At 42.6% G+C, this 129,128-nt stretch overlaps 1 protein-coding gene across 4 annotated transcripts; it reads left to right on the top strand.

Moving 5' to 3' along the window:
- Positions 1-53,329: 53,329 nt before the first annotated feature.
- LOC126187351 (NEDD8-conjugating enzyme UBE2F-like) lies at positions 53,330-122,409 on the top strand. Of its 4 annotated transcripts, none has more exons than XM_049928376.1 (5): positions 53,330-53,470; positions 53,676-53,798; positions 81,749-81,910; positions 99,350-99,511; positions 122,098-122,409. In XM_049928376.1, exons 2-5 carry the CDS (start codon positions 53,691-53,693, stop codon positions 122,212-122,214), a joined length of 549 nt encoding a protein of 182 aa, XP_049784333.1. In that variant the 5' UTR covers positions 53,330-53,470; positions 53,676-53,690; the 3' UTR covers positions 122,215-122,409. The 4 variants fall into 4 exon arrangements, with proteins under 4 accessions (XP_049784333.1, XP_049784334.1, XP_049784335.1 ...); XM_049928378.1 differs by adding an exon at positions 69,588-69,760 and having other exon boundaries at positions 53,347-53,798; XM_049928375.1 differs by having other exon boundaries at positions 53,350-53,798.
- The last annotated feature ends 6,719 nt before the right edge of the window (positions 122,410-129,128 follow it).

Genomic DNA, 129,128 nt, shown 5'->3' with positions numbered 1-129,128 from the left:
CGTGAGGCAGCATATGTGCTCGCATATGTGCTCTCTTCATACTGCAGAACAAAGTTGTTAGTTTGCTGTTCCAAAAGCTGCTAGCGAAGTACATACGGATCACAGCGCAAATACGACAATTTAGCAATGTTCCTCCCTTATCATTCACGCATTCATTCATTGAGCTCTGTAGTTTCCATCAAGAAGAAAATCCTTTAGGGACGTCGAACTAGTCAAGGTAAACACTAACAGACAAGCAAATCGTAGACACTGAATCTTTGAACTCTATCAATAATAGATATTCTCTACTGCTTAATGTTGTTCATGCTGATGCCAGGTAAATTTAATGAATCAACTTTTACTTCGAAACCATTGTATCATCCATTCTAGCGTCATTCTTACGAGGAAGAGAGCCATTTAATTTCGAACTGTTGGGGGTATGAAATGTTTTTCATTAAATATGTTTTTTAAACTATCACTGACAATTTTTTGATGTCCTCCTTGTAGAATGGATGAACCTGCAGTTTCAGTGACATTAGATTTTTATATATGCTAAGTAGCATTCATTAATGTTATTCGCTATGTACTGATTCATCCAATTTCATTGTAAGATGTTTTATGGACAAATAAACTGTTTACATCCTATAATGAAATTGTCACAAGACATCAATGTTGTAACTATTTGTGGAAACGTGTTTGTAATCGTCATATCACTGGAACAGTCAGCGACAAATGTTTTGTGGCTTTTCATGTGAAGCAGTATTGAAACGTGACGCTTTTACAAAGCTCTAACTTCTCTAAATTTTAAACCACTTGTTACCGAAGCGACGAGCCTTCTAAGAGGCGCGACCATTTACTGAGCCGTTCGAGAGTTCATGACTCTCGGACTTCGGACCAGCGCGGACCAAACAGAAGCGCGCGCATCCTATTGCAGCCGAGAGTGCAATCTGCACCAGGTCAACGCCCTAGAAACCGTGTCATGGCGCATGCGCTTCCCTTGTTTGCGTCCTTACCCTCTATTGATTGCATACCGTATTTATTTACTTCCGGGTTGTCGTACTACGCCGCAAGGTCCCGCGCAGTGCCGCGTTCCGACGCGTCATGACTGGACCAGATGAACTTGTCACTGACAGCTGTTAATCACGCCGCTTCCATTGCCCCCCCACATCGCTAAAATGGAAATTTCATCACGCAAGAGACTTAATATGAAGACTTATTTTTTTATTAGTTGAGGAGTAAAATTCAATAACGTTTTACAAGAGAGGCCGTATATGTACAGAAAAAGTTCTTTGTATTAGTACCTTTAACCCCTATCCTTGACGTTAGATTGCACTTTCTCTTACCTTACCTGAACGACTAGATTACTAACATATTAAGAGCGAACAGAATACATTTTTGTGGAGTATACATATACGACAGTAAGAGCAATTTTAAGTAGTGCAATAGGCGAGAAGAACGAGTGGTTCAAGAAGCTGCGATACCAGGCCATTTCTCATATGTAACATAATTCAACTTTTTGATGAAAATCTCTGCAGCATTTCCAAAGAACATAGTCGTTGTTATTGCTGTTGTGGGTTTGTAGTCTACAGAGGAAAATGCAGAAATATAAAGATGACAAAAAACGAATACCATCTGCTATGATCTGTAGAACAGTTGATGGAATTCGTGTCACTGGCTAAAACAATTATACAGATGCCTTGAAGCGACCATTCGATTGGTAATTAGTTGAAACTAAGAAGACTTACAAAGAGAGTAAAGATAAATGTTAGTTATTGATGCACTAGAAATCGTCCACAGAAGTATTGGTATCCTTGGGAACAACTGCACGAGAATTTCCGTATGACCCACTCCGGAATTTTTCAATTCAGTTAACGCAGAGCAGAGAATCAATGATCAAAAGGTCGTTACAGCATTACTAACTACCGACGTCAATAGGAATTTTAACAGAGATAGGAAGATATTTATACTTCATAAGTGCACCTTAACTTTAGGCTACCTGAACAAAATTTGATCTGAGTAACCGTCGCTGTCAAAAGCGTACACAGGGCTTGAGCTGTAAAGAAAGTGTGTGTGAGGGGGGGGGGGGGGGTGGAGGCTGGAGGGAGGCGGTTCTTGTCGGATGTTGGTTTCCCGATGAACAACGTAAGAGTAGTGAAACTTCATGACAAAGGGCTCTGGGTACATTTGTTACTCTGTCATATGTCCAGGCTTTCTTCAAACTAATACTGAATCTACATCGTGGAGGTGGAAGTAACGCTCAGAAAATTATTTAATTACTAATGGTATCCAGCCACGCGTTGCTGTGGCTAAGTTTCGTTAAATGGAAAAGAAAGAAAAGAGAGAATGCACGATTTAATATGTATGGGAACAGTACGACCTAATCTTCTTCTGCCCCCTGCCTCTGTCGATCTGCTTCTCCCCCACTCTGTCCTTCGCGTCCCGCCGTCTCCCTCTCCATCTTCTCGTCCCCCCTTTCCCTTCTGCCTCCTCCTGCCACCACTCTCAGCCCATCTCCTACCATCCCTCTCACCATTCCCCCCTCCCTTCTTCAGCCCTGTTTATTGTTATTGCAAATTCAGATTCTGCAATAGTAAATCGTAAACCATAAATACAACTTTCCTGTCTTCTGTGAAAGCCATCTGCGAGAAAGAAAACAAAACAGCGCATTGTTGCGTACACAATTTAAGTTTAAAAAGTGTGTGTTTGGGAGAATCGGTTTATCTAAGGTTTAAATGCCCCACTATCGTAGTTAAAACTGGCTGCGACAAAGGTAACAAAAGCACATATTTTTACAGTAGTACATTTTCTTTCTCCCAGTCGATTTTAACAAAAAACCTGTACATTGTTGTTTAAAAAATAAAATGGCTATGCCGTCTGAATATTTAACATAGCACAGATTAAAGTTTGAAGTGAACCGGTTCAAATTGCTCTGAGCACTATGGGACTTAACATCTGAGGTCATCAGTCCCCTAGACTTAGAACTATTTAAACCTAACTAACCTAAGGACATCACACACATCCATGCCCGAGGCAGGATTCGAACCTGCGACCGTAGCAGCAGCGCGGTTCCGGACTGAAGCACCTAGAACCGCTCGGCCACAGCGGCCAAGTAAACCGGTCAAGAATTTTATATACATACACATAAAAAAAAAGTTTTGCATTACCTCGATTTTGAGAGTTCCGGAACCTGTACAGAAAATTGGAATAGAGCTCAACATAAACATCATTTCCGCTATTTTTATTGCTCGTGAACACCACACATTGCATGTTGTACCACCATACAGCGAGATCTTCAGAGGTGGTAGTAGTCCAGATTGCTGTACACACCGGTACCTCTAATATCCAGTAGCACGTCCTCTTGCATTGATGCATACCTGTATTCGTCATGGCATACTATCCACAATATTCATCAGGGCACTGTTCACCCAGATTGTCCCACTGCTCAACGACGATTCGGCGTAGATCCTTCAGAGTGGTTGGTGTGTCACGCCGTCCATAAACAGCCCTTTTCAATCTATCCCAGGCATGTTCGATAGGGTTCATGTCTGGAGAACAAGCTGGCCTCTCTAGTCGAGCGATGTCGTTATCCTGAAGGAAGCCATTCACAAGATGTGCACGATGGGAGCGCGAATTGTCGTCCATGAAGAAGAATGCCTCGCTAATATGCTGCCGATATGGTTGCACTATGGTCGGAGGATGGCATTTACGTATCGTACAGTCGTTACGGCTCCTTCCATGACCACCAGCGGCGTACGTCGGCCCCACATAATGTCACACCAAAACATCAGGGACCTCCACCTTGCTGCACTCGCTGGACAGTGTGTCTAAGGCGTTCAGTCTGACCGGGTTGCCTCCAAACACGTCTCCGACGATTGTCTGATTGAAGGCATATGCAACACTCACCAGTGGAAGGAACGTGATGCCAATCCCAAGCAGTCCATTCGGCATGTTGTTGGGCCCATCTGTATCGCGCTGCGTGGTGTCGTGGTGGCAAAGACGGTCCTCGTCATGGACGTCGGGAGTGAAGTTGCGCATCATGCAGCCTATTGCGCACAGTTTGAGTCTTAACGACGTTCTGCGGCTGCACGAAAATCATTATTCAACATGATGGCGTTGCTGTCAGGGTTCCTCCGAGCCACAATTCGTAGGTAGCGCTCATCCACTGCAGTAGTAGCCCTTGGGCGGCGTGAGCGAGGCATGTCATCGACAGTTCCTGTCTCTCTATATCTCCTCCATGTCCGAACAACATCGCTTTGGTTCACTCCGGGACGCCTCGACACTTCACTTGTTGAGAGCCCATCCTGGCACATAGTAACAATGCGGACGCGATCGAACCGCGGTATTGACCGTCTAGGCATGGTTGAATTACAGACAACACGAGCCGTGTACCTCTTTCCTGGTGGAATGACTGGAAGTGATCGGCTGAAGGACCCCCTTCGTCTAATAGGCGCTGCTCATGCATGGTTGTTTACATCTTTGGGAGGGTTTAGTGACATCTCTGAACAGTCAAAGGGACTGTGTCAGTGATGCAATATCCACAGTCAACGTCTATCTTTAGGAATTCTGGGAATCGGGGTGATGCAAAACTTTTTTTGATGTATGTGTTACGTATTTATTTGTTATACACAGGTATACTAAGATATAGGTATACAAGAACACGCGCCTATTTGCATGCAAAGTCGTGTTAAAATTTCAAACTCTCGGTAAAAACGTCAGGAGAGATAAGATTTTAAACAAACGAGCTTTTACATTTTTGTTTGTACATATGTGAATGTTCGTTTGTTCAGAATCTTAAATCTCCTACTGGAGCGCCATATACTGTATATTGTGAATAGCAACGGTCCTATGACACTCCCCTGCGGCACACCTGAAATCACTCTTACTTCGGAAGACTTCTCTCCATTGAGAATAACATGCTGCGTCCTGTTATCTAGGAACTCCCCAATCCAATCACACAATTGGTCTGATAGTCCATATGCTCTTACTTTGTTCATTAAACGACTGTGGGGAACTGTATCGAACGCCTTGCGGAAGTCAAGAAACACGGCATCTACCTGTGAACCCGTGTCTATGGCCCTCTGAGTTTCGTGGACGAATAGCGCGAGCTGGGTTTCACATGACCGTCTTTTTCGAAACCCATGCTGATTCCTACAGAGTAGATTTCTAGTCTCCAGAAAAGTCATTATACTCGAACACAATACGTGTTCCAAAATTCTACAACTGATCGACGTTAGAGATATAGGTCTATAGTTCTGCACATCTGTTCGAGGTCCCTTCTTGAAAACGGGGATGACCTGTGCCCTTTTCCAATCCTTTGGAACGCTACGCTCTTCTAGAGACCTACGGTACACCGCTGCAAGAAGGGGGGGCAAGTTCCTTCGCGTACTCTGTGTTAAATTGAACTGGTATCCCATCAGGTCCAGAGGCCTTTCCTCTTTTGAGTGATTTTAATTGTTTCTCTATCCCTCTGTCGTCTATTTCGATATCTACCATTTTGTCATCTGTGCGACGATCTAGAGAAGGAACTACAGTGCAATCTTCCTCTGTGAAACAACTTTGGAAAAAGACATTTAGTATTTCGGCCTTTAGTCTGTCATCCTCTGTTTCAGTACCATTTTGGTCACAGAGTGTCTGGACATTCGAATCCTGCCTCTGGCATGGATGTGTGTGATGTCCTTAGGTTAGTTAGGTTTAAGTAGTTCTAAGTTCTAGGGGACTGATGACCTCAGATGTTGAGTCCCATAGTGCCCAGAGCCATTTGAACCAAAACAAATGAGATTCGTTGTTTGGACATTGTATTTCGGCACTAACACTTCGTTTTGAATGCTTATGTGAGGAAGACCCACGCATACTGCGCAGTCCCATCACCCTTCCGTAGTAAGCTGTTGGACTGACTAACCTTCAAAACAGCTGTACTATGCAGAGCTATGACGACTTCTCCATTGTTGATTCTAAACTCAGTAAACAGCAGATACCGGTACAGTTGATGGTTCAAATGGCTCTGAGCACTATGGGACTTAACTTCTGAGGTCATCAGTGCCCTAGAACTTAGAACTACTTAAACCTAACTAACCTAAGGACATCACACACATCCATGCCCGAGGCAGGATTCTAAGCTGCGACCGTAGCGGTCGCGCGGTTCCACACTGTAGCGCCTAGAGCCGCTCGGCCACTCCGGCCGGCTTGTACAGTTGAAATTTGTCAAATCACTACTAGTTTATTAGTTACCACGTTTCACCAGCCCGGAAGGTAATCTAAAGTCGTACATTATATTGACTTCTAATGTTACGCACATTGCTCAGAAACAATCTGAAATGCTTGTAAGGTTGTTGCAGGGGGAACTGTACTGAGAAATAATTTGTAAGAAAAAAATTCGATACGTTTTGCCACGTCCGAGTCGTTTTGCATTGAAGCCAGCCAATCAGGTCGCCGCGCGCGCAGATTCAAGCAGCCTACCAGAGACAGCTTCGTCAAACGTGTTCTTCGTCTGGTTTCCTCAAATCGAATAAACGTAGCTTTTGCTCACCTTACTTAAATTTATCACTTTGGGAAAAGATACATTTTACTGGTAACGATCATTTGAACAAGTGGTAACTCGCGGCCCTACAGACGTCTACGAATTTCCGCGTTTTTGCCCGAGCGAGTGCTCCAGTTTGCAACCGCAACGGTCTGGATGGACCTTGGACCATGGACCTTGCCGTTGGTGGGGAGGCTTGCGTGCCTCAGCGATACAGATGGCCGTACCGTAGGTGCAACCACAACGGAGGGGTATCTGTTGAGAGGCCAGACAAACATGTGGTTCCTGAAGAGGGGCAGCAGCCTTTTCAGTAGTTGCAGGGGCAACAGTCTGGATGATTGACTGATCTGGCCTTGTAACATTAACCAAAACGGCCTTGCTGTGCTGGTACTGCGAACGGCTGAAAGCAAGGGGAAACTACAGCCGTAATTTTTCCCGAGGACATGCAGCTCCACTGAAAGTATTTGTATGGAGTGTAGCCATGTATGGAAGTGAAACATGGACGATAACTAGTTTGGACAAGAAGAGAATAGAAGCTTTCGAAATGTGGTGCTACAGAAGAATGCTGAAGATAAGGTGGGTAGATCACGTAACTAATGAGGAGGTATTGAATAGGATTGGGGAGAAGAGAAGTTTGTGGCACAACTTGACTAGAAGAAGGGATCGGTTGGTAGGACATGTTTTGAGGCATCAAGGGATCACAAATTTAGCATTGGAGGGCAGTGTGGAGGGTAAAAATCGTAGAGGGAGACCAAGAGATGAATACACTAAGCAGATTCAGAAGGATGTAGGTTGCAGTAGATACTGGGAGATGAAGAAGCTTGCACAGGATAGAGTAGCATGGAGAGCTGCATCAAACCAGTCTCAGGACTGAAGACCACAACAACAACAACAACGGTCTGGATTGGCTGTTCAGTGCTAAATAACTCGGAAACGGCGCAACGTGTCATTTTTCTTCTGAAAAATGAAAAATTATTTCTCAGCAAAACCTCCCCTGCAACACATTTATAAGCTTTTCAGACTGTCTCTGACCGCCCCGTCTACAAATAGATACGAATTTCTAAGGGCGAAATTTTTAATTTTCAGCGAAAGTTTCTCCCCTCACCCCCCCCCCCCCCACCCCCTCCCTCGGGCCACCCCCTGAATTCATCACTGCGTACTACGCAGTACATCTAACTGAAGTAGACTGTAAACAGTATTGATACTTCGTGTGCCGCATTTCGCAGCACACTCCGTCGCTCAGCGGTCAGTAGACACGCCCCGCCGGTTCCTTCGTCGATGCGGACGGCGTTGCGGTTGCGCCTGCCTGTCCCGTCGCCTGGCTGCAGGTTTCATTCCCCTGCTGCGCATCGCCTCCCCACATCAGCCCGGTTCTGGCTGCTGGGGTAGCGAGACACGGCACTCGGCTGCGTTTCCATTCCCATGTTGTGAGCGACATCCAATTTAGGGATAGAACAAACCGACTGGTTAAAACCGATACCGATATTTTCATTGTGAATAACCAGTATTTTTCGGTGTTGTCTCGGTTGTAACAGGTGGTTTTTCATCCTTTTCTAATAACAGAGCAAAAACTGACGAATCAATTTTCCATAGTAGCAGTGGTGAAATTTTTGTATTTAAATAAAATTATTTTTTAAATACGTGTAATGTTTATTTGTGGATTTTTCATTCTTTTGATGTTGTTGTTGTTGTTGTTGTGGTCTTCAGTCCTGAGACTGGTTTGATGCAGCTCTCCATGCTACTCTATCCTGTGCAAGCTTCTTCATCTCCCAGTACCTACTGCAACCTACATCCTTCTGAATCTGCTTAGTGTATTCATCTCTTGGTCTCCCCCTACGATTTTTACCCTCCACGCTACCCTCCAATACTATATTGGTGATCCCTCGATGCCTCAGAACATGTCCTACCAACCGATCCCTTCTTCTGGTCAAGTTGTGCCACAAACTTCTCTTCTCCCCAATCCTATTCAATACTTCCTCATTAGTTATGTGATCTACCCATCTAATCTTCAGCATTCTTCTGTAGCACCACATTTCGAAAGCTTCTATTCTCTTCTTGTCCAAACTATTTACCGTCCATGTTTCACTTCCGTACATGGCTACACTCCATACAAATACTTTCAGAAATGACTTCCTGACACTTAAATCTATACTCGATGTTAACAAGTTTCTCTTCTTCAGAAACGCTTTCCTTGCCATTGCCAGTCTACATTTTATATCCTCTCTACTTCGACCATCATCAGTTATTTTGCTCCCCAAATAGCAAAACTCCTTTACTACTTTAAGTGTCTCATTTCCTAATCTAATTCCCTCAGCATCACCCGACTTAATTCGACTACATTCCATTATCCTCGTTTTGCTTTTGTTGATGTTCATCGTATATCCTCCCTTCAAGACACCATCCATTCCGTTCAACTGTTCTTTCAAGTCCTTTGCTGTCTCTGACAGAATTACAATGTCATCGGCGAACCTCAAAGTTTTAATTTCTTCTCCATGGATTTTAATACCTACTCCGAATTTTTCTTTTGTTGCCTTTACTGCTTGCTCAATATACAGATTGAATAACATCGGGGAGAGGCTACAACCCTGTCTTACTCCCTTCCCAACCACTGCTTCCGTTTCATGTCTCTCGACTCTTATAACTACCATCTGGTTTCTTTACAAATTCTAAATAGCCTTTCGCTCCCTGTATTTTACCCCTGCCACCTTTAGAATTTGAAAGAGAGTATTCCAGTCAACATTGTCAAAGGCTTTCTCTAAGTCTACAAATGCTAGAAACGTAGGTTTGCCTTTCCTTAATCTTTCTTCTAAGATAAGTCGTAAGGTCAGTATTGCCTCACGTGTTCCAGTAGTTCTACGGAATCCAAACTGATCTCCCCCGAGGTAGACTTCTACCAGTTTTTCCATTCGTCTGTAAAGAATTCGTGTTAGTATTTTGCAGCTGTGGCTTATTAAACTGATTGTTCGGTAATTTTCACATCTGTCAACACCTGCTTTCTTTGGGATTGGAATTATTATATTCTTCTTGAAGCCTGAGGGTATTTCGCCTGTTTCATACATCTTGCTCACCAGATGGTAGAGGTTTGTCAGGACTGGCTCTCCCAAGGCCGTCAGTAGTTCCAATAGAATGTTGTCTACTCCCGGGGCCTTGTTTTGACTCAGGTCTTTCAGTGCTCTGTCAAACTCTTCACGCAGTATCTTATCTCCCATTTCATCTTCATCTACATTCTCTTCCTTTTCTATAATATTGTCCTCAAGCACATCGCCCTTATATAGACCCTCTATATACTCCTTCCACCTTTCTGCTTTCCCTTCTTTGCTTTGATATATTTTATTATTACAGAAATAGGGAAAAGATATCAGCAGCATTTTAATAACAACGCCTATAGTTATAAACCAGCAGCGAACACATGACATAAGAATCGGCGTAGCGTTGCAGTTACAATTAAGTATCTGCTGCCGAGCGGCATGGCCTGTTAGATGGTGTGCTTGAACGTGCAGTGTGCGACGCTCACGTCCCACCTGACCGAGCAAGCTGGCGCTGTGGATTCGCAACGGCGGTTCAAACCCACGTCCGGCCATCCAGATTTAGGTGATGTCCCAAAATTGCTCTAGGCAAAAGCCCGGATAGTTCCTTTGAAACGACACGGCCAGTTTCCTTCCCCATCCTTTAAACATTCGGATCTGGTGCCCCATCTCTAACGACTATGCGGTAGTTTCCGCTGTCGTCCTCGGACATGAAAATACTCTTTCAGAAGAAACGCGAGGGAAATCAGTGAGAATGGAAGTTTGAGCCAGGTTTAGCGCCTTCCTCGCAAATTTATAATATGATTAGCGAAGCCGACAGTCCATTGCTGAATATGTATGGGAACTGGATAAACGTCATAATCTGAGTTGTCCGTGGAAATTGTATAAGGAAGCAGTTTTCAGCTCCTCGTTGTGACTTTTTCTCTCTTTCAAGGTATGGAACTTGAAATTATATTAAATCATATAGGATATGAATTAAAAAGACGCTTTTGTTTTCTTTTTATTGTTTTTAAGTTTTTTGACCACAATACAACTCTAAAACTTCAGAATACACAACATTTTTTTTCTTTCTTGGATAGTGTGTGGTACGAGCGGTTTTCTGAACTACCAGCTCCTCAAAGTGGAACATACAATTGGCCATAAGAAAAAGACTCTGATGGTAAATTAGGTCCAAGGTATTTGAATGTCTAATCTTGACCATTGTTTATCGTTATTGCAAATGAAACCTTAATTGGGAACTGAAGTCCCTTAAAATGAATGGATGATCGATTGGGATCATTGGTATACTGTGTACGAGAGCGACTTCATGAGATGCGAACCTATGAGCATAGTAGCTGGAATGACATTACTTGTCGTAGTTTTAGTCTGAAGACCGGCACAAGGTTTCGAAGGATTGAGACTGCATAGTAGTATTTCAGGAACGCCGAATTTAAGCCTCAAACTTTGTGGAGGAAAACCTGCTGGATTCAGAAAATGGTTGTGGATCTGCCTCTTCAGTGGTGACTTTATCGCGGGCGTATTAGCGCTGAGAGCAGCAGGGTAGCTGTCGATCAGTTTCTAACGCAGTAAATAACAACAATGAAAACTAAAAGATCGGTTAACACGGGTTCGCATCGCAGGACGTACAAGGAATGTAGTAGATGATACGGGAGTGGGGCAGAGCCTTAGCCTTAAGAAACCAAGGCTAAAGTTATGCGAATAAATAAAAAATTTTTAGGTTTGCCCATGACATTGTAGCTCTGTCAGAGACGGAATAGGACTTGCAAGATAGGTTGCACTGCATGAAGACGAATTTTGTTATTTGAGCAACAGAATACTGATAATGAACAACGTAGGAAGCATGCAAGTAGAGAGTGGCAAGAGCAAGTAACTGGTTACTGAAAAAGAGAGATTTGTTACGACTGAATATAAATTTAAGTATTAAGAAGTGTTTTCTGAAGGTTTGGAGTGTAGCGTTGTGTGGAAGCGACACGTGTACGACAAATAGTTCAGATAAGAGGAGAACAGAAGCTTTCGAAGTAATGTACTACAGAAGAATGCTGAAGATTAACGTAGCCAGTGGGGAGGTGCTAAACAGAATTAGAGAGAAAAGAAATTTCAGGTACAACTTAACTAAAAGAAAGGATCGGTTGACAGGACACATTCTGGGACATCAAGGAATCAGCAATTCGATATTGCAGGGAAGAGAGGGGAGCGGGGTTAAAAATTGTAGAGGCAGACCAAAAGACGAATACAGTAAGCAGGTTCAAATGGCTGTAGGCTGTGGTAGTTGTGAAGAGGCTTGTACAGATACCCTAGCGTGGAGAGCGGCATCAAAACAGTCTTCCGACTGAAGACCACAACAACATACAAGAGAGGGCAGCAGAGACAGGAAACCAAAATTGCTGACTACCTGCTTGAGTCAGTACTTTGCATTATGTATTTGAACCAGCCACCCCTTCGTTGTCGACAGCCTTCTATTCTAGAGCGGCTGCTATTTATTACACGCTGTACGTAATATTACTGCTCAAGTGCAAAAAAGGCCTGTCGAACACAGTTTTTCGCCTCTTCACATTTTTCACATAATACCGGCGAACGTAACGGCCATTCATAAACGACAATCCCTTGGTGCACGTGAAGACGGTACGGGTGCATTTTTGAGTTTTCCAAAATGCTATGCACCGTTCCGCGTGAGATTTTTAATCCCCCGGTGTCAGCTCGTGTACCGGTTTACGGATTTGTGTCTGCCACATTCATTATGATCACATTGTTTAGACTACGTTGGACGTACTTTTTGTTCCATATATATAGTGAGGAGCTACTCATTGATGTAGACTGTGTTATAAAGCAAGAACACGCAGTAAATTCTTACAAGAGAAGGAAGAGATTTACGGATGTGCCTTTCACAGATCTCAAGTGCAATAATTGTCCTCATGGGCGAAGAATTACAGTACGTCAAAAAATCGAACATACACTCCTGGAAATGGGAAAAAGAACACATTGACACCGGTGTGTCAGACCCACCATACTTGCTCCGGACACTGCGAGAGGGCTGTACAAGCAATGATCACACGCACGGCACAGCGGACACACCAGGAACCGCGGTGTTGGCCGTCGAATGGCGCTAGCTGCGCAGCATTTGTGCACCGCCGCCGTCAGTGTCAGCCAGTTTGCCGTGGCATACGGAGCTCCATCGCAGTCTTTAACACTGGTAGCATGCCGCGACAGCGTGGACGTGAACCGTATGTGCAGTTGACGGACTTTGAGGGAGGGCGTATAGTGTGCATGCGGGAGGCCGGGTGGACGTACCGCCGAATTGCTCAACACGTGGGGCGTGAGGTCTCCACAGTACATCGATGTTGTCGCCAGTGGTCGGCGGAAGGTGCACGTGCCCGTCGACCTGGGACCGGACCGCAGCGACGCACGGATGCACGCCAAGACCGTAGGATCCTACGCAGTGCCGTAGGGGACCGCACCGCCACTTCCCAGCAAATTAGGGACACTGTTGCTCCTGGGGTATCGGCGAGGACCATTCGCAACCGTCTCCATGAAGCTGGGCTACGGTCCCGCACACCGTTAGGCCGTCTTCCGCTCACGCCCCAACATCGTGCAGCCCGCCTGGAGGGACGAATGGAGACGTGTCGTCTTCAGCGATGAGAGTCGCTTCTGCCTTGGTGCCAATGATGGTCGTATGCGTGTTTGGCGCCGTGCAGGTGAGCGCCACAATCAGGACTGCATACGACCGAGGCACACAGGGCCAACACCCGGCATCATGGTGTGGGGAGCGATCTCCTACACTGGCCGTACACCACTGGTGATCGTCGAGGGGACACTGAATAGTGCACGGTACATCCAAACCGTCATCGAACCCATCGTTCTACCATTCCTAGACCGGCAAGGGAACTTGCTGTTCCGACAGGACAATGCACGTCCGCATGTATCCCGTGCCACCCAACGTGCTCTACAAGGTGTAAGTCAACTACCCTGGCCAGCAAGATCTCCGGATCTGTCCCCCATTGAGCATGTTTGGGACTGGATGAAGCGTCGTCTCACGCGGTCTGCACGTCCAGCACGAACGCTGGTCCAACTGAGGCGCCAGGTGGAAATGGCATGGCAAGCCGTTCCACAGGACTACATCCAGCATCTCTACGATCGTCTCCATGGGAGAATAGCAGCCTGCATTGCTGCAAAAGGTGGATATACACTGTACTAGTGCCGACATTGTGCATGCTCTGTTGCCTGTGTCTATGTGCCTGTGGTTCTGTCAGTGTGATCATGTGATGTATCTGACCCCAGGAATGTGTCACTAAAGTTTCCCCTTCCTGGGATAATGAATTCGCGGTGTTCTTATTTCAATTTCCAGGAGTGTATTTTAAGAGGTAATAACAGTCTTATCACAAAAACGTAAAAGTGCAATACACTGATGTTGATATAATAATCTTTAGGCTATTGTAGCCACACATCATTAGAAAGAAAATCAGTTTACAATAATTTACATTGCTCACGTTACAGACCGTAAGAGGTACAGAGGTCAGAATCTACTTCACAGTCACGTTATCTGATGTTGTTAGTAATACATCCATTAAATAGAGTAGGTGTTGGCCACCAACAAATCCCTTCGGCTCTTATGTTCCTGAATAATGGTGATCTTTCTGAGCCAAAGTAAGTAACTTTAAATTTTTATGAACATCACTTTTATTTCTAGGATTGATTCCATGAACTGAGCTGTTTATTTGAAAAAAAAATATTTACGCCACATTGCATTAAGGAATAACTGGGAATCAGTCGTTAGTACTGCCAGTTACTTGAGCAGACTTCTACATTACGTTCTTGAGTTGACGCCACAAACAACACTGGTCAAGAAATTTTTTCGGACTCTCAGTCGCATGAGATCTTTTTGCTGATTCTTAATGTTTTTAATCTGCTGATTTCAAATCTAAAAGCTGCTTTGCTCTCGATGTTCTGATTTTCAGGTTTTCATGCAATTCGTAATTTTCCGTTCCAGCTGTTTGTGGTCAGGTTATTTATGTTATCGACAGCGTTGTGACATTGTATCTTTTTTATTTTATATCTGATTTCATTTCATCATGGCTATGAAGAGACGTCAATGTAACAATCATCCAGACAGTTTTGTCACATTTGTGGATACTAAAACTTTATTCATCAAAGATACAATTTAACATCCTTTGTGAGGCAAGCTTATAAATCGTTTTGTGCGAATGCGTGGTGTCTGTTCTTTCGGACATGTGCGAAAGAATAGACACCACGCGGAATCCGCAGCTGCGATACATCTTATGTAAACTGAGGGGAAGGGGGGGGGGGGAGAAAGGATAGGAAAGGGAAGGAACTGATGACGTCAGCTGCATCGCACTCAGTGCGAATGCACAGCCATGTTCTACCTCCTGCGGGAATCTCGAAGTAGCAACGGGAACATTAACGGGGGCTGCGGGTAAGTGGTGCTAGGAGCGAATGTGAGTCGGCTGGGGTGCGTACTGAGATAGTCCGCGCAGTTGCGATATACATTGTGTGCGGGTGACTCAGTGGTTAACGCAGCTGTCTGGTAAGCAGGGGACCCCGAGCTCGAATCTCTATGCGGCACACATTTTCACTCGTCCCCGCTGACTCCACATAAAGTCCCGATGCAGCTCACATCATGAATTTCTTCCCTTTCCTTTCTCATCTCCCGTCTCCACCCTCAGTTTATATAATGTTTATAAATCGTACTTTGGGCTTACTCCTGGCGACCAAGATAAAACTTCAGCCCCACACAACTGTATTTAACAACTGTGAAGAAATGCTGCGTGACTGGACGAAAGGAAAGCGTAGCGATTTACCTTTTGGAACGCTGATGTCCTGGTCAGAACCAGTTAGTCACGCAAGTGACTGCTATTCTGATATCGTTAATAAAATGGAAAGGGTTCGAAAGACAGATATAAAACACCGTGTCCTAAATCCCCTCAGCAGTCAGACCTACTATGCGCTCTGATAAGCCACCGAAGCCAGTTTTTATAGGGTTTACTCCATCTACAGATGCAGGTCGCGACCAAAACCCGGAAAAAGGTGAAGAAAGTTACTTTGACTTGTATTCGTCCAGTCCCTCATAATCCTCAGCTTCTCATCGTTTAACCAATCTGAGCTGAATGACCTTGTGCGTGATTTGGGCCTGTTCAAACTTGCAACGGAAGTTGCAGAGGGAAAGTGGGGAGAGATCTTCCAGTCTTATTTTACAGAAGCAGATAAGTTTATTGCCATAATGTCTCAGGTCTGTTCCCGGGTTCGATTCCCGGCGGGGTCAGGGATTTTCTCTGCCTCGTGATGGCTGGGTGTTGTGTGCTGTCCTTAGGTTAGTTAGGTTTAAGTAGTTCTAAGTTCTAGGGGACTGATGACCATAGATGTTAAGTCCCATAGTGCTCAGAGCCATGTCTCAGGTCTTCTCCAGGTATTAGATATTACACTGGACAATCCATATAACTAGCATTTGTTCGTAGATTGTTCAAAATGCAGCCTGCAGTGTATTCTAGTACATAATGTAAAGTCTATGCACCTGTTCCGGTTGGTCATTCTGTGTATTTACGAGAACAGCACAATGACATGGAGAGTGTGATTAACCTACTGAAATACCTTGGGTCCAACTGGACAATATCCGTGGACCTCCAAGTGTCTAATTTTGTTCTAGGCCAATAGAGAGGATTTACAAAGTATACCTGCTTTCTTTCATGTGGAACAACGGAGCAAGAGGTAAGCAATGGAGCCAGAAGGAGTGACCCATACTCCATATCCGAGACTCTGCAAGTCGGTATGCCAAATGTCGTCAAAGATCCAATTGATAATCGAGAAGAAATAATTTTAACTCCACTCCATATCAAACTCGGTTTGAATTAACAGTTTTTAAAGCGTTAGGTAGAGGTGCTGAATGCTTCCAACGTATAGTCACTGCTCTTCCTATTTGTCCCTTGAGAACATGAAGACAGGAGTGTTTAATGGGCCCAAGATTCGGGCTTTTGGATGAGCTAAGAAATTTATTACAAAACTGAACATCAAGGAAAGGGTTGCCCGAGTATAATGCGCGGCGGTAATGGAAAACTTTCTTGGTAATAAAGAGACTGCTGACTATGAAAGTCTCACAGCTGATACGTTGTCAGCATTTCATGTCCTGGGATATAATGTGAATGCCAAACTCTGTTTCCTATAAGTCGTCTTGATTAACTCGCCGACAACTTAAGAGACTCCAGTGACGACCAAGGCGAACCGCTCCGTCAGAAGCTCAAGACTGCGGAAGAGCACTCTCAACGGAGGTACGACAAACGTGTGATCGCAGACTACTGCGGGGGTATTTCACGAAACCTGCCTCAAATTGTCCACAAACGGAAGAGCTTGAAACGAAAATATCACTTTTATCCAACGGTAACCTTCTTCATGAAGATATGCGTTTCGGTTTGTTGCCCTGAATAGTTTTAGACGGTGATTTTGTTTAATTTGTATTTAATTTGCATAACCCAGCTAAGTTCTAGAGACTTGAATCAAATATTTATCCACCTACATTACGATTTAGTGATTAAACCACGAATTACTGGAATTTGATGACTGGAAAAAAACTGGAGCTGTCAGAAGAAAAGCTACCTTAGACCAGAAATCAGCAGCCTTAAATTAGGTAAAAACAACTGCTGACGCCAATGCAACAAAAATGTTGTTGACCAGTGTTCAAAAATGGTTCAAATGGCTCTGAGCACTATGGGACTTAACATCTATGGTCATTAGTCCCCTAGAACTTAGAACTACTTAAACCTAACTAACCTAAGGACAGCACACAACACCCAGTCATCACGAGGCAGAGAAAATCCCTGACCCCCCGGGAATCGAACCCGGGAACTCGGGCGTGGGAAGCGAGAAAGCTACCGCACGACCACGAGCTGCGGACCTTGACCAGTGTAATCCATATTACAAGTTCTGGACTCAGTTGGGTTACACCAAAAAATCATCCAGTTTGACATTATGGAATGAAAGTAAGTATCATCTACGTCTACATATATCCGCATTGCAAATAAACATTCGTTTAGGCACTTCAGTAGTTCTGTGGTATGCCCGTCCCAACTGAATTTGTTATCAAGTTGTAGCCCGTATAATTTAAACTGTTAGCCTCTTCCCCTCGCCATGTTTTAGGCGTTTACTGGAGGGAAACCTCTTACAAATTCTGAAATGGATATACTTTGTCTTTTCAAAGTTAAGTGTCAATGAACTGACTAAGAAACGTTTATTAATGTTCAAGAAAATTTCATTAACCAATATTTCTAAAACTATGCTTGATTTGATATTTGCATTCTGCGCAAACCATTTTCGCCAATCGTCAATCTCCCTGATTCATCCGAAACGTGTGTGCCAGGTGTGACTCCCCATCTCTTTCCAGGTTCCCAATAGCGTATACCTGCGCTATTTTCTTGGAAAGCGAATTGCACGTGTCAGACCAAATAAAATATATATTACAGGATCTTTTCAGAAATACCCAAGACAGCAACGGCTGGATGCAGATCACCTCGAGCAGCATAACCGAAAGCATGTCAGTTATCTTCAGGCAGTGTGTACATGTTCTATTCTACCGGGAAGGACGCATCCCACCAGCAGTAGTACTCATCGTGTAGGTAAACACTTGTTCTCCACGCCTACCTTGGACCTTCACATCTCGCGTGCCGTCACGCGCTGAGCTCCCGCTGTTGTAACCAAGGAGGTTAGAATAAATGGACATGGCGTTACGCACGCTGAGAACAATCATTGGTTGAATCCAGAGGGTGTAACAGTCCACCATCTTGGAGAGACCGAAACGAGGCTTCCTGTGTAAAACTCGCCCTCTCTGCTTAAAGTCACTGATCTGACAGTCACACCTGATTCTGTACTCAGATACGACATACAAAGAGGTGACAAAAGTCGTGGGATATCCCCTTGAGCCTAGTTATGTCCGGCTCTTCGAAAAGCGCGCCAGGCGGAGTGCTTTCGCTTCGCGTCTAGTGTTGACGGTTGCGCTTTCGGTTTGGCGCGCTGTTTGGATCGCTACCGCCTCCTGGCGGGAGTTGGAGCAAGTGTACGGCCGCGTGACGGTCGAGGAGTACGTATTGGGCTGTGACCGAGAGAGGTGGCGGCGCGAGCGGGGCCTGTTGTTGGGGGTCGTCAACTGCTCGCCACGTGCTTTGCCCGACCTCTTGGCTGTCAGGGGCTAAGCGTGCCTGACCTGCGTGTACGTGGCTTATGAAGCTTAGAAGCCGTGGTGCAGGAGATCAGCGTGTGGGACCGTATGTCTTCTCGTCGGCCGTTGAAACCACTGGCAGCGGTTGGCACTGACGAGCATAAGGAAGTGCAACGTGTTCCCGGTGCTGTGGAGGAGTGTGAGAAGTTGAGTACTGTTTTTATGTACACACACACACACACACACACACACACACACACACATATATATATATATATATATATATATATATATATATATATATATATATATATATGAGGAGTATTTCAAGTTCTAGTGAAGTGTATGAGTTTCTTCACCAGTGGTTTTGTTGGGGTCTTCCCACCACAGTTTTCGTTTGCCTGTCCGCGGGAATGTGATAATTGCTTCTTGGTCGGGCCGCTTCATCCACACCTTGATTGGGTGATTTAGGGTCGGTGTCGTGTGTCTCTGTAGTTCACAGTCTGTACAGGCACCGCCCTTGCTACATCTTCTGGTTTTGGGTAACTCGGGGAGATGGTGGCTTGTAATGCAAGTTTTGGGGCTGATCTGCTGTGGCCCTGTAGACCACCAATAACTATTCCGACTATTGTGATATAGGCCCCTTTAGACGTGTCACTCCCTCACCGAGCTAAGGAAAATTTTTTTGGGAACTGCCTTTAATGTGAAGGTTTGTGTGCTGGCTTATTCACATTTATCTTGTAACAACTGACAGGTGATATATAAGTTATTTAATTGGCAAGAGACAACTATTTTAACTTAAGTACAAACTAGCTACTTAAAGTTTTTTTAAGGAATTGTTCTCCTATATATGATAAGTTTAAAATCTTATTATTGGGAAGTTGTTAAAGTCATACCTTGCAATCTCCTTTTTATAAAGAAAATTTGTCAGCTATCAGAAATTGTTTTTGAAATTTAAAAAAAAAAATCCAGACTTAAAAATTTTTTATTGATAAAGTCTTTTTAAATAAAAAGGTATCTTTAGCAGTTTGTGTTATTTCACCAGCACCTCCTGGCCCCTACTTCCACGATAACGTTTTGGAATAACATGTGTACTTGAGTTGTAGTTGACCACTAATATCGTGTCAGATCTCCTTTTGTCCAGCTTAGTGCAGCAACTCGAGGTGGCATTGAGACGTGGCACTGACTCAACAACTTGTTCAAGTTGTTTACATCCCCTTGCAGAAATGAGCCATGGTGCCTCTATAGCCGTTCATAATTGCGAAAGAGTTGCCGTTGCAGGATTTTGTGCACGAACTGACCTCTCGATAAAGTCCCATGAATATTCGATGGGATTCGTGTCGGGCGATGTAGATGGCCAAATCATTCGCTCGAGCTGTCCAGAACGTTCTTCAAACCAATCGTGAACAATTATGACCCAGTGACATGGCGTTTCGCAATCCATAAAAATTCCACCGTTGTTTTTCTGCGACACATTCGAACCCTACCATCAACTCTTAACCAATTGAAATCGTGATTCATCTGACCAGGCCCAGTCGTCTAGGGCCCAACCGATATGGCCACGGGCCCAGGAGAGGCGTTGCAAGCGATAAGCACTCGCGTCGGCTGTTTGCTGCTATAGCCCATTAACGCCAGATTTCTCAGCACTGTCCTAACGTATACGTACGTCGCAAGTCCCACACTGATTTCTGCGTTCACGCAGTGTTGCTTGTCTCTTAGCACTGACAATTCTACGCAAATGCCGCTGCTCTCGGTTGTTAAGTGAAGGCCGCATGGTAGGCTCTGGCTCCAAGAGCTACGTAACTGGCTGCCCATTTGATTTAATTATGAGAAATAGGTTTATAATTAACCTGCTGTAACGTTTACCGATCAGCCGGGCGTCTACACCGTCTGTCGTAAAAGTTCCCAGACTGATCTTATTTCTGATGTGTAAGTAACGTCAACTCAGTAACTATGGTGGCAACTTAAACAAACTAGTCAGTTGTTAATAGGCATTGTCAGGCTTTGGAAGTGCGACCACAGTAAGTCAGCGTTGTTGCATCATAAATCGCAATGGAGCAACACTTTTAAAACAAGTATTCAAATCAAGTGTGCAAAGTTTTTCCCGTACACATTGACTCGTCGGTAAAAACAACGATATATGGACGACTGCTCGACTGCTGCGACTTGATTGAACTGTAAAACACTAACAGTTCCTTTCCGGAAAAAGGCATCACTGGTGACGAAACTTGGTATTATCGATACGAACCTACCACAAAACGACGAAATGCGGAAGTTCAGCTGACGGGTCAACACTTTGATGACATAACCCACATTCAAGCCAGTGTGATGCCCAAGTTGATCAACATCCCAAAGAAGAACTTTTCTAACAGTTTCACATGTTTGATCCTGAAACTTTAAAACCATCATCGTAACTTTTCTCTAATTTTTTATTTCTCCAGTCTTGAAACTTTTTGAACTGATAGGGTATATATTCTCTTCCCGTCAACAGCTTATGACTATAGTGAAACCTCTGGTTGTGCAGAACTGTAAATAGCGACGTGCGACTGCATTCAGAAAGACGTGTTTCTTTAAGGGTCATAAATAATACGCTGAAAGTCGAATTTCCTTTCTACGATAGTAACCATGAACATGACGAAGTGGCCCACGTATCTCATGAGTTTCCAGTTTTGATGATTTTTCCAGTTTGTTCTTTCTCGAATCTTTCCTTGCCACTCTTTGTTCATTTTCAAATCATCAGCAGTTCTTTCGATCATCTTGTTAATGGACAGAATTGGATATCATTAAATTTTATTTCTGGAAGTAGAGGTGTGATGTGCAAATCATTATTCTCGACTGAGCAAGTATGACAATTCTGTGACGAAGAGACCGACGCCAAACTTACGAACTCATAACTTTTGCAAAGACGCTTCTGACGTTGTCCAATATCACACACCAAAATTCGGTAGCAACAAATAAAATGACCCCGCATCCATAAGAACTGAAAACAAATAAATGCACAGTGTAATAACTAACGATCGCGCGAGGCAGTAAGCTGCTTGGAATTGCAGCCTAGTGGAAGCGGGAAATGCAGTAGTGGTGGGGGTGGCGGCGCGGCAACGCCAGCTCCACTGCTCCCTTCGTAAGTGTCAACGCTAAAAATAGTAGGTATAGGTAAATGGATAAACGCAGAGTAACAAATGATACAGTCATGGAAGACGAGCATTCAAACGTTTTTGAATGAGACATTGGCAAGTTAGTTTTGAAAACCACCGATAGGGGCACCACCGATCGTAGTTGCTGAAAATTGTAGGAATCAGCATGGGTTTCGAAAAAGACGGTCGTGTGAAACCCAGCTCGCGCTATTCGTCCACGAGACTCAGAGGGCCATAGACACGGGTTCCCAGGTAGATGCCGTGTTTCTTGACTTCCACAAGGCATTCGATACAGTTCCCCACAGTCGTTTAATGAACAAAGTAAGAGCATATGGACTATTAGACCAATTATGTGATTGGATTGAAGAGTTCCTAGATAACAGAACGTAGCATGTCATTCTCAATGGAGAGAAGTCTTCCTAAGTAAGAGTGATTTCAGGTGTGCCGCAGGGGAGTGCTATTCACAATATATATAAATGACCTTGTGGATGACATCGGAAGTTCACTGAGGCTTTTTGCGGATGATACTGTAGTATATCGAGAGGTTGTAACAATGAAAAATTGTACTGAAATGCAGGAGGATCTGCAGCGAATTGACGCATGGTGCAGGGAATGGCAATTGAATCTTAATGTAAAGAAGTGTAATGTGCTGCGAATACATAGAAAGATAGATCATAAAGCAGATGCCAGACTGAGATTCATTGGAAGAATCCTAAGGAAATGCAATCCGAAAACAAAGGAAGTAGGTTACAGTACGCTTGTTCGCCCACTGCTTGAATACTGCTCAGCAGTGTGGGATCCGTGCCAGATAGGGTTGATAGAAGAGATAGAGAAGATCCAACGGAGAGCAGCACGCTTCGTTACAGGATCGTTTAGTAATCGCGAAAGTGTCACGGAGATGATAAACTCCAGTGGAAGACTCTGCAGGAGAGACGCTCAGTAGCTCGGTACGGGCTTTTGTTGAAGTTTTGAGGACATACCTTCACCGAGGAGTCAAGCAGTATATTGCTCCCTCCTACGTATATCTCGCAAAGAGACCATGAGGATAAAATCAGAGAGATTAGAGCCCACACAGAAGCATACCGACAATCCTTTCCACGAACAGTACGAGCCTGGAATAGAAGGGAGAACCGATAGAGGTACTCAAGGTACTCTCCGCCACACACCGTCAGGAGGCTTGCGGAGTATGGATGTAGATGTAGATGTAGAAATGCGGCGAAGCAGACAGTGGAAGGATTTTGGAGGTGAGTTTGTCCGTCGCCAGTCGGTAATTATTGGCAATGTTCACATTATATCACCAGTTTAAAAACAGCACAGTAAAGTGATACAAGAAATTCGAAGAGGATAGTCGTTTTTGTGAAGCAAAACTTTGATACGGACCGGGAGCGTCTGATCAGACAGTGCACCGTGTGAGGGATGTGATGTTGTCAAGTCCTACAAATTCTACCTGTCGAAATGGTGCAGAACTGAACGTGTCTTAGATAACAATGTGGAAAATCCTGGCCGGCCTTTGTGTTCGAGCGGTTATAGGCACTTCAGTCCGCAACCACGCTCAGAGCCATTTTTTTTTTTTTTTTTTTTTTTTTTTTTTTTTTTTTTTTTTTTTTTGGTTGTTGGAAAATCCTTCTCAAGTGATTACGAGTGAAACCGTTCAAATTGCAGCTCGTACAAGCTGTAAGCCGTGACACAAATTGCGCCATCTGCAGTTCTGCAACGATATGAAGAGCTATCTTGAAAATGACGATTTGCAAGCAAATTAATCTGCAATGACGAAGCCACTTTTCTTTTTTCGGGAAAGGTCAACTGACACAACACTTATGTATGAGTAACAGAATGCACGTGCATCCTTCGAACAGATAATGGGTTCTGAGGAAGTTAGTGTTCTTTGGTGTGTCAAAAAGGACAGTCCGTGAGTCTATCTTCTTAACTCAGAGAACAGTCAATGGCGTCACCTGTCTCTATATTCTGCAATTGTGGCTCATGCCACATCTTGAAACTGATGGCAGGGATTCCGTCTTTCAACACGATGGCGTCCCTCCACATTCACACACTTGTGAACGAGAGTACCTGAATGGGACGCTGCCACATCACTGGATAGGCCATGTTGCGGGCGCTGACCTGTATAATGTGCAGTGCATTTTTAAAGCAGAATAAATGGTACTGTATTTGCTTGTTCTATCTCTTTTTAAGGTGTAAAAACAAATTAATTTTGTTGTAAGCGGAAATGGGTAATCCATAAAGTAAGGCACGAAGATTTAGGTTCGAATTTTCGCTGTAAGAGAAGCGAATGTATGACGTCCCAGTTGCTAGCCACGCCAGATAGACATTTAAATACACGACACATGGTGGTACTTCATCAAAACTAATCATTACTCACTATGCTGCAAGACATTTTTCAGTAATTATAATAATCGTTAACGGCTCAGGTATTGACGTGACTGACAACTGGCTACAAATTTGAACATCACAAGTAATTTATGAACTTGAACAAGTACATTTACCGAGAGCTTTTACCTATCCGACGATCCTCAGCTAGATAATTAACAAATAGGAATTAGTAATGGGTGTAATGGCTTTTTATAATTCGTGTAATTCAGCGAGTAAAGGAGAAATTTCGCGTAAATTTCACACGCATAGCGCCTCTGTATTCAATGCTGCATCGAAGATGGATCGATGACATCGCAATCACGAAAAATTGGTATGATATGCTGTAAGAGGTCCATGATTAAGGAATTTATTGCTAGCGCATTCGAGCAGATGTAATTTTGATGGACTGCTCACGCGCTGCCTGTGATATGTAAGCTATAATAGAATCGCAGACCAAAGAGCAGTGTTGGCTGCAGTAGGAGCTGTGTGGCAGTAAGAGTAAGTAGTAGCTAGTAGTCGTGCGTATGGAGTTGGCTGGGCCGGTCGTGGGGAGCGATAGCGGTTTCTGAGCGTTTAATATGAGGTAAAAGCAGCCGCGCGCATATGTAGTTTGTTACAACAAAATTTGTACTATTGTTGTATCAAGTCCCATGTAAATGTTTCAAAAAAATCTTTTGATAATAATCCTTTTTATAAAATTAACTTTTTGACAATCATTCATCCGAATTTAAAGAGTTTACTAATTTCTGCAATCCATGGTCATCCCGATTATCGTAAAGAAAAATCAGTCGTTTCCTTTTATACATGACAAATCTAGCGGCCAGCATTGCACTAGGCTGTGCCAGAAAAAAATCTTATAGGAGCAGATATATACGCGTTATCCGGCGACTTCATTGAGGTAAGAATTTTCAGTTTATTCAGAATTATCTTTCACGGCCATGACGCAACACTGCTGACGTCCAAAATTTACCAGTTTAAATTCACAGTCAGTTACTGAATGGTTATAAGTGAACCACAATTTTATTGAGAGGATAGTCACGTTATTATTGGGAGGTTACGGAATAATAAACTGTTGGGAGGCTACACTGTATTTGAATGTTATACATATTTTATCTGTCGGGAGGTTACAACTTAATATACACTCCTGGAAATGGAAAAAAGAACACATTGACACCGGTGTGTCAGACCCACCATACTTGCTCCGGACACTGCGAGAGGGCTGTACAAGCAATGATCACACGCACGGCACAGCGGACACACCAGGAACCGCGGTGTTGGCCGTCGAATGGCGCTAGCTGCGCAGCATTTGTGCACCGCCGCCGTCACTGTCAGCCAGTTTGCCGTGGCATACGGAGCTCCATCACAGTCTTTAACACTGGTAGCATGCCGCGACAGCGTGGACGTGAACCGTATGTGCAGTTGACGGACTTTGAGCGAGGGCGTATAGTGGGCATGCGAGAGGCCGGGTGGACGTACCGCCGAATTACTCAACACGTGGGGCGTGAGGTCTCCACAGTACATCGATGTTGTCGCCAGTGGTCGGCGGAAGGTGCACGTGCCCGTCGACCTGGGATCGGACCGCAGCGACGCACGGATGCACGCCAAGACCGTAGGATCCTACGCAGTGCCGTAGGGGACCGCACCGCCACTTCCCAGCAAATTAGGGACACTGTTGCTCCTGGGGTATCGGCGAGGACCATTCGCAACCGTCTCCATGAAGCTGGGCTACGGTCCCGCACACCGTTAGGCCGTCTTCCGCTCACGCCCCAACATCGTGCAGCCCGCCTCCAGTGGTGTCGCGACAGGCGTGAATGGAGGGACGAATGGAGACGTGTCGTCTTCAGCGATGAGAGTCGCTTCTGCCTTGGTGCCAATGATGGTCGTATGCGTGTTTGGCGCCGTGCAGGTGAGCGCCACAATCAGGACTGCATACGACCGAGGCACACAGGGCCAACACCCGGCATCATGGTGCGGGGAGCGATCTCCTACACTGGCCGTACACCACTGGCGATCGTCGAGGGGACACTGAATAGTGCACGGTACATCCAAACCGTCATCGAACCCATCGTTCTACCATTCCTAGACCGGCAAGGGAACCTGCTGTTCCAACAGGACAATGCACGTCCGCATGTATCCCGTGCCACCCAACGTGCTCTAGAAGGTGTAAGTCAACTACCCTGGCCAGCAAGATCTCCGGATCTGTCCCCCATTGAGCATGTTTGGGACTGGATGAAGCGTCGTCTCACGCGGTCTGCACGTCCAGCACGAACGCTGGTCCAACTGAGGCGCCAGGTGGAAATGGCATGGCAAGCCGTTCCACAGGACTACATCCAGCATCTCTACGATCGTCTCCATGGGAGAATAGCAGCCTGCATTGCTGCGAAAGGTGGATATACACTGTACTAGTGCCGACATTGTGCATACTCTGTTGCCTGTGTCTATGTGCCTGTGGTTCTGTCAGTGTGATCAGGTGATGTATCTGACCCCAGGAATGTGTCAATAAAGTTTCCCCTTCCTGGGACAATGAATTCACGGTGTTCTTATTTCAATTTTCATGAGTGTAGTATAGGGCCCCCGCGAGCACGCAACACGACGTGGCATGGACTCGACTAATGTCTGAAATAGAGCTGGAGGGAACTGACTCCACGAATCTCGCAGGGCTGTCCACAAATCCGTAAGCGTACGACGGGGTGGAGATCTTTTCTGAACAGCACATTGCAAGCCATCCCAGATATGCTCAGTAATGCTCACTTCCGGGGAGTCTGATGGCCAGCGGAATTGTTTAAACTCAGAAGAGTGTTGCAATTCTGGACGTGTGGAGTGTCGCATCGCCCTGCTAGAATTGCCCAAGTCCGTCGGAATGCACAAGGGACGTGAATGGATGCAGGTCATCAGACAGGATGCTTACGTACGCGTGACCTGTCACAGTCGTATCTAGACGTATCAGAGGTCCCATGTCGCTCTAACTGCGCACCCCCCACACCACTACACAGCCTCCATCAGCTTGAACACTCCACTGCTGACATGCAGGGTCCATGGATTCATGAGACTGTCTCCATATCCGTAAACGTCTATCCTCTTGATACAATTTGAAATGGGACTCGTCCGACCAGACAACATGTTTCCAGCCATAAACAGTTCAATGTCGGTGTTGATGGGCCCAGGCGAATCAAAAAGCTTTGTGTCGTGCAGTCATGAAAGGCACACGAGTGGCCCTTCGGCTCCGAAAGCCTAAAATGGTTCAAATGGCTCTGAGCACTATGGGACTTAACATCTTAGGTCATCAGTCCCCTAGAACTTAGAAATAATTAAACCTAACTAACCTAAGGACAGCACACACATCCATGCCAGAGGCAGGATTCGAACCTGCGACCGTGGCAGTCCCGCGGTTCCGGACTGCAGCGCCTAGAACCGCACGGCCACCACGGCCGGCCCGAAAGCCTATATCGATGATGTTCCGTCGAATGGTTCGCACGTTGACAGTTGTCGATGGCCCAGCATTGAAATCTGCAGCAATTTGCGGAATGGTTGCACTTCTGTCACGCTAAACGATTCTCTTCAGCCGTCATCTTGCACGATCTTTTTCCAGCCATAGCGATGTTGAAACTTTGGTGTCTTACCAGACTCCTGGTATTAACGCTGCACTCATGGAATGCTCGTAGGGAAAATCCCCACTTCTTCGCTACCTCGTAGATGCTGTATACCATCGCTCGTGCGCCGACTATAACACCACGTTCAGTCTCACTTATATCTTGATAACCTGCCTTTCTAGAAGCGCCGGCGAGCGGTTCTAGGCGCTACAGTCTGGAACCGCGCGGCCGCTACGGTCGCAGGTTCGAATCCTGCCTCGGTAATGGAAGTGTGTGATGTCCTTAGGTTAGTTAGGTTTGAACCATTTTTGATCTTACGACGGGGTGAGGAGGAGGAGGATGGTCAGATACACGGGAAAACGGAAGATAAACCCACATTAATATTCTGAATTACAAACGACACAAGACAAGCATGAAACGTCACATTCCTCCACCATAGGAACTGCTTGTGTGTGTTGAGGAGCCCACAAACTCCAAAACAGAGGTTTTCCGTCGACATAATATGGCAATGAGCTGCTCTCGCAATCGTGCTTTAAGTACCAGACACACTCCCGCATTGCACAAATCAAATCGCGCAACGTCAATATCTAAACTCGAGCGATTCTTAAAAAAAAATGGCTCTGAGCACTATGGGACTTAGCTTCTGAGGTCATCAGTCCCCTAGAACTTAGAACTACTGTAACCTAACTAACCTAAGGACATCACACACATCCATGCCCGAGGCAGGATTCGAACCTGCGACAGTAGCGGTCGCGCGGTTCCGGACTGTGGCGCCTAGAACCGCTCGGTCACTCCGGTCGGCTCGAGTGATTGTTGATGGCAATGAACCTGCACTGGTGGTTCACAAGGATAAAATAAAGATCGTTCAGAGAAATCGAAAAATGAAGCAAAATCGAGATGCAATTTTTATCGCAGTTCCTCGTTCCTGCGATCTCCTCGATTCTAAACACTAACAATGCAGAGGTGACAGTAGACCTTTTGAGTTGGTCACCATGCTTGTGCGAGCGAGGGGCTCACGCCTAAAAAGAAATGTCGGAATTAACGCTATATACTATCAAGGCGCACGTAACTTCAAAAATGGTTCAAATGGCTCGGAGCACTATGGGACTTAACATCTGTGGTCATCAGTCCCCTAGAACTTAGAACTACTTAAACCTAACTAACCTAAGGACATCACACACATCCATGTCCGAGGCAGGATTCGAACCTGTGACCGTAGCAGTCGTGCGGTTCCGGACTGAGCGCCTAGAACCGCTAGACCACCTTGGCAGGCGCACGTAACTACTTAAATGATAGACCACTACTGCGTCCAACATCGTGAACGAAGCCAAACGCTTGCCCACTTGTTTCTCTCCTAAATGAACTAAAACCATTCACTAAAATGAAATAAAAACTTTCCCGAACGTTCTAGATACTGAATGAAATGAATTTCTCCTACTTAAATAACACTGCTCCATACGAACCGAAGTATGATCATCTCAATCAAAGTTCCGAAGGAGCGATAGGTCTTACCATTTCAGCACCTGGAACACGTTGCCTCGTTTCTAGAGGCCAATCGAGGCAGTGGGCGTCGGTGAGTGGTTTGTTTGACAGGTGTGGGGGCTGGACGGCTCAAAACGCCTGTTGCTAAAAAGTGGTAACCGCCCGGATCCGTCAAGGGAGAACCCGCACAAATGTTCTAACGAAAGCCACTGGCACCAGAAAACAGGACGTGCTCTGATTCGTCGGTAAAGAAAATTAGGAATACTCCTCTGGAGAAAGCTAACAGAATCGATATTGCAGCACAGTTTGCGCAAGAAAAGTTTTGCTTCCCCCATCAGCGGACTCCAACACACAAGCTCAAAGAAATTGACGAACCAGAGATGATTTGTGCGACTGAAAAAGGGAGATCAGGTTCTAACGTCCCGTCGACATCGAGGTCATTAAAGCGCAACTGAAGCTCGGGATGTTTCAAGGATGGGGAAAGAAGCCAGCAGTGCTCTTTGAAAGCAACGGTCCCGGCATTTGCCTCAAGTGTTTTAGGGAAATCACAGACATAAACCTGGATGGCCGGACGCGGATTTGAACCGTCGTCCTCGCGAATTCGAGTCCAGTGTGCTAACCACTGCGCCGCCTCGCTCGGTCTCTGCAGCTAAAGTGGAGGGAGGAAAAGGAAGCTGGTCGATACGTGAAATAAATACGCACCCCCGCATTGCGCATTCCCTTCACGACACAGAAAAATCATCTGCACCATTTGCATATGCCACCATCCATTAAAATGAATCATTCAGTTATGAAAGTCTACTTCCAGAGCTGTCTTTCAGTGTATTTGTTTATCTTAATCAATAAGTTTACCATTAATGTGTATATGACAGTCTGGTACGTCTTTCTTTTGTGGTGTCACCGCCAGACACCACACTTGCTAGGTGGTGGCTTTAAATCGGCCGCGGCCCATTAGTACATGTCGGACCCGCGTGTCGCCACTGTCAGTAATTGCAGACCGAGCGCCACCACACGGCAGGTCTAGAGAGACTTACTAGGACTCGCCCCAGTTGTACGACGACTTTGCTAGCGACTACACTGACGAAGCCTTTCTCTCATTTGCCGAGAGACAGTTAGAATAGCCTTCAGCTAAGTCCATGGCTACGACCTAGCAAGGCGCCATTAGCCTTACAGTGCTTGTATTTAAAGAGTCTCATTTGTATCGTCAAGAGCGATGTACCACAATGATGGATTAAAGTTAAGTATTACAGCAGCTACGTACTTTTCTTTATAGCATTCATTACGTATCCTGTTTCAGACCTCACGCCAGCCGGCGTGTGTAACGCGTGCATTTCGGCTACTTCCGAGTGGCGTGGCTGTCTTGATACGCCACAACAACTTTTGTTTTACTTATTTCGATTTCGTAGACTTACCGCTGACTGCTTTCGTCGATTCGGGATACACGACGGTGGCGACTATTTAGGCTGTCGGCAAATATTGCAGTGTCATCAGCGCAGCGGACATCGTTCAGCTCCTCTCCATTCAAGACGATTCCCTCGTCGACATTTTCATTCCGAACAAAGATTGCACATCAGTGACGACAAAAATCTGCCCTGTCTCACTTCTCAGATTATCTTTAACGTGTCAGATTTCTCATTTTCTTCCGTTGAAGCAGCATACTGCTCCCAATTTACATTAATTGCGATCCAGGGGGATCTTTGTCATTCATCTATTTTTTAGCACATCGGCCATCTTTTAATGTTGTGCTCTACCGAATACCTTTTGACGATGAATAAAACAGGCATAGATGTCATCGTTCGTATCTCTACACCCCTGGAATGAGACTTGAATAACTTCCAGAGCCTCGATGAGTGACTGTAGAAGGATACAAGGTAACCTACACAAAATTTCTAGTTGTTGTGACGACTGGGAGCTTGCACTAAATGCAGAAAAATACGAGTTTATGCAGATGAGTAGGAAAAACAGTCCTATGATGTTCGCATCAGCATCAGTAGTGTGTTGCTTGACACAGTCACGTCAGTTAAATATCTAGGCGTTATTTAATGGAACGAGACAGTGGTAGGGAAGGCGACTGGTCGACTCTGGTTTATTGGGAGAATTTTAGGAGAGTGTACTCATCCATAAAGGAGACCGCGTATAAGACACTAATGCGACCAGTTCTTGAATACTACACTCCTGGAAATGGAAAAAAGAACACATTGACACCGGTGTGTCAGACCCACCATACTTGCTCCGGACACTGCGAGAGGGCTGTACAAGCAATGATCACACGCACGGCACAGCGGACACACCAGGAACCGCGGTTTTGGCCGTCGAATGGCGCTAGCAGCGCAGCATTTGTGCACCGCCGCCGTCAGTGTCAGCCAGTTTGCCGTGGCATACGGAGCTCCATCGCAGTCTTTAACACTGGTAGCATGCCGCGACAGCGTGGACGTGAACCGTATGTGCAGTTGACGGACTTTGAGCGAGGGCGTATAGTGGGCGTGATGGAGGCCGGGTGGACGTACCGCCGAATTGCTCAACACGTGGGGCGTGAGGTCTCCACAGTACATCGATGTTGTCGCCAGTGGTCGGCGGAAGGTGCACGTGCCCGTCGACCTGGGACCGGACCGCAGCGACGCACGGATGCACGCCAAGACCGTAGGATCCTACGCAGTGCCGTAGGGGACCGCCCAGCAAATTAGGGACACTGTTGCTCCTGGGGTATCGGCGAGGACCATTCGCAACCGTCTCCATGAAGCTGGGCTACGGTCCCGCACACCGTTAGGCCGTCTTCCGCTCACGCCACAACATCGTGCAGCCCGCCTCCAGTGGTGTCGCGACAGGCCTGAATGGAGGGACGAATGGAGACGTGTCGTCTTCGGCGATGAGAGTCGCTTCTGCCTTGGTGCCAATGATGGTCGTATGCGTGTTTGGCGCCGTGCAGGTGAGCGCCACAATCAGGACTGCATACGACCGAGGCACACAGGGCCAACACCCGGCATCATGGTGTGGGGAGCGATCTCCTACACTGGCCGTACATCACTGGTGATCGTCGAGGGGACACTGAATAGTGCACGGTACATCCAAACCGTCATCGAACCCATCGTTCTACCATTCCTAGACCGGCAAGGGAACTTGCTGTTCCAACAGGACAATGCACGTCCGCATGTATCCCGTGCCACCCAACGTGCTCTAGAAGGTGTAAGTCAACTACCCTGGCCAGCAAGATCTCCGGATCTGTCCCCCATTGAGCATGTTTGGGACTGGATGAAGCGTCGTCTCACGCGGTCTGCACGTCCAGCACGAACGCTGGTCCAACTGAGGCGCCAGGTGGAAATGGCATGGCAAGCCGTTCCACAGGACTACATCCAGCATCTCTACGATCGTCTCCATGGGAGAATAGCAGCCTGCATTGCTGCGAAAGGTGGATATACACTGTACTAGTGCCGACATTGTGCATGCTCTGTTGGCTGTGTCTATGTGCCTGTGGTTCTGTCAGTGTGATCATGTGATGTATCTGACCCCAGGAATGTGTCAATAAAGTTTCCCCTTCCTGGGACAATGAATTCACGGTGTTCTTATTTCAAGTTCCAGGAGTGTACTTGAGTGTTTGCGATCCCCTCCAGGACAGATTGAAGAAAGACATCGATGCATTTTAGAGGCGTACTGCTAAATTTGTTACAAGTAGGTTCGATCAACACGCAAATATTGCCAAAATGCTTCGTCAGCTCAAATGGGAATCGCTGGAAGAATAATGATGTTCTTTTCGCTAAAAGCTGATGGGAAAATTTAGAAAACTGTCATTTGAAGCTGACTGCAGAGTGATTTTACTGCAGCCGACGTACTTTAAGCACCACGAAGAGATATCAGCGTTCGACCGAACACATAGACAGTTGTTTTTCCCTCGCTCTGTTTGCGAATGGAACAGGAGAGGATGACTAATAGTGATACAGGGTAAGCACTGTATGGTGGCTTGCGGGGTATGTATGGAGGTGTAGATTTCTCGACTACGACAGACTTTCTTTAGCGAAACTGTGCAGATCCTATCAGTTCTGCAAAAACCTTGATATTCTATTGTGAATAATTTTTAGAAATATTTTCAGCGGATGGCTCATCAAACTTATTGTTCTGAAATCATTGCATTATTTAGCACCTCGGTTTTTAGAAAGATTACAAACTCTGATTGAAGCCATTTTGTGAGAAATGATAATCCAATTCTAAATGTAAATGAACTGTATCGTCAACCATTTTATTTCTTCTTCATTAAACAACTTCAGGAATTCAGAATGCGTCTCACCTGGTCCTGCTGTTTTCCCATCTTCTATTGCCTCCACTACTCCTCTCACTTCATGATGAAAAGTATCCGGACACCTGGCTGAAAATGACTTATAAGTTCGTGGCACCCTCCATCGGTAATACTGGAATTCAATATGGTGTTGGCCTCCCCTTAGCCTTGGTGACACCTTCCACTCTCGCAGGCATACGTTCAGTCAGGTGCTGGAAGGTTTCTTGGTGAATGGCAGCCCATTCTTCACGGAGTGCTGCACTGAGCAGAGGTATCGGTGTTGGTCGATGAGGCCTGGCACGAAGTCGGTGTTCCGAAAAATCCCAAAGGTGTTCTATAGGATTCAGGTCAGGACTCTGTACAGGCCAGTCCATTACAGGGATGTTATTGTCGTGTAACCACTCCACCACAGACCGTACATTATGAACAGGTGTTCGATCGTGTTGAAAGATGCAATCGCCATCCCCGAATTGTTCTTCAACAGTGTGAAGCAAGAGGGTGCTCAAAACATCAATGTAGGCCTGTGCTGTGATAGTGCCACGCAAAACAACAAGGGGTGCAAGCCCCTTTCATGAAGAACACGACCACACCATAACACCACTCTTGGCAGATGACGTTCACCGGGCATTCGCCGTACCCACACCCTGTCATCGGATCGCCACATTGTGTACCGCAATTCGTCACTCCACACAACGTTTTTCGGCCGTTCACTCGTCCAATGTTTACGGTCCTTATTCAAAGCGAGACGTCGTTTGGCATTTACCGGCGTGATGTGTGGCTTATGAGCAGCCGCTCGACCATGAAATCCAAGTTTTCTCACCTCCCGCCTAACAGTCATAGCACTTGCAATGGACCCTGATGCAGTTTGGAATTTCTGTGTGATGGTTTGGATAGATGTCTGCCTATTACTCATTACGACCCTCTTCAACTGTCCGCGGTATATGTGAGTCAACAGACGAGGTCGGCCTGTAAGCTTTTGTGCTGTACGTGTCCTTTCACGTTTCCACTTCACTATCACATCGGAAACAGTGGACCTAGGGATGTTTAGGAGTGTGGAAATCTCGCGTATGGACGTATGACACAAGTGACACCCAACCACCTGACCACCTTGAAGTTCCGCAGAGCGCCCCATTCTGCCCTCTCATGATGTTTAATGACTGCTGAGGTCGCTGATTGGGAGTACCTGGCAGTCGGTGGCAGGACATTGGACCTATCATGAAAAATGTATGTTCCTGGGGGTGTCCGGATACTTTTGATCACATAATGTTTCTGCTGCTGTTTCAACAGCGGCTTGAGATGGATCCGACCTATCGTCATGAGAAAGTTCTGCCCTATAGTTCTTCCAAGCTTATGTTCTTTAGTTTTTGTCGATGATCAGCTTACCATCAATAACTAATAATGTAGATGAGGGTCTAGTACGGAAGTTCCCAACAAATTCTTTTACTTCCTTGTTTGCATTGGAATAGTCATACTTAGTTTTTAAAGTTTAAGTACTTGAGCATATTTATTTCAGTTCTTTTTTTTGCTTCTCTGTTCTCCCGGCGATAATTTTGTTCAGGCATCTATACTCGCGTGGGTTTGCTTCGCAACTTCTTCTTTGATGCATTAGTTATAATACTTCCTTTTACTCGTTTCAGTCGGTAACCGAACATCACACTAATCTACCACCGCCGTGTCGAATAGGAACAACATTCCACTTTAAAAAAGAATTTGTTTTTCGCGATGAATAAGCCGCTGTCTTCCGCCGAGGCTTGTCGTCGCGTGAAACACGTGATGAGTAGTATATGATCGCTCTGACTCCTTCAACAGTAGCAACAACTAATTTGTAAACGTCTGCCGGAACATTGCGGAAAGTGCGTCTGACCACTCGTAGGAAGATTCGTCTTGAAGAAAGGCCAGAGTACCTCCACTCGTAGGAGAGACGTCAGGTACACAGGGTGGACCCCAACTACGCAGACAAAATTTCGAAGATTGTGCCTGGATATTTTCTGAGTGTTTTGGTACAAGGGACCGGTGGTCTCCGGTAGCTCGTTAGAGAGTAATAACGTAATTATGGTCCATCATATTTCGGGCTTGCAGCCGGATCACGTTGACATCTTGGCACGATATTTCGGCTAACAAACATGCAGCCATCTTCAGGTGAGTACGAGACTGAAGATTACTGGTGCGCGTCGTTCTATATATACCGAAAATTGGCGCGGCGGCGCCTACGCAGTGGAGCGGGCCCCTATCTAATTTGGCGCGCTCTGCAGCACAAGCGGGCTGCGCATGCGTAGTGGTGTACCTACATTTGCGCTATCTGTCGTAAAGCGCCTTCGCGCAGCTGAAGGCGCGGTAGTCGAAAGTATAAAATCGATTTTCGTCAGCCGTCGCACTATATGCAGAACAATGTCTGTGTGAAGCGATTAAAGAAATTACAGGATCCCATGCTTTATCCATCTGAAAGCCGCCGTCTCGATTAATAAGATCTTCTGCCAATCGTATCTCCACGGACTCCTTGATAATGGATTCCCAAAAAGATCTAGTTGTCGCTAAAATTTTTGTTCCACAATAATCCATGGAGTGTCCCGTCGAGATACAGTGTTCTGCTATGGCTGATTTGTTGGGCTGTAGTAAATAGGGGCCCGCTCCACTGCGCAGGCGCCGCCGCGCCAATTTTCGGTATATATAGAACGACGCGCACCAGTAATCTTCAGTCTCGTACTCACCTGAAGATGGCTGCATGTTTGTTAGCCGAAATATCGTGCCAAGATGTCAACGTGATCCGGCTGCAAGCCCGAAATATGATGGACCAATCAATACGCCGGGAAAACTTCAAGATACACAACGTAATTATGGTTTACTCTGTTTGTTACACCAACTCCTTTGTAACCCGTACATGGGGTGTGTATAGGCTAACCCTTCACCAGTAAACCTGTCCACACTGCTGTCAGTGTTGACGTACGACTCACTCTACCGGAGAAACATACCCGACACAGAACGGAGCAGAGCTGGATACTAACTTGAGAACGAAGATTAAAGTGGGCGTTACGGTTGTCAACTACAAGTGCCGTCACTCACTGGAACTAATTTGTTTCCAACCAAGGCACACAGCGCACGCCGTCCGCATTTGCACTCTTTTTGAGATATTTTCAGTGCAGTACAGATACAAAGATAAATGGGAAGGAATTACTCCGTACCAGGTAACCGAAGACCACGGGTTCCTTTCACCTAAATAATAAGGAAATGTCACTGAACAGTCTCCGAAAGTTTGTCGGTCGAGTTCTCGTTTAACTTTAATTCGAATGAAACAACACGTTCGCTGTTACTTATTTACATCCATTCACGACACATGTATTAACACACATAAATTCACCTGATAATGGAGGTTTAATAAGGCTTTGGAACGCGTTGTGGGTATAAATAAACAGCGACTGGTAACAGTAAACTTGTTGTTTCATTCGATTTCAATGACAGTCACGGAAAGGCTAACCTAAAATGTTCACATCTAAAGTTAACGTTTATAACTATACCGGTCAATAACGTCAGAAGCTCTGTCCGAGAGGCGGTTCTCGTATGGTACCGTTGTGTAGGGAATGTTCAAATGAAAGGTACGAAACGAAACAACCAAACAAGTTGAAATTTCGATTTTCCGCTTTGGGCTAACGTAGTCAATAGTGAGACACCTAGGGAAGGGAATGGAGTGCCCGGCACGGTTGCGCGCATGCGCGGTCACGTGAGAAGCAGGCAGTTGTGTGTTCCGTCCATTTGACGCGGCAGTGCGTGTGAGGGAGGGACACCATGACGTTCACGTTGCAAAATTCGACGACTGAGAAGCAGCGAGGTGTTACCAGATATCTGACTGCGAATGGGTTAAACTGGCCGGTAGTCATCCCTGGATGGTGGTCGTCTACGTGACAGAACGCGTGTCTGACAAGTTAGTGAGAAAATGGAGTACTTGTTTTCGTGAAGACCAGGAGTGTTTGTGTGGTGACCCGATACCAGGCCAAGTGTACACGATAACCACAGCCGAACTCATCCACAAGGTGAACAATTCCGAGTGCTGATAGGTGTGGTGTGGGCCAATTTGGAACAGTGTGGACAAATCTCCACGACAGGTTGAATTACTGGAAGGTGTGTGTGCAGTGGGTTTTGATGAGGCTCAACAAACCACAAAAGGATCCACATATGGGGCTAGCACTGCAACACCTGTTCCAGTATCGTGAAGACCCTGCTTTCGGTGTGGGGAGCTGGTTCAAATGGTTCAAATGGCTCTGAGCACTATGGGACTCAACTGCTGTGGTCATAAGTCCCCTAGGACTTAGAACTACTTAAACCTAACTAACCTAAGGACATCACGCACATTCATGCCCGAGGCAGGATTCGAATCTGCGACCGTAGCAGTCGCGCGGTTCCTGACTGAAGCGCCTAGAACCGCTCTGCCATAACGGCCGGCGTTGGTGCCATCACTTCGGGCCAGAGACAAAGCGGGACAGCATGCAATGGCCGCATGCGTTGTCAGCTTCCTCTAAGAAATTCAAAGCTGTGTCCCCAGCAGGCAAGGTGATGCTCATCGTCGTTTTCGACGCCAGAGGTTCGATAGTCATCGAATTCCTCGAGCACCGACAAACCGTTAACAGCGACGTGTATAGTGAGACACTCTGTAGCCTATGCAAGTCCGTCAAGAGCAAACGGCCTGGGCTGCTCACGGAGGGAGTGATTCTCCTGCTCCACCATAGCGCGTGTCCGCACGTCTCCAAGGTCAACAACGTGTAAAGGACAAGGTCAAGGCCGAGTAGCTTCGGTACCCGCCCTGCAACAGATATGTCGCTGTTTGACTTCCAGAGTTTTGTCTGCTTAAAAAAAAAATAAAAAAAAAATAAGAACATCTCAAAGGGAAGCGCTGCAACTCGGATGACGAATTGAAGGACGCAGTGGAGGATTGGCTCCTGTCACAGCCACAGGAATACATACGAGGGCAATTCAATAAGTAATGCAACACATTTTTTTTTTCTGAAACAGGGGTTGTTTTATTCAGCATTGAAATACACCAGGTTATTCCCCAATCTTTTAGCTACACAACACTATTTTTCAACGTAATCTCCATTCAATGCTACGGCCTTACGCCACCTTGAAATGAGGGCCTGTATGCCTGCACGGTACCATTCCACTGGTCGATGTCGGAGCCAACGTCGTACTGCATCAATAACTTCTTCATCATCCGCGTAGTGCCTCCCACGGATTGCGTCCTTCATTGGGCCAAACATATGGAAATCCGACGGTGCGAGATCGGGGCTGTAGGGTGCATGAGGAAGAACAGTCCACTGAAGTTTTGTGAGCTCCTCTCGGGTGCGAAGACTTGTGTGAGGTCTTGCGTTGTCATGAAGAAGGAGAAGTTCGTTCAGATTTTTGTGCCTACGAACACGCTGAAGTCGTTTCTTCAATTTCTGAAGAGTAGCACAATACACTTCAGAGTTGATCGTTTGACCATGGGGAAGGACATCGAACAGAATAACCCCTTCAGCGTCCCAGAAGACTGTAACCATGACTTTACCGGCTGAGGGTATGGCTTTAAACTTTTTCTTGGTAGGGGAGTGGGTGTGGCGCCACTCCATTGATTGCCGTTTTGTTTCAGGTTCGAAGTGATGAACCCATGTTTCATCGCCTGTAACAATCTTTGACAAGAAATTGTCACCCTCAGCCACATGACGAGCAAGCAATTCCGCACAGATGGTTCTCCTTTGCTCTTTATGGTGTTCGGTTAGATAACGAGGGACCCAGCGGGAACAAACCCTTGAATATCCCAACTGGTGAACAATTGTGACAGCACTACCAACAGAGATGTCAAGTTGAGCACTGAGTTGTTTGATGGTGATCCGTCGATCATCTCGAACGAGTGTGTTCACACGCTCCGCCATTGCAGGAGTCACAGCTGTGCACGGCCGGCCCGCACGCGGGAGATCAGACAGTCTTGCTTGACCTTGCGGCGATGATGACACACGCTTTGCCCAACGACTCACCGTGCTTTTGTCCACTGCCAGATCACCGTAGACATTCTGCAAGCGCCTATGAATATCTGAGATGCCCTGGTTTTCCGCCAAAAGAAACTCGATCACTGCCCGTTGTTTGCAACGCACATCCGTTACAGACGCCATTTTAACAGCTCCGTACAGCGCTGCCACCTGTCGGAAGTCAATGAAACTATACGAGACGAAGCGGGAATGTTTGAAAATATTCCACAAGAAATTGCCGGTTTTTTCAACCAAAATTGTCCAAGAAAAAAAATGTGTTGCATTACTTATTGAACTGCCCTCGTAGAAAGAAAGATTCCTTGTCATTTAGCTACAATATAGCAGATCAGCAACTGGAAGCAGTTAATTCCATAAATTATCTGGGAGTACGCATTAGGAGTGATTTAAAATGGAATGATCATATAAAGTTGATCGTCGGTAAAGCAGATGCCAGACTGAGATTCATCAGAAGAATCGTAAGGAAATGCAATCCGAAAACAAAGGAAGTGGGTTACAGTACACTTGTTCGCCCACTGCTTGAATACTGCTCACCAGTGTGGGATCCGTACCAGATAGGGTTGATAGAAGAGATAGAGAATATCCAACGGAGAACAGCGCGCTTCGTTACAGGATCATTTAGTAATCGCGAAAGCGTTACGGGGATGATAGATAAACTCCAGTGGAAGACTGCAGGAGAGACGCTCAGTAGCTCGGTACGGGCTTTTGTTGAAGTTTCGAGGACATACCTTCACCGAGGAGTCAAGCAGTATATTGCTCCCTCCTACGTATATCTCGTAAAGAGACCATGAGGATAAAATCAGAGAGATTAGAGCCCACACAGAGGCATACCGACAATCCTTCTTTCCACGAACAATACGAGACTGGAATAGACGGGAGAACCGATAGAGGTACTCAAGCTACCCTCCGCCACACACCGTCAGGTGGCTTGCGGAGTATGGATGTAGATGTAAATGTAGAATTATGGGAACAGGCAATACTTCGGTTCAAGAAGCAATGATTGTGGTCAGGCCTCTCGTGATTACTCTTGAATTAAGACCTCAGTTATACCCACAATGTTCTTTCCTACCTTTTTCTTTTGCACACGTCCTCATATATATTAGACTCGACAAATGCTAAAAAAACTGTATGGAAATGCAGCAAAACGTGCAGAGGGTCGACGCTTGGTGGAGGGACTGGCATTTGAGCCTCAGCGTCAACAGATACAAAGTATTGCGCACAAATAGCCGGAAAGAGATTTTGTTCGATTATGTGGTTGGCAGTCAGCTCCCGGAGATAGCAACAATCACAAAATTAGTACTAGTATGCCTCCGGAGTCATCTAATCTGAAAACACCACAGAAAACTACCTGTTGAGAAAACAGCTGTCAGACTGTCACTCATTAAAGAGCTCTAATGTAGTGTAACTCACCCGCAATAGACTTACTCTGTAAAACCTCCGTTTTGCTTATGTGTCTAAGATTCTTTCGGGCGGGATTATTACAGGATATAGGGAAGAACCAATGGAGAGGTGCACGTTTCAACACGGTTCCGCTTAGTAGGCGCGGGAGCTTCGCGGAGATGCTCCGCGTACTCCGGTGGCGGACGCTACGGGAAACGTGCTGTGCACCACCCACTGCTGTTCAAGTTCCTAGAGCGTGTGCTGCAAGGCATCACTCTGGTTACTCTCGATTACATCTGTCGAAATTACTAAGATGTGAAAATCGGAGAATTTTGACCTCAAACGGAGACGCACTAACAGCCGCTCTTCCCGTACGCAATTCACATGCCGTGAACTGGCTTGCCGAGAATAAATACAGATGCAGGTGTTACACAAATAAGTCAACTGAAAACCGTATTTTATACTGATTGCGGAATAGATGCTTCTACAAACTTCAAGAGATATCAGAGTAAGATTATAAACTACTTTAGATATTGTGGATTTCCTAACCCTTTTTAACCTGAAGTTGAGTCGATAACTGGCGTGATCTCAGAGTTAATGCACCGAAAATATGAGGACGCGCTGAAACGTAATGCCTCCGAATTTTTTATGCGGAAACCCTGAATCTTTTTGAATGCAACAACCGTTATTAACATTCTACATCCTTATTCATCGTGTATACATATTTCTTTCTCAAAACAGTCACTCCCAAAGAGAGACCGGTTCGTTGATATCATAACTATAGAATGTTTGACTTTGTTGACGGAGCCATAACGTCACCTCTGCTTGTTCCGCTTCATCACTATCAAAATGATGTCCTCGAAGGGGGTATTTGAGTTTTGGAATCAGATGAACGAGGGCCAAGTCGGGATTGTATGGACGGTGATCGATGACGGTGAGCCCATGCCTTCGGATTGTTGCAGAGTTGGCAGAAGTTGCAAAGCTCGTGTGTGGTCTGGTACTGTTATATTGAAGGAGAAACTGCTCCATGTGTGGACGAACTCTTCGATTTCGAAATTCGATTACAACACACTGTTTTACATGCGCCAAAATAGTTAAGTTGCACACCACTGTGTTACATACAGGCTACGATTCCGATCTGTCTAGCGGTAGAGGGTTGCAAATTTGTAGATGTGAAGAATAAAGGTGTAGAATGTCAATAATGTTTGTTTTATTTAGAAAGCTTTCAAATAAAATATCCGGAGACATTACTTTTCGGCACGTCTTCGTAATCCTCCTTGTGTGTAAAATTTTGACCCAAGAATGAATAGTAATACACTCCTGGAAATGGAAAATAGAACACATTGACACCGGTGTGTCAGACCCACCATACTTGCTCCGGACACTGCGAGAGGGCTGTACAAGCAATGATCACACGCACGGCACAGCGGACACACCAGGAACCGCGGTGTTGGCCGTCGAATGGCGCTAGCTGCGCAGCATTTGTGCACCGCCGCCGTCAGTGTCAGCCAGTTTTCCGTGGCATACGGAGCTCCATCGCAGTCTTTAATACTGGTAGCATGCCGCGACAGCGTGGACGTGAACCGTATGTGCAGTTGACGGATTTTGAGCGAGGGCGTATAGTGGGCATGCGGGAGGCCGGGTGGACGTACCGCCGAATTGCTCAACACGTGGGGCGTGAGGTCTCCACAGTACATCGATGTTGTCGCCAGTGGTCGGCGGAAGGTGCACGTGCCCGTCGACCTGGGACCGGACCGCAGCGACGCACGGATGCACGCCAAGACCGTAGGATCCTACGCAGTGCCGTAGGGGACCGCACCGCCACTTCCCAGCAAATTAGGGACACTGTTGCTCCTGGGGTATCGGCGAGGACCATTCGCAACCGTCTCCATGAAGCTGGGCTACGGTCCCGCACACCGTTAGGCCGTCTTCCGCTCACGCCCCAACATCGTGCAGCCCGCCTCCAGTGATGTCGCGACAGGCCTGAATGGAGGGACGAATGGAGACGTGCCGTCTTCAGCGATGAGAGTCGCTTCTGCCTTGGTGCCAATGATGGTCGTATGCGTGTTTGGCGCCGTGCAGGTGAGCGCCACTATCAGGACTGCATACGACCGAGGCACACAGGGCCAACACCCGGCATCATGGAGTGGGGAGCGATCTCCTACACTGGCCGTACACCACTGGTGATCGTCGAGGGGACACTGAATAGTGCACGGTACATCCAAACCGTCATCGAACCCATCGTTCTACCATTCCTAGACCGGCAAGGGAACTTGCTGTTCCAACAGGACAATGCACGTCCGCATGTATCCCGTGCCACCCGACTTGCTCTAGAAGGTGTAAGTCAACTACCCTGGCCAGCAAGATCTCCGGATCTGTCCCCCATTGAGCATGTTTGGGACTGGATGAAGCGTCGTCTCACGCGGTCTGCACGTCCAGCACGAACGCTGGTCCAACTGAGGCGCCAGGTGGAAATGGCATGGCAAGCCGTTCCACAGGACTACATCCAGCATCTCTACGATCGTCTCCATGGGAGAATAGCAGCCTGCATTGCTGCGAAAGGTGGATATACACTGTACTAGTGCCGACATTGTGCATGCTCTGTTGCCTGTGTCTATGTGCCTGTGGTTCTGTCAGTGTGATCATGTGATGTATCTGACCCCAGGAATGTGTCAATAAAGTTTCCCCTTCTTGGGACAATGAATTCACGGTGTTCTTATTTCAATTTCCAGGAGTGTGTGATCTGATTTCTATTTATGAGATATTCGGAAGTAGGAAGGACTTCCGTAGCACAATGGGGATCCTGAACATGTATCTAAGTAATGTATGATTATGCCCGATATACTCAAATCTGTTAACATGATCTGAAAGGAACTGCATGCTCTCTTACAGAGAGAGTGCGTGCAGTGGAAATACTGACTCCACTTCGGGTAGTGGAATACCTACTTACATGAAGCATTAATCATAATAGTCATTCTCAATAGGATCAGTACTTGTCTAGAAGCTCTCAACAGTTCAGACCTGCCTTATACTTAGTGCAATAAGCATGCAGAGGAATAAATACGAACATGTTATTTGACGATTACAGTTTGTCCGAATAATGATTCCACTGAAGTCAGAGCATATTTACTGAAGGGAGCTCGTCTAGTTTCCAACTTATACAATGAAATTCTATATGTCCTCCACGGAGCCAAGTGGAATGCAAGGCCACAAATCATCAAAAGTACAGCGAAATGGAACTGCATATAATCTCTGATCCCCAAGTAGTATTAAATAAGTGGGTACTATCTTGGGCCATGGCCTATACTCACCGACGGGTTAAAGGAATATTATTAATCATTATTATTCTGCCAGAAAGTTTCATATCAGCGCGCGCTCCACAGCAGAGTGGAAAATTCGTTCTGGAAACATGCCCCAGGCTGTGGCTAAGCCATGTATCCACAATATCCTTTCTTCCAGCAGTGCTAGTCCTACAGTTTCGTAGGAGTACTGTGGAGACTGGAAAGCAGGAGATGAGATACTGACGGAAGTAAAGCTTTGAGAAAGGTCTGTGGGTCGTGCCTGTGTAGGCCAATCTTAGAATACTTTAACAACAAAAGGCAAAGTCCCCGAATTTGAGGTACAACTAATTCTTTCAAAGAACAGTGTTTGATGTTTCTGAGCAACAGTCATACAATATTTCTTAAGGGAGCACACCGCCATTTGAGTGTTCTGTTGTTTAAGTACAACCCAGGTATAAAAATGCGTGATTTTTTCACCACGCGCGTTTCCCTTTATTGAGGTAAGGCATCATCAGTGGTCTGTAATTAAGTTATTTAAATTTCGATTTACTTTTAGATCGAAAAACAGTTCGTTAAGAATATGTTGATTTGTACTTACGGTGATTTTCGCTTGATTTCTCGCTTTCATCGGGAAATGCCGTCTGCTAGCATATCGTTGTTTTTCTGCGTTAGACACCGATAACTTTGGTCTAATTTTTAGTTGTTCGCGGGACTACGCATTTCTCATGTTTTTCACAACACATTTTTATGCACACCACTGTATTCTGGTTAAGAGTCTGTCTTAGAAGTACAGAAACAACCAGAATACATCGGTGTGCATAAAAGCGTTTTGCGAAAAACATAAGAAATGCATAGTGCTGCAGAACAACTAAAAATTAGACCAAAGTTATCTTGTCTAACGCAGAAAAACAACGATGTGCTAGCAGACGGCATTTCCCGATGTAAGCGAGAAATCAAGTGAATATCACCGTCGTGCTCTCACGATTATTTACTGCTTTGTTACAAGATGGTGATTTTACATCTCGCATTTCGTGGGGAGCCAATATTTTTCTTAATTTATGGCCAACTTTGAGCATGACAATGTGTTATGTGTCCTGCAAAATATGTTAAAGTCATAAAATCAAATTCTTGAAAATGGCGTAAAAGCAGAAATCTGGGTTGTTCCTGAATAAACAATAAACAGTGAAATGGAGGTGTGTTCCTTAAAATTTTTTTAAAAAACATTGAAAAAGCTTTACACACTGCTGGATATGAAAAATGCAAGAAAATAAAACATGAAAGAACCGTTACTTCATCATCGTCCAATTCTTTTATGCTGCAAGAAAATAGTAAACAGCTAACTTTGAAAAAAAAAGCCTTTGTGAAAAATCACAAATGTTATATGTCGAATCCTAAACCGAAACAAATGTACAAGCTAATTACCGGGATGGTTGCACTCCTACATCTGTGATTTAATTTCTTGAAGTGGTTCGGATTCCAAAGGCTTAATGCAAGTCATTAATCCAAACTGTCAGTTAATTTTCAGCATTTGTCAACACATGTAAGTAGGATAGCACTACCAATACGGGCGGAGATAATGATCTTATCACATCCGATGTCCTGTTGCACATCCAGTGTCAGGTCACCAATTTGGCCGACTTATCTTCAAGGTCAGCCCCTTTCCCTCTCTGCTGGGGAACCACCGGGAACTGATCAATGTCACCCAGGCAATTGTGTCACGTGAAGTAAAAATGGCCAGAACCCTCTCCCCTACCCTCTTGACCAATGGGGATCTAGCTCATCCTGCACACCTTCATCTCTTATTACTGGGACAGTTTAGTGGGAGGAATTACTCTGGAGCTGGACAGAATAGGGAGACGTTGTAGGATGTGTCTATTTGTTTATAGCAAATTACATTAAGTTATGCCATTTGAGTTCTGCTTGTTAATAACAATTTAATGTTACGTCATTCGGGGTTCAGCCACGATCATCTTGTAGACATCTCGGGGCAACTTTCTGCATTCATAAGAGGTGGCTGCTTCTGTGACAGCTCATTTGACTGCCGTTGTGTGTCGTAGCTGTGGGTCCAATGATACATCGCGTCTCTCCTTACCAGCCTCAGTCAAGTTCGTAGGTGTTAATGTTTCAGTGGGACTGCACCCCTCTTGATGTACAAACATGGCTGACTGCGGTAACACGGGGAAAATATTTGATGCACGAATCTGTTTGATTATGGTGCTGAGATGCTGCGTGGATTCTGTTGACCATATTCGGTTTGACTTCTATAGGTTCTTATTGCTCACTTGAAATAAGCCTTGTGTTGTCCTAATCATCATCATCTCATCCTCATCGACACGCAAGTCGCCGAAGTGTCGTCAACTCAAAAGACTTGCATCAGGCGAAAGTCTACCCGATGGGAGGCCCTAGCCACACGACATTTCATTTTTAGCATGGCTTGTAGTGAAGGTGGAAGTTTTAATATCCATGTTTTCCATAAGGTGTCATAAGAAAGGATGTCAATATGATATAGCTTGCCGAACGTGCCGTCGTATACGAGAAGGCGTTCTGTTTCCAATTTCTTCTTCGTTCAGGACCTTTTGTATTTGACGTTCAGGTGCCTCTGATAGATGTAACAATGACGCCTTTTTTGTCGTATCAGACTTGTTTGACGTAGGTGAGAGGCAATAATATCAGTAGTGAGTTGCGAATGTTCTGCCAGATTTTTCAGTAGTTCTAAGAACTTTTGTGTGTCATCTGTTATCTGCAACTTTGTAGAATTAATGCGAACATTTGAAACCAAGTCTAAGATTGGCTGGGCTAGAATGCTGGTAATCCATGTTTTCCATAAGGTGTCATAAGAAAGGATGTCAATATGATATAGCTTGCCGAACGTGCCGTCGTATACGAGAAGGCGTTGTTTCCAATTTCCTCTTCGTTCAGGACCTTTTGTATTTGACGTTCAGGTGCCTCTGATAGATGTAACAATGACGCCTTTTTTGTCGTATCAGACTTGTTTGACGTAGGTGAGAGGCAATAATATCAGTAGTGAGTTGCGAATGTTCTGCCAGATTTTTCAGTAGTTCTAAGAACTTTTGTGTGTCATCTGTTATCTGCAACTTTGTAGAATTAATGCGAAAATTTGAAACCAAGTCTAAGATTGGCTGGGCTAGAATGCTGGTAATCTAGGAATGTTTCCTGATCACAGTGGCTTTCTGTTGAGCACTTTTTGGGAGGGTATCATTCTGCCGGGTTCGGACGGCGAAAGTTCTTGGCACACTTGCGCTGTGATAGTACACGCAGTTCACGTCTCGCTTGGCCATGTGGTTATAACTGGAACAGTAGTAAAATCGGGGCATCCATCACACTGCTTGAACGACGAATGGTATGCTGTGTGTGAGCAGAAACGTGGTTATGTTCTGGCACGGTTGAGTTTTGTAATGAAACAGCCTGATGCTGAAAGTGTTCTACGTGCGCCATCTTACAGAAGGTTTGACGTTTTGTGGCACAAGTTGGAATTTTGCTCCCACACTGCACGAGAATTGCTGTTGGCTTGGTCTGATAAATCTCCGGAGTCTGGATAGTTCGTAGGTACGTAATCCTGTCTCCTCCAATATTCTTTGGCCTTTGCTGATGGAATGAGAATGGTGTGCAGTTCATCATTTGAGTCTGTGTCCTGAGTGGCGACTTCCTCTATATGCTGATGCTATACGTCATCAATTTCGGCTCAATGTTTGGTGTTGTGCATTCATTGTTGATGAAAAATATTATTTAAAGGCAAGAAAACATTTTATTAGCTTTGTAATTACACCCTGGATACGGAAAAAACAACACATTTACTGTAAGAAAAAAAAACACAGAAGTTACACACAAGCCAAGAATAAAGATATTGACAGCAGAGTCATGGAGCAGCACATACAGACGTCAAGGAATTTTTTTTTCTTTTAACACTTCCTCCAAAAGTAAAAAAATCATGAAATTATTGCTTTGTCTCTTGCATGCCAATTTCTGAACATAGAAAATTAAATCGAACTCGTTCAAGAGGTTTCGTCAAAATATCTGCAAACTGCTTGTGTCCATCAATGTATTCCAAGAAAATCTCACCGTTCAGATATCTTTCACGAACATAGAAATGTCGGACCTCTATATGTTTAGAACGTCGATGATATTCTGGATTTTTTGCCAACTTCAATGCACTAGCATTTTCAATGTAAAGAACTGGAGGCTGCCCCGACATTTCCACTAATTCTGATAACAGACGACGTAACCAAACTAACTCTTTTGCTCCTTCACTAGCTGCAATTATTTCCGCCTCGGTTGTGGATATGGCCACTACTTTCTGCAACTGACTTGTCCATGACACTGCACCACCTGAGTACTTTGCAAGAATTCCAGTTTTTGAGCGCTTTGTCCGGTTATCACCTGCGAAATCTGCATCAGCGTAAATCTTTAACTCTTCTTTTTTATTATATACAATTCCAAAATTTAAGGTCCCTTTCAAATACCGGAAAATGCGCTTTACTCTATTCCAGTCTTCAGTGGTTGGTTTCTCCATAGCTCGAGCAGCTTTATTGACTGCAAAAGTGATGTCTGGACGAGTTACTGTTGAAAGGTACATGAGACAACCAATTGCTTCACGGTAGGGTACAGATGACGAAACTTCTTCGTTTTGATTATTGTCCTCACGTCCAATAGGAGTTGAGATTGTATTGCATTCTGCCATTCGAAATCTTTGCAGAATTTCTTCTGTGTATTTCTCTTGACTTATTATTGCTCCATCTTCATATTGCTTTATTTTTATGCCAAGAAAATTGTCAAGACTGCCAGTTGTTATTTCGAATTCATGTTGTAAAACATCCATAAAAACAGCAATTTCTTTCTTGTCACTGCCGACAATCAGGCCATCATCAACGTAGATTGCCACATAAAGGCTATTTCCATTTTGTCTACGATAAAATAGGCATGGGTCTGCATCACTGTTTGAAAAGCTAGCTTTCTTCATGAACTCAGCAAAACGTTTGTTCCAACAACGAGGCGCTTGCTTCAACCCATATAGACCTTTTTTTAAGAAACATACTCGGCCTGTACCATCTTCGAAACCTTCTGGTTGTTCCATACATACTTCATCTTCAAGTATTCCATTCAAAAAAGCTGTCTTTACATCGAATTGTTCTAGCAGCATTTTCTTTGAAGCAGCTACAACCAACAGAGTTCGTATGGTGTCATAACGTGCCACAGGGCTAAAGGCGTCGTCATAGTCAATTCCTGCTTTCTGAATACAGCCTTTTGCAACCAATCTGGCTTTAAAGCGAGTCCTCCATTGACTGCGACCTTTCGCCGTAGAACCCAGCGGTTTTGCAATACTTTGGCGTTCTTCGGACGGTCAACCAGCACCCAGGTATTGTTTTCCTTAAGTGATTGAAGTTCTTCACTAATAGCTTGCATCCATTCTTCCTTCTCGTTTGACTGCAATATTTCTGAAAAATAGTTTGGATTTTTGTATCCAAGTGCATCAACTTTCGTTGCCATACAAAATTCACCACTTTCCATCCAGGTTGGTTTTCTTCGTTGTCTTTTATTCTTCTGTTTCTCTTCATTAGAAGATTCAGCAGCTTCTGCTTTTAGAAATTCTGTTAATTCTTTATTTTCTTCAGATTCACTCGACTCTTGACTTTCTCTAGAATCGAGAGTGCCAATTTTTTCTTGAGTTTGGCTTCCTCCAGAAGTGTACAGCCTAGGAGATTTACATTGGTCATCTTTAGATGAATTCGGATCATTAAATTCTTCCCGAGGGACTTCAAATTCAACATGATCACTATGTAAATCACAAACAATTTCTTGCTTAAATTTTACATCGTGACTCAACACCACTTTTCTTTTAGATGGAATCCAATCTCTGAACCCATCTTTGTCATTAACATATCCAACAAGTGGTCCAAAAACTGCCTTATCATCAAACTTGGAACGGAATTGTTTGTTAATGTGAACATAGCAGCTTGTGCCAAAAATTCTGAGATGATCAAGTCGTCCTACTGGTCGATTAAACCATAGTTCATAAGGGGTTTTATTTTCGACTGAAGATTTTCCAGTACGATTTATTAGGTAGACTGCTGTGTTACATGCCTCTGCCCACAACCCTTTAGGTAATTTACTCGGATTTAGCATTGACCGGGCAGCTTCAACAATGGTCCTATTTTCCCGTTCAGCCACACCATTTTGTTCAGGAGTGTAAGGAGGAGGAATCAGTAGCTCTATTCCCCTGTCTGCAAGCAGTTCACTGACATTCTTATTGTTAAATTCTTTGCCACCATCACATCTAATTTGTTTGACAACATGTCCATTAGTTCGTGCTTTATTTAAAAACTGCTTAAGCACAGTACACACTTCACTTTTGTGTCTTAAAAAGAAAATTCGACGAAATTTACTAAAATCGTCTTTGAAACATACATAATAATGCTTGCCTCCAAAAGATTTCGTGCTCATTGGTCCATTTACATCCGCGTGGATTAATTCACCAGTACTGGTAGCGCGTATTGTTCGTGTTTTGAATGGCAGCCTATGCATCTTTCCAACCGCACAGCCGTCACAAAATTCACTCTTGGCATCTCCACATTAATGTTCCTTCCTTTTAAAATATTCTTCACATGTTGTTTATTCTGATGACCAAACCTTTCATGGTACACTTGCAATGTTTCGGATGAAGTCATCAAGCTCATACGATTCATTTTTGCATTTCTAACAACACGCATGTTCAACACATAAAGTCCATTTTTCACATAACCTGTCGTAACAATATTGCCACTGACTTGTTTTCGAACACAGACATTATTATAACTAAAATTAGTACTGTAGCCTCTGCAGGCAATGGCTCTCACAGAGAACAGATTAGCACTTGCATCAGGGACGTACAAAACATTGTCCATTCTAGCATTGTACCATTTATTGTTTCGTCGGATTTGGATGTAAACTGTTCCTTGACCGTACGCACACATTTTGACATCTTGTTTTCCCAATGAAATTACTTGAGGAACATCAAATTCACTATACGAAACAAAATACTGTTTGTTGGGAGTGATATGATTTGTAGCGCCACTGCCGCAATACCATTTATTTGGGTCACTGTGATTACTGGTACACACACCCATAGCGTATGAAGTAAATGCAGCGTGTTCACTGTCTCGCTTCTTCTCTTTTCTTTTATTGCTGTCACGAGTGTTCTGTGGACACTCTGCTGCCCAGTGACCTAATTGTTTGCATTTGTTACACGGAAACTTCTGTTTTAATTGTGACTTCGTCATCTTTACTTGCTGATTACTTGTTTGCCGTTTTCTTGTTTTAGAAACGACAAAAGCTGCACTTCCATTAACGTCTTGTTCACGCAGTTCAATAGTACAGAGTTTTTCAATCAATAAATTCAAGCTTTGCTCTTCTGTCGGTATCGTATCCCAGAGATCCTTAAAATTGTCGTAGTCTTTTCCCAGTGTAGACAAAATTCGACCATTTAAGATTCTTTCAGATAGCGTATTTTCTTCATGTTTTGCTAATTCATCGTTCAGATCCACAGATAACTTTTGCAGTTTGGCCACATGCGCACTAATATCTTCCTATTCATCACGTTTAACACGGAAAAATGTTTCAATCAACATATTCAAACGCTGAGTACTGCTACGTTCAAATCGGGCGCGTAATTTGTCCCAGATTTCTTTAGCATTCTTGCACGTTAAGACGAGTTCTGCAACAGGTTTACTTAGCGCACTTGCTATAAGACTTGCTGCCTTTGCGTCGTCCTTGAGCCATTCCACATACGCTTCTTTTTGTTCACTTGTCGCATCTTGCGGCAACTCTACACGTTCACGTGTACCGTTAATAATATCTTCTAGTCCATATGAACGTAGCACCATAGAAATATGCCATTTCCATTTGGCCCAGTCGTCAGGTCCTTCAAGCTTATCAATGCTGACCTTATAATCGCCGCTAGCAGTCATGTTTCTTTACAGACATACGCTCATTTCAAATATTGTTTTAATTAAACTGTGTTGTTTGCCTTTACACGTGTACTGGGCCCATAACCTGATGAAAAATATTATTTAAAGGCAAGAAAACATTTTATTAGCTTTGTAATTACACCCTGGATACGGAAAAAACAACACATTTACTGTAAGAAAAAAAAAAAAAACACAGAAGTTACACACAAGCCAAGAATAAAGATATTGACAGCAGAGTCATGGAGCAGCACATAAATATAGACGTCAAGGGTTTTTTTCTTTTCTTTTAACAGTTGTTGTGAATGATCGCTGACTTGGGGTCACCACTGTAGTTACTGACATCTTGGTGGATCGGAATTAATGAAGCTTGAACACACTGTTTAATGAACAGAACTACGCTATTGACCATTTCTTCACCCAAAATAAAATACGTACAAACACACTGCATTATCATAGGACACTGGGTCTCCTTTCTCCCGAAGAAACCACACGTTTCCTTCTTTTGCGCGGGAAAGTTTCTTTCTCCACTTTATTGATTTGATTATCTTTAATTTTGAAGTCATCATTCTTGTCATTGCTGCAAGTTATACAGATACAGAGTGCGACAGGGAAAACCCTGTTAATGCGTTGGCTTCTTTTGCATTCTCTCTCCACATTCCTGCATGGGCTCCCGAGGAAAGGGACTTTAGTCAAATGAGTGTAGTTAAAAGAAACTTCGCATATACTGAGTTCTGAGATGCTGAATGCTATTCTTAAAGAGCGAACAGGGCAGCTTCGACAGCACAATACGTATTTTAAGGATTACATCCTTCCTTTCTCCGTTGCAAACACAAGTGAAACAAAGCAGTCTTGCGAATGTCAGTCAACCTCACTACACCGCAGTACTGGATGAAGCAGTAGAAGATGTAGGCGTCAAGGATACAAATTCATATTTAAATTAAGATGTAAAGTGATGCATATCATCCGTTGTGAACTTTTGCAAGGCTGTTGTTTTCGAGTTACCAAGCATATGTAATTAAAAAAATACATTCACAGTTAACAAAATAAATATAAATAATGCTAGGCTGTCGCATTGTATAATTACTGCAAAAATAAATTGCACAATAATACACCTTGTTTTATTTCAGTTCTTTTATGGCTTTTATTTGTAGATGCAATTACGTTATTTCGTTTTGGAGACTTGGCAAAACTGGTTACACACTTTGTTTACATGTGTTTGTGGTTATTATCTTTGGTGCGAGTGGCCGTAGTTACAATGAATGAGTTATTTCTGTAATTTACGATATCTGTCAAAAAGCTGCAGTATCTTATGGATGTATTGTAGGTCAGTTGCCACAGTCTTTACTTGCCTTCAGATGTATGCTATTTGCGTGGAGTTTGTGTTTACTTAACCTATGCGAGTGATACCGGAGTCCCGAACTTTTCTGAATGTCTATGTTCGCGTTGGGAGTTTCATGTTCCAAATGAATTCATCCTTCTGTACGGAAAAAATAAGTGTTCTTCGCACGAGTAGCAGAACATTTTTGCAGTTTCAGACTTGTATTATGATCACCCTCACACGAAAGCTGAAGAAAGAAACTGATGCTCCTCCGAACACGCCGACCGATGCAAATAAACGCGTTTCTGTGAGGGACAAGCTTCTGGTGAAAGAGGTTAGTAAATTGTATTTCTTTTTTCTTTAAAGTAAGGAACACAGATATATGTGAAGTCAATCGCTGTTGCAACATTCAAAGCAAATAATCCACACTTTCATTTTTCTGACAATGTGATATTAATTGATTGAAAGTACAAACGAATTGCAAATACAAATGGTTCAGGAATCACTGTACAGTTAGCATTTTTATTGTTAGTGTGATCCTAATATAACTGTGCCAGTTCTAACATGCTAAGTTGTCGAAAAGTTTTGATTTCTTTGTTTAATGATATTTTTGCCCACTGTTAGAAAATTTTTAAAATTTTCGTGACTCTTACGCTCCAGTTACTAAATTTTTATGCAGTTCCGTTTCTCAGTAATGCCGATGGGTAGTGGGAAATAAAATGTTACATGCTGTAAGACGTTGCCGGCATAACAGGCCACCATTTTCAGAAAGCAGAGAACATGAGAAAGCTGTACCCTGTCCGAAAATGAATACGGTCTCATCTGTTGTCACCGATTTGCGACAGGGGCAAGCAATTGTATGTTCGTTAAAGGATAGTTGAATGTCATTAGTTGGAATGTATCTGTGTGGTAAGCTATAAAAAAATTCTCTTTGTCAGATCAGAGTTTCAGACATAGTCCTGGAATTATAAAGAATTAGGCGCTTACAATGCTGATAGATGTTAGCTGTTAATTTTTTTTATGCTGACGCTCTGGCCAAGTCATTTTAGACCAAATCGTTTCTACCAGTAGTACTAGCCCAGGGAGTTCGGACATCTAGTCCCATAGGTGTACAATTCTGTTCTGTGGGCGGTTTAACCAGTCATCAAATCAACAGTTACTGAGGAAAAACTACTGCCAGTGTGGGAAAGCGAAGTATTCAGTACCGCGTGTTGACTTTGACCCGTGATGTTATCAGAATGACGCACTTGAGCAGCTCTGGAATATCCAAATGGCAACCATGACAGACTCATAAAATCAAAATAAACATACAAAAGAATGTAACTAACAGGACGCTAATGGGTGTCGGAGGGTTTGGGTTATGGCAAACCGTTTCCCTCCCACTCAAATAAGAAAGAAACCCAAAAATAAGGTTAAAATCATTAACCTCACGTCACATAAATAAAATGGAAAATTAACCTAGCCTATATAGCTAAAATCAACTCTACAATATTCACCAAAAGCGAAACAGAGATATCAGAAACATAACAAACGATTTACGATGCACAGATGGTATCATTATATGAACAAAAATAAACTTCACATCATCCATCAACAGGGAAACACACTATTGAAAAACCATTTGTATTATAAGACCAGTATTACTATAGCACTTAACCAACACAGCTGACATGAACACTATAATTCCAACTAAAAAAAACAAAATCACTAAGACACCCATAACACATCAGTATGAATGTACATTTAGTATAATTATTTTCCATTTAGGCCTACTTATGTAGCTAAAATGAAATTCACAATATCCAATAAATACATATTAATAAATTAATTTAAAAATTGAAAAGTTATTACATACATATTAGTAACATACTTAGCTATCAAAAGACGGTTGCGCCAAAAACTTTGACTAGCAGAAACAAAATAGTTTTTTAATATAGTTTTTTAAAATAATAAAACACCATTCAATATAGAAATTGAAACACAAATTTATATAGCTAATGCTATCCTTCCCCAATACAACTACCCCATACTTAAAACTGAAAATCGTGATCACCTGTCCTACAGTAAACAGCATACAAACTAAAATTGAATGAAAATAAGACATATGCTACCTTTTGAAACAAGCCACAACAGAAAACCCCCAAAAATTCAAAATTTTTCACTTCACTTCCCAGCCAATCGGTAACCAAATTGGATACACCCAACTTTTAGGCATAAAACCACTTGAACAATTGCACCAAAAACGAGAAGTAATTTATAAATATGAATAAAAGATTGTCTGTGCCAAATCAGTTATTACGGTTTTTCTCCATGACACCACACGAGTCCACAGGTCTTATTGGGGGAGGAGTCACTTGCTATTTTTATGTGTTTTTCGTATTTCGGACATTTAATGTAGTATACCAATACTTTTAAAGGAGTAAAAGTGTGCTTGGCCTTTCACGTATATGTCTGTTAATGTATGGCTGTCAGATTTATCAAATAACCATCAGCTTGTTACAAATAACACACTTATCTGGTTTCCTAATATTGAAATTGACCACAGGATAGTGCCATTTCAACCATCACACCTTCTTCAGAATGTCTTCTTGCCACATGCTATTTACCAAACGTAATGCCTGCATATAACGATCACGCTCCACAACATTATTATATAAAGGTTCAAAGCAAAAGTCCAGTACAAATTGCTGTTGCTGACTCGGTCAGTTGGACAACTATTATGTTAATGAACATGCCATAAAGTGCTAGTGGGATTGTCTTTCACTGCAGCTATTTGCTTGTGAGGTACCATGGTTTCCATCTTCTTCTAGACAAGAGGCAATCTCACACACCTATACAAAAGATTAATCTCTAAGTCTCAAGTCAAGCATATAAAAACTGGAGTTGATAATGTCTTCTGTAATAATTATGTTAATTGTACAGAGGAGACATTCAGACTCTAGTAAATTTACAATTCATAAGACTGATAATGATTGAAAATTGAATGCAGCTAATATTATTAATTTTAATTGCTGTTGCTAAGGCTTTGATAGGTGAAGGAATTACACATCAAAGTCCTTTTAAACACACTTTTAAACTGCTCTGCCATATAGAGGGGGGAAAAGAGATTGAAACTGTGGCTCTTGTTATAGATTTATTTGAACAGTTTAAGCACACCTTTACAGTGTACATATACATGTACATGAACAGTATACAAACGACATGTCATAATCTGAGACACTCAAGAATTACTTTGGAAGCTAAATGACATCTGGTTTAATTCAGTATTTTTGCCCAATCATAATTTTAAAAATATAGAAGCTAAGCTCTTATTGAAACATGATTGGTTTAGTTTTTCTTTTTTTGTAATAGGCCTATGCTGCTAATTACAAAACTTCAATCAGTGTGAAATTACAGTTAATGATGTGTTTTAAAACAATACCGCTGTATCATCTTATTTGCTCAGTCTCTTGTATGTGTTACGTTAATAGGTAAGTTATGCTATTTTGACATAGTGATGTTAATTTCATTTATTTAGTTTCATTTGTTGTTATTTATTGCACTGCCTTCTGACTTGCTATTGTGAGCTATCAGTTGCATTCCATGAGAGAACTGTGTGTTAGAATATGAATTAATTTTAGTGGCACTTGATTATGAGTTATCTAACTGCAATGGTAGTAATTTGTGTTTGTGCGAAAGCAGTTATTCATAATTTGTTTAATATGTTCTTATACTAGTAACACACTAAATATTTCAGATGGTACATGTTAAGGTTTGATGTTTACAAAAAACTGATTCGTAGTCTTTCACATGTGTTAGATCTGTAATTCATAGGAGTACACTTCTGAAGAGTGTGTATATTTATGCATACATCATGATTTAAAAGTACCAGCTGTAGACTATTTGTGGGGAAGCTTTCGTTGTGTTTGAAGGTAAGAGTAGGGTTGTTAGTAGACTGAATAACATTGTGTTTATTGATGTAAAAATATTATATGTGATCAACTTTAAAGCTAATACTATATTGCAGTACCTGTGGTATTCTGAATTAAAATGCAAAGTTCGTATGGATGTGCATGCTTGTCCAAAGGAATACATTTAATGTATTTCGTAATAGCTGTAGTTGCTGCAGTGCCTGTTCCTTCGGACATGGATGCACGTCCAAAGGAACTTTGCTTCATAATTAAGAATAAACAGGTATTGTGATACTGCATTTATCCACCAACCAACCCCCCCCCCCCCCCCCACCCGTAGGTCCAGGGGTTAGAATAGGCCAGCGGTATTCCTGCCTGTCGTAAGAGGCGACTAAAAGGAGCCACATGTTTCAACCTTTATGTGATGGTCCCCTGTAGGGTTTTACCTCAATACTCCCAAATTTTTCCAAAGAGCGAGCCAATTGGGGAAGGGCGCCTTACATTGTGCATTGTATCCATTGCGCATTGAGATCTTTAGCCTGATTTCCCACATTGCAGTACCGCTCATTCTACGTCTCTTGGGCGAGGATACATTCCTGGGCGCAGTTTCCGCCATCCACTATGCTATGTCGCTTTCTGCACTGCCGACGACCATGGACTTCTTCGTACCTGATATTCAACATGGTAGCCAGTCCGTTGTGGTGGGGTCGCCATGTACCCTCCTGGTTGTAGCACCTCTGACAACATGGTGATCGTTCTGCTGATGCCTGTGCCGTTAACTCCTCATGTATGCCAAGGAGTAGATGCCTGTCTCCCTGGGGAATCGGGACTCCCGGCAGTGGCCATCCTGCCAGGTGGCCCTTGCTGCGGCTGTTTGGCGCCTGTGGGGAGGGCCCTTGGTCGGAGTGGGTAGCATCAGGGCGGATGAAATGAAATGAAGCGTGGCACATCTTCTCTTGCTGGTGGCCAGCCACCAGCAGTCTCTAAGCCTTCCAGGGCTCAATTTAATGCAAACACATACGAGCCCAAATTGTTCCCCTCCCTGCCCACACCATGAGAGGAATGAAAGGCTAAGAATGGCCGTGAAGCTTATTCGCCCCGCTTCCTAGTATGTACAAGAGCTGATGAGGAATCCTTTGTGTCCATGAAGCCTCAGTATTTTGTTGAGCATTTAGAGGACAAGTTTGGGGAGCTGGAGGGCTTGTCCAAAATGAGATCTGGGTCAGTTTTGATAAAAACAGCATCCTGTGCCCAGTCACGGGAGTTACTCACTTGTGACAGGCTGGGGGATGCTTCAGTTACCATCATGTCCCATAAGAGTTTAAATGTGGTCCAGGGTGTTATATTCCACAGGGACCTTCTTCTGCAGTCTGATGACGAGCTGCACGCCAGTTTAGAGTGGCAAGATGTTCATTTCGTCCGGCGTGTTCATTGGGGTCCGAGGGATAATCAGGCGCTACTGGTTCCTTCATCTTGGCCTTCGAGGGTGATACAATGCCTGAGGAGGTCAGGGTGATGGTCTACTGCTGTGACATCAAGCCCTATATCCCTCCCCTTGTGCGGTGTTTTTAAGTGCTGGAAGTTTGGCCATATGTCTACCCACTGTACTTCCAGCCCCGAGCCATAAGACTACACTTGCCCCCTTGACCACGGCAGTTGATCTCTCGGGTACTCAGTCGGTGGCAGCGGGTGATCAAGTGGCATAATATGCCTCTTCAGTCCCATCACGCCTTTTCCAGCTGTGGACAATGTCATCCTCCAGTGGAATTGCAGTGGTTTCTTTCCACCACCTTGCTGAGCTCCAACTTCTCAGCCTTCGCCCTTTCTTCTGCATTGATCTCCAGGAAATTTGGTTTCCGGCAATGCAAACCCCCACCCTCCGTGGTTATCGGGGTTATTGTAAGAATCGAGCAGCTTATGAGAGGGTATCTGGTGGAGTCTGTGTCAAGGTCCTTAACACTCTTTACAGCAAGTGTGCCCCTCTTCAAACACCTTTAGAGGCTGTTGCTGTTCTGGTGTAGACGCCTCAGGCTGTTAATATCTGCAGTCACTATTTTCCACATGATGGTGATGTCCTGCAGCATATATTGGCTGCGCTGATAGCCCAATTGCTGCCACATTTTCTGTTATTGGGCGACTTTAACGCCCATATCCCTTTGTGGGGTGGGTTGGAGGCTCCAGGCTGAGGCACTGTCATTGACCAAGTCTTGGCACAGGTCGACCTTTCTCATTTAAATAATGGTTACTCCACACATTTCAGTGTGGCGCATGGCACGAACTCAGCCATCGACCTTCTGGTCTGCACCCCTCACCTTCTACCATTTGTCCAATGGAGTGTGCATGACGACTTGTGCGGTAGTGATTACTTTCCAATCTTTGTCACTGCTCCAGCGTCACTCACCTGGGCGCCTCCCCAGATGGGCTTTGAATAAAGCTGACTGGGACTTGTTCGCCTCCATTGCCACTCTGGAGCCTCTTTCTCATGGTGCCATTAATGTGGTGGTTCACACGATCACCACAGGCATCGTTTCTGCCGCGGAATCTACAATTTCCTGTTCTTCCAGGTGGATGACTTTGCCTTGGTAGTCACCGGAGATTGCTGAGGCACTTGAAGATCGCAGGCCTACCCTCCAGCGTCATAAGTGGCACCCATCATTGGAACACCTCATTATCTTTAAATGGCTCCATGCCCAAGCCCGACGCCTTATTCGGCGATGGAAGCAGGAGTGCTGGGAACAGTATGTCTCTACCATTGGCACTTGTACCTCTCCATCTCAGGTTTGGTGCAAGATTAGGTGACTATCGGTATCAGACACCCGTCAGCGTACCCGGGCTTTCCCTGAATGTAGCAGTCTGTACTGAATCAGACAAGATTGCAGAACTGTTAGTAGAGCATTATGCTCAGAGTTCCACTTCTACGAATTACCCTCTGGCCCTCTGCACCCTGAAAGAGCATTTGGAAAGCTAGAGCCTTTCATTCCATACGTGCCACCCCGAATCATACAATGCTCCATTCAGTGAGTGGGAATTCCACAGTGCCCTAGCCACTTGCCCTGATACGGCTCCCACGCCGGATCGTATCCATTATCAGATGCTCAAACACCTCTCAGTGGACTGCTAGCAACACCTCCTCGAACTTTTCAACCATCTCTGGGTTGAGGGTGAGTTCCCCTCTCATTGGCAAGAAAGCATTATCATCCCAGTGTTCAAGCGTGGCAAGAACCCCCTGGAGGTGGACAGCTAGCGCCCAATTAGCCTCACCCATGTTATGTGCAAGTTGCTCGAATGCATGGTGAGCCAGAGGTTGGAGTTGGCTACTTGAGTCTCGGGGCCTTCTGGCTCTATCCCAGGGTGGGTTCCGTAAGAGCCGCTCTGCCACTGATAATCTGGTCTGCTTGGATTCTCCCATCTGCACAGCATCTGGTTGCCGTCTTTTTTGACATGCAGAAGGCGTACGAAACTATGTGGCAACATCACATCCTCACCACACTTCATGGGTGGCATCTTAGGGGCCCACTCCCACTTTTTATTCAGAATTTTCTGTCGCTTCATTCCTTCTGTGCGCAAGTTGGTTCCTCCCATAGTTCCTCCCGAGTCCAGGAGAATGGGGTCCCGCAAGGCTCTGTCTTGAGTGTCTGTCTCTTTTTATTTGCTATCAATGGGCTAGCTGCAGCTGTGGGAATGTCTGGCTTCTTTGTATGCTGATGACTTTTGCCTTAGCAGAGCATTATGCTCTCCACTGGCATTGTGGTTGTTGAACGGCGGCTACAGGGTGCTATCTGCAGGGCGCAGTCTTGGGTTGTCACACATGGCTTTCAGTTCTCAGCTGCCAAGACCTGCATCATGCATTTCTGCTGGCTTTGCTGTTCACTCTGAGCCACAGCTTTGTCTTGACACCGAACCTCTTGCCGTGGTGGAGACACATCGGTTTTTGGGCTTGCTTTTTGATGCCTGGTTGACGTGGCTCCCTCCTATTCAGCAGCTTAAACAAATGTGCTGGTGGCATCTTAACCCTCTTCGCTGCTGGGGTGCCAATCGGTCTACCCTCCTATGACTGTATCAGGCCTTGATTCAGTCCCGTCTTGATCACAGGAGCTTGACTTATGGTTTGGCATCGCCTTCCATGTTGCAGTTGCTTGACCCCATACTTCACTGCGAGATCCGACTCGCAACTGGAGCTTTCCGCACAACTCTGTAACAAGCCTCCTACAGGGTGTTTCAAAAATGACCGGTATATTTGAAACGGCAATAAAAACTAAAAGAGCAGCGATAGAAATACACCGTTTGTTGCAATATGCTTGGGACAACAGTACATTTTCAGGCGGACAAACTTTCGAAATTACAGTAGTTACAATTTTCAACAACAGATGGCGCTGCAAGTGATGTGAAAGATATAGAAGACAACGCAGTCTGTGGGTGCGCCATTCTCTACGTTGTCTTTCTGCTGTAAGCGTGTGCTGTTCACAACGTGCAAGTGTGCTGTAGACAACATGGTTTATTCCTTAGAACAGAGGATTTTTCTGGTGTTGGAATTCCACCGCCTAGAACACAGTGTTGTTGCAACAAGACGAAGTTTTCAACGGAGGTTTAATGTAACCAAAGGACCGAAAAGCGATACAATAAAGGATCTGTTTGAAAAATTTCAACGGACTGGGAACGTGACGGATGAACGTGCTGGAAAGGTAGGGCGACCGCGTACGGCAACCACAGAGGGCAACGCGCAGCTAGTGCAGCAGGTGATCCAACAGCAGCCTCGGGTTTCCATTCGCCGCGTTGCAGCTGCGCTCCAAATGACGCCAACGTCCACGTATCGTCTCATGCGCCAGTGTTTACACCTCTATCCATACAAAATTCAAACGCGGCAACCCCTCAGCGCCGCTACCATTGCTGCACGAGACACATTCGCTAACGATATAGTGCACAGGATTGATGACGCCGATATGCATGTGGGCAGCATTTGGTTTACTGACGAAGCTTATTTTTACCTGGACGGCTTCGTCAATAAACAGAACTGGTGCATATGGGGAACCGAAAAGCCCCATGTTGCAGTCCCATCGTCCCTGCATCCTCAAAAAGTACTGGTCTGGGCCGCAATTTCTTCCAAAGGAATCATTGGCCCATTTTTCAGATCCGAAACGATTACTGCATCACGCTATCTGGACATTCTTCGTGAATTTGTGGCGGTACAAACTGCCTTAGACGACACTGCGAACACCTCGTGGTTTATGCAAGATGGTGCCCTGCCACATCGCACGGCCGACGTCTTTAATTTCCTGAATGAATATTTCGATGATCGTGTGATTGCTTTGGGCTATCCGAAACATACAGGAGACGGCGTGGATTGGCCTCCCTATTCGCCAGACATGAACCCCTGTGACTTCTTTCTGTGGGGACACTTGAAAGACCAGGTGTACCGCCAGAATCCAGAAACAATTGAACAGCTGAAGCAGTACATCTCATCTGCATGTGAAGCCATTCCGCCAGACACGTTGTCAAAGGCTTCGGGTAATTTCATTCAGAGACTACGCCATATTATTGCTACGCATGGTGGATATGTGGAAAATATCGTACTATAGAGTTTCCCCAGACCGCAGCGCCATCTGTTGTTGAAAATTGTAACTACTGTAATTTCGAAAGTTTGTCTGCCTGAAAATGTACTGTTGTCCCAAGCATATTGCCACAAACGGTGTATTTCTATCTCTGCTCGTTTAGTTTTTATTGCCGTTTCAAATATACCGGTCATTTTTGAAACTCCCTGTACTTGTGGAGGCTGGCGTCCCACCATTCCGGATCCAACGACTACTGGCCGCTTATGCTGCACATGTTTGAAGCTTGCCCGGGCATCCAGATTACTGTTTCCTGTTGCCCAATTCGATCATTCATCTTCCAGAGTGGCGGTCCCGGTCAGGGTGTATGATCTTGGTTTGCGTCTGGGCTCTTTTCTCTGGGCTTGAGTTTTTCCTTTTCTCACCTCGTTTCTGGGCCCATATATGTATACCCCCATGTTGTGTGCCCCACCCATGCCTTCAGCTGGATTTGGTGCAGGGCCCAAAGAAGTCCCTCCTGAGGTCCTCCGCAACTTTCTTTCCATCCTTGCCGCATTTCATGGCTCTGATGGGGTCTATACCGACGGTTTGATGGTTGCTGTTAGAGTTAGTTATGCTCTTACTCTTGGGGATCATTCTGAAAAACGCTTATTGCTGACTGGCTGCGGTGTTTTCACTGCCGAGCTGGTCGCCATCTCTCGTGCCCTTGAGTATATCCGCTCCTGCTCAAGTGAGTCCTTTGTTATCTGTAGTGACTCCCTGAGTGGTTTATGACCTATTGACCAGTGTTTTCCTTGCTCTCGTGTGATGATGGTGATGCAGGTGTCCATCCATACTCTTGCCTGTTGCGGCCACTCATGGTTTTTATATGGACCCCGGGTCATGTTGGCATCCCGGGTAATGAACGTGTTGACAAGCTGGTCGAACAGGCTACACAATGTGCCACTGTTGTGTTGAATACTCGTTAATGTTAGTGTCTTGCCTGTCATGAAGATTGAGAGGCAAGTAGCAGAGACATCAAGTCATGTTGCAATGTCAACCTGCAGTACTTCAGATCCTGCTCAGCAGACATTTTAACAGTTCTCTCTCATGAATACACTTAAACAAAAAAAGAACAAACTCAACTTTTCCCCAATTCTTTAATTGCCGCGATTACCCAGTTATGTACCTTGCGTACATTGTGCTAGCTGTCTTGACAACCGCTTCATCAATTGTCTTAGGTTTCATTCATAATTCATTATTTCATTTTAAAGTCAATGTTAGCCACATTTTTTCCCAAATGCTTTCAGGACTTCGTCACTTTAATTATCAGTTGATTATACGTGGGATATATAAGATTTCACAAAACTTATATTGTCGAAACTTATGTCCCCGTCTTTTATCTTACACACTCTTTTCACCCTGAGCCTTTTGAGACTGGTCGGGTACTGGTCCACTGGGACACTTCTAAGAAAGAATGTCTATAGCACTATAAAGTATAAACTCTATTTGTAAAATTTACCATTGCATAACTATTAGAAGCAATTACGGGAGTTCCAGTTTTGTGGTCAGCATAGCATTTGGTAGAATTGAGATGTGAGGGTTTGTGTGCAGTGATTTTGTAATGAACCATGGACCATGGACCATGAACCATGGACCTTGCCATTGGTGGGGAGGCTTGCGTGCCTCAGCGATACAGATGGCCGTACCGTAGGTGCAACCACAACGGAGAGGTATCTGTTGAGAGGCCAGACAAACATGTGGTTCCTGAAGAGGGGCAGCAGCCTTTTCAGTAGTTGCAGGGGCAACAGTCTGGATGATTGACTGATCTGGCCTTGTAACATTAACCAAAACGGCCTTGCTGTGCTGGTACTGCGAACGGCTGAAAGCAAGGAGAAACTACAGCCGTAATTTTTCCCGAGGACATGCAGCTCTACTGTATGATTAAATGATGATGGCGTCCTCTTGGGTAAAATATTCCGGAGGTAAAATAGTCCCCCATTCGGATCTCCGGGCGGGGACTACTCAGGAGGACGTCGTTATCAGGAGAAAGAAAACTGGCGTTCTAAGGATCGGAGCTTGGAACGTCAGATCCCTTAATCGGGCAGGTAGGTTAGAAAATTTAAAAAGGGAGATGGATAGGTTAAAGTTAGATATAGTGGGAATTAGTGAAGTTCGGTGGCAGGAGGAACAAGACTTTTGCTCAGGTGATTACAGGGTTATAAATACAAAATCAAATAGGGGTAATGCAGGAGTAGGTTTAATAATGAATAAAAAAAATAGGAGTGCGAGTTAGCTACTACAAACAGCATAGTGAACGCATTATTGTGGCCAAGATAGACACAAAGCCCATGCCTACTACAGTAGTACAAGTTTATATGCCAACTAGCTCTGCAGATGATGAAGAAATAGATGAAATGTATGACGAGATAAAAGAAATTATTCAGGTAGTGAAGGGAGACGAAAATTTAATAGTCATGGGTGACTGGAATTCGTCAGTAGGAAAAGGGAGAGAAGGAAACATAGTAGGTGAATATGGATTGGGGGGAAGGAATGAAAGAGGAAGCCGCCTTGTAGAATTTTGCACAGAGCATAACTAAATCATAGCTAACACTTGGTTCAAGAATCATGAAAGGAGGCTGTATTCATGGAAGAAGCCTGGAGATACTGACAGGTTTCAGATAGATTATATAATGGTAAGACAGAGATTTAGGAACCAGGTTTTAAATTGTAAGACATTACCTGGGGCAGATGTAGATTCTGACCACAATCTATTGGTTATGAACTACAGATTGAAACTGAAGAAACTGCAAAAAGGTGGGAATTTAAGGAGATGGGACCTGGATAAACTGAAAGAACCAGAGGTTGTAGAGAGTTTCAGGGAGAGCATTAGGGAACAATTGACAGGAATGGGGGAAAGAAATACAGTAGAAGAAGAATGGGTAGCTCTGAGGGATGAAGTGGTGAAGGCAGCAGACGATCAAGTAGGTAAAAAGACGCGGGCTAATAGAAATCCTTGGGTAACAGAAGAAATATTGAATTTAACTGATGAAAGGAGAAAATATAAAAATGCAGTAAATGAAGCAGGAAAAAAGGAATACAAACGTCTCAAAAATGAAATCGACAGGAAGTGCAAAATGGCTAAACAGGGATGGCTAGAGGACAAATGTAAGGATGTAGAGGCTTGTCTCACTAGGGGTAAGATAGATACTGCCTACAGGAAAATTAAAGAGACCTTTGGAGAGAAGAGAACCACTTGTATGAATATCAAGAGCTCAGATGGCAACCCAGTTCTAAGCAAAGAAGGGAAAGCAGAAAGGTGGAAGGAGTATATAGAGGGTTTATACAAGGGCAATGTACTTGAGGACAATATTATGGAAATGGAAGAGGATGTAGATGAAGATGAAATGGGAGATAAGATACTGCGTGAAGAGTTTGACAGAGCACTGAAAGACCTGAGTCAAAACAAGGCCCCGGGAGTAGACAACATTCCATTAGAACTACTGATGGCCTCGGGAGAGCCAGTCATGACAAAACTCTACCATCTGGTGAGCACGATGTATGAGACAGGCGAAATACCCTCAGACTTCAAGAAGAATATAATAATTCCAATCCCACAGAAAGCAGGTGTTGACAGATGTGAAAGTTACCGAACTATCAGTTTAATAAGTCACAGCTGCAAAATACTAACGCGAATTCTTTACAGACGAATGGAAAAACTGGTAGAAGCCGACCTCGGGGAAGATCAGTTTGGATTCCGTAGAAATGTTGGAACACGTGAGGCAATACTGACCTTACGACTTATCTTGGAAGCAAGATTAAGAAAAGGCAAACCTACGTTTCTAGCATTTGTAGACTTAGAGAAAGCTTTTGACAATGTTGACTGGAATACTCTCTTTCAAATTCTGAAGGTGGCAGGGGTAAAATACAGGGAGCGAAAGGCTATTTACAATTTGTACAGAAACCAGATGGCAGTTATAAGAGTCGAGGGACATGAAAGGGAAGCAGTGGTTGGAAAGGGAGTGAGACAGGGTTGTAGCCTCTCCCCGATGTTATTCAATCTGTATATTGAGCAAGCAGTAAAGGAAACAAAAGAAAAATTCGGAGTAGGTATTAAAATTCATGGAGAAGTAGTAAAAACTTTGAGGTTCGCTGATGACATTGTAATTCTGTCAGAGACAGCAAAGGACTTGGAAGAGCAGTTGAACGGAATGGACAGTGCCTTGAAAAGAGGATATAAGATGAACATCAACAAAAGCAAAACGAGGATAATGGAATGTAGTCAAATTAAGTCGGGTGATGCTGAGGGAATTAGATTAGGAAATGAGACACTTAAAGTAGTAAAGGAGTTTTGCTATTTAGGGAGTAAAATAACCGATGATGGTCGAAGTAGAGAGGATGTAAAATGTAGACTGGCAATGGGAAGGAAAGTGTTTCTCAAGAAGAGAAATTTGTTAACATCGAATATAGATTTAGGTGTCAGGAAGTCGTTTCTGAAAGTATTTGTATGGAATGTAGCCATGTATGGAAGTGAGACATGGACGATAACTAGTTTGGACAAGAAGAGAATAGAAGCTTTCGAAATGTGGTGCTACAGAAGAATGCTGAAGATAAGGTGGGTAGATCACGTAACTAATCAGGAGGTATTGAATAGGATTGGGGAGAATAGAAGTTTGTGGCACAACTTGACTAGAAGAAGGGATCGGTTGGTAGGACATGTTCTGAGGCATCGAGGGATCACAAATTTAGCATTGGAAGGCAGCGTGGAGGGTAAAAATCGTAGAGGGAGACCAAGAGATCAATACACTAAGCAGATTCAGAAGGATGTAGGTTGCAGTAGGTACTGGGAGATGAAGAAGCTTGCACAGGATAGAGTAGCATGGAGAGCTGCATCAAACCAGTCTCAGGACTGAAGACCACAACAACAAGTATTGGTATGTGTGTGAATCGGTGCTGTGCACCTATGCACAATCATTAATCTTTTCTCATTCCATCCCATTAGGACACAAAATAAATTTTCTTGGATGTGACAGTTTCACTGAATGTGACTAGGACATAATCTATTAAAGACAAACACATTTTAAGTGTGGAGAGTGATTTGAGAGCACACCTGGTATACTTACAACCATTCACCAGTGTATCCATCTGAATCAGGTGACTTTTGGAATCTTAAATGAGTGTTCATGTCAGGAACACTTACAGTTGTTGGGTATCGTATTCTGTAATCTACAAAACAAATGGTGTAGCGTGAAACAGCAATTGTACCTCTTGATTTTCTATGATATTTGTCTGACAAAACATGAAGAGAATAAGTAGTATGGGCAAAGGAATTATATCCTTTTCTTTTTTCACATCTGGACAAAGTCTCGTGTGAAAGACGTAACACAATGTTCAGTCTATTTTCGGGCATGTGACCTAGTCATTGCATACTTGCAACAATATTATAAAGTGGGGTGGATGACTAATTTCTGTGTAGAAATCTGTGCCCATTTATTCCTTAAGATGTGTATACATGTGATTCAAAACTGACATACTGTGAAATTCAGGGTCAGTGTTCACTTGAGAGTGTCAACCCAACATTGTCATAGTTACAGCTAAACCTTTATGGCATAGTGAGATATGCATAAAAGATAAAAATGCATCCACATTCTTGACCACAAAATCCCAAAGAGGTGAGACTGTGGCCAAGAGAGTTAGATTTCATAATTCATTGAGTGACTTGTATAGATAATAAACTGTTGCAGAATTGTGTGACTAAAGAAAACATTGTGCTGCTGATTTTAAATACAACATTCATGTAATGTGTCTTTGGTTAGAATATTATCTTTTGGAAGAAAAGCTCATGACTTGTTAACCTACCTATATCTGTAATTGTCTTTGTTTTTCGGATTGCAGACCTTTGATAATTTAATGTGGCAATATGTTTATCTTAAAAAATTTGGCATTTAGGCAAATATAAATATGTTGGTGAACTTGAAGTAAACAGAAATTAGTAACTGAAAAAAAGCAGTTATCTGTACTTTTTTTCCCATTGTGTGCTTAGTACTGTGGATTGAGTTAAGCGCCCAGACCCCAATTAATTTATTTTGCCATTGGGCCGATGAATGTGTTGTTAATGTATCTCCAAAACTTTTGCTTCCAGTATGGTGTTCAGCTCATTCTCTCTAAAATTCTTCATAGTTTAACTGGCAGTCAGAGGAGAAAGAGGGCTATGCATGACAGCACTGTCAATCTGACAAAAATATTTATTTAATACAAACTATGTTCTATGTAGCACATGTACTTTGAATTTCACAGTATGTTAGCTTTGAGTCACGTGTTTTAGGTTCTCAAGGAATAAATGGGCAAGAGTTTTCATTCTGAATCTGTTACCTGCCACTCTTAACAACTGCAGAAAGGTCTTTAGCTAAAATATTGATAGAGGAATTAATTATTACTTCCTGTAGGCCCAAAAATTGATGGGATATTCTATTCTCTGATAACACTTAGAGATCACAAGTTAGTACGGTAATTAAACTATGCGTGGATATGCTTTCTTAAGCTTTCTGGAAAAAATTCAGAAACAACCAAAAGTGGACATGGCTGGAATCCTGATCTGCCCATAAAACACACTTGTCCACAGAGCAGCAAGTATTTAAGGATTTCTTAAGGTGTCTTCTCTCACTTTGTGAGCCAGACATGGTCCCATGTATTGCTTTCTCTTCCCAGAACCAAACTGAACCACCTGTGGGAATTGTATCTCCAGAAGTAGATCTACATGCCAACAAAACATTACTCCACAGACCTCCCAAGAAGTTATATCGTGGAGTCTCCACTAAGTAGTTTGGGGGGATGCGTGGGTGCTTACAACATGATGGAGAGCACTGTGAGAAGATATGAAGGTAAGTTTTCAGAAAAGCAGAAATTTGCATTATTCTATCAAAACTTTCAGATTGGCTTCACAAAAAACTGTGACTTCAAGCGAATTACTGGGAATCACTGCAAAAGATTGCATTGTCCGTTGTCTAATACTTATATTCAGTAATAAACTATTTTGTAAAAGTAAGTAGTTGCAGAATTGTTGGTGCAGAGAATCTCTGAAGGAAGGAGAGGGCAATGGTAAGTAGGGGAGGGGAAGTAGTGTTCTGAGGAAGAGGAACTGTGGTGGTGGTGGTGGTGGTGGTGGTCAGATTACATGGAAAGACAAGGATTAGTATTTCATCAATGAAATTAAAACAAGTGATGCTATAACTGGAGAGGATTTCTGTCTTACACAAGACACCTTTGTGGTTTTGTTTTCACTCAAAAATGTTGCATTGTGCTATTTTCAGTGGGTTTATTTGTTTATTTTCCTTTCGTGAAATTGTTGTTGTACATTAAACTTTAAAGAAACTTTTGGTACAAAACTTATAAATTTGTAAAGTAAGCAACCATTGTCAAATGTTGTACTTTGGTTTGTGTACAGTACCAGGTTAAGCCATGTATCACTGTGTTGTTTATTTAAGGTAATCTGAAGGTTCCAGTTGGGAAACAAGGTAGATGTACGAATTCTTTTGCGTACCTCCCTTGAAGCTATTGATTTTTCTGTTTATTATGCTTTTCCAACCAATCATCACTACGTATCATGTTATTTAGCGTGTTGCAGTTTTTGACGTTGTTTTGTTTTTACTTTGTGTGTGTCAAGATAACACAATCATTTCTTTTGTTTGTGTCATAAAACAAGCAATTTCTAAAATTTATTAGCCAAGTGCTGAGTTTTTGCCAGTTACGTGTTGTGGCTGTGTAGTGTTTGTTTTGACGTATGGATTTGAAATGCTGTTGACATTTTTGGTTTTGTGTGTGTGTGTGTGTGTGTGTGTGTGTGTGTGTGTGTGTGTGTGTGTGTGTGTGGGCGAGGGGGGGGGGGGGGGGCACGTGCACGTGCGTAGGTGTGTGTGTGTAGTTGTGCTGTGTAATCATTTGTGTTCATGGGTGTTTTGTACATTTTGTGTAATAAATATCTGAAGCTAGCTTCTTCATGGGTTTTGGGGTGATTAGATTGGTGATTATAGGTGTCCTATAAATTGTGAACTCATGTTTGTTGTTTCTCTTCTGTATGGTGAGACCTAAGAAGTAGTTTTTCACCTGTGTTTCAATCATGAACTGTTTTGGTGGGTGGATGGTGTCTAGGTCTTCATGAAGTTATTTTCTACGAGATTGTGAGTCATGTATTAGGCAAATTATATTGTCTACATATCTGTGTCCATCTTATTTAGTACTGCTTTCGTTTTACTATTTCGTCTCGCATTTGATTTTCTATCTGACTGATGAAAAGGTCAGGTTGAAGATCACTGATTGGGGATCCCATAGGTCAGGGGTGGGCGAATAGCGAACTGCGGCCACATGTGGCTCAGTAAGGGTTTTTGTGTGGCCTGCCAAGACAGTCAGAAAAATCTGCATTGAACAGAGATTTTGTTGAAACAGACACCATGCCATTACCCGTGTGTAATGTAGATACTAATCATGCAAACCAGTATGATATTCGGTGTGGTGGCTGATGGTAGCGACCAGAAAGGTATTTCCATTTACAGCCTCTACGATCAGCCACGGCGCCAAATGTCAGTGTGGTTTCTGCATATAGTACGATGCACACTCTGGAATGCTGTATGTTTAATGAAGAATGGACAAATACATATTTCTTTGTTTACACCTGCTGAAGCAGTGTGTTGATTGTATCATGAAACAATAGCCGTATATAATGAGTACAATCTGAAAAATATTACAAACCAAAACATAACGAATATGGCTCACATCTCAAAATTCTGCCACAGAAGCAAGTTTCTTGCTAGCCTTTAATCTATGTAATCTTTCTTTCTTTCTTTCTTTCTTTCTTTCTTTCTTCTTTCTTCTTCTCCTTTTTTTCCCCTCTGCGCATAGTGAGTTTATTAAGCAGTGTGTGCTAGAGTGTGTGAACATACTGTGTTGTGATCTTACAAGCAAATTTGAAAGCACTTCATTGTTAAGAAATGCTATAGTGCAACCCAAGGACTAAGTGACGAACTCGTAGAATAGCTGAAGAATGCCAGCAAAGATTTTGCTTGGTCTACATCTACATCTACATTTATACTCCGCAAGCCACCCACCGGTGTGTGGCGGAGGGCACTTTAGGTGCCACTGTCATTACCTCCCTTTTCTGTTCCAGTCGCGTATGGTTCGTGAGAAGAACGACTGTCTGAAAGCCTCCGTGCGCGCTCGAATCTCTAATTTTACATTCGTGATCTCCTCGGGAGGTATAAGTAGGGGGAAGCAATATATTCGATACCTCATCCAGAAACGCACCCTCTCGAAACCTGGCGAGCGAGCTACACCGCGATGCAGAGCGCCTCTCTTGCAGAGTCTGCCACTTGAGTTTGCTAAATATCTCCGTAACGCTATCACGGTTACCAAATAACCCTGTGACGCAACGCGCCGCTCTTCTTAGGATCTTCTCTATCTCTTCCGTCAACCCAATCTGGTACGGATCCCACACTGATGAGCAATACTGAAGCATAGGTCGAACTAGTGTTATGTAAGCCACCTCCTTGGTTGATGGACTACATTTTCTAAGGACTCTCCCAATGAATCTCAACCTGGTACCCGCCTTACCAACAATTAATTTTATATGATCATTCCACTTCAAATAGTTCCGCACGCATACTCACAGATATTTTACAGAAGTAACTGCTACCAGTGTTTGTTCCGCTATCATGTAGTCGTACAATAAAGGATCCTTCTTTCTATGTATTCGCAATACATTACATTTGTCTATGTTAAGGGTCAGTTGCCACTCCCTGCACCAAGTGCCTATCCGCTGCAGATCTTCCTGCATTTCGCTACAATTTTCTAATGCTGCAACTTCTCTGTCTACTACAGCATCATCCGCTAAAAGCTGCATGGAACTTCCGACACTATCTGCTAGGTCATTTATATATATTGTGAAAAGCAATGGTCCCAAACACTCTCCTGTGGCACGCCAGAGGTTACTTTAACGTTTGTAGACTTCTCTCCATTGAGAACAACATGCTAACATGCTGTGTTCTGTTTGCTAAAAACTCTTCAATCCAGCCACACAGCTGGTCTGATATTCCGTAGGCTCTTACTTTGTTTATCAGGCGACAGTGCGGAACTGTATCGAACGCCTTCCGAAGGTCTTCTTTGGCAGTGGATGGGAATACAGATAATGAAGACACTGCATGATTACTCCTCTGTATCCATGAAATTAATGAAAAGTCCCTCATTGCAGAGGAGTTACTTGGCCTACAATTGATGACAGATAGAACTGTTAGTAGGGACATGGTAGAGTATGCTGTGAATTGTATGGAGAAAAGTGGCTTGTCCTGGAACAACATGGCAAGCATTACAACACATGAGACCAAGGTGTTTTCTGGGACAGTTTTAGGTATTGTCAAGCTTTTAACAAACGAGGTACAAGCACAAGACGCAGATGGTGATATAAAGAATGGGGCAAGTAAAAGTGCCCTGGTGGCCCGGAGAACAGAGTTCCTGGGTATAAAGAAACACAGTAGAGGAAAGGAATTATAGTACTAACATGACTATAGCAGATGTTGAAAGTGACCACCATTCATCTCTTGGCACTTTTGGGCCCTGGTCAGCAAGATGCTGAAGGTGATCAGAGCTGGACTACAGGAATTGCTGCAGTCTCATCTGAAATGTTCTGCTGCAGCTCTTGAGACTGAGGGTTGTTGAGATACACTTTAGACTTGAGAGCTACCCACACAAAGTAATTGCACACAGACAGGTCAGGTGACTGGGTTGACCTGCTAGGGCTGCGACCAGACTGACTTGTGCTAACAGCTGTCAGGCATGAGACGTGTGTAAATGTACTCCAAGGTGTGGCTGGCTGTATGGACAGTTGCTCCATCCTGTTGGAAGTAACTGTAGGTCTTTTCTTCCTTCATTAATGCTGCCACAAATGGTATCCACTCATCTGGGCCTCTTTTATTTGCACTGCCCCACCCTGTACTGTCATTTCATTACATTTTGCATCAGGAGATCCACTGTAAAGCAGCAATGGACTTGAAGTATGTGGAAGAGGTAGATTATATTGATTGTGTGTTGCATACAATCAGAGCAAGGGCACTGCACCATTGTCACTTCAGAACTTTTCTTGAGGATGTGGAGACACAGAGGGAAGATGTAATTTACAACAGCAGCCTGAATTAGTTGAGCTTTGGCGAAGTTTTAGAGAGTCTGAGCACTGCAGAGTGAAATCCTCTTATTCCTGAACACAAAGGAGATACCACATGATTTTGTGAGGAGTGGAAATATGAGATGTTGATTGGAGCCTGATATATCTGAGAAATTTAATTTAATGAACTGAATTAGAGATTGCAGGGAAAGGAGTTGCTTGCACATGAAATGTGTGAGCATGTAAGATGTTTCAAAGTACAAGTTGGTCTTCTGGTAAGGTGAGCAGATGAAGGCAATTTTTGTTATTTCCCTTTATTAGGAAAAAAGAATATGCCTGGAAGGGTTTCTAATAAGATTAAGGGTCATCTGCAGAGTTTGGAGAGGCAGCTCACAAGATGATTTCAGGACTATGAGAAAATTTAATTTAAATCCAATTTGCTCTCTCATCCCATCACTGCTGATGTTGACATAACATCCTAGGAGTTACAGCTTGAACTTACTGACATGCAGTCATATTGTACCATGAAAGAAATGTTTAATGCTGAGACATTTCTTGACTTTTGTAAATCTCCGTTGTTTGAAAAATTTCCATCCATGAAGAAGATTTCTAGGAGTATGTGCCCTGTACTTGGCTCTACATGTATTTGTGAGCAAAGTTTTTCTGCTTTAAGATCAACATGAGTAAACATAGAGGTTCCTTGACAGAAGACATAGTAGGCTGTGATGAGTATCTCAGCAAGGAATGTCAAAAAAAATTGTAGTAAAGGGTGACAGGATGCTGAATTTAAAATAAAATGTGCTTGCAGCTATAGACGATATCTATAAATAAGCTGAGTATAACTCGTGAATTAATTTTGTTTACATTTGTTGACTTTTATCATAACACTTAAATCCTTTCTGAGCCGAGCGGTCTAAGGTGTTGCAGTCATGGTTGCGGCTGGTCCCAGCAGAGGTTCGACTCCTCCCTCGGGCATGGATGTGTGTGTTTGTCCTTAGGATAATTTAGGTTAAGTAGTGTGTAAGCTTAGGGACTGATGACCTTAGCAGTTAAGTCCCATAAGATTTCACACACACACACACACACACACACACACACACACACACACACACAAATCCTTTCTGAAATGCAAAGTTTAGTAAGGAATTCAATATTTTTAACAGGTGTGGCCCTCTGCCAAATTCTGCTTCCACAAAGTGGCCCCCAAGCCACAATAGTTGCCCACTCCTGCCATCGGTAGTCCCTCTTGTTGAGAGTAAATTTTGTTGTTGAATGTGAAGTAGTTTTGCCTTGCGATGAGCATCAGTGTGGGTGACATTTCTTGTATGTTTGTTGTGGGTACGTTTCCTTGCAGTTGGAGATTTCTTCCAATGATGTAGACAGTTTCTTCCTTTGGAATGTTTGTGTACATGGAAATTATGTCAAATAGAATTTCATATGTTTTCTTATTTTTTGTATTAAGTCTTTTGAGTTCTTTAGACTTCTGTTTCAGTGTGTTTGTGTATTGTCTGTAGTGTCTGGATGGGAAAAAACTGCAAGTGTGTCTTGCATAAGGTGGAAATCTTCCAGTTTTTTAGCAAGTGTGGAAATAAGAACTGCCATTCACAAGATGATGATGATGATGATGATGATGATGATGATGATGATGATGATGATGATGATGATGATGATGATTTTCTGAAGGAATGGGAAGGAGAAAAAATATGTTTGTTTGCAGGTTAAAGGAACAGAACAAAATAGCTAGGTACTCTTTATTCAGGGTATGTTAGTTTTTGCTTCAGCTTTTATGACTGAGAAATCACTTTATTGCTAATCGGAATGGACATATTTTTAAAGTGCAGAATATGGTGACAATATATTGTATTTTGGAAACAGTCCTGTTTTTGTTGGTGAAGAACACAACCAGATGTGGAGTCATGAGATCGACCAAGGGTAAACTAAAATTGCATGTCCTGTTTTTAGTCCTCTGTAACCTCAATAGTTGTAATGTATCTCCCTTGTTTGTTTTTTTAATCAGCTTGAAGACATTATTTGCCCCCATTTTTCCTTCCAAATGCTTTATACAAAATTTACTAAGCAACAGTGACACATCCATTTTGACGGTTGCTACTTTCTGTGTCTAAAGTTGTTCCTACCTTAGTCTTTCCCTTCATGGGTGTCAAATCCCTACCAAACAACAAATATATACATATTTGCCAATATTAGACATGAAACTCGAGGTTTACAATAAAATGACTTTAGCATCTTACACCCACAAAGTCAGTCTACGTAGTTCAGTATTAGAAGACAACAGTCTTCAACACACTTTGCAAAGTAATTTCCATTTTTCAGCTGTTGATAGGTAGATTCAGAATTATTTTTTCTGGTTATCATCATAAGTCGCTGCACTCATTGCTGAGGGCCATGACCCAATGAACCAAGTGTCTCCACCCTGGATGGTTGCCAGATTCTCTTAGTGCTCGCTAAAGAGGTAGACTGGAGATCTTCTTGTTTTGATCCATCCATCTGCTCACTGCTCTTCCTCTTGGTCTCATGCCCTCGATCTTTCCTTGCAAGATTATTTTCTCTAGATTTTTTCCATCTCTTCTCACAATATGGCCAAAAAACTGGAGAATTTTTTCAGTGACTCGAAAAGAAAGGCGTTTGGAGGTAGAGTTGTACAATAATGGACACACTTTTTCCTCTTTCCATCCATTTTATGCGTAGCATCCTACGCCAGCACCGAAACTCAAACGCATCCATCAATGCACTGTTTGTCTCTGACCTTGAGTGTCCATGTTTCGCAATCATAAAAGAAGACAGAAAACACGAGTGTTTCAAGTAGCCGGATCTTTGTGCTATTTGTTATTGCTCTGCTATGCCAGTTCTTGGTGGTGAGCTTCATCATAGCGACTCACCCTAGCGTGATCCACCTTCTTATCTCATCTTCACAACTCCCTGTACTACAGATGGTTGACCCAAGATAGATGAAGGAAAGCACGACTTCCAGTTCCTTTAATCGACCTGTGAGGTGGATCTGTTCTTCTCATTCAATTAACATGAGTTTAGACTTGCTGAGGTTGATGTCTAATCCATTTTTTCTGGTAAAAGTACCATTTATCACTTAACATTGTGTTCCAGTGCAGGCTCCTTTGTCTTTAATTTCTCTGGACAAAACCGATATAATGCAGTTTTGATAACATTCTCCCTCTTTTCTCAACAATTTTCATTTCCATAATGTGTTTTGATATTTCATTTATTTGGTTCCTAATTTGAATTTTCTAGCATTTATAGACTTAGAGAAAGCTTTTGACTATGTTGACTGGAATACTCTCTTTCAAATTCTGAAGGTGGCAGGGGTAAAATACAGGGAGCAAAAGGCTATTTACAATTTGTAGAGAGACCAGATGACGGTTACAAGAGTATAGGGGCAGGAAAGGGAAGCAGTGGTTGGGAAAGGAGTGAGACAGGTTTGTAGCCTATCCTCAATGTTATTCAATCTGTATATTGACCAAGCCGTAAAGGAAACAAAAGAAAAATTTGGAGTAGGAATTAAAATTCACGGAGAAGAAAGGTTCACCGATGACATTGTAATTCTGTCGGAGACAGCAAAGGACCTGGAAGAGCAGCTAAACGGAATGGACAGTGTCTTGAATGGAGGATAATGGACTGTAGCCGAATTAAATCGGGTGATGCTAAGGGTATTAGATTAGGAAATGAGACGCTTAAAGTAGTAAATGAGTTTTTCTATTTGGGGAGCGAAATAATTAATGATGGTCGAAGTAGAGAGAATATAAAGTGTAGACTGGCAATGGCAAGAAAATTGTTTCTGAAGAAAAGAAATGTGTTAACATCGAGTATAGATTTGTCAGGAAGTCGTTTCTGAAAGTATTTGTATGGAGTGTGGCCATGTATGGAAGTGAAATGTGGATGATAAATGGTTTGGACATGAGGAGAATAGAAGCTTTCAAAATGTGGTGCTACTGAAGAATGCTGAAGATTAGATGGGTAGATCACATGATTAATGAGGAAGTATTGAATAGAATTGGGGAGAAGAGAAATTTGTGGCACAACGTGACTAGAAGAAGGGATCGCTTGTTAGGACGTATTCTGAGGCCTCAAGGGATCACCAGTTTAGTACTGGAGGGCAGCGTGGAAGGTAAAAGTTGTAGAGGGAGACAGAGATGAATACACTAAACAGATTCAGAAGGATGTAGGTTGCAGTAGGTACTGGGAGAAGAAAAAGCTTGCACAGGATATAGTAGCATGGAGAGCTGCATCAAACCAGTCTCTGGACTGAAGACCACAACAACAACAACAATTTGAAACTATTTTGTTCTACAGATTTGTTTTGTACTTCAACTGCCTTTATAATATTGCTTTAGGCACAATAATTTTTATTCCCTATTTTTGTATTGCTTACCATTAATTTCTGTTACTCCTCGATAATAGCTTCTTTTAGTCGTTGATTGTGATTCTGACCTTTCTTAAATTGACAAGCATTTTATATACAAATAACCAGCTATAATTCAGAGAGAGATCTGTCTTGAGATGGTACACTTTTTTATATCAAGATTATGTTATCTCCTGAAAGCAGTGTGAAAATTAAAAGCAAGGTGAATGGTACGAGGGGGGGCTGGGGGTGTTATGGTGTTCTGCTTATTTTTATCAGAGATTTCATTCTGGCTGAGCAGTGGTGTTGCAAAGTGGGATCAGGTAGTAGATACTGATATCAATAGCCTAGTTAATTGCACAGGACTTCATTCTTATGACAATACTTACATACACATATGGTCAAGGCCCCAGCAACCTGTGAACTTATATCCAGTTTGGATGTCATTGGTGGCAGTGTCAGCACAACAGACAGCGATGATACTACACAGCCAGTGGTGATGCTGCACAGGCAGCGACCTTGTATTGAGCCAACTGACGTGGGAAAGTGCATACTGAGTGCTGTAAGGTGAATGTTCTCGCACCGTACTTCCATGGCCTCCTTAAATTATGAAGGTGCAGGACAGTTCAGGAACCCATGGTTCTGTTAAAAATTTGTGTATTTTAGGACTTCTTTTCTTACTCTAGTAGTCGAGAAAAGTACAACCAGCCCAATAAGTGTTTTTGACATTTCATGATGTGTAAGCTACACAGAAAAGAGATGATTAGAAATTGGAACAGATGCAATTGAATATGAAATTAGCATGCATGAATGCTTGAACATGCAGGAAGTGTCCAGCCACAGATTTGTGACAGAATCGTATTTCTGTCAGAACTGCAGGTGGGACTAATGATCAGTTGGGCACAAAACAGCAAGTATCCATTGTTGAGTGTCATTCGTGGCACAGTGTGTGGTAAACATGAGCTGAAATGGTTGCACAAGAGTGAAGGGGTTCTGCAAAAAAACTGTAAAGTTTCAAAACAGATACGAACTCCAGAAAACATTAACTCAGGTGAATGATAGCTCACAGAAAAGTCCGACAAAATCACGGAACTGTTTAGCAGTGAAAGTTGGAATTAAGATTTTTGTGTTGGAACATTATCAGAAAGTTCTCCATCTTTATCTTAACTCATTTTCTATTAGTCATGAGTCAAAGCGTTTGAATCAAGATACGTGTGTTCAGTTCTGATGGGGACTATTGAATGAATTATTTGGATCCTCAGTTTCCCATTTACTCCTTGAGATCTTGTACATTATGTCCATTTGTGTGAACTCGCAGAATACAGGCCATTAAATATCAGAAAATCTTCACCAGTAAGTTGCATAACAATAATATGTGTAGATCAAAATTGTGTGGCAGATCAAGGTTTGAACCTGGAACCTTTGCCTTTTGCGGGTGAATGTTATAGTGATTGAGCTATCTGGGCATGACTCACCCACTGTCCTCAGAGTGCTACTTCTTCTAGTACCTCTCTCCTACTTCCAAAACTTCACAGATGTTCTCAGTGCATACACTAATGTAGAGTTAGAATTCATTCTGGAAACAATTGCCATAGCTGTGGTTAAGTCTTTTCTCCGCAGTATCCTTTCTTCAAGGAGTACTAGTCTTGCAAGGTGTGCTGGAGCACTTATAAATTATTGACATGGGAGAGAGGTACTGAAGGAAATAAAGCTGTGAGGACAGGTTTTGAGTCATGCCTGGATAGCTCAGTCAGTACAGCACTTGTCAACAAAAGGCAAAGGATCTGGTTTCATTCCCTAGTCTGACAAACAGCTTTAATCTACGACAAAGTTTTAAATCAGTGCACACTCTGCTGCGAAGTGAAAACTCATTTTGGAAATTTAGATAGATGTTCAGTGTGCAATGCCTGTTTTCTGAACAGTAACAAGGTCCCTTCACCAAACTGTTAATGCTGAGCATCGCATAGGGAAACTGCTTAATCCATTTGTGGATCATGTTTTCAGCAATGTGGCACAAAAGCACACATTGCATTTTGCAACATTGGCTCAAGCTCGTGACATTTTTGCTTAGGAGAGGATGATCAGCAAAGCAGTAAAATATAATGGCCTCCGAGATTGTTTAATCTCTCCCCATGTGATTTTTTTTTTTTTAGCAAGTTGGTGAGGTGTACTTGAATAATTCCCCTTACACTGAGAAAGGTACAACAGGACTTCGAAAATGTTGTTATTGTGGCTCCCCCCGTCGGAGGCTTGAATCCTCCCTCGGGCATGGGTGTCTGTGTTGTCCGTAGCGTAAGTTAGTTTAAGTTAGGCTTAGGGACTGATAACTTAAGTAGTTTGGTCCCATAAGGTCTTACCACAAATTTCCAAATTTTGTTGTTATTGGCATTGCTATTGGCACACATCAGGTGTAGCTTCTACATGTGTCTTGCAGTTTGATAAATCACGCACAGCACTGCATTGCTGTCAATAGTGGCTATTTCCAGCATCTTTTGTAAAGAGCAATTATCGTGTTCATAACAAGAGTACTTCAGTCACCCTTTACAACCTGCAGTTTTCTACATTATGACAATTAACTACGTGTTGTTTTCACATTGTTCTCATGTATTCTTGAGTTCAGTGTTTCTTAGTTGCTGCTATTTCTATGTAATTGCTCCCTAGTTGGACGAAACATGACTTCACTTCATTTTTTTTCCCAACTTACTGTATGTTGGTATTTGAAACTAATTTTTTTATTTGAGTGATAACTGTGAATTGATACAGGTAATCATGTCTGATTTGTGGGCTATAGAACACACAAATGAAAGCTACCATATGTTCGAACTCTAAGGCCTAAGTAAAGTGTTACATTTGTTTATAGTGGTGTCTTAGAAGATAATGCCTCATATTTCCTTTTCTTGCCAGCAACAAACACCACTTTTTCTGTTAAATGGGGTCCAACGACTGGAAACAGCAAAAGTGAAAATTATCATGTACAAGGTGTCATTTATGTGCTTTTCAATCATTGCAGTACTGACTGATTCTGTGTAAATGTTCTAAATGCCTATACATCAAATGAAAGAGCACAGGCACTCACCTGTGTCAGCAGGTGAATGAAGGGTGGTACAGAAGTACTTAAAGTCAGAATGAAATGTCTCTGAGTACTAGTGGCAAAATGCTGATAAATTCTTGGAGAGTTGCCTGTACTCGTCCAGCTTTTGCATATTTTCACTGTGGAATTCGTTTGTGTAATGGTTCTTTTTTCATCACTGTGGTTTCTAAAGATAACAAATGTATTTTTTTTATTACTTGTAGCATTTAATATTTCATGTATACATGTTAAATAATCTCATTGTTGTTGTGTTCTCAAAGGTTCAAGAAATGGAGCAAACTTTGCCTGTCACTTGCAAGGTCCATTTTGACAATCCAGATATTCTGTATGATTTTACTTTAACGGTAATGCCAGATGAAGGATACTGGATGGGTGGTCGTTTCGTGTTCCACATTCATGTTACTGAAGAGTATAACATGGCTGTAAGTGTAATTCTCTATTCTGAAAGAATTTCTTTTTCATTGTGTAATTTAAGTAAGACTTCTTACACTGATTCTTATTGGAACCATATAACATGAGTACACAACAAAAAACTTTACTTTTTGATTTGGTTTGTTTGTGTACAATGGTATTATGTGTAACTCCAAAACTTCCAGCCTCAGTGAATCCAGACTGCCACAGCCATTCATAATGTGATTAGCAAATAAATTACTGTATATGAAACTGGGCATCATGTAGAACAAATAATACAGCTTAAGTAGCAACTTTCCTAATTTTGGAACCAACCTATTTTTATATGGAAGTTATTTGGAAAACTAACTTTCACCATGGTTGTATCTTCGTTTAACAATGCTCACCTTGAACGTTGCCACATTTAATGCACTTTGATAGGTTTTACTAGTATCTCCTTGTACCATGACAATGTCTGATTCATCTGGTCTGTGTCAGTATGCTGGAGGTACACATCTGTAAATGATTTACCAACAATATTCTAAGACGTGAGGTCTGGACTAAACAGAGGAGGAACAAATGGCCTCAAGTGGAGTCTACCATGCCATTTAGATCTATACGTGCTTCACAGTGTGTAAGGCATTTATTCTCATCAGAGCAAATTTCTGGTGAAACCTTGCCACTGTAGCCTGATCTCCATCAATTCTGTAATGCGTCACATTTTGCAGTAGGCCTGTGTCTCCAAAAACCAAATCATTACTTGCACGTCAAAAGGATTTTTTAGACACTGAATTTGTTTAGCATGTTAGAGTTGGTGTGTGGATAGGTCCACCATACCAAACAATGACTAGATGGCTAACTGCCACAAAACATCTGAGCATGTATGTGAGTAAATCTTCATCACTCTCTGAATGACCCTTGTATTTTAAGTAACATTCCACTGTTAAGGAAAAATGTGGTTTCATAATGGAGCAAAATATGTAATTTATTTATACTGAATGAGGTGGTGCTGTGGTATACGTTGCATTATTCTGGGAGGATGGTGATTCAGATCTTTACCTGGCCAACCAGATAGTTGCCTTCCCCCATCATTATGCTCCAACTCTACTGACCTTGTCATTGATGGGATGTTAAACCATTTTTACTTCTAACTTGTAGTGTGCATTAGGATGGATATGTTTATATGAATACGTATGATTACCTAACTTGCTTACTAAAGTAATCCCATATCAAAGCTATACGTTAGAGATGGAGGTACATGACATGGCTTCCAGTTGTAGAAACAATATTCACATGGCAGAATGGTTTCAGTATTCAGTTAAATTAAACATTGTGAAATGAAATGCCATCAGTGGGGGGAAAATCACTGAAGACCCAGTGACATGAAATTACATCACTAAAAACAGTTCAGAAATATGGAGCCTGTATTGTAATGAATATGCTGTTAACAAGTGGGAATTTGTAGCAGTCAACACTCAAACCCTGACTTCCTGCCTTTTGCAAGTAGTCTCCTTAATGATTAGGCTATCTGAGCATTCCTTTTGCCCTGTCTCAAATCATCATCATCACTGACATTTTCAGCTGTGCTATCCAAACGCATCATCCAGTGGTTCCTCCCCCTAGATATGAGAGATTACCACCATTGGGGAAATAAATAGATGCAATATTTTCTTGAACAGTGCATTGCATTCTAGCAACTAAGGGATGCGTGGTGTGGTGTAAATGGCTTTTTGCATTTCCAGGAAGATAACTAGTTATGGTTATAATAGAAGGAAACATTCCACGAAGGAAAATATACCTAAAAACAAAGATGATGTTACTTACCAAATGAAAATGCTGGCAGGTCGACAGACACACAAACGAACACAAACATACACACAAAATTCAAGCTTTCGCAACAAACTGTTGCCTCATCAGGAAAGAGGGAAGGAGAGGGAAAGACGAAAGGATGTGGGTTTTAAGGGAGAGGGTAAGGAGTCATTCCAGTCCCGGGAGCGGAAAGACTTACCTTAGGGGGAAAAAAGGACGGGTATACACACACACACACACACACACACACACACACACACACACACATATCCATCCACACATATGCAGACACAAGCAGACATATTTAAAGACCAATGAGGCAACAGTTTGTTGCGAAAGCTTGAATTTTGTGTGTATGTTTGTGTTCGTTTGTGTGTCTGTCGACCTGCCAGCACTTTCATTTGGTAAGTCACATCATCTTTGTTTTTAAGATAGCTAGTTAAGTTTATATAATGAAATTCATGTCCATATTACAAAGGAAGACAAAATTATTGTATCTCCTATGTATAACAATAATAGAAGTTCCTGCAAATATGTAAAATAAGGGAAAGGCAACCATGTACCCCTGGAGGACTGGTCTGTGATGCACAGAAACACATAATAGAAAACAGTTAATGTTAGCTTTCAGTCCTTTAACCCAATGGCAGTACAAAAAACTATTTTAAATAAAAGTAAAACAGTAAATTCCAATTTTTTTAAAGACAAGAGACAATAATTCACTTATGGTGTGATATCAAAAGGCGGTGATCTATCCAAAATGAAAAGCAGTGTTGTATATGGTCAACAGGAGTGGCAGCCTAAGTGTAGGCTGTGTAAAGGGGTGGAGGGGGAGAAAAGCTTAGAGGTGGTGGGATTGGAAGAATGGGCAACTGGTGAAAGTGTAAGACGGAAGGGATCAGGAGGGAAAGAGCAGTGGGAAGGGAGGGGGAGGGGTGGTAAATAGAGGAACAAAGGTAGACAGGAAGGGTAAATTCAAGGGGAGCAAGGAATGGAAGAATAAGCTCTGTGGCAACACAGTGGTGAAAATACAGCCAGTCTCCTTGAAATTACATATCTTCATGGCTCTGTGAAATCAAAATCTGCTTCTGGGTAACATTCAGTATTTCAGTATTGTGCTAGTCCACTCTGTGCATTGTAATATGATTAAATCCTCCATGGCATCTATTCTCTAAGTGGTAGAGACTTGGCTGCACAAGCCTTTACCATTCTTTGACAGTGGCCTCCATGTAGTTACCTGGTGTGTAAGGGTGAGTTCCTGTGATGTTGCACTCAGTTTCAATTTGAGCCAGGTGTTTTCATGCATTACTGTCTTAAAACGTGAATTTATTGATTTGTAATGGATGTCTCTAAGCCAAATTGATCATGTGGAGATTATTGCATGCTGTCTAGGTCGATACAGCCTCCCCAGTTCGTTCCAAAAATATTCTCCTTATGGTACCTACAAGGCAGATCTTCAATGTTTTTGTGCCTTTTGATAGCAACTGGCTGTTAAGGTGATGTCACCGTAGTAAATGGACGTTAGAATACTGAGCAGTCAACAGAAGTGGCATTGTCCTGTTCAGAATGTGAGAGACTATGCAATATTCCTAAAAAATACAGCCTATGCAATACATGAGGAGGATGAAAAACTTTTTGTGAACTGCTGCATGAAATGAAACTGCTCTGCAAAAACAAATATTATTAATTAATTGACTTGCTCTTTGACTTTTTGTCTTCGACAGAGATAGGACAGGCACTGCATTAAAAAGCTCTTGTTTGAATTTTTTGCCTAGACGCATACATTATAAAAATTTTACCTGTCTAATACAATCTGTGAAAAAATTTGACTATAGATGACTGGTTTTTCTTCATGGCTGCTGTAAGGAGAGAACAGGTTAGGTACAGGATGAGTTGGTGGTCGGAGGTTTTTGCTACTCTGTTTCTCAGAGAAAGCCAGGCAAAGTTGGAGAAAACTGCTACAACTCGCGATGAAGACGCCGTTTCCCTTAGCAGCTGCAATATTCAGTCACCATAAGATTTTCATTTCTGGGAACACTTTAAGAATGATACGGTTGAGCAACAGTGGCAGTATGATATCTTCTGACTAGCAAACTGGTCACTTAGGGAACCTCTTGAACATACAAGCTGACAGCGAAAATATTGCGCATCGTCCAGACCTTGATTTTAGCAGATTTGTCTAGTACTGTTAATTTGCGAAGAAATCACTATGCACTGTATTGTTAAGCACGCTAATAGTTTTTATGAAGGTATGAGGATCCAACATCAAATAAATGTTCTTAAAGGTATTTACCTTCCTTTTCACAAATTCAAAATAATCGTGATTACATGTTGACCTCTGCACTTCAAATTACTTCTATATGCAAACTTATTTGATGTCAAAAAGGCACCTGTCCAATTGGCATTTCTTATCTCCAACAATTAAAAGAAAACATAGATTCTTGGGTACTTGCAGCCAGAATATTACAATCATGTTACATTATGTAGGGTCATTACATAGCCCCCCTCTTGGTCACAAATATTTTTTTTGCAAAACAGTTATGTGACCACAGGCAAACTATAACATTGCGTTGCAGGTAGCTGCTGACTCTCGCCACCGGGTGGCACAATCAATCCTACTAACTTTCTCGGGAATGGATTTTACAATGGAAATGAGGCTCACCGATTTGGGCATGGTTGGTGGAGGAAACCAGAGATCAAAACTGGCCAATGGGCCTCGCCAGACCAGTTGTAATTATCGTATTTAGCAAAACAGTGGAATTTTGAATCAAACATGTTGATTTTCAGCATGAATAAAAAAATGTTACATAGTAAGGAACCAAAAAATACAGAAAATCGTTAGAATGTTCACCGAACTGTTTAGAGTATATGAAAATGACACAACGCATGATTATGGATATTATGTTGATGATGCAGTGATAATGGTATGGTGTCGACAGTGCGAAGCTGATGGTACAGCAGGATGGTGAGAAGCTGCAAGACATCGGTATGGAATGGTGGTTGGTGGTGATGGCTGGTCAGGAGGTTGGATGCGAAGCTGTTAGTGAAGGACTGGAGGCTGGGCTGGAACTGCTGAGGCCTCACAGTGCCAAGACGGAAGTTCTCGCGACATGCAACAAGGTACAAAGAAATGTGCAGGAACAAAAGGGCAACTGTAGTGCCTATCTGAAATGAAACGGGTTAGCGCTCAACTCTACCCAACTCGCTCCTGTGTATAAACAGTCCACTTCGGTTCGTGTTTATACTTGCACTCCAGAGTGTCCAGCAAACAATAAAAAAAAGTCTGCATGGTGGAAACAATACACACTGAGATATTTTCGCAACACCAGATAAGTTGTCCAGGGTAGCCACAGCTACATTCAAAAATGACAATAGAACTCCTCAGATAAGATTGTTGCAAACACATACACATGTACTAGTGATTGAGCAGGATGGATCACAGTCTTTGCATAGTAACACTAGTCTGCCTAACACCACAAAAACAACAGCATCACTGTCAGTCGACAACACTTCCATTGGAGTTTCATTGTCGGACAGGATACAGGCCTAAAACAAATCACAGGAACAAAGTTCACTGTCTTTATATCGCTGAAGGTAATTTCACACAATTCTGAAGAATACTGTCTAGAACAGTCACTAGTTAGCATGAGACACAGCAACCATTTTATAACACCAGTTCATGGGACACAGTGGTGGAATATTATCAACACGTCACAGGAAACAAATGACATAAGTAACTACTATTTATAGATCATGTTGTTGTTGTTGTTGTTGTTGTTGTTGTTGTTCTTGTTGCTGTTGTTGTTGTGGTGGCAAGAGTGTTGTTATGATCCAATGCAATGATGGACAGAGACTAGTAGGTGAACTTATGCATGACATCCAGCATTGTACAGCCAAGTGTATGACCGTTCCTGTACCGGCAATATATGCACAAGTCTTCGGCCATACCATTAAAGTAATTCTTGACTCTGGTGCATATGTGAATGCAACCTCCGCAGCCATGTTTGAGAGGTTGACAAGACCGGAAACTACCAGTCTTTCCTGCGAGTAGATGTGAAATTATATGTGCAATCGGTACCAGGGCACAGAAGGTAAAGATACAGACTCTTATTGAATTGTGTTGTTGTTGTTGTTGTTGTTGTTGTGGTCTTCAGTCCTGAGACTGATTTGATGCAGCTCTCCATGCTACTCTACTCTGTGCAAGCTTCTTCGTCTTCCAGTACCTACTGCAACCTACATTCTTCTGAATCTCCCTCTACGATTTTTACCCTCCACGCTACCCTCCAATACTAAATTGCTGATTCCTTGATGTCTCAGAATATGTCCTACCAAGCGATCCCTTCTTCTAGTCAAGTTGCGCCACAAATTTCTCTTCTCGCCAATTCTATTCAATACTTCCTCATTAGTCATGTGATCTACCCATCTAATCTTCAGCATTCCTCTGTAGCACAACATTTCGAAAGCTTCTATTCTCTTCTTGTATAAACCATTTATCGTCAAAGTTTCACTTCCATACATGGCTACACTCCATGCAAATACTTTCAGAAACGACTTCCTGACACTTAAATCTATACTCGATGTTAACAAATTTCTCTTCTTCAGAAACGCTTTCCTTGCCACTGCCAGTCTACATTTTATATCTTCTCTATTTCGACCATCATCAGTTATTTTGCTCCCCAAATAGCAAAACTCCTTTACTACTTTAAGCGTCTCATTTTCTAATCTAATTCCCTCAGCATCACCCGACTTAATTCCACTACATTCCATTATCCTCGTTTTGCTTTTGTTGATGTTCATCTGATACCCTCCTTTCAAGACACTGTCCATTCCGTTCAGCTGCTCTTCCAGGTCCTTTGCTGTCTCCGACAAAATTACAATGTCAAACCTCAAAGTTTTTATTTCTTCTCCATGGATTTTAATTCCTACTCTGAATTTTTCTTTTGTTTCCTTTACTGCTTGTTCAATATACAGATTGAATAACATGGGAGTAGGCTACAACCCTGTTTCACTCCCTTCCCAACCACTGCTTCCCTTTCATACCCCTCAACTCTTATAACTGCCATCTGGTTTCTGCACCAATTGTAAATACCCTTTCGCTCCCTGTATTTTACCCCTGCCACCTTCAGAATTTGAAAGAGAGTAGTCCAGTCAACATTGTTAAAAGCTTTCTCTAAGCCTACAAATGGTAGAAATGCAGGTTTGCCTTTCCTTAATCTATTTTTTAAGATAAGTTGTAGGGCCAGTACTGCCTCACGTGTTCCAATATTTCTACAGAATCCAAACTGATCTTCCCCGAGGTCGGCTTCTACCAGTTTTTCCATTCATCTGTAAAGAATTTGTGTTAGTATTTTGCAGCTATGGCTTATTAAACTGATAGTTCGGTAATTTTCACATCTGTCAACACCTGCTTTCTTTGGGATTGGAATTATTATATTCTTCTTGACGTCTGAGGGTATTTTGCCTGTCTCGTCCATCTTGCTCACCAGATGGTAGAGTTTTGTCAGGGTTGGTTCTCCCAAGGCTATCAGTAGTTCTAATGGAATGTTGTCTACTCCCAGAGCCTTGTTTTGACTTAGGTCTTTCAATGCTCTGTCAAACTCTTCACGGAGTCTCATATCTCCCATTTCGTCTTCATCTACCTCCTCTTCTATTTCCGTAATATTGTCCTCTAGAACATCACCCTTGTATAGGCCCTCTATATACTCCTTCCACCTTTCTGCTTTTCCTTCTTTGCTTAGAACTGGGTTTCCATCTGAGCCCTTGATATCCATACAAGTGGTTCTCTTTTCTCCAAAAATCTCTTTAATTTTCCTGTAGGCTGTATCTATCTTACCCTCTAATGATATACGCCTCTACATCCTTACGTTTGTCCTTTAGCCATCTCTGCGTAGCCATTTTGCACTTCCTGTCGATCTCATTTTTGAGACGTTTGTGTTCCTTTTTGCCTGCTTCATTTACTGCATTTTTGTATTTTCTCCTTTCATCAGTTAAATTCAATATTTCTTCTGTTACCCAAGGATTTCTATTAGCCCTCGTCTTTTTACCTATTTGATCCTCTGCTGCTTTCCCTACTTCATCTCCCAAAGCTACCCATTCTTCTTAGACTGTATTTCTCTCCCCCATTCTTGTCACCCGTTCCCTAATGCTCTCCCTAAAGCTCTCTACAACCTCTGGTTCTTTCAGTTTATCCAGGTCCCATTTCCTCAAGTTCCCACCTTTGCGCAGTTTCTTCAGTTGTAATCTACAGTTCATAACCAATAGACTGTGGTCAGTGTCCACATCTGCTCCTGGAAATTTCTTACAATTTAAAACCTGGTTCTTAAATCTCTGTGTTACCATTATATAACCTATCTGACACATTCCAGTATCTCCAGGCTTCTTCCATGTATACAGCCTCCTTTCATGATTCTTGAACCAAGTGTTAGCTATGATTAAGTTATGCTCTGTGCAAAATTCTACCAGGCAGTTTCCTCTTTCATTCCTTACCTCCATTCCATATTCACCTACTATGTTTCCTTCTCTTCCTTTTCCTGCTATCGAATTCCAGTCACCCATGACTATTAAATCTTCATCTCCCTTCATGATCGGAATAATTTCTTTTATCTCATCATATATTTCATCAATCTCTTCGTCATCTGCGGACCTAGTTGGCATATAAACTGGTACTACTGTGGTAGGTGTGGGCTTCGTATCTATCTTGGCCACAATAATGTGTTCACTATGCTGTTTGTCGTAACTTACCCACATTCCTGTTTTTTATTTATCATTAAACCTACTCCTGCATTACCCCTATTTGATTTTGAATTTATAACCCTGTATTCAACTGACCAGAAGTCTTGTTCCTCCTGCCACCGAACTTCACTAATTCCCACTATATGTAACTTTAACCTACCCATTTACCTTTTTAAATTTTCTAACCTACCTGCTGATTAAGGGATCTGACATTCCACCCTCGGACCTGTAAAACACCAGTTTCTTTCTCCTGATAATGTCTTCCTGGGTAGTTCCCACCTGGAGATCCGAATGGGGGACTATTTTACCTCCAGAATATTTTACCCAAGAGGATGCCATCATCATTTAACCATACAGTAAAGCTGCATGCCCTCGGGAAAAATTATGGCTGTAGTTTCCCCTTGCTTTCAGCTGTTCACAGTATCAGCACAGCAAGGACATTTTGGTTAGTGTTACAAGGCCAGATCAGTCAATCATCCAGACTGTTGCCCCTGCAACTACTGAAAAGGCTGCTGCCTCTCTTCAGGAACCGCACATTTTTCTGGTCTCTCAACAGATACTCTTCTGTTGTGGTTGCACCTACGGTATGGCTATCTGTATCGCTGAGGCATGCAAGCCTCCCCACCAATGGCAAGCTTCATTTTTCATGGGGGAGGGGGGGTTGTTACAGATCATATAGTTAATATAATTCTGTGTATTTTTATGTATGTCATGATTTGTGTAATTATAGATCACATAGTTACACAAATCATGACATACATAAAAAATACACAGAATTATTTATAGAACATTTTTAAATCCTCATGAGGGTACACACCCTTTATTTTCAATGTCTTTGGATATGCCAACAGACCAACAGATATGCACCCGGATGTGGCACTTTTATAATAACATATGATCCATGGTATATTCTTTGCCACTTCTTGGTCCTCTTCTCCAGAAGTGAAGATATTGAATGAGATCTCAATAGTACCAAATCTCCAACATTATAATATTGTTTCCTCTTTAATCCCTTGTTGTGCCTCTTCTTTCTCATAAGAGCTTTCTCTTTCATGTTGAGGTAATTATCACAAATTTTTTTCTTCCCATGAGATCCTATTTCAGGGTATCTTCGGTAATGCTTGCACCCACTCATTATTTTCTTCGGTACTTAGGAGTAATTCTTCTGGAGTATAACCAGTAGTTGTATGTGGTAGGTTTTTGATGATTATAGTGAAATCTTGCAACAGCTCAGTCCACTTGGTTTTACTTCATTGAGCAGTAGGTTCTCATAAAGTGATTTAACTCTCTAAATACACGTTTGATGGGACTCTCTCTCTGGGATTGTAACATGTTGTTTTGGCATGTGTAATATTTGCTTCCCATAAAGCCTTCCTCCAAGTGTTGCAGGTGAAAATCATTGCATTGTCTGTCAGGCTCTTTCTTGGCTTCCCAACAGATGGAATAAAATCAGAACAATTCCTTGATAATGGATTTGCTGGTGGCTGACCGAATTGGGTACAACATCACATGTTTAGAAAATGTATCTAAAAATCCAACTATGTATTTACTACTACTCTTGCCCTCAGAACTGGTCCACAGATGTCTACAGAGATCAGATCTAAGGGCTTATGTGGAATGATTGAGTGCATCTCATCTTGTGTACCTTTGTTACAAGCTTTGTCAGCTGACAAACTTTGCATTTCTTCAAAACCTGGTGAACTCTTCTCCCGATATTCGGAAAGTAACAGTAGCTACCTATTTTGCTTGCACATTTAAGTATGCCAAAATGTCCCAAAACATAGTGTGTGTGCAGTATGAGCTTTACCACATAATCTGCTGGTCATACATACACACCACTTACCTGAAGTATCAGACCTTCTGTAGAACAAAACATTATCAACTACTCTGAAAAATCTTAGGAGCTGCCCTTGGTCTGGCTGACTCAGTTCGGTCAAAATTATAGCCAAACGACCATCTTGTTGCTGGAGGACAGATAAGTTATTACACATGTATAAATAATATCTCCTGGATTCCAAATCTTTCATCAGCAAGATCCTGTGTTGCTTCTCCTCGTCTTCCATAGAGCTAATGTTCTTCAAACCTTCAGATAGTCTAGGTAAAGCACCTGTGATCTGGTTATGTTGTCCCTTTATGTATAAGACTCTGAAATTATATTCTTGTAAAGCCAAGGTCCATCATGATAGATGAGCGTGAAGTAGTTCACATTTTTCGCAAGAATGTGAAAGCGTGATGATCGTAGAACGGGGTAGAGCATGCTCCAAACAAGTAGTAATGAAATTTTCGAAACACCCATACAACCGCCAAAGCTTCCAATTCTGTGGTTGTGTAGGAGCACTCGCAGCTTGATAACACACGACTTGCGTAAGCTATGGGACAGAATGTTGGCTGATTATTGATTCAAATCTACCCTTGATTTTTTAAAAATATGCATCTACAACTAATAGAAATAGGAAGTCTCTACAGGAAAGGACGGTATTAGATTCCAGACTGGTAAACTTGTTGTTGCTTGCCTGTAGCCTGGACATTCAGGTGATCTGTTAAGATTAACCATACAGCATCGGTCTGCCAGCCCCTATGTCCCGATTGTGGTCTGAAAAAAGTACAGGGTATGCAACGCAGGAACACACGTTATAGTACACTTCCTATCAATACATATATGAAAATGATACAAAATCCTAACAAGTTCCCTAACTTCGCAAGCAGTCCTGTCAACTGGTTGTCACTCTAAAATGAGATTGCTTCAATGTCGCAAAGAAAATATAAATTAACTTACTTGATCTTTTGAATTTATGTCTTTCACAGAAATAAGACAGGTAGGCATTAAAAAACTCCCCTTTGGTTTTTTTTTCCTAGATGCATAAATTATAAAATTTTTACCTGACTAATACAAACAATATGTGAAAAACTTTGACTATAGATGAAAGTAGTTTTCTTCATGGCTGCTGTAAGGAGAGAACAGGTTAGGTACAGGATGAGTTGGCAGTCAGAGGTTTCTTCTTCTCCACTTCTCAGAGAACACCAGGCAAAGTCTGAGAAAACTGCTACAACTCCAATGAAGATGCTGTCTCCCTTAGCAGCTACAATATTCACAGTCGCCGTAAGATTTTCTTTTCTGAAAAAAATTTCAGAATGATTAGGTTGAACAACAGTGGCAGTATGATACCTTCTGACTAACAAACTGGTCGCTTAAGGAACGTCTTGAACATACAAGCTGATAGCAAAAATATTTCACGTCATCCGGACCATGATAGTCAGATTTGCCCAGTAGGTGCACAGAAAAGAAAAAAACTTATTAGCCTTTGTAGTAATCCTCTTTCAAGTTAGTCGTGCACACGTGTGCACACCTATGCCTTTACATGGTGCTGGCTGGATGTGTGGTGCCAGTGCTGCATTTCGGCAGGTGGATTATGCTGTGGTGGGATTGTGTCGGGTGGGGTGGGTGGAGGAAGAGAGGAGGAGGTGGGGGAGAGGGATCGGGGGTGGGTAGCTTGTGGCTCAGAGGGACGCAGCTGCTTCACTGGCTGTGAATACAGGAAGGAGGGGTGTCAGTTGCAGGGACTTAGGCATGTGATGTACGGTGGTCAGAGCTGATGGGGAGCAGCACATGTTGAATGTGTGGGGATGTTAATTGGAAGAGGGTGACAGGATGGAGGAATGGGAAACTGTTGGGTGGAGAGTGTGGGGCATTGGGTTACTAGATACTGAGCCCAGCATGATGACGGGAGCAAAGGATGTGTTGTAATAGAACCTCCTGTCTAAATAGTTCAGAGGAGCTGGTGGTGGAGGAAAGGATCCAAATGGCTGGATTGTGAAGCAGCCGTTGAAATTAAACATTTTATTCTCTGCTGCTTGGTGTCACTGTGCGGTCAAGTTCGTTCTTCAAAACAGCTTGGCAGAGGCCACTCATTGTGGTGGACAGCTGGTTGGTTGTCATACTGACTTCAAAAGCTGAGCAGCATTTGCAGCAAAGTTGGTAGACCTGACTCCTTTCATGGGTGGCCTGGCCTCTGATGGCGTAATATAAGACTGTGGCAGAACTAGAGTGAGAAATGCTGGTTGGGTGGATTGAGCAGGTCTTGTACCAGGGTCTTCCACAGGTAGATGATCCCAGTGGCAAGGGGCTGATGGTGGGTGTGGCATGGGGATGGACTAGGATGCTGTGAAGTTTGGGTGGGCAATGGAACATCAAATTAGGAGTGTTAGGAAGAATCCTGGGTAGGATGTTCCTCATTTCAGTTCATGATGGAAGAGACCCTGATGAAGGATATGGTTCAGTTGCTCCTGTCCAGGGTGGTATTGGCCAACAAGGGGGACACTCTTTTGTATCTGAATCTTGGGGGTGGTGGGAAAATAGAAGGTATGTGAGGATATGGTATGGGAAATCTGTTTGCGAACTACGTTCGGGAGTGTAGTGCCTGTCATGGAGGCCTTTGTGAGACCTTCAGTATGCTGGTCAGTGGAGCTTTCATAACTGGAGATATGTCGTCCACGAATAACCAGCCTGTACGGGAGGTATTATTTGGTGTTGAAGGGATGACAGCTGTCAAAATGAAGGCACTGTTGGTGGTTAGTGAGTTTAATGTGGACAGAGGTATGGATGGAACGATCAGGAAGGTGGAGGTCAGCATCCAGGAAGCGCTGCATGTTGTGTTGAGGAGGACAATGTAAAACAGATGGGAAGATGGGAGAGAAAATGTTGAGGTTGTAGAGGAATGTGAATAGGATGTCTAGGCCCTGAGTCGAAATAGTGAAAACATCAACAATGAACCTGAAGCAGCCTAGGGGTTGCAAGATATTTTTTTTTTTTTTTTTTTTTTTTTTTTTTTTTTTTTTTTTTTTTTTTTTTTGTGGGGGGGATAGACAGGAAGGTTTCCTCTAGATGGCCCATAAACAGATTGGCATGTCACTGTGACTGTCCCCAACACTGGTGGAGCCTTTGTCTGCAGGGAGGATGATACGATCAGGATCTGTTTTCAGATTGTGTATGGCTCTTTTATAGAGGTGGATGATACCACTTGCAACCTCTGCTATAGTGACCCCATCCCTGAAGTGTAACACATCCTCCAGTTCCATTACGGATATTTTAGAACCCATGACTGTTAATTGAACATAAATACATAAAACTGCAACCAGTCACTTTCCTGAGTACTTATTTATTAGTCCGTGAACTGATCTTCGAACCTTTTCGGGTTTATCTTCAGATGTTTTTCTGGAAGCTACATCACTATTTCTAACATGATACTGGTTGTTGTCTCTGTGACAAGAAGATGGAACACACTTCAATGTATCGCCATGACTATTGTTTCTGTCGATATGGATGCAAAATTGAGGTTTTTGCTTACTGTGACAGTATGGGTGGCTTTCTTCATTAGTGTCCATCTGTCTGCTTCTATTTTGATGGCCAATTGGTACATCTCTTGTGTACCAATTGGCCAATTTTGCATCCATATTGACAAACAAACAATAGTTATGGTGATACATTAAAGTGTGTGCCATCTTCTTGTCACAGAGCCAGCAGCCAGTATTATGCCAGAAATTGTGACGTAACTTCCAGAAAGCCATCTGAAGATGAATCTGAAAAAGGTTCAAAAACCTGTTCATGGAATAATAAATAACTATTCCAAAAAGTAACTGGTTGCATTTTATGTATTTACGTACCTCCAGTTCCTATTGAAACTCAAAGGCCTTGATCTCCGTAAACCTACTGTCCTTACAACCTTCACTCAACAGTTTGCCCTTCCTACGTCCTGTCGCACCCTTGTAATTCAAGTTCCCATGTCATCTTCAGCAAGTGCCACTCCCCACAGACTCCAACAACTGTGCATCCCATGCACGTGCTGTCCCTCCCTTTGTGCTGCTAGCCACCCACCCCCAAACCCTCACATTCAGTTAAAGCAACAATTTTTAAGTAACTAGATTGAATGCATTTTTAAAATTTTTGAAAGCCAGAAGACATCTATGCCCATTGTCCAATGTGACTTGAGTCCGATCCTCAGATACGTCGATCGGCTCTTTAGGGTGGTGTTTTAAAAGGTTAATTCACAAAAAAATTTAAGTATAATGGAAGTTTCCTTTTTCTTAATTTCAGTTGAGGGTACTACAAAAGGCTCATCGTGAACAGTGATTCCTTGTTTCAAAATAAACTCCCTGACTCTTGAAGTCAAAAACTCCTTAGAACATCTTTTGTGATTCATATACATGAAATTTGGTTAAAAGCCTTTGTCCTGCAACATCAGAAACCTTCAAGGGTTGAAATGGCCCTGCAGCAGTAATGATGTTTTCAAGTTCTTCCACATATGGAAGCTTACAGTGTTTTGCATGTTCCTCAATCACTGCAAATTAGTGATCTGAGACATGGAAGTTATTTTGAGGCTTGTTAAAGTCACCATTTTTGACAAACAGATAAAACAGTCCTGCAGTTCACCTGATCTGTACTGCTGTTGCTCCATCCAGAAAGTTTACATTTGTAAATGGTGAGGAGTTCTGTATTCAGGCACTTCTAAAATGCAGAAAGCCAATTGGTTTTTGCCTGTTACTCATGTTACATCCTCATTTTCTGTTCCTCCTTCCCATTTTCAGATGAAATGAAAGCTTGAACAACCTTTTCACAAAACACACAAATATACTGTAAGTGGATTTCAGAAACTGGTAGCAAACTGCATTACAATGTGGCACTAGTTTCATACACAATCTGGTGGTGGTGCTGGCACTTTGATTTTTTTGTTCAGCAATTACTTCAGAACAGTGTTGGCAACTTCTGCTAATGCCACAAATAACAACAACACACAAGAGTTTCCACTTGATTATACAGGGTGGTCCATTGATCATGACCGGCCCAAATATCTCACAAAATAAACGTCAAACGAAAAAACTACAAACAATGAAACTTGCCTGGCTTGAAGGAGAAAGCCAGATGGCGCTATGGTTGGCCCACTAGATGCCGCTGCCATAGGTCAAACGGATATCATCTGCATTTTTTAAATAGGAACCCCCATCTTTTATTACATATTCATGTAGTACATAAAGAAATATGAATGTTTTAATTGGACCACTTTTTTCGCTTTGTGATAGATGACACTGTAATAGTCACAAACATATGGCTCACAATTTTAGACAAACTGTTGGTAACAGGTAGGTTTTTTAAATTAAGATACAGAACGTAGGTTCATTTGAACATTTTATTTCAGTTGTTCCAATGCGATATGTGTACCTTTGTGAACTTATCATTTCTGTGAACGCATGCTGTTACAGCGTGATTACCTGTAAATACCACATTAATGCAATAAATGCTCAAAATGATGTCTGTCAACCTCAATGCATTTGGCAATACGTGTAATGACATTCCTCTCAACAGCGAGTAGTTCGCCTTCCGTAATGTTCACACATGCATTGACAATCCGCTGATGCATGTTGTCGGGTGTTGTCGGTGGATCACGATAGCAAATGTCCTTCAACTTTCCCCACAGAAAGAAATCCGGGGACGCCAGATCCAGTGAACGTGCGGGCCGTGGTATGGTGCTTTGACGACAAATGCACCTGTCATGAAATATGCTATTCAATACTGCTTCAATCGCATGCGAGCTATGTGCCGGACATCCATCATGTTGGAAGTACATCGCCATTCTGTCATGCAGTGAAACATCTTGTAGTAACATCGGTAGAACATTATGTAGGAAATGAGCATACATTGCACCATTCAGATTGCCATCGATGAAATGGGTGCCAATTATCCTTCCTCCCATAATGCTGCACCATACATTAACCTGCCAAGGTCGCTGATGATCCACTTGTCGCAGCCATTGTGGATTTTCCATTGCCCAATAGTGCATATTATGCCGGTTTATGTTACCGCTGTTGGTGAATGATGCTTCGTCGCTAAATAGAACGCGTGCAAAAAATCTGTCAGCATCCCGTAATTTCTCTTGTGCCCAGTGACAGAATTGTACACGACGTTCAGAGTTGTCACCATGCAATTCCTGGTGCATAGAAATATGGTACGGATGCAATCGATGTTAATGTAGCATTCTCAACACCGACGTTTTTGAGATTCGCGATTCTCGCACAGTTTGTCTGCTACTGATGTGCGAAGTAGCTGCGGCAGCAGCTAAAACACCTACTTGGGCATTATCATTTGTTGCAGCTCGTGATTGACGTTTCACATGTGGCTGAACACTTCCTGTTTCCTTATATAATGTAACTATCCGGCGAATGGTCCGGACACTTGGATGTTGTTGTCCAGGATACCGAGCAGCATACATAGCACACACCTGTTGAGCATTTTGATCACAACAGCCATACATAAACACGATATCAACCTTTTTCGCAATTGTTAAGCGGTCCATTTTTAACACGGGTAATGTATCACGAAGCAAATACCGCCCGCACTGGCGGAATGTTACGTGATACCACGTCCTTATACATTTGTGACTAATACAGTGCCGTCTATCACAAAGTCAAAAAATTGGTCCAACTAAAACATTCATATTTCTTTATGTACTACATGAATATGTAATAAGAAACGGGGGTTCCTATTTAAGAAAACGCAGTTGATAAGTTTGACCTATGGCAGTGCCATCTGGTTTCCCCCTTCAAGGTAGAAGAGTTTAATTCTTTGCAGTTCTTTTGTTTGAAGCTTATTTCGTGAGGTATTTGGCCTGGACACTATCAATGGACCACTCTGTATAGTCCTGCACTGGTGTCACAGCATACATTACTATGGAATAAAACAATTCTACTTGCCCAATTTTGGTATTTAGTTAATTTAGCTTTTCCACTCCACATTTATATTCTTTTTAGTGTTTGTTTAATACAGTAACTGGCAAAAGAATTGAAATTTGGTGTTACTGTGCACTTTGAAAATAAATGATATTTTTTCAAGTGATTTCCTCATATTTTAGTGTAAGTGACTATGTAATGAATTTCTTTCACAGCCTCCATCAGTAAAATGTCTAACAAAGCTATGGCATCCAAATATCAGCGAGGATGGTGACATCTGTCTTAGTTTATTAAGACAAAATTCAATAGATGGGATGGGCTGGGCACCAACACGAAAACTGAAGGATGTGATATGGGGATTAAATTCTCTCTTTACGGTCAGTATTCGCAAGTACTGAAGTTACCTTTCAGTAATATAGCATTTTTTCTCTGTATAGCTTTCAGCAAAGTAGATACAATAGCCTACATTATTCTTATTTTGTGTTGCTCAAAAATGTGATACAATTTAGGGAAATCAGTGTTACAGGTGTGCTGAATTGCAATTTTTAAAAAAATGAACACGTAGTCATTATGTTAGTTGTTTTTATAACCGACATTTCATTTTTAGTTTAATAAATCAGTTTTCCATCTTCCCCAAACATTCCACTTGCTTAGTGATTGCCTGAATTGTGTAAAATATTCTTTATCAAAGCTCCATTGATAACCCCTGTTGTCCCTTGTTTTTCATGAGAAAATAGTTGAATACTCAGTATTTGCCAAGCTTCTGATTATCAAAACAGGGAAAAAAAGAAAATATTGGGCATCAAATGCTAGAATTTTTTCATGTCATTAGATTTCGTCTGCTTGAATCTAGAGTTCCAAAAAGCATTTCATGTTTGTATTTTTTGCATGTTGATTCAGAATAGTGTGTGGGTGACACTGCATGTGTGATTGAGAATTTTATGTAAAATCATTCGTTCTGAAATTTCGATGAGACTACAGTTTTTATTGCAGATGAACTATTTGATAATGGTCAAATGTTAAAATCAACTGATAATGCATGCCAGATCAATGTTAAAACATAATTAATTCTCATATGTATTGCAAAATGACAAAAAAATCAGGTAAGTTACAGTACATATGGAGTTTTATCAACAGTTACTCTTTCCACGGGGAAAGAGAAAACGATCATGATCCCAGAAGCGCCATCCTTAACCACTTTCCCCTGCGGGTCCAAGTGTTAGAATTGGCCCGAGGTATTTCTGCCTGTTGTTAGAAGTTACTAAAAGGAGTCTTACACCTTTCGGCCTTTATGTGATGGTCCCCTGTCGAGTTTGACCTCCACTCTTCAAACTTTTTCTGAAGAGTGAGCCAATTGGGGAAGGGTGCCTTACAAGGTGCGTCATGTCCATCGTGCATTGAGATCTCTAGCCGACTTTCTCGTTGTCTCATTTCAGTCCTGCTCATTCACCATCTGTTGGGCGAGGATAACTTCCTTGAAGCATTTTCCACCGTGCACTATCGCTTTCTGCGTCGACGACGACCATGGACTGCTTTGCACCGTTGTGGTTGGGCTGCCATGTACCCTGTTGGTTGTAGCCCCCTGACCACACAGGGATCGCTCTGCTCATGCCTGCACCATTAACTCTCCATGTATGCCAAGGGGTAGGTGCCCATACCCCTGGGGCATTGGGACTCCCGGCAATGGCCATCGCACCTGGGTGGCGTCCGTGGGGAGGGCTCCTGGTTGGAGTGGATGGCATCAAGGCGGATGACACGCGATGAAGCGTAGTCCATCCTATCTTGCTGGTGATGAAAGCATTCATGAACTCAATTCAGCGCACAGAAATATGACCCCAAATTGTTCCCCTCCCTGGTCACACCATGGGAGGAACGTCAGACTAAGGATGGCAGTGGATCTTATTCGTCCCGGTACCTTGTATGTTCAAGAGCTGATGGGGATCTTTCATGACAATGAAGCCTCAGTTTTTTGTTGAGCATTTAGAGGACCAATTCAGGGAGGTGGAGGGCTTGTTCAATAAGATCTGCGTCAGTCTTGATAAAAACAGCATTCTCTGCCCAGTCACAGGCATTACTCGCTTGTGACAAGTTGGGGATGTTTCCGTTACCATCACGCCCCATAAGAGCTTATATATTGTCCAGGGTATTACATTCCACAGGGACCTTCTTTTGCAGTCTGGTGATGAGCTGTGTGCCAATTTAGAGTGGCGAGGTGTACATTTTGTCTGGCGTGTCCACCAGGATCCGAGGAATAATCAGGTTGCCACTGGTGCCTTCATCTTGGCCTTCGAGGGTGATACATTGCCCGAGAAGGTCAAAGTGATGGTCTACCACTATGATGTAAAGCTCTATATCCCTCCCCTTGATGCAGTGCTTTATGCACTGGAAGTTCGGCCATATGTCTTCCCTCTGTACTTCCAGCGTCACGTGTCAAGATTGCAGATGCCCATCACATCCCAATACTCCATGTGCACTGCCCCACATCTGCGGAGGGCACCATTCACCTTGCTCGCCAGACTGCAGGATTCTCCAGAAAGAAAGGAAAATCATGGAGTACAAGACCCTGGACCGACTGACCAACACTGAGGCTAAGAGAAAATTAGAACGCTATGACATCATCTTACGCCGTCGCTACAACAGTTCTGATCCTGGCAGCTCCGCCAACCCCAGTCACCTCTCAGAGCCGGAAGACTACACCTGCCCCCTTGATGGTGGAGGGGCATTTCCCTCCGGTTGCTCCCGCATCACCTACTTCAGGAGCAACACCCTCTCCAACCATCGGGGACGTCCGCCCCTACGTCTAAGCTGGAGAAGTGTAAGTCTTCTTCGGCTTCTCTTGCTAGGAAGGGGTCCCTTGTGTCACTCCCTTCCCAGGTTTCTGCTAGTGGGAAAGATGACGCACACCAGTGGCTGAAGTGCCACAAAAATAGCTGGTCGTGGGGCTTTACGATCATCCCCAGTCCCAGAGAATGAGCCAGTGAAGTCCTCTTAGCCAGGGAAACCCAAGGAGCAGCAAGAGAAACCCAAAAAGAAAACACCTAAGGCCTACGAGCTCTGCATCTGAAGATGAGGTGGAGATCTTGGCATCCGCTGAGGGCCTACATCTCGCCAGACCCACGGACACAATGGATATAGACTGCTCAGGCAATAAGTTGGTGGCAGCAGGTGACTCTGAGGCATAAACTACCTCATTGAATGTTCCATGCCTTCCCAGTCTCATGATGATGTCATCCTCCAGTGGAATTGTGGCAGTTTTTTCCACCACCTGGCTGAGCAACTGTTAAGCTTTACACCTGCTATCTGCATTGCCCTCCAGGAAATCTGGTTCCAGGCAATGCGGACCCCTACCCTCCGCGGCTATAAGGGATATTACAGGAACCATAGCGACTATAATGGAGCGTCAGGTGGGGTTTGCGTTTATGTCCTAAACTCAGTCTGTAGTGAACTTGTGCCCTTTAAAACCGCTCTTGAAGCTGTGGCTGTCAGAATAAGGACGACACAGGAAATAACTGTCTGCATCATATATCTTCCTCCAGATGGTGCAGTACCCCTGAATGTATTAGCTGCACTCATTGATCAACTCCCTAAATCTTTCCTACTTTTGGGCGATTTCAAAGCCCATAACCCCTTGTGGGGTGGCACCGTGCTTACTGGCCGAGGCAGAGATGTTGAAACTTGACTGCTTCTTAAAATACTGGGGCAGCCACACATTTCTGTGTGGCTCATGGTAGTTACTTGGCCATTGATTTATCAATTTGCAGCCCAGGACTTCTCCCATCTATCCACTGGAGAGCAGCTGACGACTTGTGAGATAGTGATCATTTCCCCATCTTCCTGTCACTGTCCCAGCAACAGGCCCACGGACACCTCTACCCAGGTGGGCTTTAAACAAGGCGGACCTCTGCTGTCACTGTTGACTCTCCCCCACACGGTAACATCGATTTGATGGTTGAGCAGGCGACTACAACAATTGTTTCTGCAGCAGAAAATGCAATACCTCAGTGGAGCATCTCATAGCCTTTAAATGGCTCCACGCCCCGGTTCGCCAACTTATCAAATGACAGAAGCAGAAGTGTTGGGAGAGATATGTCTCGACCATTTTGTGCCATGCGTCACCTTCCCAAGTCTGGGCAAAGATCAAACGTGTTTCTTGTGTGTTACCTACTGACATAAATGTGATTGCCGAGCAGTCTGCTGAGCACTTTGCTTGAGCCTCTGTTTCGGAGACTTACCCCCCAGCCTTTTGCACTCTCAAACGGCAGCTGGAAGGGAACGTCCTCTCATTCATTACACACCACAGTAAACCCTATAACGCCCCCTTTACAGAGTGGGCGCTCCTCAGTGCCCTTGCACATTGCTCCGACACAGCTCCTGGGCCCGATCGGATCCACGGCCAGATGCTTAAAGACCTCTCATCTGTCTGCAAGCAACAACTCCTCGTCGTCTTCAACCGGATCTGGTTTGATGGCGTCTTTCCATCGCAATGGTGGGAGAGCACCGTCATTCCAGTGCTCAAACCCGGTAAAAACCCGCTTTATGTGGATAGCTTCACCAACATTCTTTGTAAGCTGCTGGAATGTATGGTATGTCAGCAGTTGGGTTGGGTCCTGAAGTCATGTGGCCTACTGGCTCCATGTTAGGCGGCTTCCACCAGGGTCGCTCTACCTTTGATAATCTAGCCCACAGATTCCAGTTTTCGGCCTCAAACTCGTGTGTCGTGCACTTCTGTTGGTGTCGTACTGTTCATCTGGACCGAGAACTTTACCTTCATGATGATCCACTCACTATAGTGGAGACATATCGACTCTTAGGACTGGTTTTCATCGATCGATTGACTTGGCTCCCTCATCTTCGTTAGCGTAAGCAGAAGTGCTGGCAGCATCTCAGTGCCGTCCATTGCCTTAGCAACACCAATTGAGGTGCAGATTGCTCTATGCTGCTGTGGCTGTACAAGGCCCTTGTCCAGTCCTGAATCGACTATGGGAGTGTGGTTTATGGTTTGGCAGCACCTCCAGCATGGCATGTATTCAACCCTGTGCACCAGTGTGGGGTTAGACTAGTGACTGGAGCTTTTAGAACGTGTCCGGTGACCAGCGTACAGGTGGAGGCTGGGGTCCCTCCATTGCAGATCAGACTTGCACAACTGCTCGCCAATTACGTTGCACACATTCATAGTTCTGAGCGTCTGAATTACCATCTCCTTTTCCCACCTACAGCAGTCCGCCTCCCGCATTGGTGGCCCACGTCGGGGCTAAGGATTGTGTTTCGTGTGCGGTCCCTTCTCTCCGAACTGGAGTCCTTCCCTTTACCACCTCCACTTGAGATCCGTTCACATATGCCTCCATGGTGCACGTCTCAGCTGCAACTTTGTCTGGACCTTTCATGTGGCCCTAAGGACTCCGTTAACCCTGTGGCTCTCTGCTGTCACTTCCTCTCGATTCTTGACATGTTCTGGGGCTCTGAAGTGGTTTATGCCGACGGCTCGATGGTTGATGGTTGTGTTGGCTTTGCCCACGTTCAGGGCGGCCATATTGAACATCGTTCCTTACCTGATGGCTGCAGTATACTCACTGCAGAGCTGGTGGCCATTTCTCGTGCACTTCAGTATCTCCGTTCATGCCCTGGGGTCTTTCCTTTTATGTACTCACTCCTTTGAGCAGCCTGAAAACTCTTGATGAGTGCTACCCACATCATCCTTTGGTAGTGTCCATCCAGGAGTCCATCTGTGCCCTGGAACGGTCCAGTCACTGAGTGGTGTTTGTCTGGACCCCTAGTCACATCGGAATTCCAGGAAATGAACATGCTGACAGGCTGGCCAAACAGGCTACATGGAAACCACTTCTGGAGATGGGCATCCCAACAACTGACCTGCGTTCGTTATTGCGCCATAAGGTTTTTCAGCTTTGGGACACGGAATGGCAAAGTGTCAGATGCACAACAAACTGTGAACCATTAAGGAGACCACTAATGTGTGGAAGTCCTCGATGAGGGCCTCTCACAGGGACTGTGTGGTTCTCTGCCGGCTCCACATTGGCCATGCCTGGGCGACCCACGGCTACCTCCTGTGCCGTGAAGACCCACCTCAGTGTCGGTGCGGCTCCCGTTTGACAGTGGCCATATTGAACAGTATTCCTTACCCGATTGCTGCAGTGTATTCACTGCAGACCTGGTGGCATTCTTCTGCTCTGTCCTTCTTTGACTGCCCTGCAACTTCATCTCCAGTTGCCAGACTCGTTATTATTGATTTTAGCAGACATCGCCTCAGTGGCTGATTTGGTTTTATGTTTCAGCCGTGAGGGTTCATTTTACCATTTGATCTGAGTTTTAGAGCTTGTCCTTTGTCCCTCTGTGTCCTCCACCCTAGTGCTTTCAGGGTGGAGGTTTTAATGTGTTGCAGGGTGACTGGCTTTTCCTTTTTATTTTCATGGTCGGCCAGCCACTGTATTCTACTTCCTTGTTTTACTCTCTTGTAACTGTTTCTTGCATCTCTCTGTTGTTTCCTTGTCCGCTTTTGTTCCTTTTAGTGTTCGTTGTCTTTCCTTTGTTCTTGTGGTCTTTCCTTTCTTTCCGTTTTGTGTTATATGTCTTGTCTGTTTTATTCTCACACTTGTGGCATTATTTTATTAGGAGCAAGGGACCGATGACCTTGTAGTTTAGTCCCTTTCCCCCTCTTTTAGACCAACCAACTGTAACCATTGGCTATAAAGTGGCCTGTGGAGTGTAGAAGTAGATTTGGTATGTTCACCTACCATTAGCTCTTCCTTTCTTGTTCCGCCCCTCAGCCACCTTTAACCTCATTTATATAGTGGCTCAGAAATGTATAAGGGGCATTCGAGTGAAACCCGGTCACTAGTGTAAGGTAACGGTAACGATTTTATTAACTCAAAAATATAGTTATACACAGTACACATATTCAGAAATAGTCACCAAAGTTGTTGGCACAATTACACCATTGTGACACTAGCCGGTCGATTCCATCCTTGAACAAGCTAGTAGGCTGCTCTAGGATCCAGGCCTGGACCCAGTCACACACTTCATCATCCGTTGCAAATTGATATCTGCGAATAGCCTGTTTTAGAGGTCCAAACACTTGAGACACATGGTGAAAGATCGGGATTGTACAGTGGATGTTCCAGTGTTTCCCACCGAAACTGCTGCAATGTCGTCTTCACCACATTGGCAGTGTGTGGGTGGGCATTATCACCTACAGGAGGATAACGCCATTAGACAACATACGTCGGCATTTCGACTTAATGGCTCATTTAAGGTTCTATAAAATGGCTTGATAATGCTGGGCATTGGTGGTGGTTTCCCATTACAGGAACTCGACAGGCAGTGGGCCCTTGTGGTCAGAAAAGGACATGACCCTACCAGAACTGGTGTGCATGGCCTTTGATTTCTTTGGAGGTGTACTCACCATACACAGCCTTCATCCATAGATACATTTCATGGTCTCCATATCCCTCCACCACCAAAAATCGAATCGCTCCTCTTTGTTCCTGCGTACTAGCCTACATGTTCGGTAGTGGACGATAACTTGGGTGGCCAACTTCTCTTTGGCGTGAAACCACACTGATGCTATGAAACATCAAACGGTGCACACCACCAGTTTCTATACAAATATATGGGGCCACGATACATGCAGTTACGTTGTGCCACCTTACGTGTAGGGCAAAGGTAGGCGCACTGACCAGGTTTCATTTGAATAAACCTCATACATACCTTTCGCAGCTGTTTACATCTAGTGAAGATAACATCAGCTCGCTAGCTTGACATTTCATTGCATTGGGTTCCAGAGGAGGTGGGACATACCATTGCCTCTTTTTTTCTATTCCGTTCTCATAGATTATATTTTTTCCACACGCTGATTTCTTATAGAAAAACTAAGTAGGTGTTGAAGGTACACTTAGATTTGAAGATACACGAACTGTATATTTGATTTGTGGATTTGACAATTTTAAGTGTTTTTATGCAAGTCTTTCCTGCAGTGCCACTTGTATGTCAAAATGGGTAAGAATGTGAACTGGTTTCAGATTTAATGATGGGTTGTCTTTCTCATATTATTTATTGCAAGAGTATTATAAATCCAAAAGTGATATGTGATACTTACAATGGCAATAACATTGGAACTGAAAATATCTTGCCCTACATTGGCAGAACTATCCTTTGAAGAACAGTTATACTGTTACTTATCTAATCCACAAACATATTTATTTCAGTCCATCCACCAACATTTGAAACTACATAATTTTCAAAATTATAAAGAATTTCTTCTGTAATTTAATTTTTGCTTCTTGTGTTTGTTCAACAATAATTTTCATATGTCCAGAAAACCTTCAGTGTGTAAGCAGACAGCTATGAAAGTGAAACACCTCCTTATAAACGTTAACTGCAAAGTTAAATTATAGTAGAAAAGATACACAAGTGCCCATTGGCATGGGGCTGTGTTTCTGAAATGCCATTATTGATGTATATCGGCCACATGAAGGGTGGCTATCAGCCTGATGCAGCGTCGGGTGGCAAGTTGTCTTGTGCTTGGTGACAGTAGGTGCTGTTAGGGAAACTTCTTAGAAAAAAAGTTTTTCGCACCTTACTGTCTCACATAACCGCTCGATAACGAACTGGAAATTTTTTCGTTATTCATTGTAGTAATTACAGTGCTTCAAAATAAAATCAACTTGTTACAGGTAAACCAAAGAAAGTGTTATAAATTTTACAGGCTAATTAGCATTTGACACACTTCAGGTCATACATTGCTGCACAGAAAATGTAGCTAACGTATTGAAATAATTTTTAATCACAGAATGAGAGCTCTCTCTCTCTCTCTCTCTCTCTCTCTCTCTCTCTCTCTCTGTCTCTGTCTCTGTCTCTGTCTCTGTCTCTCTGCCCCCCCCTCCCCACCCCAATACTGAGTAAAAAATGCCTTGCTATACCTGAAGCTGTCATGCAGTGAAGAATCAACGGTGATAAGCAATAAGAGCCTTTATCTTTCAGAAACGGTGGAAGATAGTGAAACAAGGATTTTGCCAAATACAAATTAATGGTTCTTTGCTGTAGGAAATATCTTTATCTATTAGAAAATAGAACTAACGGTGTTATTTTTCAATGTAAAGATTCTCTTTTTAATGGCATTCAACAGATCATAAAAGTACAAAGATGTGCCATATGTCAATGATTAGGGGGAAACGAACACAAAAAGCCGGAAAATACAAATGTGCTATTACATCTGGTGGGGAATTTTAAGTAAAACCACTACTGTGGCTTGATTCTTCGCAGTTATGTACTGTATTTGATTTACATGTTGTTGTTGTTATTGTTGTGGTCTTCAGTCATGAGACTGGTTTGATGCAGCTCTCCATGCTACTCTATCCTGTGCAAGCTGCTTCATCTCCCAGTACCTACTGCAGCCTACATCCTTCTGAATCTGCTTAGTGTATTCGTCTCTTGGTCCCCCTCTACGATTTTTACTCTCCATGCTGCCCTCCAATACTAAACTGGTGATCCCTTGATGCCTCAGAACATGTCCTACCTACCAATCCCTTCTTCTCGTCAAGTTGTGCCACAAACTCTTCTTCTCCCCAATTCTATTCAATACCTCCTCATTAGTTATGTGATCTACCCATCTAATCTTCAACATTCTTCTGTAGCACCACATTTCGAAAGCTTCTATTCTCTTCTTGTCCAAACTATTTACCGTCCATGTTTCACTTCCATACATGGCCCCACTCCATACAAATACTTTCAGAAACGACTTCCTGGCACTTAGATCTATACTCGATGTTAACAAATTTCTCTTCTTCAGAAACACTTTCCTCGGCATTGCCAGTCTACATTTTATATCCTCTCTTCTTCGACCATCAGCAGTTATTTGGCTCTCCAAATAGCAAAACTCCTTTACTACTTTAAGTGTCTCATTTCCTAATCTAATTCCCTCAGCATCACCCGAGTCAACTCAACTACATTCCATTATGCTCGTTTTTCTTTTGTTGATGTTCATCTTATATCCTCCTTTCAAGACACTGTCCATTCCATTCAGCTGCTCTTCCAAGTCCTTTGCTGTCTCTGACAGAATTACAATGTCATCAGCGAACCTCAAAGTTTTTATTTCTTCTCCATGGATTTTAATACCTGCTCTGAATTTTTCTTTTGTTTCCTTTACTGCTTGCTCAATGTACAGACTGATAATGAGGTTTTATACAGAGTGTTTGTTTTAACTTAGGAAAATGAGGGATTGCATGAAAAAATATTGTAGATGAAAAGTTAATATTAGTAAAGGGACATCAGTCTGTGCTACAATTGGCCACTTTCTAACCACCCCTTTTAAGTTTTGGGGGATGTCACCTTTGTATTTTCAAATGGGGGAAACCCCCATTTTTATTGTGTATTAGGATTCTACACTAAACTACATACTGTTTATTCAAACCATTGTTTTCCATTTGTGGTAGGTGGAGCTGTAACTGACAAATACAGTGTGCTTGTTTTTTGCATTTGATTCTGTGTTTCATTTAAGATGTAAATGCTCTCTTTGTTTCACACCGCTAATTCATGTCCCACAGTGCAGTGCCAAAATAGTATGTTGCGGGAGGACGTGTTCCACTCCATATACGATCTCTCACTTAGTTGATATAATAGAGGGAAACATTCCATGTGGGAAAAATATATTTAAAAAGAAAGATGATGAGACTTACCAAACAAAAGCGCTGGCAGGTCGATAGACACACAAACACTAACATACACACAAAATCCTAGCTTTCGCAACCAACGGTTGCCTCGTCAGGAAAGAGGGAAGGAGAAGGAAAGACAAAAGGATATGGGTTTTAAGGGAGAGGGTAAGGAGTCATTCCAATCCCGGGAGCGGAAAGACTTACCTTAGGGGGAAAAAAGGACAGGTATACACTCGCGCGCGCGCGCGCACACACACACACACACATCCATCCACACATACACAGACACAGACACTGTGTATGTGTGGATGGATATGTGTGTGTGTGCGAGTGTATACCTGTCCTTTTTTCCCCCTAAGGTAAGTCTTTCCGCTCCCGGGATTGGAATGACTCCTTACCCTCTCCCTTAAAACCCATATCCTTTTGTCTTTCCTTCTCCTTCCCTCTTTCCTGACGAGGCAACCGTTGGTTGCGAAAGCTAGGATTTTGTGTGTATGTTAGTGTTTGTTTGTGTGTCTATCGACCTGCCAGCGCTTTTGTTTGGTAAGTCTCATCATCTTTCTTTTTAAATATATTTTTCCCACATGGAATGTTTCCCTCTATTATATTAATATCATTAATTTGAACCCAACAATCACGTTTGTTATTGTTATTGTTATTGTCACTGTTACATTTCGTAGTCTTTTCTGTCATCTTATTTCCTCCTTCTGTTTTTGCCAGCAGTTTTACTTTCTATTCACCTTCTCCTTTTTTACCGTAATCCAGTATACAATTTTATCCCGCCGATATATACTCAATAATACGTAACCCACTTCCAAACCATAACCAATATTTTTTTTTTTTTTTTTCCGCTTTCAACACTACCGCTGCTATAAAATCCATCGTTTCCAGTTCACAAACAGTTCCTTTCAGCTATTAAACAACCTTTTCGGCTAGTTTTAATATCTTTTGCTTTATTTCCATTTCCGTTTTTCTCACATCATCGATCATTTTTAGCCGCTTCCCACAGGTTTTAACGTCATTATTTCTTCACCAGACAATTGTTAGCTTCATTTCCATAATCTGCCACCACCAAACCACCCTTTTAATACATCCTCACGTAGTTTTTTCGAAATTTTCCCGTATTTCTCCACCCTTAACGTGTTTTGGCGGCAACACAACCACCTAACCTTTATGCATATCATTATCTACCTACACAAGTTCACCACAGGATCAACATAGCCCAGCTCTAACCAACCCTTTTTCGCCTTTTTTCACACCAGATCTCCATTTGCTTTCTAGTTTTACCTTTATCTCTCCCCATATATTTTTATATTTATGTTCATTTTCATTTCAGCCTCGTGTTCCACTTTCCACCTTCTAGTACCATGTCACCCTCACAACACCTCCACAACAACCCCATTAAGTTTTATTTACATTCCCTCCGCAAACATGCCTTCGCCCTAGCCAGATTACACTCCCATATTTTATTTTCTCAGGCTTGTCTGACATTTGGCATCACCCCCAAAGGCCTCACACTTAAAGTTCCCATCTCTGGCTGCAACCCTTTAATAAGGTGTCTGTGTATGTGTGGATGGATATGTGTGTGTGTGTGCGAGTGTATACCTGTCCTTTTTTCCCCCTAAGGTAAGTCTTTCCGCTCCCGGGATTGGAATGACTCCTTACCCTCTCCCTTAAAACCCATATCCTTTTGTCTTTCCTTCTCCTTCCCTCTTTCCTGACGAGGCAACCGTTGGTTGCGAAAGCTAGGATTTTGTGTGTATGTTAGTGTTTGTTTGTGTGTCTATCGACCTGCCAGCGCTTTTGTTTGGTAAGTCTCATCATCTTTCTTTTTAAATATATTTCTCTCACTTAGTTGTGTGTATGTGCCAGCTTTACCATGCAAATAATTTGTGGTGACTGTTCCTGAAGCTAATTGCTTTTGTGGGCCTCCTATGCAGTGCCACATGTGACTTCTTACTCTCTGCAGTGGGTGTGGGTACTGAAAAAGAGCTCTCATCTGTCCAAACTACTGAATGTTGTAAACAGCTTTGCGGTAACTCTTCTGCATTTTACACTCAATGTTTTTCGTGTACAACCGCAGTTAAGATGATTGGTGACTAGATATCTCTTATTTTGTAGCTCATAACAGATTACAGCATATAAACATGTACTCCTTTTACATTATAGGAAAGCACATAACCGAATAATGATTTTTCCATCATTTTCTGGCATTTACTTGTTCGCCAGTGCTTCTTACTTTCTGGTTTTACTGGTACCTCAAGCCGCAATGCCAAAGCATAAGCACATCTCCACAGCAGGTGGAAATGCGCATTTGCAGTCATGCCTTATCAAGTTGCTGCTTTCCTTTAGCATCCATCTGCACATACATCAAGCAAGGGCATATGCAGTGTGATGTTACACACTTAACAACTGCCTAAGATTACATTTTCCATTTCTAAAAGTATCTTTCATTAGCCTAAGTGGTCAAAAGTGGAACATGTTATTTCAGAGGATCACCCTATTACACCACAAGTTGTGAAGCACTGCTGCACCAATGGGAATGAAACTGCTCCCCTGAATGTGACTTTGGAGAAGAGCAGCAAATGGTACATCACATAACATTTGAATGTTCCCTCATAGCATTCAGAATGACAATGGAAAACCTTCAGAATTTGTCTCCAGAAGCTTCTGATGGGATTTCAAATGTGGACTAAGAGCTATTACAAACTTGAGATTTTATGTATCTGTGTAGAAATCTATAGATTTGTTGTAAATACTTATCTAGTATTTCACCTATCTTAAAATGAATAATTAAAGAAGTATTCACTGTGGGTAAATAGTTTTAAATATCTTCCTAGACACCTCCTTCAAAAACAACTTGTAGGAAAGTTCTGGCAGAATGTAAACACCATGTTAATGTAATTGAAGTGCAGCTACTCACAGAGGTCAAGTGTGGACTGCAATTATTGTATGACACTGAAATTTAGTAGATATTCTAATGCGTTAATGTGGAACTGGAACACTGAAAAAAAAAAAAAAACAGTAATCCAATTTTGGTCATCAGGTGCAAATATGGTGCTGTGAATGCAAGAAAGATGTGTAGAAATATGTTCATATGTAATGGATTAATAACGGGACATGTGCAGAAAAGGTGAGAGAAGCATAATGTTGATTTTATTGTTAACCATCATATACACAATTTGTTCAGTATGAACACTGCAGATGACTAGGTGCTCTACAGTGCCATATTTTTGGTGGCCAAAATTGGAACAATTTTTTTTTTTTCCTCAATGTCAAATCGGTTCTGCATTATTGTATCTTCGAAGTTTCGCTTCCATACAATAATTAGAGCCCACACTGGAAAACAAACAAACACACACACACACACACACACACACACACCTGTGCCCATTGGTTAGAGACACGATGCCAGGATCGCATTTTGGTGGTTGAAATAGGGTGGCGTTGGTGGTTGTGTCAAGGGGCAGGTAGAAGGGAAGAGGGGCGGGAAGCTGGGAGAGGGTTTGGGGTGGGTGGCTAGCAGCTCGTAGGAGGGGTTCAGTTTGCGGCCCAGGAATACAGGAGTGAGGTGTGACAGGTGCACAGGCTGCACCGATGTCAGAGCCGGAGGGGAACAGTTCACGCTGAAGATAAAATGGAGACGTGAATTGGAGTTCTAGGATGGAGGAGGAGGAGGAATTTGTTGGGTAGGGAGATTGGTGGCAGTGGGTTACATAGGATTGAGCATGAGGCTGGGACAGTTAAGGGAGCGAAGTATGTGTTGCAAGGATAACTCCTGCCTGCATAGTTCAGAGGAGGTGGTGGTGGAGGGGCAGATCCGTATGGTTGAGTGGTGAAGCAATCATTGAAATTGAGAATGTTGCACTCAGCTGCATGTTGTGCCACCGGATGATCAACTTTGTTTTTGGAAACAGTTTGGTGGTAGCTATTCATTCTGATGGACTTTGTTGGTAATCATACTGACATAAAATGCTGTGCAACATTTTCAGCAGAGTTTGTCACATAGCCTGGCCTCTGATGGGTTAGGCTAAGCCTGTCATAGGATTGGAGTAGGAAGTAGTGGGTAGAGGTAGGGCATGGGGACAGAATGGGTAGTTGGAACGGGTGATGGAACACAGTTACAGGATGGGTGGGGAGGGTTTTGGACAGGATGTCCCTCATTTTAGGGCAAGATGAGAGAGATCAAAGCCCTGACGAAGAATATGGTTAACCAGTTCCAGTTCAGAGTGATATTGAGTGCTGGGTGTTGGGGAAGGCTCTCCTTTGTGGCTTATTCCTTTGGATGATGGTATGGTTGGGGTGTGTGAAAATATGGAATGGGAAATCTATTTGCAGAGTAGTTTCGGGCAGGGGGTGGTGACTGTCTCCGAAGGCATTCATGAGATCTTTAGCATACTAGATAATAGTTCTTATCACTGCAAGTGTGTCATCCACAGGTGGCCAAGCTGTATGGGAATAACTTTCATGGTGTGGAAGGGATGGCAGTGTCGGAACACAGGTACTGTTGGTGGTTAACAGGTTAAATGTGAAGAAAGGTTTGGATGGGGCCATCAGAAAAGTAGAGGTCAACATCCAGGAAGGTGGCACTTAGGATTGAGGAGGACCAGGTGAAATGGGTGGGAGAGGTGGTATTGAAGTTGGGAAGAAATGAGGATAAGGTATCTTGGCCTTGAATCAAGATCATGAAGACAGCTTTCTACATCTGCATCTACATTAATATGCTCAAACCACCTAGAAGTGCATGGCAGAGGGTATTTCCTGTTGTACTATTTGTTAGGATTTCTTCCCATTCCATTCAAGAAAAATGATCCAAAGCATCTGTATGTGCTGTAATTGTTGTAATCTTTTCCTCACGAGACCTACATGAGCAGTACGTAGGGATTGTAGTATATTCCTAGTCATCATTTAAAGCTGGTTCTTGAAATTCTGTTAGTAGACTTTCTCGGGATAGTGACGTCTATCTTCAAGAGAGAGCTAGTTCAGCTTCTTGGTAACACTCTCCCATGGGTAAAAAAAACCCTTCACCATTCATAGTGGCCTTCTCTGTATACATTGAATATCCCCAGTTACTCCTATTTAGTATGGGTCCCACACACTTGGGCAGAATTCTAGAATAGGTTGTGTGTGTGATGTGTAAGCAATTCTTTTTTTAACGATGATATGAAAACGATATTTGTTACTCACCTTATAGCGGAGATGCTGAGTCGATAGGCACAACAAAAAGATTGTCACAAAATAAGCTTTCGGCCTTTATTTTGTGACACTTTCTTGTTGTGCTTATCTGTGACTCAGCGTCTCTGCTATATGGTGAGTAGCAACTATCCTTTCCATAATATTGTTACATTCCATCCTGGGCAATCTCCTTTTTAGATTGATTGCACTTCACATATATTCTATCAATGAACCAAAGTCTACCACTTGCTCTACCCACAATGGAGCCTATGTGGTCATTCCATTTCTTATCCCTAGAAAGTGTTAACACAAGTATTTGTATGAGTTGGCTGATTTGGACAGCAACTTACTGATCTTATAGTCATATGATACTATGTTTCTTCATTTTCTGAAGTGTGGAGTTTTACATTTTTGAACATTTAAAGCAACTTGCCAGTCTTTGCGCCATTTTACATCTTATCAAGATCTGACTGAATATTTATGCAGCTTCTTTCAAACAGTACTTCATTACAAATAACTGCACCATTTGCAAAAAGTCTGAGGCTTATTAATATTGTCTGCAAGGTCATTAATATACAACGTGAACAGCTGGGGTCCCAACACACTTCCGTAATGTGCTGTGTCCTCCTTACCAAAAAGTCATGTAATCCAGTCACAAATTTCACTTGATACTCCATATGATCAAATTTTTGACAATAAATATAGGTGTGGCACTGAAATTAAGAAATACTACTTCAATCCAAAGCTTTCAGTATGTCATGTGAGAAAAGTTGGAGTTGGGTTTTACATGATATTGGAATGCATGCCGGTTGGCACTGAGGTGGTCATCTGTTCAAGATACCTCATTATGTTTGAGCTCAGAATATATTCTATGATTCTACAATAAATTGATGTTAAGGATACTGAACGGTAGTTCTATGGATCACTTCTACTACCCTTCTTGTAGACATGTGTGACCTGTGCCTTTTTCCAAGAATTGAGCTTAGTTGTTGCTTTTTTTTTAAAGGGATCTACGATAGATTACAGTTAGAAGACAGGATAACTCGGCCCTAAATTCAGTATAGAGTCTGATGGAGATTCCATTGGAACCTTGAGGTCTGTTCAATTTTAACGATTTTAGCTGTTTCTCAACACCACAGACACTAATACTGATTTCACTGACCTTTTCAATGATGCAAGGTTTAAATTGGAGCAATTCTCCTGGGTTTTCATTTCTAAAGGAACACTTGAAAACTGAGTTAAGCATTTCATCTTTTGCTTTGCTACACTCAGTTTCAGTTCCTGTCTGATTCGCTAGGGACTGGACAATAACTTTGGTGCCACTAACGACATTTACATATGACCAGATTTTCTTGGGGTTTTGTGGAAGGTTGTTTGACAGTATTCTGCAATGGTAGTCACTGAAGGATTCATGTATTGCCCTCTTGACAGCCAAATGTGTTCCTTTTAGCATCTCTCTCTCTCTCTCTCACTCACTCACTCACTCACTCACTCACTCACTCTCACTGTCACATTCTTTGCTGTGTTTTACGCCTATACTGGATACATATCTATCCAGTGCATGGTCAACGATTCTTTGATTCTTTTAAGCTTGTACATGCTCCTGCCATGTGCTGAAAGTTTCAAGTTCCTCATTGAGAAATGATACTACTGATTTTTTATCTAGTTTACTGAACATTTATATCTTTCTGATTGTTTTAGTTGTGCTTTGGTAATCATTGCTGCCACAACCCATGATGATCACTAATACCAGTTTCAATGTGGACGTCCTCAAAGACGTCAGGTCTATTTTTTGCTGTTAGATCCAATGTATTTCCATCATGGGGTTCCTATCTATCTGTTCTAACTAGTTTTCAGAGAAGGCATGTAGTAAAGTTTCACAGCATCTCTTATCATGCCCATCACTAACAAGACTGTAATTTTTCCAATTAATTGTTGGTTGGTGAACGTGTCAGTCAGTGATTACAACATGATTGGGAAACTTGCGTACAAGTGAACTGAGGTTTTCTCTGAAGTTTTCAGTTACATCAGGAGATGAGCCTGGTGGGCGACTGAAAGATCCAAATGCATTTTGTGCCCACCGCTGATAATGAGTCATGCCCAAACAGTCTCACATGCAGCTTTAATTTCTATATTGGTGGATTTGAGTTTCTTATCTACGGTGGCAGATCCACCACCTCCATTTCCCATTAGCCTGTCATTTTGATATACATTTAACTTCTCTCCAAAACTCTCACTGCTATCAATTTCAGGTTTCAGCCAGTTTTCTGTACCTAGTATTATGAGAGCTTTACCGCTTTCCAGAAGTGCATCGAAGCCTGTCACTTTGTTGCGAATATTCCGACCAGTAGCACTTCCCCCTTTGGGTGCGGGGTTTAGAACAGGCCCGCGGTATTCCTGCCTGTCGTAAGAGATGACTACAAGGATAAAAGGAGTCTCACACATTTCGGCCTTTATTTGATGGTCCCCTGTGGGGTTTGACCTCCATACATCCAAATTTTTCCCAAAGCGAGCCAATTGAGGAAGGGCACCTTACATGGTGCATCGTGCATTGAGATCTTTAGACCGCTTTCTCATTGTCGCATTGCAGTCCTGCTCACTCTCCGTCTCTTGGGTGAGGATACATTTCTGGGTGCAGTTTCCGCCATCCTTTGTGCTGTGTCGATTTCTGCGCTGACGACCACCGTGGACTTCTTTGCACCTGGTATCCAGCATGGTAGCCAGTCCTTTGTGTTGAGGTCACCATGTACCATGTTGGTTGTAGCCCCCTGACAACACAGGGATCGCTCTGCTGATGCCTGCGCCGTTAACTCCCCACATATTCCAAGGAGTAGATGCCTGTCTCCTTGGGGCATCGGGACTCCCAGCAGTGGCCCTTGCTGTGGCTGGGTGGCACCCGTGGGGAGGGCCCTTGTCGGAGTGGGTGGCATCAGGACGGATGACATGAAATGAAGAGTGACACATCTTCTCTTGCTGGTGGCCAGCCGCCAGCAGTCTCTAAGCATTCCACGGCTCAATTTCATGCAAACACGTATGACCCCAAATCGTTTCCCTATCTGGCCACACCATGGGAGGAACGAAAGGTTAAGAATGGCAGCAAAGCTTATTTGCCCCGCTACCTAGTATGTACGAGAGCTGATGAGGAATCCTTTGTGTGCATGAAGCCTCAGTTTTTTGTTGAGCATTTAGAGGACAAGTTTGGGGAGGTGGAGGGCTTGTCCAAAATGCACTCTGGGTCAGTTTTGATAAAAACAGCATTCTCTGCCCAGTCACGGGCGTTACTCGCTTGTGGAAAGTTGGGGGATGTTTGTTACCATCGCGCCCAATAAGAGTTTAAATGTAGTCCAGGGTATTATATTCCACAGGGAGCTTCTTTTGCAGCCTGATGACAAGCTGTGCGCCAATTTAGAGCGGCGAGGTGTTCATTTCGTCCAGCGTGTTCATTGGGGCCCAAGGGATAATCAGGTTGGCATTGGTGCCTTCATCTTGGTCTTCGAGGGTGATACATTGACTGAGAAGATCAAGGTGATGGTCTAGCGCTGTGATATCAAGCCCTATATCCCTCTGCCGGATGTGGTGCTTTAAGTGCTGGAAGTTCAGCCATGTGTCTTCCTGCCGTACTTCCAGCCTCACATGTCCAGATTGTGAACGTCCATCACATCCCAATACTCCATGTGCCCCACCTCCCATCTGTGTCAACTGCAGAGATCATTATTCACCTTGCTCGCCACACTGCAGGATTTTACAGAAAGAGCGGAAAATCATGAAATATAAGACCCTCAACCAACTGACCTACACTGAGGCTAAGAGGAAATATGAACAACTCTATTCTGTGCGAATGACTTCCTCTTATGCCGGCGCTACGACGACAGTGATAGTCCCATCAGTTCAGCGAATTCCAGTTGGCGGCCCGAGCCACAAGACTACACCTGTCCCCTTGACCATGGGGAGCAACACCCTCCCACCCATCGGGGATGTCCATCCCCACTTCTAAGCCGGAGACTGAATCAGTGAAGCCCTCCCAGCCAGTGAAACCTAAGGAACAGTGAGAAAAGTCCAAGGAATGTGCGGTGGCGCCCAACCCACCACAACCTACAAGCTCTGCGTCTGAGGATGGGGTGGAGATTCTGGCGTCCACTGAGGACCTAGATCTCGCCGGACCCTCAGACACCACGGAAGTCGATCGCATGGGTACTCAGTTGGTGGCAGCAGGTGATCCAGTGGCATAATCTGTCTCTTCAGTTCCTTCATGCTTTTTTCGGCCGGGGACAATGTCATCCTCTGGTGGAATTGCAGCGGTTTTTTCCCCCCACCTTGCTGAGCTCCTACAACTTCTCAGCCTTCACCCTTCCTTCTGCATTGCTCTCCAGGAATCGGTTTCCAGCGATGCGAACCCCAGCCCTCCATGGCTATCGCAGTTATTATAAGAATCGGGCAGCTTATGAGGGTATGTGCTGGAGTCTGTGTCTATGTCTGTAACTCTCTATACAGTGTGTGTGTCCCTCTTCAAACACCTTTAGGGGCTGTCACTGTTCGGGTATGGATGCCTCAGGCTGTTACTGTCTGGGGTCTCGATCATCCATGGGATGGTGATGTCCCACAGCATGTACTGGCTGCGCTGATAGCCCAATTGCTGCCACATTTTCTGTTATTGGGAGAATTTAACGCCCATAACCCTTTATGAGGTGGATTGGTGGCAACAGGCCAAGGCACTGTCGTTGAGCAAGTGTTGGCACAGGTCGACCTTTCTGTTTTAAATAATGGTGCTTCTATACATTTCAGTGTGGCGAATGGCACGTACTCAGCCATCAACCTTCCGGCCTGCAGCCCTGGCCTTCTACCGTTTGTCCAATGGAGTGTACATGACAACTTGTGCGGTAGTGACCACTTTCCGATCTTTCTGTCACTGCCCCAACATCGATCACCTGGGTGCCTTCCCAGATGGGCTTTGAATAAGGCTGGCAGGGACTTGTTCGCCTCCATTGCCACTCTTGAGCCTCTTTCTCATGGCACCACTGACGCGGTGGTTCACACGATCACCAGCGGCATCGTTTCTGCTGTGGAATCTGCAATTCCCTGTTCTTCCAGGTTCCCTTGGTGGAGGACTATGCCTTGGTGGTCACTATTTTCTGATGATGCTTCTTTGCTTAGCTTCACAACAATGTTTGTATCATATGCAAATAGTGTAAATTTTGGCTCCTGATCGCCAAGGCAATTAGAGATCGCAGGGGACCCTCCAGTGTCATAAGCCGCGCCCATCATTGGAACACTTCGTTACCCTTAAACAGGCCCATCATTGGCTTCTTGGTGGTCACTATTTTCTGATGATGCTTCTTTGCTTAGCTTCACAACAATGTTTGTATCATATGCAAATAGTGTTAATTTTGGCTCCTGAAACAAGTAAATCGGTAGATCATGAACATACAGATAGTGATCTTATCTTCAGGGACTTCAGTAGTAACTTTGCATAATGCAGATGATGTGGCATCTCCCTTTGTATTACCAAACAGCGTAGGGTAACTTCTTGCATTCTGTTTCTTAAATAAGAACAAAACCAGGCTTATGCTGATTATAAAAACTTTTTTAATGTAATAGTATGATTGGTACAATCAAATGCCTTCACGAAGTGATACAATTAAATATTTTATCACTTGCTCAGTAAATTCATAAATGGGTGACCTTTCTGAAATTGGAACCATGATAGGAGTAGCAAATTACTGCATAGTCGGATGACAACCCTGCAGTATATTTAGGAATTGATGTAAGGAGTGACAGTCGGTGGTTATTATTGACAAATATGGAGACAACCTTCTCATAGTGGTGTATTTTAATCTGCCTTGGGGGGTAACAAATTAATGATATGTTATGTAAGTGACTAAGTACATACATTGTGTACTGATTATAGGGCCACAACTTTTTTTAGCATCTTGTCGGAGAAGATTACCCATCTCATAAAAACCTTTAATTTTTAGAATCATTATCATCTTCCTTGTCATGTGGGGATGTGAGATTAATTTTATTTCACTAAATGTACTCTTGCTTCTTTGGTAAATGAACAAATAATAAGAGAAGTTCTCTTGCAGTCTCAAATATTTCCAGTATCAAAATCTGACAGTGATACATTTATTAGTCTGGTATCTGAAGACCGTTTTTAGCAATGGTACTACTGCAGTTTGCTTATTAAATGTTCACATCCACCTGTTATGTAGCCTTTGTTATATAACCACAGCTCACTTTATTAATGCAAGTCATTGATTGGCAGAAGAGTCAGTACACTGCAGTTGTGTTGGACTTAATGTTCAGAAAGAGGTAATGTAATACCCACAGTGCAGTATAAAGCAATAAAAGTGAAGTAAGTTCTGGTATTCTGAAATAAATCTCATCTTTTGTATTGTTTTAAGTGAATTGTCATTTTTATACCAGTACATTGTTGTTGAATAATCATCTTGTTAAGTATCACTTATTAAACACTCTGGATTAAATTTAGTATATTATCAACTTCCATATATCCCAAAATTTTATTTATTCTGTTAAATAATATTTTTGTCTGGGTGTGATACCATTTGCTGCTTTTACAGTGAAAATTTCTTCTACAAAACTTAGTGAACAATAAGTAATATATTTAAATATCTGAATGGTTTTAGTAATAAAAAGGGGGGGGTGGAGGGGTGTATTTCGTGAGTATCCTCAAAGCATGTATTTGGCTAAGATCATTTGACTTTCAGACCTTGCTCCTGTCTGTTAAATGTTTACTTATTTGTGTGTGTGTGTGTGTGTGTGTGTGTGTGTGTGTGTGTGTGTGTGTGAGCAAGCGCACACACACAAGCAAGCACGTACACACACACACACACACACGCGCGCACTTTGGGAGGGACAAGGGGTAGTGGAGGGAGAGAAGGCATTGTGTTAATGTTACGTAGATATTGCCACAAGCAGCATTACTATTTTGTGGAACATGTAATCACTCCATACATATTATTGAATAATGGTTGACATCTTGCTGTTTATTCTGCCGTTTTAACAGAAATGCCAACTTGTGTTTTGACAGAAATGCCAACTTGTGTTTTATACTGTAATAGTGTTACTACCAAATCAAAAACCCTCTAAATGTTTTTCTTTTACAGGATCTTCTGAATTTTGATGATCCACTCAACATAGAGGCAGCAGAGCTTTACACTAGGGACAAGGATGCATTTCGAAGCAAAGTTCGTGAATATGTAAATAAATTTGCAAAGAGATGACTACGTCATGTTATGTTAAGTGCAGCATTTATTTTTGTTGAAAGCAAAGTTTTGCTGTTCTGACATATCTAACTCCTTCTGAAGTATTAAGGAATTAAAAAAAAAAGGAAAAAAACTTGTGCTGTATTAAGAATGTGTGCTATTTCTGTAATGAAATGTTTTGTGTTAGTATTATTTATAGCAACAAATGAAAAACCTGTGGCATAAAGAGAGGATGTTTGCTTCACTGTATACCATGTCTCTAAGTGTAAAAAAATTAAACACTGGATGGGAATAATTGATAATCAAGAGGTGTCACTGGTGCTATACATCTTCCTGATAGGGGTGCTAAAACTTAAAAAAGAATTTCTGTAAAGTGCTTCATTGGTGAGTCTTTTCTCCCCCAGGAACACTGGAGCTTTTGGCTCTTATAACTTTGACCCATTGGCCAATATTTATTTAGAGTTTGCTGAATCCAATCCTGCATGAAGCTGAACTATTCAAATAATTGAAAATGGCAAAAATAATATATACCAAGTTTCACGGTTCATTGAAGAGGGAGATCTCCAATTTGCACCCTTCAAAATTTCAACATTATTAGGATGGAATGTGTATGAATAACTGATGCATTTCTTTTTCCTTTTTGTCTCACAGAGCATTCAGGATCAATACCCCTTCCACCAGCCAGTGTTCTGACTGACTGAGATCGAACCAATCAGATTCTTTCTGTTTTCCCGCAGTCCATGATTCACTATCATGCAGTGCTGTGCTTCATACATACATTCTCACAATTTTCTTCCTCTAAATTAAGATCTGTATCTTACATTAGCAGATTTCTTTTGGCCAGGAGTGACCTTTTTGCCTTAGCTAATCAGATTTTTAAGTTCTCATTGTTTCCGAGGTAGCAGAATTACTTAACTTCCGCTACTCCTAATTACTTTCATCTTTATTCAATTTACTACAATTTTTCCTCATGTTCACCACAGGTAGCAATGCAATTGGCAAATACTATCAGTGATATCCTTTCACTCATGCTCCTGAACCTTTTATTATAGTCATTGCTTGATGTATAGATTAAGCAGTAGGGGTGAAAAATACCACTACCTTACAGCCTTTATGTATTTCTCTATAGCTTCACATTGTTCATTCCCCTCTCTCCTAGAAATCCTGTGAACATATTTTACTCCCATTGTCAAGTGCAACACCATACCTGCCTCTCTGATGGCTTTACCTTAACTAAACTTAATCTGATCACAGATGCTAAATTTTCATTACAATATAGTAGTATCTGACACTGCCTGTAGTAAGGTAATGAGTTAGTCTGTTATTTTTAGCAAAAGTGTTATCACAATATGCAATTGAAATTTAATATACCTTCAATTAACTTTGGGCGAATGTCTTGCATACAGCTTAATATAGTAGTTTTCAGACAAAGATTTCTACAACAATTTATTTCACTGAAATGTGTACATTTGGTGTATAAGGATAACATGAATCTGCCATATTAAAAATGCATAGTTGAAACACTCCAACAATAACTTTGCAAGTTTGCATATCAAACAACACACGTGACAAAACTATTTCAAACATTTTAAATACCCTTCATAAATACCCACATTTTCATTGACATTGCAACAGTCATAAAATCTTCCATATATTCAGATAAACAATATATTAGGCACAACACACTCCTTAATCACAATATAATTCCACAGGTAAGTACAAAAACACAGCGAGTGCTCCGAACAGTGATCACAAACTAACAACTAAAACACAATCCTGTGATAAGACAATGTGACAAATCATTTATATTTACATTCCACATCAGAAAATGATGATACACACATGAATAAAAACTCCCATGAATATATACTGACCGATGGAATGCTACAATTGCATGAAAAAATTTAGACTGTGGTAAAGTTTTTAAACTGATTGACCCATTTAAAATTTGTCAGTTACATCATTATAATTTGGACAGTATCCAAGTTCCAAAGAAAAAAAATACAAATCGCATTTCTTCAAAGCTGCTGTAATGTACTCTTTACACTTGACATGACATTATGAATTTTTATACTGCGTATTATTACGTTTGATCTTCCCCAAAAATATAAATTGCTGATTTTATTTAGGAATAAAATATAATAGATGACAGACTCCCAAACTATTACAGGTGGGAAGAAACAGCATGCAAATAATTCTGTTCTGTAATTACTAATTTGTTCTTCACTCTCAGTAGACGTGAATGTCACTTGGAATCATCTTAAACAAAATTTACACGTTCACTATTGTAATAAATGCTTGGAACTGTATTGCATTTAATAGGGAAAAAGAATTCCTAAGAGCCACGTAAGTACTACGTCAGTTTTGAGAAACACACTGACTGTAAAATTACAGGTAATATACAAAACAGAAAGGGTGGGGACCACTGAAAAGACAGTTGATATTAACTAAGCATGTAATTACTGCAACAAGTAACAATGTTGGGAATATCTAAAACAATGAGTTACACTAAACACCTGGGGAAAGATGAAACAAAATTCAGAGTAAATTATGGGTGACTGACAATTAAATGAACAAGTAGATTGTCTTTTACTTCCGCTAACAAAATAATGGTATTTAAAATTTCTCAGATTCAAAATTTACAGCAGGGCACACTTTTCAAGTTACACAATCCTAATAAATCAATATACTGCATTCTCTTTTTGTGAGCTTTAGTATAATTCTCTATTACATAATTTTAAAAAGTGATGTGAGCTGTAATGCTTCTTGCATGCAAATGAAAAGAGTTTAACCTTCTATGACAACAGTTTAAGGTAATTAAAAAGTATGTTGGTAAAGTAATTCTTACACATGCAGACCTATAAGGAACCCATTGCTGTGACTGTGTAATTTGCAGAGGTTTTATACTCTAGATATTGCCTTATTTATGATACTCATACCATTCTTGTCAAATCCCTAAAAAAAATTGCTTTCCTCACACAAAAAGATAACAACCTAACACTTCTCTAGCACAGTTTCAAACCATTGTATGTAATCATGACACATTCAGATGACTATCACTACCCTTTTTGGTCTTTCTGCTTTTAAAATTTATGTTACTGTTAATGGCTTTAGGAATGCTTCTTCCTTACTATAGATATTGCACACCAATGTGCAATACAATTCTTCCGGAAATGTTTCTCCTTTTCTACAGAACAACAATTACAACTATGGCTTTCACCCATCCTTACTGAAGATGCTTTTATTCCCCATTGGAAAGCTCTACATGGTCTTCCTTTAAATATAGTGTCACTCAACCAAATGTAGTAATAAAAGGACTGTGAGAAATTAAAATGAAGTATGATTTTACAAATATTACTAGCATATTGTATTAAAAGTTTTTCAATTAAAATTTTCCGCTGCCCAGAAGAGACATTTGTCATGCCACATTAAAACTGATTTGAAAATCAGCGTGAATACTAAAACACTTCCAAGTGATGGCTTTGTGTTTCTGTCAGTTGTGTACCAAATAAGCTACAGTGTAATTTGAAAATCAAAACATGATGGAATGTCAGCTTTGTGTGTCACCAGCAACAGATTACTATACTAAGACTAAAATCTCATTTTTAATGAAGCATCAGATTCAGTAAAGATGGGTTTCTTTTTCAAATTAAGATAAAATAGAATCCAACAATATAATAAACAAAATTAAGAATCTAACACAGAAAATATAACAATTATATATCCGTAAACTTAACACACATGGTAACTAGTAATATCTGTTTTGCACAGAAGCTGATATACATATAACATGTTATATATTTTATTTATTGGTGACAAACCACCATTTGTACTTCACAGACCACCATACCCTTACTGGCCAAAGAGAAAAAAAATTATATGTACAACGTGAAAACAGAACCCTGAACCTCCCTATTGTAGTGTCCAAGTATCACCAGGTATACATAGGAACTTTCCTCATTAACAGTGATTAAGGCATTAGTAATGATTTAGAAAATATCAGGTGTTCCAAAGATTTCTTCAAAAAAGCTGAAAGTGACTAGCAAAATCAGTGTGCTATCTACTTAACAGCAATTCTGTGAAACTTGTCAGTGTATTAAAATTCAGTATCACACCTCAAACTGCATATAATAAAAAGTTAGTTATTAAAGTTGAGATCTTTAATTGATAACTACATCATGAAAAAACAATGACACAGTGCTGTTTATTTGCCTGGTGTTGCAAAATAAAACTTCTAGTTTATTTCCCATTCTGGGGCTGTATGAGAAAAGAGAAGGTTGGAGATCATTATGGATATAATATGGAATACTTTCATGGCGTACACACACACACACACACACACACACACACACACACACACACACACACACACACTAGTAACCAGAGAATGAAGTTCTGGGTTTCTTTCCACTTTGGAATGTGGTTATGTTTCTTTGGCAGTACTAACATCTGAAACCTGCGATATGTAAGTTGTCTGAACTCTTGACAGCTAAAGCAAGGTGAGTAACAAAACTGTATTTTCCGTATTGGATGTTGTGTAGAGGGTGTTCAGGAAGCTTTACCAATATTATCAGGCACAGGTTGGCATACCTCACTGTATGCTTTCAGTTCTGAATGCATATTCTTGCAAACAATAGGTACACTTGTAAATAAATAAATTCTGTAGCATTATATGGGAGGTATCTTATCTGTAATGAATCATTAAATGAATTTTGGCTATATTAAATGAACTATGAAGGAGAAAGATATACCACTCATTCTGACATTTATCCTTTCCCCCCACATTGTTCCAAATTGTTAGTGCCTTGTCCCCACTCCCATTCTCAGGCAAATGAGAAAGGAGCCAGAGGTTAAGAATATTAACACTTAACATGCTGAAATTTCATACAGCAAACCTGTACAAAATGATACATGAAAGAAGAAAAAAATTAATCAATTTAGAAGTACATAAAGTGTGAAGTAAATCCATCAAAGCAGTACCCTAATGCCATTCACAAAAACTGTCATGTGAGATTCCTTCAACATAGCAATAATCTTTGGTTTAAAACACTTATTATAGTATTTAAAGCACAATGGTATCTACAACTACTTCCTTATCTGTTTTACTCTTAAAATATGATATGAAACACCTGATATTTTCTTTTCTTGTACTCTAAAATCTATAATTTTCTGATGTTTCATAAAACTAATTTATATTATGTACAAAAATAAATTTGAACATTACAGAATATATATACGTTCAGTAACTGTCTTAAATGTTAGAAATAACTCAGACTGGTGGTCCCAATATTGAGCACATAACTTTGGTCCAGTTCTCCACAAGTAAAAATATGGAGATAACACATGACAATATCTGAGATGTATAGAGTAATGGTCTCCAAGCAGACCATAGCATAAAATTGCACTTAAAAAAGTTATACCTGGCATTATCACATCTAATTACTTACACCGGCTTCAGTTTCAAATCATTCACAAAGTGCATTCTGTCTCTCTTCCTTATTGTGAAGGATCCTTAAATTCTGTTGTCTTGTTTTCTTCTACAATTCCACATTCAGATTTATTTCTCTGGCAGTTAAGCCAACCCTATTGAAGATAAGAGAGAAGATTATTGTTATTACTGTTGTTCTGTCAGCATGTACATGAAAGCAAATACTTATAACTCTTTTCTGATAAGATGGATCTCAATGAAGCCCCTTCATTGTGGTTAATTTAATTTACTTTCCAGCACTATTACAATTATGAATGTAAATGGACTTTTCTCATGTTTTTTTAATCACATATGATGTCCAGTGATTCATGTTCTGCAAATCAGTTGCTTTAAAACTTCTTGTTTTGTTCATACATAAACAAAAATGCAATCATGCTGCTACATTCTGAACTCTTGCCTTTGACATGTACTCCCCCCCCCCCCCCCCATCCAATTTTGTCTTTCCATTCTACTTACAGAGTGTGTGTGTGTGTGTGTGTGTGTGTGTGTGTGTGTACCATATCCCTTTCCCATTACCCCCACCCAAAACGTGTCAGCTACTTGTGTGACGCCATCTCAAGCCCTAGTCTGTGAAATTGGGTACTCAGCTGTCTGCCACATGCCCCCTCTACCTGCACAACTATCTAGCCCATGGACGGCTCCCCACTCTTCCAGGAGCCACTGTATGATTTCTCCCAACAAAACAACTAGTGCACCGCTTGAAGATCACAGACTGCATCCAGTGTTCCCAGCCATGCCAACAATAACGTCCACAATTTGTGGTGCAATTGGTCATTGGGTCTCCCCCGGGAGCAATTCCCACATCACCAGTTAATTAGGAATTCTGAATCACATTCTTGAACTGCAAATTGTTAAGAATATCTCTCTGTATTCCTTTACTGCGTCAATAATCGTGAAGAAGTGTTAGCAGAAGAAAAGCTGGGAGGAATTTATATACTAGGGAATTGAAAGAAGTACGGGGAAGGAAAGCACCCAGGCAAAGCTGGTGAAAGATGAACACTTAGTGCTAATAAGATGACAAGAGGAGACATGGGAAAGATAGAAAGCGTACTTGGACAAACTACAAAATGTGAAACACAGCAGTGAAAATAATGCAGAAATACAGCATATGGACCTGGACCTGGAAAAAGACAAAGATGTTACAGTGTTCAGAGCAGAACTAGCACTGAGCAGAATGGAATAGCTGAAATAAATGAGCAGATGATATAGGCAACTGGACATACTGAGCTAAAATGGTTATCTAGATTGCTAAAATGAAATAGGCTCAAATGTGTGCTGGAAGAATGGGGGAAGCTAATAAGAATTCCATTTTTTAAGAAGGGAGACAGAAAAGTATGTGAAAACTAGCAAGGGATGACAATAATATCACAAATAGCAAAACTAATGTAGAGAAAAAGAGACTGATGGAAAAGCATAAGATCAGTTAGAAGAGGAGCAGTATGGC

Source organism: Schistocerca cancellata, chromosome 5 (genome assembly GCF_023864275.1).
Source record: "Schistocerca cancellata isolate TAMUIC-IGC-003103 chromosome 5, iqSchCanc2.1, whole genome shotgun sequence".
NCBI classification, from domain to species: Eukaryota; Metazoa; Arthropoda; class Insecta; order Orthoptera; family Acrididae; genus Schistocerca; species Schistocerca cancellata.
The sequence above is the reverse complement of the archived record's forward strand: the minus strand, read 5'-3'. Positions and strand labels throughout refer to the sequence as shown.

Coding starts and splice junctions, on each gene's coding strand:
- LOC126187351 (XM_049928375.1), top strand. CDS start 53,541: ATGCGAGTGATACCGGAGTCCCGAACTTTTCTGAATGTCTATGTTCGC. Junction 53,799..81,748: donor ACAAGCTTCTGGTGAAAGAG/GTTAGTAAATTG, acceptor GTGTTCTCAAAG/GTTCAAGAAATGGAGCAAAC. Junction 99,512..122,097: donor GATTAAATTCTCTCTTTACG/GTCAGTATTCGC, acceptor TTTCTTTTACAG/GATCTTCTGAATTTTGATGA.